At 38.3% G+C, this 129,305-nt stretch overlaps 15 protein-coding genes, 1 long non-coding RNA gene and 1 pseudogene across 40 annotated transcripts; 8 read left to right on the top strand and 9 right to left on the bottom strand.

Moving 5' to 3' along the window:
* Positions 1 to 8,046: 8,046 nt before the first annotated feature.
* On the bottom strand, positions 8,047 to 9,644 carry LOC148691099 (uncharacterized). Its single transcript, XR_015955453.1, has 3 exons — positions 9,573 to 9,644; positions 8,932 to 8,994; positions 8,047 to 8,228 (listed from the first exon to the last, which is right to left on the bottom strand). It is a non-coding gene; the product is annotated as an uncharacterized LOC148691099 (long non-coding RNA).
* A 992-nt stretch (positions 9,645 to 10,636) lies between these two features.
* On the bottom strand, positions 10,637 to 11,774 carry LOC137712359 (uncharacterized; annotated as a pseudogene).
* Positions 11,775 to 25,763: 13,989 nt separating this feature from the next.
* Positions 25,764 to 33,309, top strand: LOC137713256 (homeobox protein knotted-1-like 6). The gene is made up of 5 exons (XM_068452548.2): positions 25,764 to 26,289; positions 26,642 to 26,770; positions 26,910 to 27,027; positions 32,530 to 32,771; positions 32,994 to 33,309. The coding sequence occupies exons 1-5, from the start codon at positions 25,876 to 25,878 to the stop codon at positions 33,135 to 33,137; spliced, it is 1,047 nt and encodes a 348-aa protein (XP_068308649.2). The 5' UTR covers positions 25,764 to 25,875; the 3' UTR covers positions 33,138 to 33,309.
* Positions 33,310 to 35,780: 2,471 nt separating this feature from the next.
* Positions 35,781 to 38,658, top strand: LOC137711958 (cysteine-rich receptor-like protein kinase 1). 2 transcript variants are annotated; one of them, XM_088683747.1, is made up of 6 exons: positions 35,781 to 36,673; positions 36,967 to 37,068; positions 37,166 to 37,516; positions 37,591 to 37,843; positions 37,950 to 38,094; positions 38,261 to 38,658. In XM_088683747.1, the coding sequence occupies exons 1-6, from the start codon at positions 35,908 to 35,910 to the stop codon at positions 38,582 to 38,584; spliced, it is 1,941 nt and encodes a 646-aa protein (XP_088539873.1). In that variant the 5' UTR covers positions 35,781 to 35,907; the 3' UTR covers positions 38,585 to 38,658. The 2 variants fall into 2 exon arrangements, with proteins under 2 accessions (XP_088539873.1, XP_068307209.2); XM_068451108.2 differs by having other exon boundaries at positions 35,783 to 36,673; positions 37,609 to 37,843.
* A 2,553-nt stretch (positions 38,659 to 41,211) lies between these two features.
* LOC148691098 (uncharacterized) lies at positions 41,212 to 41,658 on the bottom strand. The gene has a single exon (XM_088684615.1). It carries the CDS (start codon positions 41,656 to 41,658, stop codon positions 41,212 to 41,214), a length of 447 nt encoding a protein of 148 aa, XP_088540741.1.
* Positions 41,659 to 42,851: 1,193 nt separating this feature from the next.
* LOC137712603 (serine/threonine protein phosphatase 2A 55 kDa regulatory subunit B beta isoform) lies at positions 42,852 to 47,909 on the top strand. Of its 9 annotated transcripts, none has more exons than XR_015955766.1 (15): positions 42,886 to 43,144; positions 43,517 to 43,620; positions 43,795 to 43,902; positions 44,053 to 44,172; positions 44,488 to 44,679; positions 44,806 to 44,897; positions 45,153 to 45,271; positions 45,755 to 45,878; positions 45,990 to 46,113; positions 46,273 to 46,341; positions 46,507 to 46,541; positions 46,637 to 46,728; positions 46,851 to 46,925; positions 47,265 to 47,341; positions 47,438 to 47,909. XR_015955766.1 is itself a non-coding variant. In XM_068451708.2 (14 exons), exons 1-14 carry the CDS (start codon positions 43,030 to 43,032, stop codon positions 47,572 to 47,574), a joined length of 1,530 nt encoding a protein of 509 aa, XP_068307809.2. In that variant the 5' UTR covers positions 42,852 to 43,029; the 3' UTR covers positions 47,575 to 47,909. The 9 variants fall into 9 exon arrangements, 6 of the variants coding, with proteins under 6 accessions (XP_068307809.2, XP_068307808.2, XP_088540439.1 ...); XR_015955768.1 differs by having other exon boundaries at positions 42,887 to 43,126; XM_068451708.2 differs by lacking the exon at positions 46,507 to 46,541 and having other exon boundaries at positions 42,852 to 43,126.
* Positions 47,910 to 57,747: 9,838 nt separating this feature from the next.
* On the top strand, positions 57,748 to 60,955 carry LOC137713625 (anthranilate phosphoribosyltransferase, chloroplastic). Its single transcript, XM_068452947.2, has 10 exons — positions 57,748 to 58,149; positions 58,264 to 58,407; positions 59,188 to 59,349; positions 59,440 to 59,523; positions 59,633 to 59,821; positions 59,918 to 60,008; positions 60,119 to 60,178; positions 60,291 to 60,409; positions 60,502 to 60,636; positions 60,722 to 60,955. Exons 1-10 carry the CDS (start codon positions 57,937 to 57,939, stop codon positions 60,749 to 60,751), a joined length of 1,227 nt encoding a protein of 408 aa, XP_068309048.2. The 5' UTR covers positions 57,748 to 57,936; the 3' UTR covers positions 60,752 to 60,955.
* On the bottom strand, positions 60,890 to 62,496 carry LOC137712360 (uncharacterized). Its single transcript, XM_068451449.2, has 3 exons — positions 61,626 to 62,496; positions 61,382 to 61,435; positions 60,890 to 61,086 (listed from the first exon to the last, which is right to left on the bottom strand). The coding sequence occupies exons 1-3, from the start codon at positions 62,449 to 62,451 to the stop codon at positions 61,040 to 61,042; spliced, it is 927 nt and encodes a 308-aa protein (XP_068307550.2). The 5' UTR covers positions 62,452 to 62,496; the 3' UTR covers positions 60,890 to 61,039.
* A 1,193-nt stretch (positions 62,497 to 63,689) lies between these two features.
* LOC137713707 (uncharacterized) lies at positions 63,690 to 65,820 on the top strand. Of its 7 annotated transcripts, none has more exons than XR_011065328.2 (6): positions 63,690 to 63,889; positions 64,270 to 64,374; positions 64,522 to 64,777; positions 64,958 to 65,035; positions 65,121 to 65,308; positions 65,646 to 65,820. XR_011065328.2 is itself a non-coding variant. In XM_068453048.2 (5 exons), the coding sequence occupies exons 1-5, from the start codon at positions 63,842 to 63,844 to the stop codon at positions 65,252 to 65,254; spliced, it is 603 nt and encodes a 200-aa protein (XP_068309149.2). In that variant the 5' UTR covers positions 63,690 to 63,841; the 3' UTR covers positions 65,255 to 65,501. The 7 variants fall into 7 exon arrangements, 4 of the variants coding, with proteins under 4 accessions (XP_068309149.2, XP_068309148.2, XP_088540617.1 ...); XR_015955794.1 differs by having other exon boundaries at positions 63,690 to 63,871; positions 65,646 to 65,781; XR_015955793.1 differs by having other exon boundaries at positions 64,471 to 64,777; positions 65,646 to 65,781.
* A 1,194-nt stretch (positions 65,821 to 67,014) lies between these two features.
* On the bottom strand, positions 67,015 to 70,983 carry LOC137712700 (M phase phosphoprotein 10). Its single transcript, XM_068451834.2, has 13 exons — positions 70,282 to 70,983; positions 70,123 to 70,175; positions 69,696 to 69,861; positions 69,470 to 69,580; positions 69,207 to 69,344; positions 68,822 to 68,890; positions 68,677 to 68,718; positions 68,459 to 68,527; positions 68,302 to 68,373; positions 68,140 to 68,193; positions 67,874 to 68,015; positions 67,415 to 67,489; positions 67,015 to 67,332 (listed from the first exon to the last, which is right to left on the bottom strand). Exons 1-12 carry the CDS (start codon positions 70,942 to 70,944, stop codon positions 67,431 to 67,433), a joined length of 1,638 nt encoding a protein of 545 aa, XP_068307935.2. The 5' UTR covers positions 70,945 to 70,983; the 3' UTR covers positions 67,015 to 67,332; positions 67,415 to 67,430.
* Positions 70,984 to 72,262: 1,279 nt separating this feature from the next.
* LOC137713278 (uncharacterized) lies at positions 72,263 to 77,141 on the top strand. Of its 2 annotated transcripts, XM_088684251.1 has the most exons (6): positions 72,263 to 74,279; positions 74,752 to 75,735; positions 75,880 to 76,105; positions 76,260 to 76,402; positions 76,617 to 76,652; positions 76,726 to 77,141. In XM_088684251.1, the coding sequence occupies exons 1-6, from the start codon at positions 72,552 to 72,554 to the stop codon at positions 76,837 to 76,839; spliced, it is 3,231 nt and encodes a 1,076-aa protein (XP_088540377.1). In that variant the 5' UTR covers positions 72,263 to 72,551; the 3' UTR covers positions 76,840 to 77,141. The 2 variants fall into 2 exon arrangements, with proteins under 2 accessions (XP_088540377.1, XP_068308669.2); XM_068452568.2 differs by having other exon boundaries at positions 76,617 to 77,141.
* A 571-nt stretch (positions 77,142 to 77,712) lies between these two features.
* On the bottom strand, positions 77,713 to 86,802 carry LOC137713750 (uncharacterized). Of its 2 annotated transcripts, none has more exons than XM_068453097.2 (8): positions 86,680 to 86,802; positions 79,416 to 79,779; positions 79,233 to 79,266; positions 78,915 to 79,148; positions 78,721 to 78,810; positions 78,513 to 78,578; positions 78,312 to 78,403; positions 77,713 to 78,204 (listed from the first exon to the last, which is right to left on the bottom strand). In XM_068453097.2, exons 1-8 carry the CDS (start codon positions 86,696 to 86,698, stop codon positions 78,039 to 78,041), a joined length of 1,065 nt encoding a protein of 354 aa, XP_068309198.2. In that variant the 5' UTR covers positions 86,699 to 86,802; the 3' UTR covers positions 77,713 to 78,038. The 2 variants fall into 2 exon arrangements, with proteins under 2 accessions (XP_068309198.2, XP_068309199.2); XM_068453098.2 differs by lacking the exon at positions 86,680 to 86,802 and adding an exon at positions 80,628 to 80,772.
* An 896-nt stretch (positions 86,803 to 87,698) lies between these two features.
* On the bottom strand, positions 87,699 to 92,546 carry LOC137713670 (uncharacterized). Of its 2 annotated transcripts, none has more exons than XM_068453000.2 (6): positions 90,512 to 92,546; positions 90,305 to 90,418; positions 90,122 to 90,202; positions 89,707 to 89,879; positions 89,473 to 89,569; positions 87,699 to 88,328 (listed from the first exon to the last, which is right to left on the bottom strand). In XM_068453000.2, the coding sequence occupies exons 1-6, from the start codon at positions 90,824 to 90,826 to the stop codon at positions 88,218 to 88,220; spliced, it is 891 nt and encodes a 296-aa protein (XP_068309101.2). In that variant the 5' UTR covers positions 90,827 to 92,546; the 3' UTR covers positions 87,699 to 88,217. The 2 variants fall into 2 exon arrangements, with proteins under 2 accessions (XP_068309101.2, XP_068309103.2); XM_068453002.2 differs by having other exon boundaries at positions 89,473 to 89,544; positions 90,512 to 92,287.
* A 3,139-nt stretch (positions 92,547 to 95,685) lies between these two features.
* On the top strand, positions 95,686 to 99,653 carry LOC137712534 (triose phosphate/phosphate translocator, non-green plastid, chloroplastic). Its single transcript, XM_068451614.2, has 9 exons — positions 95,686 to 96,370; positions 96,754 to 96,876; positions 96,948 to 97,100; positions 97,360 to 97,445; positions 97,585 to 97,669; positions 98,062 to 98,181; positions 98,274 to 98,342; positions 99,014 to 99,143; positions 99,268 to 99,653. Exons 1-9 carry the CDS (start codon positions 95,978 to 95,980, stop codon positions 99,342 to 99,344), a joined length of 1,236 nt encoding a protein of 411 aa, XP_068307715.2. The 5' UTR covers positions 95,686 to 95,977; the 3' UTR covers positions 99,345 to 99,653.
* A 3,429-nt stretch (positions 99,654 to 103,082) lies between these two features.
* On the bottom strand, positions 103,083 to 105,068 carry LOC137712459 (transcription factor MYB98-like). Its single transcript, XM_068451528.2, has 3 exons — positions 104,398 to 105,068; positions 104,192 to 104,318; positions 103,083 to 103,730 (listed from the first exon to the last, which is right to left on the bottom strand). The coding sequence occupies exons 1-3, from the start codon at positions 105,066 to 105,068 to the stop codon at positions 103,083 to 103,085; spliced, it is 1,446 nt and encodes a 481-aa protein (XP_068307629.2).
* A 953-nt stretch (positions 105,069 to 106,021) lies between these two features.
* Positions 106,022 to 108,564, bottom strand: LOC137713658 (GDSL esterase/lipase At5g62930). Of its 2 annotated transcripts, XM_068452986.2 has the most exons (6): positions 108,374 to 108,564; positions 108,225 to 108,302; positions 107,643 to 107,783; positions 107,020 to 107,096; positions 106,737 to 106,901; positions 106,022 to 106,447 (listed from the first exon to the last, which is right to left on the bottom strand). In XM_068452986.2, exons 1-6 carry the CDS (start codon positions 108,470 to 108,472, stop codon positions 106,279 to 106,281), a joined length of 729 nt encoding a protein of 242 aa, XP_068309087.2. In that variant the 5' UTR covers positions 108,473 to 108,564; the 3' UTR covers positions 106,022 to 106,278. The 2 variants fall into 2 exon arrangements, with proteins under 2 accessions (XP_068309087.2, XP_068309086.2); XM_068452985.2 differs by having other exon boundaries at positions 108,173 to 108,536.
* Positions 108,565 to 109,158: 594 nt separating this feature from the next.
* Positions 109,159 to 121,910, top strand: LOC137712463 (uncharacterized). 6 transcript variants are annotated; one of them, XM_088684428.1, is made up of 4 exons: positions 109,159 to 109,795; positions 109,952 to 110,006; positions 110,118 to 110,175; positions 121,200 to 121,910. In XM_088684428.1, the coding sequence occupies exons 3-4, from the start codon at positions 110,125 to 110,127 to the stop codon at positions 121,746 to 121,748; spliced, it is 600 nt and encodes a 199-aa protein (XP_088540554.1). In that variant the 5' UTR covers positions 109,159 to 109,795; positions 109,952 to 110,006; positions 110,118 to 110,124; the 3' UTR covers positions 121,749 to 121,910. The 6 variants fall into 6 exon arrangements, with proteins under 6 accessions (XP_088540554.1, XP_088540553.1, XP_088540549.1 ...); XM_088684427.1 differs by having other exon boundaries at positions 109,952 to 110,028; XM_088684425.1 differs by having other exon boundaries at positions 109,172 to 109,292; positions 109,548 to 109,795; positions 109,952 to 110,175.
* The last annotated feature ends 7,395 nt before the right edge of the window (positions 121,911 to 129,305 follow it).

Genomic DNA, 129,305 nt, shown 5'->3' with positions numbered 1-129,305 from the left:
TAATAAAACTCTATCATAACGATTGAATTTCAGAAAACGGACGTCATAAACGGATTCAGGACATCAAAAAACATAAGGGGGAACCTTGGGTACCCCAACACGCCGCCGTGGGTCACTGGAAAGTTAGCCGGAAAAATCGATGGCGCCGTCGTGGACGGCGGCACTTGTGCTCCACGCGCCAGCACCGGCAGCTTTTCACGTGCGCCCACGCGTTGGCTGGCTCAAGGTTTAGGCTTTTAAGCTTGGGCCTAGGGTCCTGGGCTTACTTAGGCTTGGGCTGAACTTCATGGCCCAAAGGCCTGGTTTTGGCCTTAAGCTTAAAGGGTTTAGGGTTATGGGCTTTTCAGGTTTGGGCTTGGGTATAACGGGTCGAATGCCCTAGTTGGCACGACCCAAGAGCCTAGGTTCAAAGGGATTTGGGCTCAGCCTAGTTTCCTTCGCAGATCAGCGGAGTCCAACAGAAGGAAAAGCCAGGTTTTTGGCCAGGAAACTTCCCCAACTCCGATAAGAGGTCAAATCTCAACCAAAATTTACCATTCAAAAGCCAAAATGAAGCTAGGAGAGCAAGGATTCGAGTCATACTGAGATGAGGTCGTGTCGAGGTCTGGATTGGCAGAAAAATGGCCTGCAACCTACAGTCTTTTGTCTGAAAATTGAAAAATGCTTCGTCTAGCTGTTTTCGTGCTTAAACATTCACCAAAACCGTTTTCCATTCAATAACCAAGAAGTTTAGACTATGAGGGAAGGAGATCGAAGGGTGGTTTCGACTTGCCTTCATCGGAAAATGCTTGTATCGTGACTGCAACAGTGTCGGGAAAGAGAGAGTGAGAGTTAGGTGCTTGGTCGAGGTTGAGGATCATCGTCACTGCCAACAAATGGTGATGATGGTATGATCATTGTTGTAAGTATGTAGATGGGTGTGTGTGCATGTGTATGTGTGTGTTCGCCAGAAAGGAGAGCATCGAGAGAGAAAATGAGAGGTAAGGGAGAGTGAAAAGAAATGAGGAAGAAAGAGAAAAAGAGAAAGAAAGAGATAGAGAGAGAGAAAAAAAAAAGACTTTTAAAAATAATATAAAGGGATAAGAAAATCCCAAAAAAAAGGGAATATCCAGATTGGGCAAGGATAGGGCAGAGAAAAATCCCTAAGTGGGTCCTCATAGTTTGTAGTTTAAGAACGTACAGGACTTAACACAAAATATCTGAAAACGTTCGCCATTCGAACGTAGAATCTTCGTTATAAATCTGAATTCGAATCCATTCATGGCGACAAGTACTTTAAGAATCATTTAAGAAAATTAAAGCTACGTGTTTCGACGAGACGGTCAAACAAGGTCAACTCAAGGGTATAATGGTAAATTCATAAATCCATAAATATGAAATTACATACATTTGGGACGGGGTTTCACAGAAATACTACCGTAACAATAGGAGCCCCACCGGTTCGATTCGATTGGTAAGTCGATACATGGCAAAAAATTACAGCCCTAAATCCAATGGGTGCAAGCTCAGGCAATAATTTGTAGGGCAGCCCAACGGCCTCCTGCCCTACCTCCAACTGCCTCCTATTTTTTTCACCCGTTGGAGCAACATTTTTGGGTCCAACGACAATTCCATCCAAATGCCCTTGCAATTAGGCTTCTGCTAGATATGCTATTACAGGGAAAATATATGGGTTTTACACACCTCTTTTTATCTCTCACATATTTTCGTTAATTTTTGTCTCTTAATCTTTTTCAATTCATTTGGTTTGTGGCAAAAAATTAAAAGGGGGTGTGAAAAATAAAAATAGTTGCATGAGTAGCACTACCCAACACATAAGTTCCTAACTACCAGAATAATTTACAATTCGCAGAGCCACATGATTTCTCACTTGGTAGACGAAACAACCCTTTAACTTGACAAGAAAAAAATAACAAAAACTTGGCACGTTTCAAACAATTAACAAACTTAGGACCAAATTGAAAGTTTGAAAGGTAAATTGTAATACGACGGACATTACTAAAGTTTTTCTTCTTGATGGCATTAAATTTTTTTTTTTTTTTTTCAAGTCCTGTGTGCACATAGTGACACTGTTTGTATGTTGATATTCTGCTTAATGTATGAAACGATGTTGTAAGATTATCAATCATTGTTAGAGTCATGAGTTATGTGATTTCTGTCAACTATACAATTTATGTTGAGACTTGAGATACAAGCAATTGCAAAACAATTTGGAACATATTTTGTTGCTGGGAAAACTCTTCTTTTTTGTCTATCTCTCACTTGGATGCAAAAATAGCCTCAAAATCTTTGTACAACCCTCTTGGTTTTGATTTGTAATCAACTAAAGAATTTGGAGTTGAGTAGCTCCCTCTCCTTTTCGCACTCCAAAACGCGTTCTATCTGGTGCGAGTGTGACGACTCGAATGATCATTTGTGACTCCGTTTCCTTCTTTACTGAAGCTAGATTTTGCCATCTCTCTAAGTTGTTTTAGCCATGGTTTATTTGTTGCAGCTGAACTCCAGTACCCTCCAATAGGGGAAGTAGGATCCCTCGATGCTCACTTGGCATGTTAACTCACTTGGAACAGAAGGCATCCGACTGAAGCTAATTTCAGACTGGTTAAGAAGTCCTCAGCAGGATCTAGCAGCAACGTTTATTTGTACAATGCATACTATTCATTAATCATCTGTGCAACAAATCCAACTAGGAACAAAAATAACATGAAAATTCCAAGTTTAGTCTTGTCGCCAGCTGAAAAATCATTCTCCAAGAGAACCAAGCAAGTTGCATATAATCCAACTTCACTGGAAACCGAGATGATCTACACCAGCTGAACCTTTTTTTTTTAATGAAAGGCTTCTGGAGAACAATGAAGAAGAGTTGGAAAGAAGTTATGCAAAGTAAGGTGAATGAAGGAGTTTTTGAGGACCATTTGTCCATGTAGACACCATCCATGATCCCAACAGCACCCCTTTTCAAGCATTCAAGCAGTGTGTAGTATATTCACAGTAGTCCAAACACATTTTGGATATGTGTAAATGTATTTGCTGTGATGGCTAGTTTATATGCAGGTTGTAGGATTTAATGTGAGTTATTGGATCATATTCCATATGGCATCTTAGATTAGATTGTAGTGAGTCATAACTCATGACAAGTGTAAGCATCTTACATGATGACTTAAGAATAGATGCTTGTGATTGTTTTTGTAATGATAAGAGATAGTGAGTTTGTTACTCCTCCTCCAACAGTCATATATTCCTTTTGAGCTTCTTACTCGAGGGAGTAGAATCCAATGAGCATTCTCAGACCTTGAAGCTTCCATGACTCTCTAATCTTTATCTACACATTTTCAATTTCATATACATTGTTCCATTGAATCAATTCAACCTAGAAATCAAACACTATCATGGTATCAAAGCCAGGTTTGATCTCAATCTGGGCATGAATCTGTGACGTGTTTGGCAGCTTAGAAAGTCGGAGGAGAATTGGGTTTTGCTGCTACTCAAGAAAACTCTGAAAGTTTCTGGGTTACTCAATAACAAGTCTAATATTGCTGGATCGAGTGATGCTGATCTTCGAGCACCAATTTTAAATGGAGAAAACTTTGATTTTTGGCAGATAAAGATGAATACCATATTCAAATCTCACGATCTCTAGGATATGGTTAAGAAGGGATATAGTCCCCCAGTGAAGAAAGAAGAAGATCTCACTGCAAACGAGCTTAAGCTTCTAAAGGAGAACATAGTCAAGGATGCTAACATTATCGGCATCATTCAAGGAGCTGTGTCGGATGAAATTTTCCCAATGATCGCCATACTAGAGACAACAAAAGAAGCTTGGGATGTACTGAAGCAAGAGTTTGTTAGTGACAAGCAGGTAAGATCTGTGAAACTTCAAAGTTTAAGGCGTGATTTTGAATATACTCGAATAGGTGAGCATGAGACATTCTTTGTGTATCTTGTGCAATTACTTGATCTTATTACATAAATGAAAAGTTATGGTGAAGATATTGGAAATCAAAGAATTGTGCAGAAGTTATTGATTAGTCTTCCTAAATCCTATGATAGTATTGTTGTTGTGATTGAAAATACTAGAGGTTTGGAGATTGTTGATGTGCAGGATGTTGTTGCTACTCTAAAAAGGTATGAACAACGAATTAAGAGACATTCTGAAAATAGCAATGAAAAGGCATTTGCTAGTTTGAGTATAGCTCCCAAGAGGAACAATTATAATGCCAATCAAAATTTCAAACCAACAAAGAATTAGAAGACAAAGGGTAAGAAGTGGGATAACAAACATGTGCATCAGCAAGGGAAATTTGTTGGAACTTCTGATGGAGCCAAGAATCCTTGCAAATATTGTGACAAATTGCATTTCGAAGAATGTTGGTTTAAGGGAAAGCCAAGGTGTCATAATTGTGATAAGCCAGGTCATTTTGCCAAAGATTGCAAGTCTAAGAAAGCTACTCAGCAAGTGAATTATGTTGGTCAAATGGAGAACACTCCAACAATGTTCTATATCCGTATGTCAGCTGCTGTGAAGAAGGGTGAAGACATTTGGTATGTTGATAATGTCTGTAGCAATCACATAACAGGGAGAGAATACCTCTTGGTGAATATTGATAGGAGTGTCACTGCCAAAGTTGAGATGGGCATAGGGTAATTGGTTAATGTAGTTGGAAATTTTGACTTGCTAGTTGAAACTAAGTAAGGCAAAAGGTACATAAAAGAGATAATGTTGGTGTCTGGTTTAAAAGAAAATTTGTTGAGTGTAGGATAGATGACGGAGCATGGGTATTACCTTGTATTTAGGGGTACTAAAGTTAGAATTTATGATGATTTCACATGTTCCAACTTAGTTGTTAAGATTCCTATGAAAGGAAATAGAAGCTTTCCTCTAAAGTTGCAACCAAGAATTCAAATAGTCATGAAAGCTAGTGTTGGACAAGCTGCTGAGATATAGCATGAAAGCTAGTGTTGGACAAGCTGCTGAGATATAGCACAGAAGACTAGGGCCTTTGAACATGAGTGCTCTAATGCAGCTACAAGAGCATGAAATGGTGACTAGATCACCTGAGTTGAAAGTAAACACCACATTGTGTGAGGGATGTGCACTTAGCAAGCATTTCAAAGATGTTTTTCCTAAGGAAACCAATTTGAGAGCTACTCTACCATTGCAGTTGGTTCATACTAATATTTGTGGACCTACTTTCTGAGGAGTAAGTCTAAGGCATTTGGTGTGTTCAAGAGATTCAAAGCAACTGTTGAGCTACAAAGTAGGTACAAGCTTAAGAAATTAAGAAGTGATAAAGGAGGAGAGTACACTTCTCTTGAATTCTCTCAGTTTTGTGAAGATCTTGGCTTGGAAAGACAACTCACAATGACCTATTCTCCTCAACAAAATGGTGTTGCAGAGAGGATAAATATGACCATTGTAGAAATGGCCATTTGAGTTTTGGGCAGAAGTAGTTAACACTACAGTCTATACTCTCAATAGATGCCCTACCAAAGTCCTGAATAACAAGACTCCATTTGAAGCCCATAATGGAAGAAAACCTAGAGTGAAACACTTAAGGGTGTTTGGATCTCTATGTTATCCACAAGTTCCATCACATATGAGATAAAAATTGGATGCAACAAGTGTCAAATGTGTATTTCTTGGTTATGGAACCTGTGAAAAGGGTTACAGGTTATATAATCTTGAAACCAAGAAAATAGTTATCTCTAGAGATGTGATTTTCGATGAAAATGTTAGTTAAGATTGGAAATGTCACATCCCAGCTCGAGGTCTACCACATCCCAGGCATGCTTCACTACCGTAGCACAATATTGTCCGCTTTAGGCCCCGACTACACCCTCACGGTTTTGTTTCTGGGAACTCACACAAGAACTTCCCAGTGGGTCACCCATCATGGGAGTGCTCTCATGCGCTACTCGCTTAACTTCGGAGTTCCTATGGAACCCGAAACCAATGAGCTCCGAAAAAGCCTCGTGCTAGGTAAAGATGAGAATATACATATAAGGCTCACATGATCCACTTACTTGGGCGATGTGGGATGTCACAATCCACCTTTGAGGGCCCGACATCCTCGTTGGCACACATCTGGTCAGGGATTGGCTCTAATACCAAATTGTCACATCCAGCCCGAGGTCCACCACATCCCGAGCCCGCTCCACCATCGTAGCACAACATTGTCCATTTTAGGCCCTGACTATGCCCTCACAATTTTGTTTCTAGGAACTCACACGAGAACTTCCCAGTGGGTCACCAATCATGGAAGTGCTCTCGCGCGCTACTCACTTAACTTCAAAGTTCTCATGGAACCCGAAGCCAATGAGCTCCCAAAAGGCCTTATGCTAGGTATAGATGGGAATATATGGGAATATACATATAAGGCTCACATGATCCACTCCTCTGGGCGATGTGGGATGTCACATCTGGTCAGGAATTAGCTCTGATACCAAATTGTTACATCCAGGCCCGGACCCCCACCACATCCTGAGCTTGACTCCACCGTAACACGATATTGTCCGCTTTAGGCCCCGACCACGCCCTCATGGTTTTGTTTCTGGGAACTCACACGAGAACTTCCCAGTGGGTCACCCATCATGGGATTGCTCTTGTGTGCTACTCGCTTAACTTCGGAGTTCTTACAGAACCTGAAGCTAGTGAGCTCCCAAAAGGCTTCTTGCTAGGTAGAGATGGGAATATACATATAAGGCTCACATGATCCACTCCCCTGGGCGATGTGGGATGTCACAAGAAGTCTACATGAGATTACCCCCGTGTCATCCTCAAAGTCATGATACTAATGTTGTGTGTAAATTGCACAAATCGATTTATGGTCTTAAACAATCACTGAGAGCTTGGTATGCCAAGCTTAGTTCAATCCTTACAAGTGTTGGTTTTAAAAGAAGCAACGCAGACTCCTCACTATTCGTGCGCATAGGAACTACTGGGAAATTGGTAGTCCTTGTATATGTAGATGATTTGATCATTATATGAGACAACCCTAAAGAAATAAAGGAGCTCAAGCGTTTACTACAACAACGTTTTGCAATCAAAGATCTTGGAATACTGAGATATTTTCTTGGCATAGAAATGGCAACCTCTCACAAGGGTTTCTTTCTCAGCCAGCGAAAAAATGTTTAAGATCTTCTCAAGGAAGCAAACATAAGTGATGATAAAACTGTCCATACACCTCTTGAAATCAAGCTCAAACTCAGCTTAGAGGGGCAACCACTTCCAAACATAAGTTATTATCAGCAACTTATTGGTAAGTTGATATATTTGACTATCACAAAGCCTGACATAGCCTATTCAGTAAGCATTGCTAGCCAATTTATGCACTCTCCCACGATGGAGCATTTTAATCTTGTCAAAAAAATACTTCGGTACCTAAAAGGTTCAGTGGGTCGTGGCATAATCATGAAGAAGAATGAGAGCACTCAAATCACAGGTTATTGTGATGCTGATTGGGCTGGCAATTATATTGATCATAAGTCCACAACAGGGTATTGCACATTTGTGGGAGGCAACCTTGTTACATGGAAAAGTAAAAAGCAAGCAGTCGTTGCAAGATCAAGTGCTGAGGCTGAATATTTAGCCATGACATCTACTGCGTGTGAACTAATATGGCTGAAAGGTCTAATATGCGACTTAAGTGTCTTCACTCCTCATTCCATGTCCTTTTTCTATGACAACTAGGCAACAATGCACATTACTTCCAACCTCGTCTTCCACGAGAGAACCAAGCACATTGAAGTTGATTGTCACTATATTCATGCATAAGTACAATCACAGGTCATCAAAACTCATTTTGTTAGGAGCCACGATCAACTTGCAGACTTATTCACCAAACCATTAGCCTCCCATTAGTTTCAAAAGCTTCTCGGCAAGCTTGGATCCATCAACCTTCTGGATCCAGCTTGAGGGGGTGACACGCCCCGACCCCGATATTCCTCGAATACTAGGATAGGCACGCGATGGCCGACACCCGAGGGTGACGAAAACCATTTATTAAGTGCAAATGCTGAAAACAAAGGATAAATAAGGCTTATAAATATAAAAGAATAATGAATATGTAAATAAGGATCGTGTTCAGAGCACACCACTAATCTAGAACACTAAAAGAAAATAATATAAAATTGAATGAAACGAAGGAGTGGGTCCTACACCGAGAGAACTCGAAGATGCCGATGCGGAAGTGCCTGGACGTCGGGATTGTATGCCTCGATTCTAAGTCCTGAAGGGGGCGCAAAACAAACATGAGTAGACCAAGTTGATATATATATATATATATATATATATATATAATAAAACAATTATCAACATACTAACCCCCAGGTTTTATGAAAACACATATATAATGATAAACATAGGTTTTCCGAAACCTAGAATGTCGTGCAATATCTCAAATCATAACTTGTATATATAATAATCACTAGTGAATGTTTGATACAACTCTCCAGGCCCTATGCCGGCTCCCCGTCTCTGAGCAGACAGTCAGAGGAAAATACACTCCAGGCCCCATGCCGGCTCCCCGTCTCTAAGCAAATAGTCAGAGGAAAACACACTCTAGGCCCTATGCTAACACCAAACCGTCGCCCGGGACGGACCGGATCTATCCCTACGTCCCGTAGCGGAAAGGACCACTAGATAAGTACAAAACCAATGAACATACATATATTGAAAATCAACTTCATAGTATAAAGTCATCCATCATCTATACTATAAAGAGGTGTTCTAAACATGTTCTCAATATCATATCATCATCCATCAGATATTCTATAAGAACATGGGTTATCGGAAAAATAGTAATAATTCAAACTAGCCTCAGTAAGCATGTTATCTCGTAAAACGTTTCATAAAACATAATCATCAAATCATTTTTTTCATGTATGCATTTCTACTATCAAAACATGCATTTTTAGAAGGGGTCCACTCACAGTACTTCGCCATCGAAAAGCCACGCCATCTAGCGAAGAAGGAAACACCACAGATAATCGCCCCTAAGCACATAAATGGTACATTTAGTCAAACTCTACTCAAACGACTGAATTTGAGAAAACGGACATCGGAAACGGGTTCAGAACGTCGAAATTAGCCTAGGAGGGGTCATGCACCAAAAAGTCAACGATCAACGTCAACGTTGACCGTTGACCAGTCAAAGTTAAAGTCAACGCTGACCGTTGACCGGGTCCGGGTCAGCAAGTCAAACGGGTCTGGGCTTGGATCTGGGTTGGGTTAAAGGGTTTGGACTTGGGTTGGATCCAGGTTTGGGCCTAAATGTTTGGTCTAATGGGTTTAGGGTTAATGGGCCGAAGGCCCTAAAGGAAACGGCCCAAAGGCCTTTAAATTAACAAAACAAAAAATAAAATAAAAAATGTTGGGTTGGGCTGCCCAGGGTTTTGGGCTTGGCAGGAAAGGCCCAAAGGCCTTGGGTTTGGTGGTTCGCCGGATTCCAAGGAGGGAGAAGGCCGGATTTTGGCCGGAGAATTCCCAAGCTCCGTTGGAGCTCAAAACTCAACCAAAACATGTCATTCAATATACCAAATTGAAGCCTCGAAGGTAAGGAATCGAAATATACCCTTGGTTCCCGTCATCGTGGCCGGAGTTGGCCGAAAAACAGCTTGGAAGCCACGGGTGTCCGCCAAAAACTGGGTAAGATTCAAATGAGTATAACTTCTTCAATACTCAATGAAATTAGGTGAAACAAAAAGGAAAGTTGTAGTACTCAGCGAGACGAAGAGATTGATACCTTGCAAGCTGGCCAACTCGCTATGTTTTGGCCGGAAATTGCCTCGAAAGGGGCGGTGCTCGTCGGAAAACTGGAAAATGTCTCCGAGGTGGTTTCTTCGTGATTTGACGTCCAAAACACAACCACGGGGTTAGAAAAGAGCTATAGGTGTGGGCATGGGTGTGTGTATTCTTGTCGGAGAAAGGAGCACCGAGAGGGGGGATGGAGAAATCACAGAGGAAGAAAGAGAGAAGAAAGAAGAGAGACTTTTCAAAAATAAAAAATAAAAGAAAAGGGAAAGGGAAAGAAACCAGGGAACAAAACAAGGGGTGGGCCCCTTGGGCTCACCAATTAAGGCTCAAAAACAATTTTTAAAAAGGAAAGTATCCCCAAACTTAGTGAAAATACAAAAATACCTATTTTCTTCCGTAAATCCCGGGACGGGTTGTTACAGGGGGAGTATTGAAAGACCTCTGGTTACTCAGGGTTCCTCATGATTAGGGTTTCTTGGTATTATCTGGGTAATAAGGTTTTTGTCAACTCTATTAGTGGTTGACCTAGTTAGTAGCCGTTTATTTTCTTCTTGTTCTTATCAACTTGTATTAGGGTCTTATCTTGTTGTCAACTCCTTAATCCAAGAAGCTTAGTTATGTTCCCTATGCCGGCTGTTTAGCATGATTCAAGGAGATTTGGGATGGTAACCTGAGTGTTGAGTGTAGTTTGCAACTCACTCAAACTCCCCTATATATTTGTAACCTGCGTATGCTCTTATCATGATTTCCATAATAAAAATCAGAAACTTCAAAAGCCAACAGATAGGTTCCATGACTAATCCGTACCTAATGAGGTGCGAATGCAGAATGCCCGAAAGTGACACCATTTGGATCGTTCCCAGCTCAACTAAAGTGATGTACTCAAATGGCAAAACCTTGCGAATCGCTTTCCGGTGTCCATATCCGAAGAAGCCGGTCATAAAATGAGCAAGTAGCAACTAAAGTGCTATTCCTTTTGCCTTCATGGAGTGATATGTCTGTGTGCCAGTCAGCTCCATATGCAAGTGACTCATGCTTGCTGTATGTTTCAATCACTTCGGTTTTATCCCCATTAATGTTGGCAATCGAAAACCCGTTGTGCATACAAGCTGTCAAGACGAGACCGGCTGCAAAAGGATGGAACTTGATTCTCCAACTCCTCCTAAGCAAATAGAGGTTTCATTAATAGGTTTTTTATATTGATCTTACATCCCACACCCTCAGGTACTCATCATAGCTACCAGTAACTACGCTATTCGTGTCGTTGGGATTTTTGGCTATGCAGCAAACTCCCATTGTGTGGGCCCTTGTGTTCTGAAATGCCAAAGTTGGAAGGACCGTCCCACAAATCCCAGCATTTGAATTTGCAGTCATCTGAACCAGTTTACCAACTGGGGCTGGTGGATATCAAATGAAGTTGTCCAAACCTCAAAATCGTGCGCATTCCACATTTCGTTTGCCTCAAGTTGGGATTCCCGGATTGAACCATCTGAAAGCACCACGGTGATAGACGTGGCTGAAGGGTTCCAATCCAGGAAAAGGCACATGGAAGAACTGATCTTTTCATCAGTTATCTCTTTCAAAGAAAACTCTGCACCAAAATTTCACAACACTTCAGCATATAGACATTGATCATATTGAAAACCCTTAAAATATTTTCATTGCTTACTACTCAAGGAACACATAAGCATTCCATTCCTTGAGCTTCATCTGAGCACGACTCTAGACCGTGAATTCTCAAGTAACCATCAGCGTCGACTTGAGCAAGAAGAGGACTCACACTGTCTCCAACAGGGTTCCACTTAATATCAAAAATCCCCGCTGTTTCAATCCGCTGAAACAAATCAAGCCTACCCAATTCAGCACCAATGTTGAAAAGCGATATACTTCCAGCTCGGCTCAGCCGATCACCCTCTTGCAGTGTGTACGTTGAAGCTGCCAGAACATGGCGGCACGCGTCTTGGGGACAAAACTCTACAGCATCGGCATTGCCCTCCAAATTACAACGTACCACATCCATTCCTGGATTACTTTCGAACAAATTAGATACTCATTCGTCGATTCAGAACTACTTCGGCATTTCGTCAAACAACAAACACCTTACAGGCATAACTTGAAGGGATTATAATTTGTGTAAAGGTGTGGCCTTTGACCACAATTAGATTCACAATTTAAATAGAAGAAGATGTTACCGTTGTTCGTTGGCGGGTTTTTCTTAACTGCAAAAGCGGGTGAGTACTTGAATAAACGACGTTTGGGTTGTGTTTGGTGTGTGTGTTTTGTTACGTGGAGAGTGCGGAAGGAAAAAACCGGTAACCCCAAACACAGCTCAAAAAAAAAAAAAAAAAAAAAAGAATTTATTAGTCCTTTTGGATTTTCAAATCAAATTTATGTTTCGTCCTCTTTTCTTCATCGACAACGGATTCGTGATTATGCCATTTTTTTTAGTATTTAAAGCTAATGCATTCATATTATAAACCCATTTCATCAAAATAATTTATTGAGCAACGATACGAATGAGAAATAAAGGATAATATAATTCATCAATTGTTATTGCTTTCCTTGTTTCCATTAGAATGTGTTAGGAATGTAGGATTAGACACTCTATCGTTGCTTGTTTAACTAATATTTTATCAAAGTGAGGACCATCTCTAATTAGTGGTGGATCCATAATTTTATCGGGTGATTCCAATCTAAAAGCTCTAAAAAAATTAGACAAAAATATTATTGAAAAATTAAACGATAAACTACAAAATTTTCATTTATAATCTTTGTACAAACAACGTTACAAGCTACAAAGACTAAATGTAGTTTGCGCGCTACATAGTATAGTTTGGGACATTTTCAAAATGAAACACAAGGTTTTAACTTTAGCTTTTTATACCTAAATGTTTTTATTTTAGTTTTTATGACTGGTTTAAAATGAAGCAAAACACAAGTAGTGGATTGTCTTAGTGGTTAAGGCTTTTCTCTTCAACTCATTGTGTCCAAGGTCAACTTTTCCTGCTCTCTTATTGTAAATCAAGTGTAGAATTATCATCTTTAATTAAAAAAAACAAATCAAACAAATGAAAAAATTTAAAAAAAGAGGAATGAAAGAAAAGAACATACACACAACCAAGATGAAATTGATAACAACGAAAAAATAGCCTAGAAAAAGGAAGGATGAATGTAGCGGTAGAGATCCAAAAGGAAGTAATTTCAACAAAAACAAAAAATGCAATGACATTAAAGTAAAGTGACATGGCCTAATTTTCTAAAAGCTAGAAAACTATCTTGGCCCAAAAACAAAGGCCTAATTTTCTAAAAGGCCTCCTGGTTCTTTCTTTGCCCGCCGTTGCTCAGACTTGGGTAGTCTTTGGATGTCACATCTCGGTCTGGGTCCCTATTATATTCTGAGCTTGACTTCACCGTAGTACAATATTGTTCGTTTTGGGCCCCGACCACGCCCTCACGGTTTTGTTTCTAGAAACTCACATAAGAACTTTTCAATGGGTCACCCATCCTGGGATTACTCTCGCACAAACTCGCTTAACTTCAGAGTTCCGATGAACTCCGAAACCAGTGAGCTTCCAAAAGGTCTCGTGCTAGGTAGAAATAGGGAATATACATATAAGGCTTACAGGATCCTCACCCCTGGGCGATGTGAGATCTAACAATCCACCCCCTTAGGAGCCCAACGTCCTTGTCGGCACACTTTCAGTTAGAGAATGGCTCTGATACCAAATTGTCACATCCCGGCCTGGGCCCCCACCACATCCTAGGCTCGACTCTACCGTAGCACGATATTGTCCGTTTTGGGCCCCGACCACACCCTCACGATTTTGTTTGTGAGAACTCACACAAGAACTTCCCAGTGGGTCACCCATCCTAAGATTGCTCTCGCGCGAACTCGCTTAACTTCAGAGTTCTAATGAACTCCGAAGTCAGTGAGCTCCCAAAAGGCCTCGTGCTAGGTAGAAATGGGAATATACATATAAGGCTTACATGATCCTCACCCCTGGGCGATGTAGGATCTAACATTGGCGGTTCTCACAACCACTTATTTTGACTTCTGGATGGTCTTGGGACCACCCATGTCCCTTAATAGATCTGCATTAAATTTTTGCTAGTTTAGCGGGTGAATAATGTCAAAAATAAATTTTAGCTAGTTTCTTTAACTTTTCATCTCCACAACACTTTCTATTTTAACAGATGTTTAATATTTTATTGTCATTATAATAAAAAAATAAATAAATCAACCCACTCATTTTTTAGAACCACTTTCTCTCTTTATTTTCTCCTTGACTCATGTATCCACCCATGAATTTTATTAATTTTTGAACATTTAGTTAATGAACAATTGCTCTATAAACTTAAAGGCTATAATATAAACACTTTTATAGAGGCTGTTGGAGATGAGATTTTTAGATTCCAACTCTTTGAAATAGTGTTTTAGTGATTTTACAGTTTCTATTAAAGATGCTCTTATACTAGCCCTTAAGTTTGGCATCCGTGTTATTGTATCGGGTCCTGGAGTAGATCCAGATACTCCAGGGCGCTGAGTGTCATGTACAATTCTTAGTGTTGGGTCATCGGATAAGGTTTTTAGAGTCAGATTCGGGGCTGGATCATGGGCTTCAATGTCATGTCACGATATAGGTTTTGACATAATACAATTACGGTGGACTATGAAATTAGTCTCATCTATTTTGGTGGAACTTTTGCTTCTTCACATTCCATGTAGAAATTCTTGTCAATTTGGCAAAAATCATTTTAAGTTGCCCAAAAAGGTACATTTGCCATATGGGATTTCTAAGTTGCATTTGATCACAAATCCAACCTTAAAACCCAAACATACTGTCTCATATGAGGTAGCTACTGGCTAGCCATCCCAATTAGTTATTTACCATGAACCCCTCCAATTAGTAATCTTCAAACTTTTGTGAAGTGAAAATTATAGATAGGTTTTTTTTAGCTAAAATGGTATTTTAGATTGTATAATTCTTCACTTTGGTCCCTGAGATTTGATATCGATAGAAGTGGTCATTGAGTTTGTCCACCGTCAATAATTTGGTCATTCCCTGAAAAATCTTTGTTAACTAAGTACCAAAATTACAAAACTACCCTCAATTTAATAAACAATGCGCCAAAATGATTTGACAAAATTTGAGGGTATTTTTGCCATCTTCTCCTTATTTAACGAAGATTTTTCACATAATGACAAAATTGTTGACAGTTGACAACCTCAGAAACCAAAGTGAGGAGTTATATCAAGGATCAAAGTGAGGAGTTATGTCAATTTCAAATATCATTTTGGCTATAAAGCCATATAGATATTAACCATTTCAAGTTATGGTACCCATACCCACATTTATATCACACAAATTAGATGCGGAGCAAGGTGTCTAAATCAATAATTTACTTCTATGGTTTATTCAAAAGAAATCTGGACCGGCCGGTTTCTAAAGCAATTACATTAAAAGTTTATTGACTTTTTTTCGAGCATCTCTAATCATGCTATCTAATTTACAGCAAAAGTTTGGCTAAAATGATCAAAAAGTTATTTTATAAGTGCTCTAAGAAAGTTGTACTTCAACCAAACTCCTTAAAACGAAAAAACACACATCAGTAGAAAGAAAATAACTTTGACAATTGAATTGAGAAACTAAAACGGAAAAAAGAAAAAGAAAAAATAGGTGTGCCTTCTAAAGCTTTTATATGTCCCGTCTTATGAGATTGATATCTGAGTGTTTTTTCCAGTATATAGGAGGTATTAATTCACCAAAACAAACCGCACGCATTAAGAATTCACTACCTAGGAAACAAAAGCCACATATCAAGGTTATCACCCAAGTGGAAGACCTTCAAGATCACTCCAAACTCTATGGATGCTTCCTTGTATTTTGGATCTTCTATCCATGAAACATTGCTCCTTTACTTCTTGAGGATTTGACAAAAAAGATCTCCAAAACTTCCAAAGTTTAAAACCTCTAAGAGTCTAAGTCTTAACACCAAGGATGAGGTGTGAAGAGAAGATGGATGACATAGAAGAAGAGAGATTACTAGTTATTGTTCCTCTAGATGGCCAACCTCCTTAGAGATAAAAGAGAGAAGAGGTTTCAATCTTTTACCTCAAGGACCTTAATGAGGAATTGGCTATAAAGACACTTTTATACACACTCACAAGTGAGTGACATACTTGTAATCAAGCCGATCCCTTAGCTTGGCCGACCTCCTATTGTTAGTGGATTAATTTCCCATTTTGTTTAAGTTGTCATACAACTTAAGCTTAATGGGCATTGTGGATCAAAACTCATTTGGGCTACAAAACCCAAAAGTAACTTAAAGCCCAATACGAACTTGTTATTATGATTAATTAGCTAGTTAATTAATCTTAATCATCCACATGTAAAACTATTTAATTGCTTATTCATCTTATTGGTATTTCTTCACATTCATCCTTACATGGTGTATGGTCCATTAGATTCCAATTAGCGTGATAGTGGGCGATTGTAACTCTTAACAATCAGTTATCAATTGAAACTAACTTTCAAAATTCTCTCTTTGTTAAAGATTAGTGATTGCTAATCTTCAAGGCTTTCCATAAACCATGAGTGACACATAGCAGTATGTCATGGCTACTTAAATAGAATTGATTGAAGAACTTATTCATTTTGGGATTACAATACTATATTGTCCTTCTCCATATCAATACTTTTGGTCACATTGTTTGATTGAAAGTTTATTTATGTATACAATCCAATGTAATTCTCTTATCTATATGATTACCTTAAATGTGATTTGAAACGTACTTCCTAAATCTTATTCAGGTATCTGGCTAGAAACTTTTGATCATATCATATTCTCTCTCAACACTTAATGGAGATGTTCTAAATCTTTTGTGTGTGTGTGTGTGTGTGTGTACATATTAGTGTAATCAAGCAAAAATACTTGCTCGATCTCAAGGTTTTTTTTTTTTTTTTCTTTTTCTTTTTATTGCATGTGAAATGCATAAAGATCAGCGGCTAGGCATATCATTTCGTCCCCTGCTTTATTTAGTAATCAAAATAGCCAATAGATGCATGGCAGCTCTAAAATCATTAGGTGAGTATTATTTCGAGAAGTCTGTGACAAAATGATCAGGACTGCAGATACATCCAAAGCCAAAGTCATTACATATATTATGTACTAATTCTGTTGTATAATATGGTTCAGGAACTTAGGAGTGTGCCCACATGAGAATTGCTTTTGGAGACATAAGCTTGTGGCGAATCAGTTTTATTCCATAGATGGGGTTTTAGTCACGTTTCGCTGCCCTAATTCGGCCGTGCTACTTAATTACACTTTTACTTTATCATCATTTACATAGCTTTATAATATATATATATATATATGTATTATTTTTTTAATGAAGACAGATTCGTGACATTATTTTTTTACAAGTCTACTTCGTAATGTATTTTAACGATCCAAATTGTTTATCTTTTAGATACTCATTCAAAGAATCATGTCTATAAAAAATTATCAAAATCTGAAACCATATAACCATTGGATTTAAGGTTTAAGGTAATCGTATTCGTCCATTTTCTTAACTATAATTGAACGTTTTAATGATTTTGAGTGTTTGCAAGAATGATCTATGATTAATATTCTAAAAGCTAGACGATTCAAATCGTTAAAATACATTACGGAATGAGCTGCACAAAACGTATATCAAATTTTGTGTAAAAAATGTGATATCACGGACTCCACCATTTTTTAATAATTTTGAAAAGTCATCGTGTTTATCTTTTGTTGCATTTGTATGGTGTACGAGAATAGGCTTCCTTAATTTCGTGCTAAAGAGAAGTTGAATATGCTTTTTGCTGCTTAAAAAATACTGATAATCCCTCGAAACCGGCTCGGGCCCCGATAAGATGGATAGGGCCATACAGCAGTACCTGACGTACATGGAGAAATGTTTACTAATTAGTATAATCAGACAATGATATACTTGTTTTGTTTCTTCTGTCTATTTAACTCACTCATAATAGGCACAGGTTAGTATTGAACTTAACATGATCATATGTCGTTTTCACTTCTATAAAATCATGTAAGATTTGTTAACATGACACAAACATGCACAAAAAGTTTTGTATTATGAACTATAGCGCGGGTTGTACTGTTTTAGGATGGACCCGTTTTAAAATAAGTCATGTTCATTTGAACCAATGAAATTCATTAGTAATATGTTGATAATTTAAGTTATTATATTCTATTATATGTTTAAGCTGTTGATATTATAACTTGGACAATTTCTTTGAGTGTTTCTTTTGTTCTTGATCAAACTCAGTGTTTCTTATGTATGATGTTCAAGTAAGTAAATTATTTAGTAAAATATACTCGTTCATTCTTGGGTCACATTTGTGTTTGGATGTTTGTTAGCTTAATGCAGATGTTTGTGTCAATCTATTACAGTTTGTGTTCAGCCCAACTTGAAAACGAAAACAATAATTTATTTGTCATGTCTTTGTTTGTATAAGCTGAAAGCTTAAAATTGACTCTCTTCAATCAAGAGAACATTAGGTAACGCTAAATGAACTAATCATGTGCAATAACTATTAGTAGCTATTGAAATAACACGAAGCAAAGAAGAAAGAAAAAAAGAATGGAAGAGGATATTGGCAACTAAGGAAAACCAACTATATCTATGTTTTGACATTCGTTCCCCTAATATAATCTCAATCTATTTTTTTTAAGGGAAGTAAACTTAGAAAAGCAAACACCTTGATTAATTAATATATATGCTGCTTATTATGGTGATGAAATGGGATTGTATAAATATAGGAGATTAGTTAGATATGGATCCGATTCCGATACGCTACTCTGCATCGCCATTGTCATTGGTATATCAGTTCATTCACTCAACAGTATAAACCACTGACTCTCTCTCTCTCTCGTCATACTCTGTCATATAATACAAAGTCGTACCAGTCATATATGGTAGGTAGCAAAGCGTATGTAGTGGGCGACATCCTTTGTGAGATCATATGCTTATTTTATTCTTCGGCCTTTGGAGGACTTGAACCAAACAATCCATGCATAAACGCCCTTAATACGCGTGGACAGCAAACAACACTCATCGTCTCACACAACAATTATAATTGGCAGAATGTGTGTGTGTGTGTGTGTGTGTGTGTGTGTGTGTGTGTGTATTTATATATAAGTATGTATGTATGTTAGGAACGGTAATTCGCTCACAACTTTAGCCGTTGTAAAGAGATAAGCAATTAGTCGAAATGGTCAGTTTTTTTATATTTAATTGTAAAAATGATTATTTTTAGTAACGACAACAATTTTGATCATATATAAATGACATCACGACCACATAATGATAATACAATGACAGACATGATAAAAGCTGATTATTTCTCCAAACAAAATATTAAAAATAATTATTTCAACTAATGCCTTTGAAAGATTCACATGCATCACCAACTAGGGGTAGGCAAACGGGTCTTGGACCCGTGGGTTGGGGTGGGAAATGAGTGGGTCCAAAAATTATACATACAAAACGGGGCGGGGAGGGCCGATTCTAAAAATTGGAGAAAACGGGCCCCCGGCCCGGACCGTTCCCTACCCCTTAATCTCTATCTTTTTTTGTCAAAGATACCTCTAAGTCTAAATCTCTATCACAGTCTCTCTCTTACTCTCAGGTCCACTCAACTCACCCCTCACCTCACCCCTCTCTCTATCCCGACTTTGACTATCCTCCTTGAATCTCCTTTCTTCTCTCGTCTTAGACCTTAATCTCCAGCCCAGGCTCCTATCTCAGACCTCAATCTTAAGCCCAGGCTCCCAAATCATGGCATGCGCGGAAGCCGTCCAGCTATATATGCATTTCTACAAATCATGGCATGTGCCGATCGACCATTCTTTCTCCGACATGCTACAGATGCACTTCTACAAAACCTGTGGCGGTAAACTCGGTCTTCGAGTTGCACAAGCTGCTAGCTCGACTCGACCCTGTTTGAATCAACTATGTCGGAGGTTTATTTGGGGAAACAAATATGCAATGTGGTGGCGTGCGAAGGGTTGGACCGGGTGGAGAGGCACAATCACCATCGCGTCATCCTCTCCTAACTCTCCATCATGGCATCCCTAGGTAATTTATGAATTAGGGTTTCTGATTTAGGAGATTAGGGTTTCTAGAATTTAGGGTTTTTATTTATGTGGGGTTCTGATTTAGAAATTTTGTGGGTTTTTATTTGTTTTGATTCATCAACTGATGTTATTTGTGAGATTGATTTGATGTAGTTTTGTGTGTAAGAGTAATGGGTTCTGTTAGAAACTAGGGATCTAGGATTTCATGGTTTGCTTATTTCGGGACATGCATGGAAGAATCGTTAACATGTGCGGAGTATATACATTGATTTGTTTTTCTGTGTTCTAAGTAGTGCAAATGAGTTTCTAAACTGGTTTTGCTTCTGCTTCTGCATCGGCGTCATTCCAAAACTGGAAAAAAAAAAAGAAAAAAAAAAAGAGGTAACTTGACTCGTGGACCTGTCCCGAACCGACCTGTAGGCCTGGTTTCCAAACCTAAAATCCTTCTACCCGACCTGTTACATTTTAAAACAGGTAGGGCCAGGTTCCTCCAAAATTAGGCCCGCCCCGGCTCGTGCCCACCCTTATCACCAACTAATGATAATTTATGAATGTTTAGAAGATGAAGCCTAGAACTCATCCTTTAATAATGGTAGTTTAGTGAGGTTTTATTGTTTTCAGAATATGAATGAGAGCAAAACGAGAGATGGATTCGTAATATTAATATTTGTTTGTGTTTTGAGAAGAATGTGAGGGAATTTAATTGTCACTTTGATCAATACTGGCTTGTAATTAAAAACGTGTACTGTTAAAAATAGGGTAGTGTTATCTACGTATCCATTTTTACTTCCTGCATATTCTTTATTAATTTTTGTTCTATAATCTTCTTCAATTCTTTCGATTTGATAACTGAAAGTTGAGAAATGTGTGAGAAGTAAAAATAGACGTGCTGAAAAATATCATAATTTTGTATCATGTTTCAATATCATTTGATGTTAATTACAAGTCATGTGTACAACTAGAACTTAAGTATATGTAACACCACTGACTTTATTATGGAATAATCGACATAATACACAAGAACAAGTTGATCATGATTATTGTGACAGCACGTCCTGGATTATTTGCACCGTAGGTGTGAAATGATGGTTTTGCCCCTAGTGGTTATGTTTCATTGTGTGGTTGTTTTGGGGATTTGGTGGGCTGCATCTGGACCACACACACACACCCATACTTTCATTCTCATCTTCTGCCCTGTCCCGAGTCTCTCTCTATCTTTCTCTTGTTCTGCTTTGTACAGATCAAGATCAAAACCTGTGAAGACGTTGTAGATCGAGGTGGAGAACTATACCTTTGTGTTCGTGAGGTTCATACGAGTTCAACCATACCTATTTCAGGTAGGAAATCCTTCGATTTCACGTCCAACCAGGGAACCCCGTTTATGGTCATTGTTCATGCATACGTGAAATGTTGTGTTTCAGGGAATTTGAAGCTTGTAGGAAGCTTAGTGAGGTCCTTAGGAAGCTTGGGGTGGTTCGTTGGAAGGATTTGGACGTCAGGATTGTGAGTTGCAGGTTTGGCCGGATTTTGCAAAGTTTCTCCAGCGAGATTTCGTGAAATTCAGGGCTTGAAAGTGGTAAGGTTTTGTTCTACTTGTTGTAAGCTTCATTTTGGTGCAAATTTCATGAAATTTGGTTGAAAATCGAGTGAGAAACAAAGGTTTGAAAATTTCTCGATTTTCCGACGACGGCGACGGCACCGGAGGTATGCCGAAGAAGATGACGGAATATTTCGTCAGTTTGGACGAAATATTCCTAACGGCATTAGGTTAACTTTAACGGAATTTGTTAGTTTTAACGGAATATTCTTGGCGGCGTTAATTGACGCCGTCAGCGTGCCTGGCACGTGGCGGCGCGTGAGACGTCAGGAAATTAGTTTAAAAATATGGGGATGTTCGTGAGGTTGAGTATATCACGTTGGTGTATCCATACACCCCATTTGAGCATTGTATGAGAAGTTATTACCTAGTTTTGGTTATGTGCTTCAAATTGACCTTTTTATAGTTGTTTCGCATATAGGTGAGTTCTATCCCGAGGACGAGCGCAGTCATTCGAGACAAGGGGGTTACGACCTTTCTACATACCAGTGAGTGGGCTTTTGGTTTTCCGTATATACTTATATACTTGTGGTTTTTCCCATAAAATGAAATGGAATGTTTATATGTTTTAAATGCCATGCTTAGCATTTGCCTATTTATTTATGCATTAGTAGTTGCATATATGCATGTTTGGTGCTGCGGACGCACAAGTAAGTGCCAAGTAAGTTATGGTTTATGATTGTGATTAATAGTTATGTGAGATGCCTAGATAGCTCATAACCTGCACCCCTGGTGTTAGTGCTCCCGCCCAGAGTAGGGCACAGTCCTTCACGTGATGTTCACCTCCCGCACCACACGCTCATCTTGGATCCAAGTTAGGTGCACAGTCTTGTTGTACATACCACTATAGGTGGTTTTGACTCATAGGTGACCCGCGATTATTCGCCCAGTCTTCACGTGATCGTAGCACTTGAGCGTATTTATTTACACCCAGTCCTGTCGTACAGACCACTTTAAGTGGTTTCGACTCGTGTGCAGGTATAGTTAGTGAATTAGGGATTTGAGCTCTAGATTCAGCCGTATAGGTCACGTTATTTGCATTGATTGGCATTACCTAGTTTAATTACATTTTATGTGGAGGCATTCGACATGGCATATTTCTGAGCATGTTTTCGATATATGTGTATATTCTATTTTCTGGGAAACTATACAGGTTTTACGGCGAGGGGTTAGAACTTTTGATATTGAAATGATTTTTGAAAAGCTTTGTTTTTGCCCACTCACACTTTCTGTTTTGCGCCCCTCCATGTTTTAGTTGGATTGCTCTTTTGGTGGCTCACGAGGAATTCTCGGCATATCTGACAGATTAACACTAGTGTAGGACCACCTTTGGGTGTGTTTTAGTTAGTGTTTGTTCCTCTGGACTGCACTAGGTTTTCTGTGCTCTGAATATTGTTTTTCACACTTACTATTGCACATGTATGTTAATTACTCTGTGTGTAGTTTGGTTTTTATTTATTCATACTTTTATTATTATTATTCTTAACTTCCGCACTGTGCACATGGTTACGTCACTCTCACGTGACGGCCAGCATGCACTGATTTCGGTCGGGATGTGTCAATTATATTTTGTATATTGTTAATCTCAAAAGCTTCGGACACTACATGGTTACTTATCATTAAGCAACTATTGCTCATTATCTACAATTAGGCATTGACACCTATACTCAAGTGATTTCATAAAACAAAAAAATAAAAGATTGTGCACACATAAGAAACTTTGATTTGTTTACAAAGAACACATTCTCCTTATGCGTGAAGTTGTTCTTGTAGATAACAAAAACTGAAAGTCTACAATACATTAGCCTATGAGATACACTGTAGATAGTAAAACTGGTGCATGACATACTCTTGTGGTGTGTTCACGCATCCGTAATCGAAATGAAAAGAGAAAATCCAATTCTGATTATGGATCATTCTTGTGTTTACTAAGATATGAAAGAATCAAGATTGTGTGGGGCCCACATAAAAATGCGATTCAACTCCTCCTTTTGGGAGGAATTGGATTCCTAGATGAGAGCTGGGAAGTGGAAATTGACTTCCAGTAGTTGTGGGCAATCAGGAATGCATGATTTTTACTCATTATACCCCACATATTTTATAAAGGGGTGTGCTATCTACACACTCCATTTTACTTCTCACACACCTTTTGATAATTTTTATCCGTTGATCTTCTTCAATTCATCCGATCCAATGGTCGAAAATTAAAAGGTGTGTGAGAAGTAAAATGGGGTGTATGGATATCACATCACTTTATAAATTCTAGTATGCCTAGGGTGTATTTATAGCAGTTTGGAGATGATGGCATAAACAAAAATAGTTAAGGAAATTAAAGTTTGCCTAGGTGTATTTATAGCAGTTTGGACAAGCGCTTAATTAGAGAGTTAGATTGCAACAAAATAGGTCAATTTTTTTTAACAAACGATATTATCTACACTAAGAGAGAGGGGGTGGACTTAGCCTGACAATGAGTTGGCAATAATGTGGTTCAAACTTGCCTTTGACGAGGCAAGAATCGAACCTAAGACCTCTCACTTATAAGTGAAGATGAATACCATTAGACTGTATATCAAAATGGCAAAAGGGCAAAAAATAGGTATTTTTTAAATTAAAAAAAATAAGGTTTTAAAAGGTGGAAATGGGGTAAAAAATTTATGGTTTACATTATAAGAAGAGGTAGAAGGTTTCTATAATTTATAAGCATATGTTGTTATGGAAATTAAAGTTATTACCTGACACTAATTAACTTATTTAGAGCATAGGTAGTTTAGTAATTATACTAGCTTTAATTCTGGTTCATGGGTATTTGATAAACAACTTTTAAGAATTAGCATCATGCATACCTGATTCTAGACAATTTAGTAAATAACTTTCATATGAATCTAACTCTGATTTATCCTCAATCCAACTTCTTCTTAATTAAATTCTTCTTTAATTTAATTCCTCTAATCTAATTATGAATTATAAACGTACACAAACTCAGAAATTGGGAAATAATATTTATGGCCTTTAAGAGTACTGAATTTGACTGAAACGCTCTGTACGATTGCATGGACCAAGTGCTGAAATATTTTTCGGTAAGTTAAATCATAGTCATGATCGAGAAATTTTTAGGAGTGCCGGGAACACCATGACACATGGTGTTCCCTCACTCATTAAGATTTAGTTTTTTATATTTATTGAAATATAAAATTGAAGGATATCCAAAAAACTAAATCCTAATGAGTGAGGGAACACCATGTGTCATGGTGTTCCCGGCACTCTTAAAAATTTCTCGTCATGATCAAAAGAGTGAAAAGAAGCAAAATCAGGTTGTAAACAGGCACGGCTCCGGTTCCCTTTTTCGTACGCTAAATATTTACACTTCCAACATACAAGCACTCCATACAGTAATACTCACTGTTAAAATAAAGGTAATGCTAGAGAAATTAAGTTTGTAAATTAAATTTTGTAAATTAAATTATATGAAAGTTGATGTTTGAATTATTACCTAAATATTGATTAACATACTTATTTCTTATTAGCGACACTTCATTTTAGTTTACAAATCTAATCTACTTAGCATTAATCTTAATTTAGTACTGTCAAAATTAATTTATTATTATTTTAATACACGATACATTTATATTAAACGGTAAGAGATTGAATAAAGACTTATTTGGAATTGGTTTTAAAATAACTGAAAGCATTGTTGGTGAAAGTATTTTTGGGATCAATCTTTAGTAAAAGCGTAAGTGAATCCTGAAAATGCACTTGAAATGCCTCTTGCAAGAAACACCAGTTATGTGCTTCTTGTAGGAAGCACTTCAAGTACTTTTTGGAACTAAAAAACACTTAACAAAAAGACTTTTAAGTTATTTTACGAGTGATTTCAAACGAGCTATAAGACACACAAAGTCAACGAATAATTTGATATCGAACTTGTTACAGACTAAATTGGAACATAAAACTTTTAAGTAACAAAAATACTATTAAATTTAATATCACCTGACTAATCAACTAATTAATTCTTACATAAATACATGTGGATGCCAGTTGATCATATGTGTGTAGATGCATCCACGATCCTACATACAGTTGTAAAAGAAAAAATTTATATACATATAAGCTTACACTTTTAAAACCCACTCCAAAAGGAAAGTATTTGAAACGGTAACCGATCGGTTAAAAAAAAAATTACCACAAACAATCTACCGCTTTGTACAAACTCCGTATGTTATTTTCCTATGATTAGTGACTAACTTTAAACCTAAATTAATGATGACTGTGCCTTCTCTCTGGCCTCACACTTCCACTTTTCATCCCTATAATTATAAAGCTGGAAGCTCTCTTCTTGTGTCTTTCCCAGTTTCCCTAAGCAGATAGCTTATTACCCTGATCTCCTCTTGGAAACGCACCAATGATGGAGGATCTGTACGGCCTCGCCGGCTCATCGTCAACGCCTTCAGCTGGTTTCAGCTCTGATCTATACTACTCTTCGTCAATGGCTGATATGCCTTTCTCGGCGAATACGACGGTTCCTGATCATCAGTTGGACTACTACTGCACCTACAGGAGCAGGAGCGCCAGCTTTGAGCCTTTAGCGGCGGCTTTGGGGGAGCAGCGGATACCCGGGACGATGAGACCGGACCAGATGTTTTCAGGGTCGTCGTCCGGAGTGTCGGACGCTGCTTCGGTGGTGGCTGCTGGGATTCAAAGACGAGGAGGAGGGGAAGGAGGTTGGGGAGAGGAGGTTTCTTGTCAAATGAATGAGATGATCGCTTCACATCCTCTATACCCTAAGCTTCTTCAAGCTTACATCGATTGCCAAAAGGTGTAGTACTATTACTACATAGTTAGTAAACCCTAACATATCTATCCATTTGATTGTCCAAAATGAAACGAAAAGAATACCAAGAAATAAAGATGTTATATTATATGTGCTAGTCTAGGTAGAAACGGTTAGCAAATAAGTTGAGTTTTGAGAAGAAAATTAAAAATAAAAACTGATAACAAATGATAATCAAACTGTTTCTATCTTCAACAAATTTGGAGATTTGATAAGTATGTGACCATGTAGTTAGTAATTAAGTGGCTTTAATTTTTTTTTTGGATGCTCTTAAGTTTATTAATTAATTGTTTATGTTGGTGTTTAATTTGGCTGAATTACAATATCAAATGTATAGGTGGGGGCGCCGCCAGAAATAGCAAGTGTGTTGGACGAAATCCGGCCGCAAAGTGATCATCTAATTTCCAGGAGACCCACCGCTTCAACTTGCATGGCTACTGCCGATCCTGACCTCGATCTCTTCATGGTCTCTCTTTCTCTCTCTCTCTCTCTATTCAAACTCTGTATGATGAAATTTCCTTTGTGTTTTGCCTAGCTAATTCTCTCTCCCTCTCTCTCTCTCTCTCTCTCTCTCTCTCTCTCTCTCTCTCTCTCTTATTTCTTAGGAAAGTTACTGCGATATATTGTTCAAGTACAAATCGGATCTTACTAGGCCATTCGATGAAGCAATTACCTTCTTGAACAAGATGGAGACGCAGCTCAACGCGCTCGCCAATAATACCAGTACTCTCTCTCCTTCAACTTTCTCTCTTTTAATTAACCCAAATCTATGTTTTCTCTAGGTATTGCTTTATGTGATACATTTAGCTATATGCGCACGTTAGTGCTGTGCACCTTATTACAAAGGGCACAAATTAACTCTAATCCATTTAGAAGGAAGAGAGCAGTACTGTACTTGTTTACAAATTAAGCTTGTGATATTAAGAAACCCTAGAATAGATATAAGGGACCCTAAATAGATCAGAAACAGTGTTTTGAAGGTATTTTGTGGCACTTGATTTCCCAGATGTAGACGAGTTTTCTATGTGGCACTGCCCTAGATTATAGCTAAGATACATATTAATTTTCGTGTCTAGCTGCCTATGGCCCTGGCTAGTTAATTGAGCGACTATCAAATGTGAGCTTTAATTTGAGGCAGATGTTGATATATATATATATATATATATATATATTATATGTATGTATATAAGTTTGAGTATTTTTAGAGTAACATTTTTGTATAAGTTTTGTTTTACCCGTCCATTTGTTATCCAAACATCACCTCATGAGCACATATAAAAGTATTTTTATATGACAATGTTATTTAGACACAGAAAACTGACCCACTCGTTAGCACACTTTTTAATAGCGGTGGCAATTTAGTATGTTAAAGAAGTATTTTCATGAGATAATGTTTTTTAAGTGATTGAACTATCTTACTTGGGTGGATGGGTAGAAGGAGGCATCTTACGGCGCATCTATTAAGGGAGAAACTTTCCTATGTAGATGTTGCACATTAGAAGAACATATTAAATTATTAGGGCAATGCTATTTACACGCAAAAATACTGACCCATTTTTAACTCTCTTTTTAATAGAGGTGGCAGGTTAGTGTGTGTTAAAGAAGTATTTTAATAAGATAATGTTTTGCGCGTGAGTTTGGTAGAAGTTATTTTTTCATAATCTTGACATAATAATTAACCTCTTCAAAAATCTGGGAAGAGCGAAAATATATCTTCTCACAGTTATATACACTTTGAGATTAATTTTTCATGATATAATCTACATAAACTGATTTCTGTTTGTTAGTTTGCATATTTTTAGGACCACCTTGTTTTTATGTGTAGTTTTGCTTTATTTATAGGTAATTTGTATTGGCCTGTGATTAGACCACTTGTGTTCGTAACTGCGCATATAGATATGGGTATTATTCTCTGTATACCTGTAAAAAAAAGGTTATTTACACAATTCTTTTTCCTTCAATGTTTTTACTTTTTAGTATGGCCGTGAAGTCATTTTTTTTAATCCAACTTATAGGGATGCTAAGAAGTGTTTAGAGGGGGAAAATAACCTAATGTCTGCTTGTTCCTTGCTCACTCGGTAAAGTGGATAATCTAATTGGCGACATCTAATGTATGTGTCCGGTAGGATTTTTCCTTGTGTGAGTGGCTCTTGGCTTTTGCATTTATACTAAACTTTCATTTATTGGAATGGTCAAAATATTGATTGCGGGTTTCTTAACTTAAATCTTCAAGTTAATTGGATAAGATGAATAGAGCAGGAGTTTTGGTGCATGTCATGTTAAGGGAATTAAGAACTTTGCCTTGGTAAAGTAATTGTACTTGATCAATTCTTACATATATCCAAATGAAGAGCACCTAAAAGAATTATCAGGTATAACTGGTGGCGGTTTCAAATGTATAAAATATAATCCAAGCTGAAATAAACTACTTTTCTTCTAATCATCCACATGATGAAGACAAGGAGATTCTTAGTATGGAATCCTGTGATGAACATCAGTTTTATATACATTACCAAAATATTGTCTGCCTTGGGGACTTACCTTGTATTCCTTCACCTTCTATCTCCAACTTTTGAGGTTGTGCATATATTTGTATAATGGCTTAATCCATGAGATTCGTACTGGCAACAGATCGATTTTCTCATTGAAATCATTAGTTTAGCAATACCTTTTGTGCTTAAGGCAACAAGTTTGCAGATATAGTATGACAATAAACTTTTTTTTTTCTTATTTTTTTTGCACCACTTTAAAAGCAAGTTTCTTTCATGGGATTTTATGGATTATGTTTGGGACCGTTGGTGTGGAAACCCGGTTGTTACTACTTAATTGGTTTAGGCATGCAATGAAACTATAATTTAACATTAAATTCTAAAGAGTTCATCACCTTTAAGGCTCTCGGCTACTGAGTTCGAAAGCTTCTTTTACTTATTGTGTTTGCAGGGTGTCCTTTTCTGTCAAGTCCGGATCCTTTTTGTGAGGATTCTAGAGATCTATGAATCATGTCTGTTCAACGTTCATCGTGCGGTCAGAAATCATTTTAAATATTTTAAAAATAAACATAAACTGCTTGACAAAAACTGATCGCACGATGTACGATGAACGAATACGATTCATTAATTTTTAGAATCCTTACCAAAAGGATCCGAAGAGGATCCTGTTGGTTTTCTGTCAATGACATGCTTGAGCAGATTCTTTTTTAATTTTCAAATACTATCACAAGGCTACCTTCGATGTACGTGTCTTTAAGATAAAATGAAATTGGCATGTGCTATCTATTCATGTTATTATGTTAATGGTTAAGAGCTGTTGAAGCTTTAGACCAAGTATGTTTTGGGTGTTCTCTTTTGTAGATTATACGTTTCCTAGCTGGTAATGTTTGAAATTTGAAAGTCTTAAATCATATCTACTAAGTTTTGTCTATATAATTTATAAATGGAAATGTTAGTAGCACTCTAAAACAATCCTCTCATTAGTCATTCCTTTGTTTTTTCAGTAAGGGTGAGTACATAAAAGAATTTCAAAATTTTGCAACTCCTTTTGCTATGAGTAGCTCTTATCGGCTAATTAACAAGATCAGTTTGTGTATTATTTGTTATGATTTTTAGCAGTACTTCGTGTATGATGGGGGAGTATCTCTTATCGGCTAATTAATAAACCCTCATTTTTTTGGAGCATCTTGCAAAATTAGTCTTTGAAATTCCATGTTCCTTCATTGTCACCTCTAGCTATAACACCAGGTTTGCCCTAACTGCCATTTCATTTTGGGATAGCTAAAGTTCCAGTAGTCAGATTAATTAAAATATTGATGTTAGACTTGCATGCAAATAGTAAGTGATTAAACATAGTACTTTATTTATTGAAAATTGGTACATAGGCATCAGGTTTTGGTGTTAATCATTGGGTATCTATGTATCTATAGGTTCTACTTCCTAGCCAGTTGGAAAATTTTCTTCCAAACCTTTTGTGTTTATGCCTACTTAAGTTTGAACTGTGACAGTCTCGTGTCTGCATATTCATTATCATTCTTTGTTCTAAAGCAAATCAACGAAGTAAAATTTGTAATACAAACAGTACATATATACATGCCACAAACAAAAGTGCCCAAACTCCAATTTTAAGATCTTAATACGGCACTAACCATTCGATTGGGTCTGCTGCAATGTTTGTCATCTTCCCTGGATTGAAATGAAAGTCCAAAATTTCACATGTATCTTGTCAGGTAAAGAATGCAGCTAGGTTTTGCTACATGTGCTCAATCACTGTGCATGCACGAGTGATTTGAAATTTCATTGCATGCTGTGCAGTAGTAAATGTGCACGGTGCATCCACTAGCTAGCTAGTGAGGGCATTGGAAACCGTGTATTATTATTAGGGGACAACGAAAAGCAAAGGGCATAGAGGGCAGAGCCAGAGGGGAGAAAGGTCAATCGATAGATTGGATAGGGGGGAAGAAGTTTAAATGTGGTTGATTTGTTGAACAGAAGGACCCCCGCAGTTCCCGCTGCAGGTAGGGTTCAGCTTTTAAGCATTCAAACTTGAAGCAAGACTGGTTCAAGCTGCAGTGGCTGCTGGTGCATCCGATGCTTTTTTTCTTCCTTTAGGTGGTATATGTGTTAAATGCTTTTTCTGCATCCATATTTCTGGCACTAAACCCAAACCAGTCCTGTAGCACTCACGTAATACTCACATCTGCGTCCATAATTCTTACAAGTTTTTACTATCCTAATTAATAAATGACGAATTTCAAACTCATTTTTTGCAATTGAGGTTTGATTTTGATTAATTTCAAAAGCTTTGCTGCTATATTTGTCTTAATTATAACATTACATTTAGGTGTCGGCTCTATACGTTGTAACTTTATTTATTCACTGGGGCGTGGCTCTGTTGTGCTGCTAGTTTGGGTTCAAAGTGGGGCGTGTCAGAAGTGGTAACCAAGTAACTGAAATAAACAGGTATATCAAAAGTCGTAAAATGTGTGCGAAAAATTATATTTTCTTTTTTATATTTACCATTTTAGACATTGTTTTTAGAAACAAATCACTTATATAAGTGTTACCATGTTATTTTATTAGATAATTAGATTGAAAAAAGGGTTTTGTTTGTGCTGTTTAGATAGATTGACATTTTTTATTTTGGTCATATGGAATTGGGTTGCACATCAATTTCCATAGGACTACTAGAAAAAAGGAAAAAGGGAAAGCACAAAGTTATAGATGCTTTCTGCAACCTTTCTCGGAACTGCAAGAAATTGAAAAAAAGTTGGCACGGGAGATTTGAGAGTGAACTGAACTGATGGAGATTTGAGAGTGTTGCAGGCTGCAGGCAGGCCGTCAGGCAATGAGAGTTCCTTGGAGTTGAGTGTAGAAGATAATACGTGGAGTGCGTGCCATATGGGTAACCTTACCTCGCAGACTGAAAGAACAGATCGATCGATGAGCCCACTCATACTTACGATACGACAGAACGAACTTCTTCAGCATTTCTTTTTGGTTTTCTTTTTAAACTCAAAACTTTTGTTTTCAGGCTGTCAGTTGATGTTACCCGACCCCGCCATACGTATAGCATCATGGCTTTATGATACATCACATCCCTGGAAACACGAAATCCTGCTCTCCATGTGTGCATGCAGGTTCTCTCGTAGATGATCAATGGATGGATGGTTCAATGGCTGATGTGCACGGCTGGCCCACTGCTCCATCCATTGGTCCCACAATCCTGTTCTATGCCCATTTTGGATCATGGGGATCCATCTCTCCATGTTCACATGGTCGAGACTCAAAGTCTCAAGTCTAAACGTAACAAATAAAAGATTGACAAAAAAAAACCCTAACAAATAAAAGGACTCGTTTAGTAAATCCATAACCGGAATTGGAAGATTTAAGTTGAGAGAGAATTGCTTAGTTTTGCTAAGTTTATTTTTGCATTGTCGCATTGGGTGACAATTAGAATGTAGAAATTAATTAATTATGTGATTACATCTTACAGTACGTTAGGAATGAGACTTTGAAGCACTTGAGCGTGGAACCAATTCCGTAGGGTTTTCTTAAAGCAGTTTCAATTCAATATTATGGGTTGATTTGTATTCCTTCTTTTGTGACCTTTATTTGTGGAGGTGGTTAATTTATGAGCACATTTCTGCTACTTATAAACAACAGAACACGTTATTTAAATTTTGGCATGTTGGATTTCCGTTCAATTGTACAAATCAGGATTCTTTCATTGCAGACGATGCTGCTGGTTCATCAGACGAAGGAGACTGGAGTGGAGGAGAGATAGAGGCACAAGACTCTCCGCGGACAAATGAAGATCATGAGCTAAAGGATAAACTGTTGCGTAGATACAGTGGCTATATAAGCACTCTTAAACGTGAGTTTACCAAGAAGAAGAAGAATGGAAAGCTCCCGAGAGAAGCAAGGAAAATTCTCTTTGATTGGTGGAACCTTCACGATAAATGGCCTTACCCAACGGTAACTATAAATTATAACATCTTGATTTTTTAAGTTTCACATACCCGTCTTCTCTTTGTGCACAACTATGTATACTTTTGTCCATTGATCCCTTTGGGCTTATTCAATCTGAAAGTTAGAAATAAACAAAGTATGCAGAGGAGAAAATGGAGTGTGGAAATCACTCGCATTTTATACTTCTTTTATTTTCCTTTGAAATTTCTTGTTTTTGGTATTGTGCAGGAAGCTGATAAAATTAGTCTTGCCCAAGTGACTCGACTGGATCAGAAACAAATAAACAATTGGTTTATAAATCAAAGGAAGCGCCATTGGAAGCCATCAGAGAACATGCAATATGCTGTTAAGGACAGTCTTTGTGGACCATGATTAATTATGAACTCGGTCCATCTTAAGCCAATGCTGGGAACAAATATGCTTATTCGCTTTGGTTACATCTTCCTTTACTAATGTTTGTTTTGTTATTAGTACGTGTAAGGACAAATTTGTTATGCAGAATAGTTACGAGATGTGAATAAACTGACTATAGAATATCTCGCAATATTAGCTCTTATTGAGGAAAACTTGTGCTAATTAAGATTTACTACCAGCGAGAAAATTAGTTAATTAAGATGGGCTAAGTTCTCATTGCTAAAAGCATTGAGTGGCCCTATCAGCTTTTATCTCAGGATCTGGGCTTAAGCATACAGATATAGACCGAAGGGTGGGCACGCATTAATTTCGATTTTACTAAGGCTGACTTACCGGAGAGGAAAATAGGCTAAAAAAACAAATAAAAGCTAGCAGTCCAATTGGCGGTGATCTTATTTTTTTTCCCTGCCATGAGCAAAAATTGTGCATCCACAATTGACAGACAAAACCCTAAAGACAAAGATTAGGTATATTGTCAACAAAAACCCTAAGAATATGGATTTTGTAAAATTGTGACAGAATTTACTTGTTTTTTTTGTGACTGCGCATCAACAAATTAAGTATTCTGTAGTTATAAGATTGCAAATTTAAGTATTAAGGTTGATGGTTTGACGATGAATTTTCTTATAAATTGATATGTTAATAATTATTTTTTTCTATTACTTATTTCGGCTTTGCTCTGAGATTTTATTTTGGTAATAGGTGCACGTTATACCACAAACCTAACTAAACCTAACCAAAGCATTAGTGAACCGATATATGTCGGTATTAAGCCATTGGGTTTCAGTTTTGGTATGAAATTCAGACAAAACCACAATGTGCGGTTAGACCCAAGTTCGAACTAACCCAAACCGTACTCAACCCTTACATTATGCTACCTAGTGGTTCTCTCCTGCTTAGTAAAAAACAAAGAAAACAAAGACATCTATGTTTGCATGGCTGTATTTTCGTATTATGTTTAATGGAATTATTGTCCAATAAAATTGTTTAATGGTATTATATAAGGAAGAATCTGAGAAACAGAAAAGGCAAGAAACCACTTGCAGATAAATACACACATATATATACACAGTAAATATTCTAGTCCCAACTTGGAGTTGTATATAGAATAAATTCCATATTATAATAAGTTATAATTTTACGAGGTTCGTCTTAAGGAAATTCTTCTCTACGTAATAATAACTATCAATAAGTACAAATAATATTCAAATGTCACAATACAAGCTAAGATGAACTAAATTATTTCTCTAAAATTATTTGGGACAATACTTTAGTTTTTCTTGTTGATGTTAGGTCTTTGAGTTTGCAAGTACGTAATACCTCATCACTATAAACAATGTTATATAAAATTTACTTAGCAAGCGAAAGTATCAAAGTGAGCACTACATACATGCATGCACTAGCTTTTAAATATTAGGTGTATTCCACTAATGCAACTTAAAAATTTTCATGCTCCACTACTAATAATGCAGTTATTTGTATCCATACAACTTTCAATAAGGATAACTGAGTCAAAAAGTAATATTCTTTAAGTACACCTTTATTAAGTCATAACCTTTCTAGAAATATAAAATCAGTTTAGTCCCAAAACTACGACTATATAAACGTCTTACTGTATATTATTTTTTAGAGACCTATTTGCACGTTTACCACAAGTCTGAGTAGGATAAGACATAAAAAAGAAAAGGAAACTACTGGTTGCAAGTTACTCCCAGGAACATTAAAAGAACGTAGCAGAAAAAACAGGTTTTAATTTCGTACATATTCTTGTGATGGCTTATAATATGATAATGGGAATTTTATCAGCATCTCATATTGAAATAGCACTTATAATTATTAATTACCCTTTACGCCTGAAAATTTTAATTATTGTATCTAACAGAGTTGCTTTTGACCAAAAAAAAAAAAAATCTAAGAGTTACTGATGTTGTTTTCTTTTAAGCAGTCGTCCTTTTTTTCTCTCTCTCACCACGCCGGACATTTGTACTGAAAATAAAGAACCAAAAAATCAATATGCTTAGCAGCATGGTAACATTTGGTTCATCAAACTTCTAACTTTGATGCTGGAAGCATGCTGAAATTTCATCTTTACTTCCAGTTGAGTATTACGTTATACCAAAATGACTTTAGTTGTAGATTAAATATTTAACTATATATTAAAAAACAAAAATTTCTAATTCATAATCGATTATATCAAATGTTCAAAGAATCACGATTTTGTGTATATTAATTTGTAATCTTTTAATTCAGGAGGAGGTGGATGAGAAGAAACTCTTGTGGCTGGTTTTGTAGTAGAGATGAATATAACTGATGAACAATCATCGACCTCATGTAGTCTCACTCAATATGAGAATTGTCCTAATTAGACAGACACACCAAAATAAAGAGCAACATTTTCAATGTTATACCGCGCACCTCTTAGTACTCATTTGTAAATTCCACCATGACCATTGATTAATATATAAGAGCTAGTTTTTAAATACTCAATTAGAAACTTAGAATATATATCGACGTAGGGTTTAAGCAAGTAGGTTCAAAGCTTCTGCCTTCTGGGCCCTTAAAGTGTCAATAATGGTGCACTTAGGCGGCTCGTTCTTGGCCTTTGGCTTCCAACTGAATCTTCCATGCATGGAAAACGATAAACATGGACGCTGAGGCCGCACCAACCCCTCTCTCTTGCATAACTATTTTTCTGGAGAAAGAGTAACCCATTGACCATTTGAAGGAGATGCAATTACCAATCCCAAATCCTCAAAACCTCATTTGCCTATTCCTCATATTCTCAGCATTCTTCTTCTCTCCCTCCGTCTCACACCCTCGAATCTCCGAGGCGGGTCGATTCTGTGGACATGGCAAGCATAACTCCAGCGGCAACTTCATTCCAAACTTCGTAAACGTAATGAACTTCATCTCCAACAATGTCAATGCAAAACGCTGGGGAGAATACATTATTACCTCACCAGCACCAGAAGTGTATGCCCTTGCTCAATGCTATGATGATCTCTCACCAACCGAATGCTCCGCTTGCTTTGCAGTGTCTAGAACAAAGCTCCCCCTCTGCCTTCCCTCCACCTCGGCTCGTATATATCTTGACGGTTGCTTTCTTGGTTATGATGATCATGAGTTTTCTCACCAGGCAGTTGATGACGAGTACAAGAATGTTAACTGTGGTAGCTCGCGAATCGATGCTTCGAAGTCCAGAACAAAGGAGTTTGCTAGAAAGGTGGAGGGTGTGATTCGAAATGTGACAGAATTGGCTGTAAGTCATGGAGGCTTTGGTGTATTTGGGAAGAGAGGAGTGGAGAGTGTGTATGCATTGGCTCAGTGCTGGAAGACAATCAATGCAAGCGGGTGCAGAGAGTGCTTGGAAGAAGCCGGGGCTAGCCTCGTCGGATGTGTGCCTGGAGTTGAAGGCAGGGCTATGTTTGCAGGGTGTTTTTTGAGGTATTCAAATGAGAACTTCTATGGAATTGAAGATGGTTCAAATGACTCTGGTGAGCCTAATTTCAATATTTCTTTCTCTTTTCAATTTCAATAATGCTATTTAGACACAAAATCTTAACACCATTATCAATTCTTTCTAGCATAGGTGGACCTAACCATTCTATGTGAAACTCATTTACATTAGAGAGTGTGTTGGCAATGTTGTCACGAATAGTGTCTAAATATCATTACACTTGGGATATGTCTCAATAAGATATCTTTTTAAAATTTGTAAGTTACATGGGCTTCGGATCAATGATTCTTCTTCAATATCTTAGTAGTTTCTTTTTTTTTTCTATAAAAGTGAGGCAAACTGTAGCTACCATTCTAATTGCCATGGCGAGTTCTTTGCTTGCTCTCTTTGGAGTTTTCATGGCGTACAAGAGATTTTATAAGAGAACTGAAGGTAAACACCTTGAACTTACAGTCCTAATTCAACCTCTTATTTTTAGTTAATTCTTGTTCTACATGTTCTCATTGGATCCTCAAGTTTTTTCTGTTAGTGTACAATAATCCAATTGGGATTTCCATCTCTATACACAAGAACAATTTGAACTTCAAGTACGAAATGCTTGAAAAGGCCACCGATTTCTTTGATGCCTCGAGGAAATTAGGCCAAGGAGGAGCTGGTTCCGTATTTAAGGGAGTTCTTCCAGATGGTAGAACTGTTGCAGTTAAAAGATTGTACTTCAATACGCGCCAATGGGTGGACGAATTCTTCAATGAGGTGAATCTCATCAGTGGAATCCATCACAAGAACCTTGTTAGGCTTCTTGGTTGCAGCATTGAAGGTCCAGAAAGTCTTTTGGTGTATGAATATGTAGCCAACAAAAGCCTTGATCAAGTCCTTTTTGGTGAGTACTCCAACCTAGCTAGTTATCATCTTAATTCATCACTTCATTGTGTATATACATAACATTAATACCAGTTTACTTACTTCGTGCAGGTAACGACACAAGGCAAATTCTAAGTTGGCAACAAAGATTCAATATCATCTGCGGAATTGCTGAGGGACTTGTGTATCTTCATGAAAGTTGTGGAGTAAAAATTATTCACAGAGACATAAAACCCAGCAACATTCTCCTTGATGAGAATCTTATTCCGAAGATTGCTGATTTTGGACTTGCCCGATGCGTTGGTCCAGATAAATCTCATCTTAGCACAGGAATCGCGGGGACACTGTAAGAATTTAAGAAATCGCTACCAGTAATTTTGTTCCCCTTCTGATTTTGATGCATATGTTTTACATACAGAACTTACGAAGTAGTTTGATTTTTGTTGTTGCAGGGGATATATGGCTCCTGAATATCTTGTTCGAGGACAACTAACAGATAAAGCTGATGTTTATGCCTTCGGTGTGATGGTTCTTGAGATAGTATGCGGCAAGAAGAACCGCGTTTTCGTAGAGGGTTCAAGTTCGGTTCTCTACTCTGTAAGACTCATCTCCCTTATTTGTTACACTTTGGTACATGTAGTGATATGCTCAATCAAACGACATGATTGCCATCGATTTTATAAGCAAAGTCTCCAACGACGAATTCCAGTATGCATATTTCTCAACACGTAAGTAACATCTTATTTTTTCCTTATGACATTAGGTTTGGAAGCATTACAAGGAAAAAAATATCACCGAAACTGTTGATCCGACCTTGAAAGGTGGATTCCCCGAGAGAGAGGCATCCGATGTACTTCAGATCGGGCTTATGTGCACACAAGCTTCTCTTGCAGTGAGACCATCTATGGCGGAGGTGGTTCGGATGCTCACTGATGAAAAACACGTTATCCCTTCACCAAAGCAGCCTCCATTTTTGAATGCAAGCATACTCAACTCAGATGCGTCCAAAACTTCTATAAAGTACACTCTGTCACAAACAAGAGATGGAATAGGGTCCCCAGAGTCCAGTACTTTGTGCGAAGTGTGAATGTTGTATTTAAACAAGTAACATAGACAAAAGATGTTGCAAATTATTGATATCCAATGAAAACTTCGACGGTACGAGAGGAATTTCATTGATAACGAAAAAAGAAGTTACACTGAATCAAGAAAAACATAAACCTAACCACAATGCCTTTTCAACCAAAGGGCTGAGGCTGCTTGAATTGAATAAGGCCAACGTAAATTATTGAGAATGTACGTGACGGTAAATCATGTACATTTGCAATCCAATAATGCAAGATTATTCAATTAATATGTAATTTACATGTACAATATTTGATAAGAATGGAACGTCACTTTCCATCCAAGTAACTCCCTAGAAAACATATTTTCATGAATTCATAATAGAAGCCCATATACCATCTGTCATAATATAAGTGAAAAAAACAAATTAAGTCATTTCATTTGTATTGTTATACGTGGTGTAACAGCCTCATTAAAAAAATCTCTCATCCTACAAGACTAGATAGTAAAAAGAAGTGAATCTACCCGAAAATGCTAAGTACACCAAATTCGTGCATCAAATAATGTGCCGCTAATCAAATTTGTACTTTAATTCAAATCAAAATTTGATCAAGAATGATGCTAGGCACACCAAATTTGTGCAGCTAATAATGTGATACCAACCAAATGAAAAATTATATGATGTAGAATGTGTCACATCATTTGGTGCACAAATTTAGTGCATGAATTTTGTGTATAGCACCACCCTTTGATTATTGTAATTAGAACATATATAGTGTAGAATATATTTCATTTAGTGCACAAATTTAATGTGCAAATTTGATGTAGGTAACACTAGCCGAAATTTAAATGTGCAAATGTGACACCAATAAAAAAAATACGTAACTTACATCTCACTTACCTCTATTAATTGGTCGGTCCAACGGAATATTTGGTGCACGAAATTAAAATATAAATAAGAGGATAGTTCTCATCACGTGGTCCAGAAAATATATGAAATAAAATTACAAGAAAAAAAAAACCCAAAATAAGAGCCAAAACAGTAGTTGTGTTCCCTTGCCTGACCTACTATTTAATTTGAAATTTTCATCATATAATTCATATTGAAACAATACAGTGCAGAAGCTATCAAGCGATATTGAATACATGACCAATAAAAATAGATTTTAATATTGACATAACTGCTAACTTTGTTACTTGAGATTTGAAATTAGTAGAAGTGGTCATTGAGTTTATTCATCATTAATCATTTTGATCATTCTATGAAAAATCTAAATTAAATAAAGATAAAATGCCCAAAACACCCTCAATTTTTATCAAATCATTTTGACCAATTGTTTATTAAATTGAGAGTATTTTTATTTTGGTCCTTATTCAATAGAATTTTTATGGAATGACCAAAATGATTGATGGTGGACAAACTCAGGGACCACTTTTATTGAATTCAAATCTCAGGGACCAAATTGAAAAGTTATGCCAATTTCAGGAACCATTTTGGCGAAAAAAGTCTTAAAAGAATTACTAGATTGTTGGCTCGTAAACAATAAAGTATGAGATCGTTTCGATATCTAACTGCATAAAAATAAATAGTCGGACACGACGAAAACATTACGAACCCTTTATCTATTTGTTACAATTAATTGACTAAATGACCTTATTTCCAATTGAGTTTTCTAAATACGGATATTGCATAATGATTTATAATATAAACGATTCCTATTATAAACATGAAATTTCGCAATTCGATCACAAAATATTTTAAGAAAAAACTCCTTAATCTTAGACCATCTCCAACCGAAGGCTGGTCAAATGGCTCGTTTTAGCCCTCTAGCCCTCCAAGAAATAAATATTTTAATGAACAGTGCATGATCATATTCCTTATCATCTCCAACCGAGGCCAAAGGGCCATAAGGCTCGTTTTAGCCCTGTCACAAAAAACCGTCTCTAATCGAGGACCAAAGAGCTATAGTATGAAATGTGAAGAATTGAAATAAAATGAGGTAAGATAGTATAGAATAGTGAAAAATATGTGAGAAATTGTGTAGGAAAAAATTAGAAATAAAAAATAAAAAAAAAAAAAAAAAAAACCTATTGGGCATATAAACAAAAAGTGGGCTGGGACATATAAAAAAATCCTAAGCCCTAAATTCTAAAGTGGGCTGGGCAATGGAAAAGAAAAAAATAAAATAAAATAAAGGGCTAGGCTAATGGGAAAAAAAAAAAAAATTGAAATTGGGCTAGCCAGCAGGCTGGCTGAAAGTGGCCAGTCGTTTGGCCTTTTGGCCATTTCAGATTTTGTGGGGTCCACGAGCCCTCTGGCCTAGCCTTCGGTTGGAGACGGTTTTCAGACGTTTTTCGGCCCTTTGGCCCTATGGACCCTTCGGTTGGAAATGGCCTTAGAGCAATTCCACCTGTAAAAATATGCGCCAGTACCCAGCCCATTTCATCCACTCAGTGAACAGTGATAGACCCTAATAAACAGTAATAGGCTAAATGCATCTCTGCCCCTAAAAAATAGCCTAATCAATTTTCTTAAAATATTATTATTTTTATTATAAAATAATAAAAATAATAATTTTATTTTTAATTTCTACGAGGAAGCAAGCAAACATTGAGCAACTGTTTTGCTTTCTCATCTACTTTCCATGGCTACAACTGTTTTGCTCTCTTTCTGACGAGCAAGCAAACTCTGGTGACAATGATCACAAAGCAAGACACAATGAAGAAAAACAGAGTCACAAAATCCCTTGCATTCCACTTCCTCACCACCTTCGCTTCGACTCTCAAACTCTTGGCCTTCCTCAGCGCGTCGACCTCCTTCAACAAATCAAACTCCAACCCCTTCTTCTTCAGCTCCTCAATGCACTTTTCTAGTAGGTTCTTATCCTCATTTTCTTTCTCCAACAACGTCTCCAGGTGCCCCTCCGTGTTGCTTTTATACCTTATCGCCCAAATGATCCCCAGCGAGAAGCAGAGAGAGCAGAGTGACGGGATCCAGGACTTGTGACTGTGGGTCCCGCGACGAGGAACTAAAGAGAAGGGTGAGAGCCGTGCAATGGAAAAGGAAGAAGAAGATGAAGAACATTGTGATCTCATTTCGAACCAAGTTGATTTGGGACTCATTAATATTATGATTTTAGCTTGCTGACGTCATACGGGCCGGTCCATGGCTCTGTCAATTTTGGGATGCCCTGGAGACTAGCTTGGACTGGGTGCCAGCCTATCTGTTGGGTTAGAGTGGACTGGCTGGGTGCCGAGCCAATAATTTGGCTAGGTGTTGGCCTATTTGTTCCCCGATGTAACTGCTCTTAAGGAGCCAAATATTCATCCGTGACAATATAGCTTGTGTTTTGCATATATATTATTGAACTACTCTAATTAAGAGGTAAATGGGGTGTATTTCGCTCACCAGTCTTAAGTGGTGATAATGCTCGCCACCATATTTATCACTGTTAGATGAGTTTAACTTTTGAGATATGTGTCTATCCACTACACAAATATGGAAATATAAACTCATCTAACAATGATAAAATTAAATGATGAACATCACCATTACTTAGACCATCTCCAACCGAAGGGTCCAGATGGCCAGAGGGCCGAAAATAGCCCGAAACCGTCTCCAATTGAGGGTTAGGCCAAAGGGCCCCACTAGACAAAAAAAAGCCAAAAGGCCAATCGGTTGGCCCAACTTAGCCAGCCAGCTAGCCCTGGGCTGGCCAGAATTTTCATTATTCATGTCGGTTATATCTGACAACATTGTACTTATTCTTGTCGATTATAGCCGACAAGAATGGTAGGCCTTTTTAATTTTTATTTTTTACAAATTTTTAAATTTTTTTTATTTAATTCTTTTTTTTTCCCTATAACTTCCTAAGCCTAATAATAACATTAAATTAAATTAAGTAACATAAAACAACATTAAACAATATGAAACAACATTAAACTTAAATAATAAATTATGTTTGGCCCTATGACCCTCGGTTGGAGACGGATTTTTGTGACAGAACTAAAACGAGCCTTATAGTCCTTGGTTGAAGAGGGAGGCAAATATGATCATATATTGTTAATTAAAATATTAATATATTGGAAGGCCAGAGGGCTAAAACGAACCCTCTAACCCTCGTTCGGTTGAAGATGATCTTAAAGATGTTGAGCAAAAATATTTCCGAGGTAAAGGGCAGATTCGAATTGGGCACGAACACTCATCAATTGGCAGTAATGTTGAGTCCGCTTGGAGAAAAAAGAAATTGGGCCTTAAAACCGATGGACTAAAAATTGAGCCCAGCCTTGAAACCAAAGCAAAAATTTGGCGCATATCTGAAAATATCATTTTCTGGGAAATTCGAGTGGTTGACGGAGATTGGGAATCTCAGAGACTCGGCAACGAAGACTTGTAGCTTTACCAAAACAAAAATACCATCGAAGCGACTACCAGCGTTGTCGTCTTGGAAGCCCGCAGCTGCAGCCATGACTTTGAGCTCTGACCCTCCGGCCCCTCTGCCTTTAGAGTGGAAATTCTCTCAGGTCTTCGGCGAACGAGCTCCCGGAGACGACCTTCACGATGGTTATACTCTCTCTCTATGTATGTATGTATGTGTCTAGGTATGTATATACGTATGTATGTTGTGTTATTGATTGAAATATTCATTTTTCCTGCTTATGCTGTGTTTGGTTACTGAGAAAGTTTTGGAAAATGGAGATGAATTGCGATAATTTTACTTTTTTGCTTCTTTTGAGCTGGGAAAATGTATAAATTACTTTAAAACTATGGTTTTAACTAGTTGATTTTTTGGTTTAAATGGGAATGCAGATGTCGGTTTTAGTTTTCCAAAGGTTAATTCTTTTCGAAACCAAATGAAGAACTTGGATTTGTTTTGTTTATGTATATTTTAGTTACATTGCTTACGTAGAGAAGTAAAGAAATGAACTCCAGAAGTGATGCTTTTTCGTGTAGGTGATATGATATCCGCAATTGGATTCGACAAGAGTGGTGATTTCCTTGCCATTGGAGATCGGGGTGGCCGATGTGTGATATTCGAGAGGAAGGATGGGAAACATGTGAGAATTGCCAACACGCTTTTATATCGTTCAGGAAAATTTTAAATGGACATTTTTCAAATATGAGTACTTTTGAATTCACTTGGGGCTATCTTCCTTGTTAGGCTGGCATCTAATGTTGGATGAAATTGGGTTTACGTTCTTTTTACCCTTAATTGTTAATTGGCTTCGTAGACTTTAAATCTGCAACGCCCTCGACATGAATTGGAGCAGCTGGATTTCACGTCCACCCAGCATCCTGAATTTCAGTTTAAGACTGAGTTTCAGAGTCATGAACCTGAGGTATGTTTTAAAATCTTGTATTTAATGATGCACCATGTATGATACGCGTTGATACCTAAATTGGGTAATACCGGTGCATGTGTTTTGTTCTGTCGCTTCTATTTGTGAAATGGGGATGATTACGTTATCATGCTATTACGTTTTACTCAGTTTGACTACTTAAAGAGTGTGGAGATTGAAGAGAAGATCAACAAAGTAAGATGGTGTGCAACATCTAGTGGATCCCAGTTCATGCTTTCAACAAATGACAAGACGATAAAACTGTGGCAGGTATGAACTTTTCTAATTAAATCATTTTACTTAAAATGATGGACACTTGCTGCTAGCCAATGGAGTTGTGTTCTTGAATGAAAAGATGCATCAGAAAACCAAAAATCAGAAAAATTAATGTGCCAAGTGATTATACATGAGAAAACAACAGTGAAGAAACAAAGATAGAGCAGTTTGTGTTGAAAAGAATGCTACTTTACGTGTTTTATTGTCCAACAACAAGAAATTATCACAACCAAATTAGAGGCATATCACAGCTCTGTTAATATTGCATGTCCACTTTTGACTTGTTTGTTTTCTTGTTTCTGGGAACAGGTTAAGGAATCCAAGGTGAAGAAAGTAAAAGAAATGACCCCTTATCCACTGGCATCTTCGGATAATATGCTTCTGGCGGAAAGGAGTTTCATCAGCAGAGAAGATAAACCACCTTTTCCTAATGGCTATCGTCGGGAATGGATAGAGAAGATGGCTAAAAACATGTCATCTTCTGAAGACATGCATATGAAGGTTAGTACCCGTGCGTTTTAGTAAAATTTCTTTCTATCTGTTGGCATAGCTCTTGTGTTGTAACTTGTTAGAATCACTTTTGCACCGTGTTCAAATTTACTATTTATAACTTGTTTTTGTGACTAGGTTGCTGACATTGAAGACAATGCTCAAACAAGATGCCGAAAGGTGTATGCCCATGCTCATGATTTTAATATTAACTCCATCTCAAATAATAGGTAAAGTTTGTGGATAGCTTTATTTCAAAATCAGTATCTCGTCTAGCTAAAAATTTCCTCTGCCAGAAAAATTATGATATTCAGAAGCCACTTTGTTTATCCACTATGCAGATGCACCTTCGTGTATTTTTTTCCTTATTTGGTTGCCCTTATTGCTTCTTTAAATTGCCGAAATAACATGGATTTTATAAAGTAGATAGTTTTAAACTAAATGTATAGCATCTAAAAGATAATCTGCTTTAAACCCTTGTACAGCGATGGTGAAACATTTCTTTCTGCGGATGACCTTAGAATAAACTTGTGGAATCTTGAGATCAGTGACCAGTGTTTCAATATCCTTGATATGAAGCCACCAAACATGGAGGACCTTACTGGTAGTCTACCCTTTGTCTTTACATCTTATAATTTCTATGAACGCCTATATTTATGTATTCAATTGAATATGCTTAATATCATCCTAACATTTCATTTTTTTTTCGGATGATGATATGTTCCATTTGTGGGAAGATACTGATCAAGATATAGGTTAAAATTGTGGGAATGATGGTTTGGAATTGAGTTAGAATGTTTGAGATAGAAAGATTAAAATTTGTATGTTTTCAGAGAACTGAATTTTGAGAAAATTTCAGATTCTATAAAGTTCTAAATGGTTCTCCGTCTTTCAATTTAGCCATGGCATTAGGTTTTGCTTCCATAATTTTTGACCGTAGTTCCTTACTTATTTATGAAGGGACACTAACCAACAGGGGTGTCAATGTCTGACCAACCTGTTCACTCAGTTTTGAAAAAACAATTCCTGTGCTGTACCAATGTATCTATCAAATGAAAATATATGCTGATGATGAATTATTATCCAGAGGTCTTAACAGCGGCTGAATTCCATCCCATTCATTGTAATCTGCTTGCATACAGCAGCTCAAGAGGTTTTATTCGTTTAGTTGACATGCGGCAGTCAGCTTTATGTGATCACAGTGCAAGAATGTGAGTCTAATCACAGTTTCTGTTGGTTTTTGCGATCTGTGTGTTATTAGTTTTGATATAGTGCACGAGGATGTACTGATACTCGTTATTTGGAATTGGAGGGATTGACAGATTACAAGATGGAGATTCCCATGTGCCAAAGTCATTTTTCACGGAAATTATTGCATCTATCTCTGATATAAAGTTTTCGAAGGATGGGCGGCACATCTTAAGTCGCGACTACATGAATCTAAAGGTGCTTTATTTTGGTTGAGGTTTACTTTTAGATTTTGGATTTTCCTTCTAAAAATGTGATGCTTATAAAGTTATGTCATCGTCAAGTTTATGATGGCATTTTCAAAGTTCTTCTGTTGGTGCAAATTTGATTTGATTGCTGCTTATGTTTCTGTTTTAGATCTGGGATATGCATATGGATTCTTCACCAGTTGCAATATACAAGATTCATGAACACCTGCGCCCTAAGGTAAGCGGAGAAAAACCAACGTTTTGGCTCCAAGAGAGGTTCTTGGATAATTGGAGCATAAACTTCCTACATTAAAATATCACCACGTTAATTTTTGAAACCTGTGAACTGAGTTTCAAATGAATTGAATGGGTGTCATTATGATTCAACTTGTCTTTGAACTAGGTCCCTTACCCAGTTGCCCTTGCAGCAGACATGTGGTATCGTTGGCTTTTACTCATAAGTTCATATATACAACCTTTCATGACCCCATCTCCGTCGTCCCTACTGCTGACAGCCTTTTTCTCCTATGCAGTTATCTGAGTTGTATAACAATGATCGCATATTTGATAAATTTGGATGCTGTTTCAGTGGAGATGGACTTCATTTTGCAACTGGGTCTTATAGGTATGCCTTTTTGACAGGATCTCACATATTAAGTCACAGTACCGTTGTTACCAATCAAAATTGTGGAGTTGTATTTGCTTGCTTTTGCCCAACTGTTACAACTTTCTTTTATTTTGACTTAGCAACCTAGTGCGCATTTTTTCCCATGGAGATGGAAGTGAAGGAGCTACAATAGAAGCTAGCAAAACTCCCAACAGGTCTGTCCTAATTCCCTCAAATTGTAATTTGTCGAGTTGGTGCAATGGAACCTTATAGTCAAGCGGGCAGGGTTCATTTTCCCGGGACAACTGTTCGTTGTTGGATCCTCTTCCAGAAGTAGATATCTCCTTGGGCTTGAGGGATTATGAAATTTTTTTTCAAACTTTCTATTTAAATTTTCTCAGTGCAAAATGGTGTACCATAATACTCGAGAGTCCAAATTGTGAAACCAAGTCAACCCTTACTTAAAACTGTACATAATTTCAGTGCTATACAGATGCAAGTTATGTTTTACTTATTCTCTGAACCCTTTACTTCCCTTCTAAACTTGAAAGCAGGAAGCCAATTCTCCAGACTGCTCCAAGGGCAAGGAGGTCATCCTTGAGCAACCTGGCAAGAGGATTTTACCGGCATGGTTGGGCTTCTGAACCTCATTATATTCCCGTGCATTTTTCTTATATAGAATGCGTCTATCAGCGGATTGAAACACGTCCTTCTTCTGAATTTTCAGGGCATGAAAATTCAAGCTCGGGCGGTAATGACAGTAGTTACGACCTAAGCTCCAAGATTCTACATTTGGCATGGCATCCAGAAACAAACTTGATTGCTAGTGCTGCTGGGAATAGCTTATTCATGTATTATGCATAGATTTGTGTACAGTACAGTACTACAGTTACAATTTAAAGTAAGGACAGTGCTATTCACAACCCATTATTACCACTCACATGCTCTTGTTGATTCTTGGCTATTGTTCTTCCTTAATTTATTCGGTCCCACGGCCGGAAATTGAGAGGGATGTGTTAGAAATAAAAAAAGGTGTGTGAATAGCACTGTCCCAAAGTAATTGTATAAAAGTGTCAGCTTTTACTATATATTATAGGCAGTAATTTTGAAAGTTGGAAATTCCTAACCCCAACTGTGTAATTGTGACTAAACAACACTTATTTTATCGTGCTAATAACATCTCTAAGATCTTATGGAAATCAGAAACCTATATTTCCCTAATCTTGTGAAAATTGTGAGCAAAAAGATTTTATTGGCTTTACGAGCCAATCTATTTGGTCATGCACTCGTGATTATATGAATGAGGACTATTATTTAGTCGTGGATGATTTCACACTCATTTTTTCTCCGATGCACTGGGGAGGGCAAACGGAAAAACAGAAATTCATAAATCATTTTGCTTTAGTCATGCTCATGTGTTATGAGAGATTATACGAAAACAAACACGGCTAATCTTTTAGATTTGTTTCCTCACAAGGAAAGCTCTTGAGATTCTCTGAAGTGACGAGAAAAATGAAACAAAGAACTACAAAAGCTCTAAGAACTAGTTCTATCTAGATGGGTTGTGTTTTTTATGTTCGTGTTATTTTTGAGTCATTTTTGTTATTTTAATTGGTCGTATTATGTCAAATTCATAATCTTAACGCGTTTTTATCGGGTTCTTAATGAGTGACCCATTAACCACCCAACTCGTTAACGAATTCTTAATATGTGACCTGATAACCTCTTACTCATTAACAAGTTGACCAAAATTTATTATTTTTTTGTTATTTCGTATCTAGTTAACAATAGAAATCGCCAAACCTAGTGCAATGATCAAGAAAAGTAAAACAACAAATCGAAATTATGATAAGTTGAGAGTTCGATATTTGTCTTGCTCCACCGACTCATGATCCTAAAAAGGGAAAAACATGGGCATATTCCCTTTCATATGACACTGATCTATAATGTGCTTTTGACAAATGCTACTGTATACTTCACACGCATATTTTACATATATGCATTACATGTCAGACCTACTATGCCAAGAGATAAGGGAAAGGGATCTGGATCCCTACCATCAAATTCTCCTTATCAATTAATTCGAGTTTTTGAAATTTGATTCAACGGCTGCAAATAAGGGCCAAAGTTATAATAACTTTAGTTATTAGATCAAATTTCAAGAGTCTGAATTATTTGATAAGAATGATCTGACGGAAGAGCCATGAAAAAGATCCCTTTCCAGAGATAAGCATCCAACTTGCAGATTTGTTTATTATTTGGGCAGCTCAGACACCACTGCCCAAAACCCTTCCTTCCATGCCACAAACCTGCCCGTTTGCCCGAAACCCCCTCACCAGTTGCCCTAGAAGACCCTAGATACTCTCAGATCCCTTATATAAACCAAAGCAGAGCAAAATTCTCTTCATTTCATTTGCATAGCCTCCTTGGTCTTCCTCCTCCCTCCGTTGTGCGTTTGTATGCCATTAGGGTTTATCTTTTCTTTCTGCCGCAAAACATGTTTTAGTTTAATGATGCTTTGATTATGGTCTATTTCTCTCATTACCGAGGCCGTCAAACGTATTTTGATGTTTGATCAATTTACAGCTCGTTTGATGCTACTATCTTTATCAATTTTCAATTGTTGAAAATTAAAAACAAAATAATTATCAAACGGGTTCTTTTTAGCACCTTGCTAGTTAAGTTTGTGATGTTCTTGATTTTATGTGTGTGTGTGTGTAGATATATATATGTGTGTATGTGTATGTGTATGTGTATGTGTATGTGTATATGTATATATATATATGTATATGTATGTGTATGTGTATCAGTGTATGTGTGTGTTATAGAAGGGTTTAGTTTACGTGCAAAAATCTTCCATCCGCATGCAACAGATGATGGGCAGAGCGGCCATGTTTTGCACAGATTGACTGAAAAAATTGAGTGCTCCTTTTCTGTGTGCTTCAGTTAGCTGTTTGCTTCTTTAAGAGGTTATGTGCGATTTCTGCAGAATCTCTTTGGATGTCTCAGCATACATAACATACATACAAACATACACGATATCATACATACATACATACATATATATATATATATATATATATGCTTATCGGTGATATCATACATTTGATTTACTCCATTTGGTAAAGGAAAATTGTTTATGTGCTTAAATTCCAAAAGTTTACTTGGAAAGGTCAAGCAATAATTTGGAAACTTTTTTTCTTTCTAAAAATAGTTGGTAAGGAATAAGGATCACATAACAATTTCGGGATGCTTACTAAATATGGCAAATTCTTCCCCTTCCATATCGAGATTAAAGTCATGGTCCCCAGTTGACTAAAAACTGATCCAAAATAGGTATGCCGATAATTTGACGAACAGTCCAATTGCCTTAGAGTGTAAGACGGGCTTGTCATTTATGGATGGACTGGTCCTCAAGCCCATCTCGGCCTCTTTGACCTAGATGACCAACGAGGTCATAGAACTCTTGACACAACGATATATTCACATTAATTAATTCACATAAATTAAGATATTTACTTTAAGTAACAGATGGAAGAATAAATTTATTGTGAACTCATCATTTATAAGATTCAAATGTAATATTTCATATTTATGAGGGAAGAGGAATATCAGTAGCATTATTTTTTCCAAAGTTACGCGATCATTATGTCGAGTTCGCTCGACATTGTTCTCGCAAGAGTCTCAGTATACTTTACTTGTTCACCTATGTCGGTTTGGGGTAAGTTAACCGGCAAGATCGCCCTTCCAATTCGAAGTTTTTTCTTAGAAGTTTCAACCTTGTTGGCTATGACAATAGTTGCAACTATAAACACTCGCAATTGTGACAGGACGGTACGCTCTACTCTCTCGCAACCCTGTGGTACTAAATTGATGAGGTCGTAGAACTAGAACTTTAAGATGAAAACGAAATTGAAAACTGAAAAATGCGGGGCACAAGTGTAACAAGCAATACTTAAGAAAATGAGAATTGACTCTTCTCTCATGACGTGGTAGTCAACGTTGTTAGGCTCATGTTTTATTCTTGGTTGAAAGTTAACTTTGTGCTAATGTAATATGAGAAAGTTAAACCCTCTTAAATAAAGAAAGAGAGAATTAAACTCAAACATGTGGCAAGTAAACGTTGTCATGTGTGTGAATGAAATATGAGGAAGTTAAACTCTTTTAAAGAAGAGAGCGTCTTTTAAACTTAATACGTCGCGGATAATACTGTTAAGAGCGTGTTAATAAAATATGAAGTATACGGCTAGCCAAGACAAACCCAATTAATGAAAGGCTTCATAGATAAATAGTCTCACAGTATTCAATTAATGCTTGATCCCCCATTAGTGCTGTTTGAGTATTAATGCTTGATCCCCCATCAATACTGTTTGAGTTTTCTTGCATGTGCACATACGTGTACGTTTTGGTTATATTAGCATAACGATTCGTGAAATCTAAGGTAGGTTGGAATCGAGATGCATAAATCTGGCAAAGGATTACGGAGGCGCGTTCGATTTATTTTAAATAATTACATGTTAATTGAGACACTAATTACCAACAATTTGAAGACACTATTTACCAAATGGTACTTGTGTAGAGCCATATCTATTACAAGAAAGACGAGGTAGAAAGAAGATGAAGAATTGAAACATGGTCCGTCAACGTGATTAATTGAGTTGGTAATGATCGTTCTTTTCGCTAGATCAAGGTGTAGGTTCGAGTCTCGCAATCTTTTTTAATGAGCGACCTATAAAAGCTAAAAGAATGATTAAGACTCATTTGTAAGTCCTCAAATAAATTTATAGTATGTCTGATCCTGGATGTGGTAGCATAAATCAAAGTTGGATGAGATTTATGAGTCCATCTTTTTAACTCTCTCTCTCTCTCTCATATTTTCCTCTTCACGCTTGCCCACTTCTCTTTCCTCTTTCACCCTTCTCAACCTCTCTTTCTCTCCCTCTATATAAATCTCAATGCTGTAAATTTTGTAGTTTAAGTGTGATTATATAAATTCTAAATTATATTTGATTCTAATTATTATTTTCTATATGAACTTGTATTCCTTGAGGAAGAAGGATTTCTTCTCCCTCTTATTACTATAAATAAAGGCACTACGTAGGGAAATAACACGCACATTCCTCTACACAATTCTACAAACATATCTCTCTCTCTTCTCTCTTTGCCGCCGGCCCCCTTCCCCTTGTCAGATAAAATAGGCCACAACACTCAAGTTATTTTTCATGAATTTTAATTCATGAACAACACTTAATTGGTTGTTATTTTTTAAAAATAGTTCAAATTCTTCTTTGGCGAGAATCAAACCTAAGACCTCTCATTTACAAATGAAGAGAAATATCATTAGACCGTAGTACTAAATAAATAGTTAAAAAAAAGGTAAAAAAATTAAATATTAAATACCTCCTTATTTTAAAATGTAGCGAATGTTTTGTTTAAAAAAGGTAAAAAATTTGCAGAGGATTCTTATTTCCTCTTTAAAAGACACCTCCTTATTTTTTTGGTTCAACTGAAAAGCCTCTGTAAATAGAAAATGGTTTGCACTTTGTGTGCATTTTAAAGAAACTCACAAAATAAAAGGAAAGAATAATTGATTTTTTACCAGCCGAAGAAATGGGAACTGATTTTCCACAAAAGGGAATTGTGTATGTTTATAAATACCACCCAGTTTTTCTCAGACCAATTACTCCAAGGGAAATTTTATTTAAACTCATGTAACCTCTTTTTACACCCAACTTAAAATTTAAATGTGAGTTGTCTTTTTAATCTTATTACATAATTATTATCAAGTGCAAGATGAAATTAACAATAAAAATAAAAGTTATCAACAAACCCACACTCAATATCTAAGAGCTAAAAACAAGCTTTTTGTTGATGAATAGTGATTTTCAATTCTCAACCATCAATGCTGAAAGTTGAGAAGATGGGTTTTTGGGTTTGCTATGCTTTGTGTGTGGTCATTAGTCATTACCTTTAGGAGTCTAATTGCTTATGATTTGATAGTGTAAAAATTGAGGAAAAAGTAGTAAAAAGAGAAAAGATGACGTTCGTGTAGCTTTCTACGATCATAACAGTAACACTCATGAAAATAAATGAGCATATTATTGGCTAATTGTAGCGATTAGTGTTGCAAGATTTATCCCAAACTTTGTAATATGCTACTATTTTTTCTTGATCTCTATTAATACAAACTCGTGTCGTTGCTTTAAAAAAAAAAAAAATGGAATGACACATCTGCTGAAAATTGGTTCATTAGGAAGCCAAAAGTGATGGGGACCGTTATATTAGAATGTTTAGCCCACTTTTTGTTATCGTAATTTGTGGTGGTCTTACAAGATTCATAAACAAGTAGAAAATTCACCAAATTATTTGACTTGTCCACACAAATCAAACTCTAGAAAGCTTTCATTCCTTTAAACAAGTAGAAACTTCACCAAACTATTTAATTTGGAATTTTATTTTCTAAATGGGTGTAAAAATATATTTACATTTTGAATTGAGTTTGTGAGGGTAGTTTAGGTTGACACACTCCAACCAGAGTCAAGGCATGCTAGCCGTCACTCGAAGGTGATGTAACCAAAATGTGAACAAATTAAAATCGAAACTAGAACTTATTTAAACTAATAAAGTGAGTACGCAGTAAAGGGTAGAACCCATAGAATACAAATCTTCAGAGCATAGATGACAAATAGTGCAATCGAAACTAGTTAAGTACCTAATACACAACGGGATAAGTTCCTACACTTAAATAGGGATATGTCAGAATCGCTGGCTAATCCTTGTACGCCACAGAGTAATTTAGATAACTAGGACCTGGATGGGCGAAAAACAGAAGGATGAGTGGGCAAAAACAAAAGTTTATAAAATCTATTTATTTTTTGAACATACTAACCTCTCACCATAAAACATGTATAGCTTCTAGAAAATCATACTATGTATAGATATGAAATCAAATGCAATTCAACAGTAAATCCAGAAGCATGCCACAACACAATCTCAACAGTAATATAGGTAAAATTAAGTATTCAATCAATCTATACTAGCACACAAGTCGGAGTCACCTAATGCGACCTGTACGACTATCCTGATGCTCATCAATCTATGCTAGCACATGAGTCGAAGTTGCCTAATGTGACCTATACGACAGAACTGGGTGTAATAATATACGCTATAGTGCTACAATCACGTGAAGACTATCGCTAATCGCGGTCACCTACGAGTTGGAGTTGCCTAATGTAACATGTACGATAGGACTGGCACCTACTTGGATCCAAGGTGAGTCTGCAGTGCTGAAGTGAGCAGCACGTGAAAGACTGGCCCTGACCCGGGGCAAGCACTAACACTGAGGTGCAGCAATGATGAGAAAACTATATAAATATAAGCATACCATAACAATTTAATAATTCTAGTTAACATAATAAACTTACCTGCGCATCCCGTAGGATTATTTAGTATTTCACAACAGTGCAACATTTCTTATAACATTATTTAATCATGGCATGATATGCATAAATCAATTCAAAAGCATTTATGGAAAGAGTTACGGGATAGAGAGAGTGAGAAGAAGATGAGAGAGACTGAGAGAGAAGTGACATACAATGTTTATAATTGGTTGAGTGAGAGTGAGGGTGAGTTTGATTGGTGAGGGGGGATTTAGGGGAAAACAAGGGAATGTGAGGGTTTTAGGGGTTGTGATTGGTGAATGTGTGAAGAAAGGGGACGTTGATGAGCGCAAATTGTATACTTATTTTATCCCGAAAATTACATTTACTTGTGATATATTGGATTTAAATGTAAGCAATTACATGTCATTTGTATTTTTATGGCTAAAATAAGATGATGGAGAAATATATCATAACTCTTTGATCTTTAAAGCTAGTCAAGTAAATCTGGTACTTATTTTAAATGACCATTTATCTAGTGCTCTAACTATTTAACCATTTGTTCATTTGAAATATTAAAAGCCAAGACCACTATGTGCTAATTGATTTCAATGTGAATTGGATGCAGGATGAGAAATATAGAAGAACATGTGGCCACAAAGCTCATGAAAGTTTGCTCTTATCGTTTCATCTGCATAGAAGAGAGAGAGAGAAAAAAAAGCTGTTATCTTATTAAATTCTAAGGAGCAAGCAACAACAAGTAAAAGACACGAGATTATGTATTTCTTCATTGAGAAATAAACGGAGGTGTGTAAATGCACAAAGTGGCCATCAAGGAATTCAATTGTTATGTCTTCCTTTATTGTCAACAATAAATCGATGTTAAGTATTCGTCGGTTACGGAGAATGAAAGAAGGAAGCTAAGGGGAAAGACAAAAGAAACCAAAAGGAACAGCTTGAGTTCAATTGGCATTAATTTGTAGATAATTGGGGCTACTCATTATGGAAGAAATGAATGAAAGAGAGAAGAAGAAAAGGAAGAATAAGACAAGCAGAAGAAGGAAGCAAAAGTGGGCAAGACAAAAAAGAAAAAAAGGGCTGATTAATATAGTTAATTGGCTGGTCATTATTCATTAAAGAAAAAGAAAAAGAAGAGGAATTAAAGAGAGGCAAATTGATCATCATTCAACAAGAAAAGAAAAGGGGAAAAAGGTTGCGGCATGTAGACATCAAGGGGAAGAAGGCAGCGGCAAAGCAAGAGATTTTCAGGCTTTTCTAAACTTATGTTTCTTTTAATTTTATGAATTCAATAATATTTCCGATTATGTTTCGGAACTAATTTCTTTTTGCTAGGGTTACGATGTAGCCTAACTATGAATTCTTAATTTCTCAGTTTAATTATTTATGAAGTTTCATTCACTTTGAGTATCATTTTGCTGTGCTTATGAGCTTGATTTTAATCTTAGTGATTGGCCACCACTTTGGTTTGAGTTAAGTATATTTGATGCGAGTTAACACAAATGCCATGTTGTTAATTCGGTTTTAGTGTCTTGCAAATGGTACCATGAATTCCTTGATGTAGATGTCATACACTAGGTTTCATGTTGTCTATTAAGTAGTTCTCAAATCATTAATGAACTCGTGTTGTTTAGTAATCTAGATGCCATAGATTGTTAGCACATATGAGTATACATAGTAATATAGATGCCATGGATACTATATGAATTAGAGGAACTAGACCGTCAATTTGGATGATTACTCATTAATAATTAACTGTAGGAATTAAGTTGGATTGGTTATGATGAATCGGATGCTCTAATGTTTTTCGCAATTGATTTATAATTTGATTTTTTTGTTGTTCTTGTCATTTATTTAAGCTCATTTGATTTTTGTTTACATTTACAATTTCAAAGTTCTTTCTCAAATCATCAATTTTTCCATTTCAATTCAAGTGCAATACAAATTAAGTTGGATAATTAGAATTATTTCAACCTTAGTTGGAACGATCTTGTGCTTGCCAACTATACTACTTAACAATTCATACACTTCAAGCATTAAAATTTGGACTTAATTGGGTTGATTTCGGTTAATCTAATTTTGGCAACAGACATGGATCCCATTTTAAAAGGAGCTAAAAGATAGGGTTTTGTACAAGTGAAATCCGACGAAATCTAATGTACCCTATCAAAAATAGTAATTTCCTACACTAATAAATTAGCACACCCGAGAGTACAATTTCACCCATTGTTAACACATTTTAACTAGATGTAACTTTTTGTTACAAGTCTGTTTCAAGCCTAACTCACACTCACACGTTCGTAACGAGTACCATTTAATTACGATAACAAGAAAAATAATTAAAAGCCGAATAACCACGTTCACGTCACTTTGCCAACAAGGACATAAATGTCAATTTACACACTCGGGGAGAAATTACATAGAAAATCAAGGACGGGTCGTCACATAAGTAGTAAGTTTGGGTTTAAAGAAATATTAATTTTTTAATTAAAAATGGGGAATTGTTATTGGTATTCCAAAATTCTCATTCTACACTTCAAATTTTCTATATTTAGAAAGAAAAATATACTTGTGAGGAGTGTAAAATAAAAATTTTGGAATGCCAATAACACTTCTCTAAAAATAATATAAATATAAAAAGTAAGTTAAGTGTAGAAAAATATGATATGGGATCAAATAAAATTTTCGTGGCTCCAATTTCCCAAGACTGAAGCTTTGGAGAGCAAAAGTCCTCAAAGTCACCAGATTTCGCTCAATTTTTATCTGGGCAGTTGGATTTCCGTCTTGGAAATTGAAATTTATAGACATAGTAGGACTCTTCTCAGTTCCAAAATCTCAGAGGTTTTGCTGCCATGGCAGTTTCAACGCAGCTCCAATCTGTGATCAGTCTTGCTTCGTTGACTCCCCGCACTAAGCTCGAATTCGGAAGCAGCTCCAATCTGTGACCAGTCTTGCTTCGTTGGCAACGGATCCCATTTAAAAAGGGAAGGTGGATTGTCTGCTGTTCCATTTTCATACTCTCCTCATGCCCTTTTATTTGTGTGGTCACGATTAAACCACGTCAATATTTTATATTCTTATTACTTTTTGTTTTATTATTTCTATAAAAAATTAATATAAAATGTTGACGTGGTTTAACCGTGACCACATATCACAAAATGGCATAAGAAGATTATGAAAATGAGGGGCCAGACAATCCACCTCCTTAAAAAGGAGCTAAAAGATAGGTTTTGTACAAGTGAAATCCGATGAAATCTAACGTACCCTATCAAAAACAGTAATTTCTTACACTAATAAATTAGCACACCCGCGTGTACAATTTCACTCGTTGTTAACGCATTTTAACTAGACGTAACTTTTTCGTTACAAGTCTGTTTCGAGCCTAACTCATGTTCACGCGTCATAACAACGAGTACCATTTAATTACGATAACAAGAAAAATAATTAAAAGCCGAATAACCACGTCCATGTCACTTTGCCAACAAGGGCATAAATGTCAATTTACACACTCGGGGAGAAATTACATGAAAAATTAAGGACGGATCGTCACATAGGTAGTAAATTTGAGTTTAAAGATATTTTAATTCTTTAATTAAAAATAATATGTATGCAGAAAGAAAGTTGGGTGTAAAAAAATGTTATATAAGTTCAAATAAAATTTTTGTGGCTCCAAATTTCCAAAGACTGAGTCTTTGGAGAGCAAAAGTCCTCAAAGTCACCAGATTTCGCTCAATTTTTATCTGGGCAGTTGGATTTTCGTCTTGGAAATTGAAATTTATAGGCATTGTAGGACTCTTCTCAGTTCCAAAATCTCAGTGGTTTTGCTGCCATGGCAGTTTCAACGCAGCTCCAGTCTGTGACCAGTCTTGCTTCGTCGACTCACCGCACTAAGCTCGAATTCCGAAGCAGCTGCTGCATTCCTTCAGTTATCAGAACAGAGCAGAGAAGCTCAGCTGCTGGCCGTGTCAATGCCGTGCTCTCCTCCGCGCCCAGCGTTTCTGAGAAACCAAATTCGAAGCCGCAGATAGCTTCTTTCAGTGAGGTGACAATTGGGGTTCTTTAAATTTTAAAATTTTCTGTGGATTTTGTGAATTTGAGTTTTTGTTTTGGGGGAGAACATGGACTGGGTTGTGAGATTTTGGTGTGGTTTGTGCAGTTGATCGAGTCTTTGATTAGTCGGGTGGATTTGACGGAGGAGGAAGCTGAAGCGTCGTTGGAGTTCTTGCTGGATGATGCCAATGAGGCTTTGATCAGCGCGTTTCTTGTGTTGTTGAGAGCCAAAGGAGAGACTTATGAAGAAGTAAGTATTCTTTTTTTTTTTTTTTTTTCAAAGAAACTTTTGAATTTTGAGTAGATCAAATTATATGATTGCAGTTCTATGTGAATGCATCCATTCTCACGCATGGGCCATTCTTTTACTTGTGTTTTCGTCGTGGACATATTATTCGTTACTTAAGCCAATCTAGAATCTAGAATCCGTTCGGAAATCGATTTTATTTTGTTTTCGTCGTGGACATATTAGACAACTGTGAACTTTTGTTTGTGAAATTTGTGAACTGGTGATTGAATGTGTAAGTTACTACAGAGCCTCGTCTAGGAAAAATATGAATGTTTTTTTTTCTAATAATAAGCATCCATGTGATAAGTTGATAATCACAAGGTAAATAAACTATTTTTCATTAATCATTTTCTCCCCCAAATGATTGTATTACATCATAATTTAAAGGAAACAAGGATAAGGGAAGCATAAATGAATTACAACTAATTTCTAAGTTATTAAAAGTGCACTGCCATTATTATTCCAATTCCAAAGCATGTGAGCAATTTCCAAGTTGTATGCTTGCTCCCGCATCACTTTCTGTTCCGAGGGTGCATGATAACAGCACTTGGGTTGATAGTTTTTCTTCTGGTTGTGCCATCTTATTAGTTTGTTGGTCTGTTCTGCATTTGTGGTGGCTTGGTTTTTTCAGGGTGTTTCCATTGTTTTTCTGATCTGATCCTGTTGTTTCGGTAGGTCAAGTACACCGTTATATAGCTTATTTCCTGGATAATTATTTTAATGGTTATTATTATTAAACAGATTGTGGGATTGGCAAAGGCAATGATGAAGCACAGTTTGAAGATACAAGACTTAGGGGATGTGGTTGACATTGTTGGAACTGGTGGTGATGGTGCAAACACAGTAAACATTTCCACAGGGGCTGCAATACTTGCTGCAGCTTGTGGTGCAAAAGTTGCAAAGGTAACATCCATCTATATTGATATTGTGATATTTTTGTGTTTTGTTTCTCTTATCAAAGTTAATACTATCAGACAATTGTTTGTATCTCAGCAAGGAAGCCGTTCGAGTTCCTCTGCATGTGGAAGTGCTGATGTATTAGAAGCTTTGGGGATAATAATTGATTTGGACCCTGAGGTTGGTGCACTAAATATTTTATTTTTAAAGTGTTCAAATAAATGTGCAGTTGTGATCTCAAATTTGGCCAGACAGATGCTCATTCAGGTTGGGATTGTTCTTGAAACAGGGGGTAACTAGATGTGTGAACGAAGCAGGCATTGGCTTTATGATGGCACCCAAATATCATCCAGCAATGCATATTGTTCACCCTGTCAGAAAGAAACTGAAAGTAAAGACCGTGTTTAACGTATTGGGACCCATGTTGAATCCAGCAAGAGTACCTTTTGCTGTTGTTGGTGTATACAAGGTTGACTTGGTGAGTGTTGATTCTTAGAATTTTAGCATTAACGATGGTAACTTGGAGAAGGTTGGACTTTACACTATAACTACTGAGCTGCATGCATCTTGATAGGTCTTAAAGATGGCCAAAGCTTTGCAAAGCTTTGGAATGAAGAGAGCATTAGTCGTTCACTCCGAAGGCTTGGACGAAATGAGTCCACTGGGTAAAATTCCTTTTTTATATTAGATTACGTCTGAGCTAATACAATATCATCACAATTTTTCTTCTAGTTTACCATAAAGCCTCACTTTTACGTGATTGATTTGAATATAGGACCCGGGCATATCCTTGATGTAACTCCTAACAAGATTGAGGAGTTCTCCTTTGATCCATGTGAGAATCTTATCTCTAGTTTTCAACTGTTGATTCTTGTGCTTATAGTTCGTTGGATGATTTTTCGTTCAACTCAATGTTCTCATCAATTCGTAATTTTCCCTGTATACAGTGGATTTTGGAATTCCTCGCTGCACCTTAGATGATTTGCGGGGTGGAGGCCCGGAGTATAATGCTGATGCACTAAAGCGTGTATTGTCAGGGGAGAAGGGTCCCGTTGCAGATGCATTTGTATGTTCCCTTGATCGTTACAACAAAATATGAACTTTGTCACTTTCTTCCTATGTTTGATAAATCTACTCATTACCAAAACTATTGGCCAGATCTTAACCGCTGCAGCAGCTCTCTTGGTCAGCGGTCGGGTGAACACCTTAGCTGAAGGTATCTCTTTGGCTCGTGAAACACAAATGTCAGGGAAAGCTATTAGGATCCTTGACCAATGGGTAGCAATCTCCAATGTAAGTGGTCTGGCCATGTATTCGTATTTTCATTTTATGATTAAACGTATCAATTTCGTTAATCCGCTTTGTTTAATGACTGCAGACAATGATTAAGGATACAATTATTTACTAAGGACGACGTCTGGTACGTGTTTGGATACCAGATTCGACGATGAAGACCCGTTGTAGAGTCAACGCAGTTGAGAGAACAAAATGAGGTGAAGGGTTGTATTTTGTATAATTACTGTTCTCTGTGTTTTCATTCTGCCTCTGCAACTCGAAAATCAAGTGTAGTTTATGAAATAATGGAAGCAAATAAGTTTCAAAGTTATGTTTACATCACTCTCTCTCTCTCTCTCTCTCTCTCTCTCTCTCTCTCTCTCTCTCTCTATGCATACATATGCTAAATTCGATATCCATTTCAATAATGTTTCTTTGTAATCCAAGCTAGTATACACAACAGTAATCCTGCAAAAAAAAAAAAAAAAAAACTCACTAATATTCAGAGACCAAAGTTATATCATTCGAAAATTTGCATGTGTACAAGGTTGCTAAAGGGTGTGATATCCACACACTTTTTTATTTCTCACACACCCTTCTAATTTTCGACCGTCGGATCGGATGAATTAAAGAAGATCAACGGACAGAAATTAACAAAGGGTGTGTGAGAAGTAAAAAATGGTGTGTGGATGGCACACCCCATTGCTAAAATGACAAATTTGACACGAATTGTTGTACTATAATGATGAGCAGAAGAAAGTACCTCTCAATGTGTAACTCTCCACCATAGGGTATGTTCTTGTTGATGCCGATTTTACTGCACACCAGACAAAACGATCATCAATTAAGTTATGCACTAATAAATGACTAGGCGAGCAGATTAGGATCGCATAGCCGTCTCTTAACGCTCAAATACGAATACGCTTACTCGTAAATTAGAATAATTTAAAATATATAGATTGCGTAGTTAAGTCATAGAAAGGAGAATCATGGTGGGGATGTCTAACCGGAATCACAATTTGATGTGGAATTGAGGCTCCCACACATACACAATTGCTTAATGCCATCGGTACCGTAACCGCACGTGCCTCCGGTTGCCTCACACGCTCTACAAAACTGATCATTTTCTTGAACAGAATACTTCACTCGGATACCATAAGACCACCCGTGGGCCCCATCGAGCTTCAGTGGGGCCAGATTGTAAGCACTGCTATACCCTTGACACTGAAGCTTGGTGAGATTAACGGCCTTGATGGCCTCAAACGGCACTGCACAGCACTCAGGTGGGCCCGACCCAAACCAGAAGCCCACCCTCCTATGGCCCAACGAATTCCACGCTGGACAACCATAGTACTCTTCGCAACTCATGCCGGAAACGTTTCTGCATGGCAAGTGCTTCCCCGGAAAGCCTTGGAAGAGCGGCGACTCAGCCGAGCAGCCGATCAGCATGAACACGTTGTCGGTGGTCGGGGTCATGTACGGGGCCCGCCATTGCTCGACGGAGAAGCCGTTGCCCTTGGCACCTAGCACTATGTTGTCGCATGTTGACATGTGAGGGTCGTGTAACGTGAGGGCTTGGTAAGCGTAGTCTATGTCCAAGACTCTGTAAGATCCCGAGCTGATGTGAAACATGAGCACATCGTTGATGCAGTATAAGAGATCTCGAAAGCCCGGGTGGCCGCAGCCGGAGTGGACGGCGAACGGGTAATCTACGGTGAGGTTTCCGCAATACGATCTGCAGGTGTTGGCCGAACGTGATGGAAGAAACGAAGAAAATATAAGACAGAGGAAGCTGGAAATTATGAGCATAGTTGTTATAGTATTGCTACTCATGGATGCAAGTGAGAGAGAGTTTTGAGTGAGATGTGAGGTTAGTGATATGAGTGACTTTGTGGATAATGCAAATGAATGATACCTTGCTTGGATGATTTGAGAAATATTTCAATGTGTCGAGAACATGATCTGATACACCAAATGTCATAATATAAGTGATTGAAATTGTTTTTTTTAAACATTCACTTACTTGTATTATAACATTTAATATATCGAGTTGTATTTTCTATTGACTAAAAAATCTCTCTTTGCTTGAATGATTTGCCTTAAGAATACCTTTTGGTGAATTGTTTATGGGTTTTGCTCCTCTTTTTGGTTGGAGAATTATTTGTTTTTAAAACTTTAGTGTATGCTTTTGAAAAATTGAAATATTGCAGAAGCTTTAGTTTGCTTTTGGGTCATGGGAGGGTAATAAAATTGCACGAAATGATTCCGATGGGGTTGCATTATGTTCCATTGTTTTTTGCTTTTCCATGACTACTTAACAAAGAAGTTGAAATAGAAGCATATGAAAACTAAAAGGTGATATTAAAGCCAATGCTTGTGTCCACTTATTCTTTCAATTATGATTAATGAAATTTTACTGTCTGAATATCATAATCGAAATCGTTTATTCTCTTCATATTTGTAAAAAAAAATATTCAATTTGGAGACCGTTTAGTCATCTATACGTGTTAAACCAATCAAAAATTTTAGTGACGAGTAGCATTCTTATGATGCACCGTCCATTTGTTTTATGCTATGAATGATTAAAAGATCTATTAATGATTAAAAGCTCCAAACTAAATAATTTTTTGCATATATGGTCTATAGATGATAAATAGAATGAATAGTTTTAATTTTGATGTTTGGACGGTAAAGATTCATTAATTGTAAGTGGGGAGACAAATAAGTTATTTTATGAAGGATACAAGCATTATCCGAGATGAAAGCACTAACAACAATTTCTTTCTACAACGTCCTTTGTGTGGAAACATAAATTAACCATGCCCAATCAAAGTTTACCACGTGGATAATGAGCTTTGATATGGCTAAAATACTCTTGATGGCGTGAACAAACCACCGGCTCAACCCTAAAGCCAAACGTCTGAAGAAGAGAGAAGAAAACGACGCGTCGTTTATTGTGATACTCACTTTGACTATTGAAGTGAAGTTTCCACGTGCCACCGCACACGAGCGAGAAAATCTGGCGGTGGCGGTGACTCATTACCACCGTCCGCATTGCCTCTTACCTTGTGTTTGGCTGCCCTGAATAACAGTAACTCTTGACTGCATTCAGCTTTCTATCTTCTGTTTGGCTGAGAATTTTCTCGGAAACCAAACACCATAGTGTTATAGAAGGCCCTCTTTCTCTTTGGATGGTTCATGTAAAGAGCATACTGTTTGATAAATGGAAGCTCCCGAAGACCCCGTCTCAAACGTAATGGATCATCCTTTGGTAACTTTACTTCCTGAAAATCCTTTCAAAAATTCAACTTTTCTGCTATTCTGATATGATAATTCTCCAAAAATGTTAAATTTATGATCATCATTTCTGGGTCAAGTTTATGATCATTGATCTTAGCGTAACTCGTTTAATTGGGTCCTCAAAAAATGTTAAATTTATGATCATCATTTCTGGGTCAAGTTTATGATCATTGATCTTAGCGTAACTTGTTTAATTGGGTCCTCAAAAAATGTTAAATTTGGAGAATTTGAAACTTGGGTTTGATTTGCTAAATCTTATTGGAACTTGGGGTTTATCATATTCGAAATGCCCACCATGTGTTTGGTGAAATTCCTGTTAGAGTGATGATGGCATTGTTTTCTTTGAATTAGCATTCTCCGAAACTAGCAGGAACTGTCAACTGGGGCACGGCGACTGTCATCGGAGTGTTTGCAGGCTTGTTTTACGGTGGTAGCAAGGAAGCAGCTGCTTCAGTTGTAAGTTTGTATCTAAATTAACAATGTTCCGAAGTGCTTGTTTAATGCTTTGTGGTTATTCGTGACAATGTTTGAACAACTGAGGTGTTTGATTAGTGTTGTAATCTTCGAAAAGATTGGATATCGACAGACATATTTGATTGGCAGAGCAAAGATGCAGAAGTAATGTTGAAGCTGGGGAGCACGCCAGACAAGCGTGAACAATATCGTCTCATGAGAGATGCAATGGAGAAAAGGTTCATTCGTGTCACTCGGGGCTCGATAGTTGGTGGAGTGCGTCTTGGATTGTTTACTGCAACCTTTTGTGGTATACAGAATCTGTTTGCCGAGAAAAGGGGCGTGCACGATGTTTTCAATGTTGTTGGAGCCGGATCAGCCACTGCTGCTACGTTTGCTCTAATAAGTATGACTCATATCTGATCTTTGGGCTTCTTTTCGTTAACTGGTTGTTGTCATTGGGCATGTGCCAAAGCATCAACTTCTGAATTGTTGCTTATGGCCCTTTCAGAATGTTGAATTAAAAGTAATTCAATGGAATGCAATGTCTTCTCATTATATAACATTTGGTTCCTACTTGAACCAGTGCCCGGATCATTGGCTTGGCGAACAAGAAACGTGATGTTGGGTGCTGCCCTAGGGGCGGCGTTTGGTTTTCCACTTGGTAACACTTTCAACCATGTCATTTTCCAAGTGTACTTTTAATCGATCATATAGTCGCTAACATGGGTTGATGTATATCGTGGCAGGGTGGGCCCATTTGAAGCTGGTAGAGAAGGCAAATGAAGGGAATGCGGCTGCACATCCTGATTCAGATCAAAGAGAAGCAAGGAGTGGTGTTGGCGCTGCAATTGACAGGCTGGAAGAAAACTTGAATAAGTAGAACAGAAAATTCTGCAAGGCAAGACCTCCCCGTTGTCCCGCGCCAAAAGAAAAGGTTGAAAATTCGAGAAAAAGTAGTAAGATGAGCTAAAGAACTATGCAGTACTTTTTTTGAACGTGTTTTCAGTGAAAATTTATTGTTTCTTTGTTAGGAAAACGAAGAACCGTTGCTTACCACATAATGTTATGATAATTGCAAACACAATCATGGATTTGAATCTGTGATTTATCTTTGTTTTGGTTTACAACTATGTTCAAGCAGAATTAATTAGGTTTTGTTTGATCTTCTTTGCATTAATTCCCTTTCCATGAATAATTTCTACTTAAACACCTGCGGAAAGATATTCAAAATGAAAGTTTAATCCTGAAACAATCTACTCCATCGTGGACAGATCATCACTCCACTCCGATCCTCCGATCAGTTCTAAGTTCAGTCGACTACAGCGAAGTTTGATACGGTTCAAAAGAGTGAGCAAATGGTTGTAGCAGCCACTCGACAGCAGCGTGAATCCTCCGATCAGTTCTAAGTTCAGTCGACGGCAGCAAAGTTTGGTACGGTTCAAAAGAGTGAGCAAATGGCTAGAATGAGCAAATGGTCGTAGCAGCAACTCGACAGCAGCGTGAATCCTCCGATCAGTTCTAAGTTCAGTCGACGGCAGCAAAGTTTGGTACGGTTCAAAAGAGTGAGCAAATGGCTAGAATGAGCAAATGGTCGTAGCAGCCACTCGACAGCAGCGTGAATCCTCCGATCAGTTCTAAGTTCAGTCGACGGCAGCAAAGTTTGGTACGGTTCAAAAGAGTGAGCAAATGGCTAGAATGAGCAAATGGTCGTAGCAGCCACTCGACAGCAGCGTGAATCCTCCGATCAGTTCTAAGTTCAGTCGACTACAGCAAAGTTTGATACGGTTTGTTCTCATAAATTTGCACTGAAATCAACTGACCTGACCATCTTTCCTTTCTATGATTCTTCACTCTCTCTGTCCAGACATAAAAGGTTTCAACCCATATGAACAATGTACGTCTTCCAGATTTCCACCGTCGCCTTCCACTCATGCTCAGCCGCATTCCCGACATCCGGATTATTCAATATTCTATGATCTGATGAAGAAGAGAGCATCCAACCCGAGTTGAATTGCCTTCTTGTTTAATACCACTCGCTTTCACCTCCTCCAAATGTTTCTCAACCACACTGCAGATTTTTTCTTCATAATTTTGAATATCCATCCGGCAATTTAACGCATTGGTTGGAGATGCTCGTGTCAAATTATTGTCTCTTAAAAGATGAATTTCAGAGGGCAGCAAGTAAGATGCAGTTAGAGACCGAAGGTTTTGTACTTAAAACTGAGATCGAGGGTCGATAGACCTGTGAACGGGTCATCCGACCCAACCCGTTAAGCTAATGGATCATCCGAACCTGACCCATTAACAATTATTATTATTATTATTATTATTTGCATGGAGTTTATTTTTTGTTGTCAACACTTGACTAAAATTACTAAAACATCATCAACTAATGGGTGCTAACGGGTTGACTCAAAGTGACCCGTTATTTAACGGGTTCACCCATTAGCGATCCGATCCGTTAAGCATCCACCTAAATACTAATATTAGCAGGTCGGGTCGGGTTAACGGGCCAGGTTCAAAATGCCAGGTCTAGTCGAACGTACTTTGATATTGGGGGATCAAGAGCTTGAACACCTCAAAGATGAAGTTCAGAAAGTTTGGGCAGGTATGTTTTCAGTTTACATGTAAAGATATATATTAGTAAAACGCTTTCATTACCTAATGCAATATTTTTCATCACAAAATTGATTTACGTCCCGATTTCTTCGTCATGGAAAGTCTAAACTACAATTTTGTATTTTGAGCTATTCCAGATCCAATGCAATCCACCCAAAAAATGAATTCGTCAACGTAGAAATTGTTTGCAGATGGGTTGTCGTTGCAACCAGGGGACTCGAGACGCCATTTTTGCCCAATCCCCCAATCCCTCGTCTTCTTTCTTCTCTTCTCTAATTAATCAATGAGTCGCGACCATGGCGTAAGTTAACTTAAGCACATTTCATTATCCTTCCTTGGCTGCAACATACAGAACGGTTAGAGCCGAGAAAGCAACACTAATCAAACTACGAAAGCATTTTCATTCGTTTGTGGAGAGCACCTTGCTGTATAACGGCTTATTTCACATCCTTCAGGCTGTCCCGGGGCTTCTTCATCGCCCTCTTTACTTCCCTAGCTGTAATGTTGTCCATAACTAAAGGTGAATACTAGGAAATAAAACTAGGATGAACAAGAAGATATACATTACAAGAGTAAAATAAATGCTACTACACGTCCAATTGAAAGACAATCCTAGACATATTTTCTTCAGCATGTCATTCGACCAGATGATTATTCAGCTTGTGCGGAACATAAGCTGTCATCTGGCCGAAAGAGTCGAATGTCCCTAACCACTAGTAACCCCAGGATAATCATGGGGGCACTAGTGGTTACGAACTACCCCTTTTGTGGGGCATGCCTACGTTTGAGCTTCGCTTGTAAGGCCATAAGTCTTTGTCACCCAGAAGAAGAAAAGAAAACGGAAGAGTGGATAATCTAACTTTTTGTCGTCCAAGCTTACCTTTAAATTTCCTTTTCTTGTTAGCTCTCCTCCGCTTTCTCTCCGCCTGTGTAAGCTCTGTTTCTTCTTTGATGTCACCTTTGCCGGAAAACACTTCCTCAGGAGCCAGCATTGCCGCATCAGACACGGCCACAGGTGCAATCTGCCCAATGAAGAGATATCACACACTTCAGTTATGACTGTCGACTTTATACTAGAAAAAGTAGTATTTTTCAAAGGATTCATGAGAACCCTTTTTTATAAAGGAACTGTAGAGTTCACATTACCTCTTCCATTGCTAGAGCAGGGACATTGGCTTGTACCGACATATCCTCGATAACCTATCAGATAGCGTACATCGAGTCCAAGAAAAAACAATTCACAAACTACAAAAGTATACACTGCATGCATGTAAATAAATAAATAAATTTGACGACTGGGAAGCATACAGGTTTTGGACTGAAGTGGAAATGAGAGAGAGCATCCAACTTCAAGCAAAGTTTCTTGAACAGCTTGCTTGCCTGATCAAAGATAGTGACCGCAAGGCTAGTAAATTAGCACCTTTAGGAACATAGAAGATAGAAGATAAAAGATAAAAGCATGCACCTCGTCCTTCTGTTTGTCTGTTAACGACAACGGAGCAGAAGCCAAATTCGTCTTTTGAACATACTCTTCCTGCAGAAAATTGAACAACAAAAGATTGTTATGTTTCTCAATTAGATGTTAAGATGGACGGAAATCCAGCTTAAGGAGATCAAAACTTGGAAGCGGAAGCATGTTGGGCAGCTTGTCAAGTGATGCATTTTGCATCAGGAGCACCATACCTCATAGACGTCAGCTAGACCCTTCTTGCTCTTATTCTCGTCCTGCACATTGAACAAAAAGGATCAGACAAATTGAACAAGTTGCTTCGTTTAAGAAACAATGGATCGAAATTAGAACGCAAATATAGCAAAAAACAATGCTTACCAACTCTTTAAGTTCTCTTGGTGCTTTAGAGGGTAAAGTAGGAGCCTTTTGAACATCATCAAACCGCCCCTATAAAAGACATTAACTGCAGTTTTAGAACTGGTTCTGTTCCACACACACACACACACAGAGTAGAAGAAACAAGCAACAATATAAATCAAATGGTGACAGAAGAAATAAAAATTGCCCATCGAAAAAGTATGAGAATTAAATTTCTTTTCTGACTTATAGGGATCAATATAAATTGTCGAAAACTTTCAAGTGGAGGTGAGCGATCAAAATGCGGTTCATAAAAAATAGCTGACTTTGAACAGAACATTTTAGATAAGAAAAAGATGGCAAGAAAACAAAGCCCCGGAACGTATTCACTCAAGATGTTGTTTACCTCCTCGATCCTTTTCTTGATCATATCCTCAATTGATGTTGTAACCTCCTCTGTGATTACTGGGGCAGGTCTAACATTGTGTTCAAAATCCAGATCAACTTCTAGCGCGCTATTCTTTGGCCTTGTCGCTGCAGTTACCTGTTTCCCAAAGCCACAATTCGTATATGTAATTCATTTAAAGATACATGGTATCATGACAATGACATAACTAATACGACTATTGTCCGGCAAGAAAAAAAGAACTTTAGAAACAGAAAAATTACCTCTCCCTGCATGATCCAGCTTTTTGGCTCCAGATTTGCTTTTTCCATCTCTTCTATTTGGGATTGAAGCTTCTTAAGCTTCTTTTCATGGGTCGACAGGGCTGTTTGCTTCTATTTTAAAAAAATATGAAAATAAATGAGATGAAACTCCTTTTGAAAATATGGAGAATCTACAACTGCAAGAACATGCTCTCAAATTCCGTTACACTACTTGGTTTGAAAGTACCTTGTCATCTTCTTGTTCATTTTCATCTCCTTCTTCTTGATCATCTTCCTCCTCGTCTTGTTCATCTTCTTCTCCATCGTTTGTCCCCAAATCTTCTGATTCATCAACCAACTTTGATCTCCGTTTAGAAGGCTTTTCCTTTTTTCCTCCATAGAAGTCTTCATATCTGTCGCACGCAAGCAACGGTTAAGCTTAAGCATATACTAATAGAGACATACATGCTCACAATACATATTCACAGATGAATCACATATAATGGATGCACAGACAACGAAATAAACTGCATACAGTATACCAGAGAAACAAATGCGGATGAACCATAAATTTGCAATCAATTACTTACTGATCCATATGCATATAATCAACAATCGTACAATAAACATAGAAACGAAAAGCAAGCAATTTGGACAAATGATAAATGTAGCACCTTGCAAACTTGTCTTCGTCATCCTCATCGTCGCCAATGGCCAAATCTCCAAGCTAAATTGACAAAACAAGATCGAGTTAGAAACCGAAAAAGACATAGCTTTCAGCGAAATTCATAGAGCCAAAACCCAACAAACATAAAATTCAAGCACGTCCTCACCCCCTCATCTTCTTCATCCTCGTCGTCTTCATCGTCGTCATCCCCTCTCTTCTTTTTCTTCTTATCAGTCTTATTTAGCCCATATTCCATTGCTTCACTTTCCTCCAAAGACTTCTTCAAATCCTTTATCTTGAAAAACCCATCCTCTATCGCATTATTACCTTCCCCTTCGCTTTCACTTTCCTCTCTCTCCTCTTCATCCTCTCTATCTACCTCCTCACTCTCACTCCCTTCATCTTCTTCCTCCTCCTCCTCCGCCTCCTCGTCGTCACCATCGTCGTCAAATCCATCCAATTCCTCGTCAAAGCCCCCGATTTCCGCCTTCAAACCCTGGCTCCGAGCTTCCAGAACCTTCTCCTCCCCTTGCACGACCACCTTCAGCATCTTAATCTCGTCCGGGTTCTTCTCAAACCGCTTCAAATCGCGGCGGAGGGTCGAGATGAGCGGCTGCGATTGGAGGTCGATTTGCTGCCATATCTGCTCGGCGTCGAATCCGTCGACCAAGAGCTGATCAAACGGCGATTTGGGCGTGAAAGGCCTGATGGAGGAGAAGAGGCCCTGCAGGGCGGCTCGAGCCGTTTGAGAAAGCGCGGGGCTCGGCGCCAGTAGCTGCGTCGGTTCTGTGGCTTTCAGGGAGTTCAGGGCGTCGCTATTGATCGCCATGGATGGAGCACTTGTGTTCTGTTTCTGACAGCCGGTTCGGGGTTTAGGGTTTTAGACGGGAGGGAGCAGCTATTGTCTACGTGTCGAGATCTCATTCGCTATTAATTTGAAAATATTTGGCCACTGTAAACATAAAATCAAAAACGAAATATTTTGCCTTTGTTTTCTAGGAAAACTAATTAAAAAAGCCTGAAAATTTTGAGTCAAAATAAAAGGTAAAGTGAATAGTATCAAAATCATCATTTTAGTGCAAAAATATGATTTTTCGTTAAAGTAAACAGTACCGATAGTTTTTTGTTAAAGTTCCCTTGTTTTTTTGATAGAATATTTTGCCTTTGTGATCCATTTCCTTTTTATGAAATCCTAAAAAATTACAAAATAAAAAATACATATATAAATCTTTAATTTAGTTGTATTTCTCTTTTTAATGTCGAAAATAGATTTTAAAGTTGTACTTTTGAGAAGTAATATGCACAATCAATCATTTACAAACAAGTGACGAGTTTTTTTTATCAACGTAGTGAATCTGGGCAAGAAGATAATTTTGTCAGATATTAAGTGAGAATTATCACTCCGGCATGTCATCAATTGTACTAAATAATATTGAATTAGCATCTTAAATAGCAAAAAATCAATCACATATTAATTTGATTGAACAACCAAAGATATGTCAAGAACCAACCACAAGAAAGGTTTATGGCTTCGTACATTTAAACAATTGATGAAAGAGACATGAGAATGGTAGGTGAGAAAATAAGAATTGTCGCAGATATGGAAGCCTCGCTATAAAATATTCAAGAAATCAAGATTAAAAAAATTGTAAATTACTCTACATCTCTAACGCTCATAAAACAAGAAAACTCAAACTTAGCTGGCCGTCTTCACCTAAATTGTTTGAGTTTTTGTTCTTTTAGAAAATAAAAAATTTAGATGAGATTGTCTTTGAGCAAAACATTCGAGTGTAGAGTAAGTTTCTCTCATGTGCAAAAGTTTTTCAGTGTCCCCGACACACGGCCTGCTACACCAAATGTAATAGTACAATTTGTTGAAAATTTGAAAAGAAAATATTTCAACTAATTGTATCATGACACTTGTATTGTACCTTGTTTATCAGCACACCAAAAAATTTTTCTCACCTAACGATAATATGTGTAAATTAAATTAATGTTTTATGATAATTTTATAATCAAATAGTTCGAATCTCGTTCTCTACTGTATAAATGAAAAATAAATTTACTGTAAAATATTTTTTATAAAAAAAAAAAAAAAAAACTATAGAAAATTGGCATGGAGAGCAAAAGAGGCTGCAAGTGCCTTCCAAGTTAAACCAGTCACACACCTCCACACCTGAAACGGAAAAAAACTAAAAAAAACTAACTTCGTCTTCTTCTTCAATTCTCTCTCTCCCGCCACTTATTCAATCCTCTGCAACCAAATCTCTGATGCCAAACTCACTCCACAATCTGGGCTTCCATCAACTGCGCTAACGTCCATCGGAGCTCCACCTCCCAATCCAATCACAACCGTCGTTTCCTGTCAGGTCCACTCTCTCTCTCTCTCTCTCTCTCTCTCTCTCTCTGAATTTCATAAATTTCGAACTCAAATTTATGATTCATTCAATCCCGCTCGATCCCAAATCGGACGGTGTTGGTGACGGTGGCAATTTCGATGGCGATGTTTCGCCCCGATCGCCTCCGTCGCGCTACTCCTCGTTCGGGGAGTCCGAGTACGAGCGCTATTGTAGCGCCAACTCGATGATGGGCACGCAGAGCATGTGTAGCACAATCACGGTTTTCAATGATTTCCCGGAGCCCGAATTCGAGTCGTTGAAAAGTTTGGGACTTGGGGAGGAGAGTGGTGGTTTGGATAATATTAGTTTGGGAGGGAGGATTGAGAGGAATCGAGAGGATCGGAGAGTTTTGAGTAGTGGTAGGATTGAGTTTGGGAAGGAGGGTGGTAGTATTGGAGGACGGGGGACTGCGAATTACGGGTCTAGTGGGTTGGAATTGTATGGCAATGAGGATGGTGGTGGAGCTCATGATGTGGATGAATTGATGTCTTGGAAGCTTGAGAGTGGATTGTCGGGTTTAAGGGGGGGTTTGGATGTGAAGTATGGTTCGGATAATAGTGACGAGGACAGTGAAAAAGGTATGGAAGGTTGGAGGGGAGTTGTGGGAAATGATACTGTTGGAGTTGGTGTGGCTGCCCAAGAGACCAATGATTCGAAAGAGGTTGGAATTGGGAACCAGTTTGTACCCAAAGTTGAAGAATTTGATGGAGGAGAGATGGGTAGGAAGGAAGGGGGGACCTCTAATGAGTATTCAGAGGACGAGGGGTCCATGTACAACTATGGTTTGGATGATGAGTGCAAGAGTGGTTTTAGTCAGCAGAGAAATGTCCACCATTATCAGCAAGAAAAACCCCAGAATGAAAATCCGTTTCTTATTAACACATCTGTAGCCTTTGGTTCCGATGATTGGGATGATTTCATGGAAGAGACTGGAGGAAATAACTTAGATTCTTTCACAAACATATTTGAGGACCGGAGAGGACAGAAAGTTGAAACCAAAAGGAAAGTTTCGAATTCCACTTCCATCACTTCAGTTGAGCATCAGAATGCATGTCAAACTGAGCAAGGAAATGACTTGACAGATGTGCAGCCTGGATGCAAACAAGTTCAAGCTGATAGTAAATTGGTAGAAAATGTTAACAGTTCCACTAAGCTAGCTAGTTCTCCAAGTTTTCTTGAAACTGATAGAGTAGAAGATGTGAAGGACACTCCTGTGGCCAGTTATCAAGTTCAAGCTGTTGCTGATTTGGTTGAGTTTACCAAAAGTTCTTTTACTACCCCGACTGGTTTTCAAAATGTTCAAGAACCAGAGCTAGAAGATTCAAGAGATATTCCTTCGACAAATAATCAAGTTCCAGGTTCTGACAAATCAGCAAAACATAATAAAGATTCCTTGGTTGGCAATGTCTTTGAACTTCAGCCGGATCCACAAGCAAAAGAAAATCCTGACAAAAAGGGTTTGAGCATTTTGGATAATGGTGTTTCTGATGTGCATACATATATGAATACTGGGGAGGTCCTTGGGACTGATCACGGCCAAGATTTAGAAAAGAAAAAGTTGGGGACTTTAAAAGTTAAATTGGACCCCCTTTCAGATTTCTCAACTAATCAAATTAGCATCTATTCAACCAGAACTTCTGGAAATATGACGACAGAGTTCCTTGAGGACCATAAGCCAAGTACACTGCCATCAATTTTTGAAAATAATACTACGAAAAGTCCTGTTTTAGAAGATATCCTTGAAGAATATCCTATGCCAGTTAAGGTTAGTCATGCTCAATACACTTTTTCTTTTGGGTGGCACTAAATTATTGTAATTCAACTTAACTATTTTTTGCATTTGATTGGTCTAAGCCACGTGCAATTTCATGTCTCTGTGAATATTGAATGCATATTGTGCTTGTTGTGATACTCCAAGAAGTATCTCTGTTTTTATATTCTGTCCAGTTCTTGGTATTCAGGAAACATATAGCAGTGTTTGTCTTCGAAGAATTTCAAGTCTTTACTCGGATGGTAGCTTATGTTATACTCTTATTCAATCGTGAGTGGAGCTTACCGGTGCTTGTTATCAGCAATGTGTGTATATTAGTTGTTGTACCACCTTTTGCAAGTGAATAGCTGGTTAATGACATTTGTAGTTATATGCTATGACGGCCTGATTTTATCCGTATAAGAATATTTTTGTGTCTCTCTTTTAAGTTGTTTGTATCTCATTTTCTGTATTGCTAATGCTGCAGATGGATAATTTTGAGCTTAATGAATTCTATGATGAGGTTGTTAATGAAATGGAGGAAATTCTGCTCGACTCTGCTGAGTCCCCAGGGGCAAGGTTCACTCATGGCAACAGGTTCTTACAATCACAGCAATCTCTGCTAGTAAGAGATGGTGGGTCGACTGCTTCTACTTCTGGTACAGATGATGCTCATTTGTTCAATCAGCATTCGTTGAGAATTGATGGGGTCGAAGTGGTGGGTGCAAGGCAGAAGAAGGGAGATATCTCATTTAGTGAAAGACTGGTGGGAGTTAAAGAATACACTGTGTATAAAATAAGAGTATTGAGTGGCGAGGATCAATGGGAGGTGGAACGTCGATATCGCGATTTCTTTACACTCTATCGTCGATTAAAAACATTTTTTTCTGACCACGGCTGGGATCTACCTTCTCCCTGGTCTGCTGTAGAAAAGGAATCCAGAAAGATTTTTGGAAATGCGTCTCCTGATGTTATTGCAGAGAGAAGTGTTCTCATCCAAGAATGTCTACAGTCCGTTCTCCATTACAGGTTCTTTTCCAGTCCGCCGAGTGCATTAGTATGGTTTCTCTCTCCCCAAGATTCAGTTCCTAGCTCCCTGGAATCATATACACCTGAGTCTCTAACTAGAAGAGCAGACACAGAAGATATATCCACTTTGGGAAAAACCATATCACTTATTGTTGAAATTCGACAATCCAAATCTTTGAAGCAGATGCTAGAAGCACAGCATTATACTTGTGCTGGATGCCACAAGCATTTTGATGATGGAAGGACTTTGATGCAGGATTTTGCACAGACACTAGGATGGGGCAAGCCTCGACTTTGTGAATATACTGGTCAATTATTTTGCTCTTCGTGCCATACAAATGAAATTGCAATCATACCAGCAAGAGTGTTGCATAACTGGGATTTTACTCAATATCCTGTTTCGCAATATGCTAAATCTTATCTGGATTCTATACATGACCAGGTACTATGAAGACTAGCACACCTTTGTGATTAAATTATGTATATGTTATGTCAGTGAATTGCAACTACACGAGTAAGCAATATACTGACATATTTTTAACATTTTACATCCAACTTAATCTTTATATGATCATTTGTTTTGCAGCCCATGCTCTGCGTCAGTGCAGTTAATCCCTTCCTTTTCTCGAAGGTTCCAGCATTGCTTCATGTTATGGGTGTGAGGAAGAAAATGGGAACCATCCTTCCTTATGTTCGTTGCCCATTCCGTAGGTCAATCAACAATGGATTCAGGTCTCGAAGATATCTTCTAGAAAGCAATGATTTTTTTGCACTGAGAGACCTCATTGATCTTTCCAAAGGAGCCTTTGCAGGTTGGATTCTAGTAACAAGCTTTATCTCGTATCATGCATGTATGTTTCCTTCTTATAACGGAAATAAGACAGATTTATGAATTTACCTGTGAGAGCCCGACCTGATATGTATGTGTGCACATATATATTTTTTGACGTACTATCTTTGTGGCAGTGCTGCCCGTGATTGTGGAGACTGCCTTGAGGAAAATTCTGGACCATATAACGGAGCAGTGTCTCATATGCTGTGACGTGGGAGTCCCCTGTGGAGCACGACAAGCATGCAGTGACCCTTCATCTCTCATTTTCCCCTTTCAGGTGGGCATCAGCAGTAATATTATACAATATATGGTTCCTGTTCATGTGGATAACAAGACCTTTCATGTTTGTCTGTATTTCGGTTCTTATGTGTTACCTCATTTTGCAAACCAACTGAATATTTTGTTCCCTTACCAGGAACCCTTGAATTCCATATATTGCGTGATGAATTAGTAACTGTAGTTGTTATAATCTGACTAAAAGTTATTGGCAGGAGGATGAAATTGAAAGGTGTCCGTCTTGCGAATCAGTATTCCACAAGCCTTGCTTAAGAAAGGTCATGGACTGCACTTGCGGGGCACGCCTCAGGGAAGACGAACCAGCACAGCCTCTTAAGAGGGCAACCTCCGGGGTCAGTGCTGAGATCAGTGGACTTCTGGACTTGTTTGGGGGAGGGTCAGGTTCCGGATTACTCTCAGGTCTATTTTCGAAGGTGAAGCCAGAGAAGCTAAGGGAACATAAAGACAGCGACAACGTTGTTTTAATGGGTTCGTTACCAAGCACTTCTTTATAATCACCTGCATCTGCATTGTGTTTTATATATTCATTTTGGCTTGTTTTGAAATATGGAAATTTCATTGTTTGCACCTGGTATTGAATAATCAAAGGACAACGGGCCAACATTGTGTAGCTAAATCCTTAAGGTTGGACAAGAATATATTCTTGTTTGCTGGTCCTTGTATTGTAAATCACACATTTCAATTTAATTTTAGGTAAATCTAGCACGTTTGAGTTTGCAGCTCGATTGTTGTAATGTTAGCGGTAAAACCCGCCCTTTAAATATTGTCATTTGGGTGAGATTCTTCGGTTTCACTGACCATGATAGGCCATAACTTTATACAACTGGTTCTGTTCTAAAAATTCCCGCCTAGGTGCTAGGCAGCTGATCACCGTCCCGATTAATGCCTAGACGTTTGAAAATTACGAAAGGATGCTTAGACTTGTTAAGGTACCCGCCTAACCCGCCCAGACCTGCCTAGGTTGCGACTCACTTGGACAGAAAATAGATAACTTTTATTATTTTATTTTTTTTCAATAAATTATAAGAGACTTGTTGAATACTTAAATAAACGTACATTATATGTTTGTTCCCCATGTTTTCATTATGTTCCAATATTTTATAATATATATGTCATTATATTTTGTAGTTTATGATGAAATTATATATATTGTAAGTATAAACAGACACTTATTTACACGAAATATAATAGATTTACTTAAATCCGCCTAGGCGCTAGACCCCATACTACCGCCCGACTAGCGCCAACAACACATCAGAATTCTCATGGAACAAGAATATAAATAAAAGATTTATTAGTGGGGAATTAACAAAAGCAGATTAATTGAATGGTATAAGGAATAAGATATATAGAGTATAATTTCTTTCTGATATGCCTAAGTATATGCAGTTGCAAGTTGCAACCTACCAGTATATGCTTCTAATTAGGGTAATGCTTTGAGCATCCAAAAATTAATCACCAAACAAACATTTTCCTTCAATCTGTTTAAGGCATTGAATCCATAATTCTAAAATTTCATCTCTGGACTTCTGTTTGCTCTCCTTCTACAAAGAATTTGGGCAGTATATTTTCTTTCGGGATACTGTACGGTGTCTGGCTTCAGCTTGCCGCCTGAACTACCTCGCGCATTGATACGATTCAGACCACCACGTCGAAAACAGATGGTGTTTGAGCTTCATTATCAGAGCAAAAATGCTGTAGCATGGGATGTGCAGTAGACCGACGGACAAGTACCACACCGGAGCATATGGTGATGACAAGTCTAGAAATGGATACGGCCACCTGTTTTTGAGAGGCGAAAATCGTCACTACAAGTAGAAGCTTATGGTGCAGCGAAATGATACGAAAATAGTCTGCAATATGGGAAGCCAAAGAGATGATGAATTTACCAGAACTTGACACAAGCATGGAAGAGCCACTGGAAAACTACGTAAAAGACTGTCCACAGGAAGAAATACCCGATTCGGAACCAGGGAAAGGGCTGAAAATCGAGAAATTTATCGATATTAATCGTCAATGTATTCATGATAAGAACTCGAAACCCTTACCCTGCAGTGAATTGGAAATTTGAGCTGAGAAGGGCAACTTACCAAGCTGTTCAAAGCGGTATCGCCGAGCAAGAAAACTGCATTGATCGTGTGCATATTTACAATGAACTGTCAAAGAAAGGATTAAACATGTTCGTTTAGTATCATAATCACTGATTACGTAAACTAATCACGAGATTATGAGATGATAGAAAATCTAAGACAGACAGAGAAGAGCAGGGCAGAGTATTATATGGCTTATTGCACTTACAAAATTCAAGTTGTAATCTTTGATTGCAAGAAATGGAACAAGTATGAACCAGAAGACGGAATCTGTGAGAAGAACAGCACCGGCGTTCATCTGTTTACATGTAAAAACATGGCGATTAAGCGCATTAAACAAGATTATGCTGCACATTCTTGAAGACCAAGTGATAATTACAAGTCCTAAAACATTTTAATAACCTGGAAAATTATTTGGAAGACATAACCCGAAAAGCCAGCAGGTTGGCGAGGTTGAGGTTGTTCGACATGGGGGGCTGAGGATTTCTCTGTGGTTGAAGTACTACAAGAAACTACGTGCGAAGGAGTCGCACGAGTAGAGCCTTGCTCTGTATCCACCTCAAAACTATCAACCCTATCGCCGGCAGTTTTCTTATGGTAGCGGTAGCATCCCCGAATGGAGAGCAACGATCCAAGCTACACATGAAAATCGACATCAGCAGAAATCGAAAGATACTTAAAAAAGGAGAACAAGAACATTCAAGCAGAAAAGGAACTTACCCCAAAATAAATTGTGATCAATGTAAAAGTCCATCTGTCGAAAACCAAAATAACATCATTAATCAGAAGCCAAATAATTAAAAGATTTGGAGAAGCACTTTTCGGAAAAGCCGGACTCGTATAATCACAGATAGACTAAAATACTATTGTGTTCATCAAATGGCTTAAGAGATGACAACTTACTGTGTGTAGAAGAGAAAAATGCTGCCTCCATCCACGAAAGCGGTGACGACGAGCAGAATCAAGAGCACAAAGAAAGCGAAAACCCGAAAAGCCAGAAGCCAAGCCGGATGAATTCCCTTGAGGCAAGGTCTCCAGGTCTCATCCTCAAACAATGATCCTGCAGGCGTTTGTTGCTGTGTTTCTCTGCCGCTACCGCGGTTTGAAATGCCCGTTCTTGCTTCGTATTTGCACACCACAAACACTGAAAGAGTCATCGCAATCGAAATCCACACGGTGCAGAGCAAGACCCGCCAGTTGAGCCAGTAACTTGGAGTTGTTGTGTCTGCAGTCATGTTTGGCTGCCAAGAGGAACCTTTTGGAACTCCTGGTGTTAAACTCATGATGTTATAACCTTTTTACTTAATTATCTGATCGTTTTTTCACTTAAACAATGATTTGGATTGCCTGGAAATTTGTCTTCAAATCGTCAAAGAGTAAGAAAACAAGTTGAAACTTGGTAAATAAACAAAATTTAGTTTTACAAAATAAAGAATTGTTGTAAATTATTTTACAGGGGAAACTTGCTGGGAAAGAAAAAAAGAAAAAAGAAAAAAAGAGGGAAACTTGCAGGGAAAGAAGAGAGAGAGAGAGAGAGAGAGAGAGAGAGAGAGAGAGAGAGAGAGAGAGAGATAAGAACAGCTGAGGAAATTAGAAATTCAATAAAATAATTTAAATTTTAAGAAATCTACAAAAACCCCAAAAGGCAGAAGATGTTTTCGAAATCAAAGAGCATCAAAAATCACAAAATAATTCAAAAAATAAAATAAAATAAAAGAATAAAGTGGAGGAATAAATAAGGTGATGAAAAAGTTAAAGTCGAAATGCGCAAAGAAACAACCAAATGACAAACAAATTTACGAAAATCCAGATCCAGAGAGGAAGAAGAGAGAAGCAAGATAATACAGTACTACTGCAAAGAAACCACATTTGCAGAAGAACTTGGTTGTTGATGGGATCAAATGCAAACTCAAAAGCCAGAAAACAAAACCCTACTCATATATGAACACATTAAGGATTGAGATTAAGCAGAGATTCTAAACTTTAGGTAGATTTTTGCAGAGAAAGGCAACACAAAACAGACATTTTTTCGATAATTTTACTATAATTATACGTAAATGGGATAAAAAGAAGCAGCAGCAGCAAAATTCTAAGCAAAGGAAGGTTGATACTTACAAGGGAAAGCAAACAAAACTTGGAGGTGTTTGAAAGGTATTAGAGATGCTTTGCTTCTTTGCTGTGGAGGGAGAGACGTCTAGAGAGAAAGTGGAGGGGTGGGGAGGGAGAGAGAAAAGGATGGAATGCTTCGAGCAGAAGGCACGAGGCTTTCACTTTCCTAATATAATAATGGGGCTTTTCAATCTAAGTCCAAAAACATAGGTAGTTTTTTAACTAAGTCCAGTTATCAAATTACATATTTTTATACCAATTTTGCCATTTTAGATAAAAATATTTAAATTCTTTAATTTTTGTATCATTTATTCAGTTTTTAATTTTGAATATTTAAATACTAACTAAAATATTATCTAGTAACCACCTAATGATGTTTACCTACAAAACCGATATAATTTAGTATCTACCTATTGTATAGGAAGAAAAATACTTTATACCAACAGAACATATGTAATCTATTGCAAAACAAAAATAAACTACCTATTGTATAGGAAGAAAAATGCTTTATACCTACAAAATAGATATAATCTACCAACAAAATAAAAATAAACTACCTATTGTATAGGAAGAAAAATGCTAAACCTTCATGGCAGAACATTAGAATAGAAATATGATATAATATACCTCCATTAAAGGAACAAATACTAAACAAAAAAAGGAACAAATACTAAGTTTCAGTTTACCCTTATGATACGCACAAAAATATAATAGAGCAAATATAAATGCATGATACTGTATTATTGCTTGCAATTGATACTGTATTGCCAAACGAATATGTAAAAAAATTGTGAAAGCTATGTAAAAACTGAAATTGTCATGAAAGAATTTGGAGGGAGGAACACAAAATATCACCCATGAAAGATGAGAGAAGAAAGAGGATGATTGATTCCATGATCTAACAAAGGGAATTGTTTAGAAGAAGGAAAAAAAAGGAGGGATAAAACAGACTGGGGGTTGAGATTTTATTGCTATAACTAATCCTACAATTAAGGGATTAGTTAAACCACAAATAATCATATAATTAAGAAATTTTGAATATTTACTACAATTTATAAGTCTAAGGGATAAATATGGTACAAATTATAAATAAGCTTACGTGGATCTATATCAAATTATCCCTATAAGGGGGAATTAATATATATATTCAGAAAAATCTTGCAAAAAAGACCAAAGTCCTCTGGAGTCTTAATTCTCTCTCTACATTTCCATGCAGATATTAAATTACCGATAAAATGTCAGCTTTCATCAACTTTCTTGGATAATTATATTTTTATTAATATTATGTCTTTTTTAAGTTACCAATATTTAAAAAGAGACCAACCAACCAGGGAACAATTGTCTGAATTTTTTATTGGAATTTGGAATTAATGCTTGAAGATATTCTTTTTGAGTACCAAGACTGGTTTTTAGATCAAGGAATAAAGCAAACTGTATTTGGGTGGATTTGAGTCAGTTAACCCATTCAAAAGCAACTTATAAAAAAACATTAAAAAAGTAACCGTTTCTAATTTCTATAGGTGCATTTTTGCTCATAACTCTTGATAGATTTTTCAGTATGTCGATAATATTGGTCTAATTAATTATATAATGACACTTAATGTACATGATCGTGTTACAAGCAAATTACCACCTTCAAATGGTGGAATGTACACCACCCTCATCACTTGATGGTGATGAGCAAAAATGTTCTCTTCTTATAATGTATCTCTAAATTAGAAATATTATGAGGTAATAGAAATGTTTTCAGAAAAAACACTTTTAAGTACATTTTAAAAACCACTTAGATTTAAAATAAGCATTATTATAAAGAAAAAAAAAACTTTTAACAAAAGCACATACAAGAAGAAGTGTTTTTTACATAACAATTTCAAACCAGCTCTAATATATCTGGATTAGTAAATGTATGTTAAAAGGAATTGGGTTAATTGAGTTGCCATGATTTGTGATTTCAACTTAGTTTTGACCAATGATTTGGGACCCATGAAGTCATGATTATTTCAATCAAATTAGATATCATGGGAGTAGTAGGACCCATTAATTTCGGAACTTGCATGGCTTCTTGAATCCTTAATGGTGGGGTCTCTAATGTGTAAAGAGTAATGATTGTGTTAGCTTTCAGATGAAGCATGAGATTCATAGCCTCACAGATTGTGTGACCTTCCTGACTTGTCTGTTAGACCAGAAAATGCCACCTATTTTAATCACAATATCTCGTCTTATTGGTTAGCATGAGATTCTCTCACTTTTAAATTTTCTTTTTTCAGTTTTCTTTTATTTAAACGTTCACCATTAAGTAATATCAACCTATTTTGTAAATTTTTTTTAGAAAAAGAAAGAAAAATAGCAAAGTAAGAGAGGAGAGGAGGGAATGGAATTTAGAGGGGAGAGAATTATACTCTCACGAAAAAATCTTCGATCAAGTTGCCTAACTAATCATGTGAATAGTCCGACTAACATTACAAATGAATGAAAATTTCGACATTTCAATCTCATCCGAAAGAATGAGAATTTCAAAATTTCAATCTCATCCGAGTTCATGCTAGTCCCACCCCTTTATTCTGCCCTATTCCAACCAATATCATAAAACGACAAAAAACTACGCCACTGCGTATTTAGTTTCATCTGATCTCACGCTAGTATTGCCGGTTAAACTATCATATGCGGCAGACCTACTTAAGAATGTGGTGTCTACTAGTTGACGGATTGTTATGTTTTATAAAAGTGGAACAAAAATTTCACCGCCCTGAATGGCTTTATAGCTTTCATCACAAGCTATAGAACCAAAAAAAGGAAAGAAAAAGACACCGAAGAAACAAAATACAAAAGAAAAATAAAAATAAAAATAAAATTTGCAGAGCAGTTCTTTCTAGTTTTTATATATATATATATATATATATTGGCTTTTGATTAACGCGTACGTAATATGAAGGTGAACAGGTGCGTGCATTGAAAAGAAGGTGTAGAAAATAGTCGTTTAGTTAAGGCGGTGACAAGCGTGGTCGCCAAGCAAGCAGAAATCTTAGGCAGACACCACTAATTGCTTGTACAATGGGGCAACCATAAATCAGGGGATTTCACTCATATATTGTCATAAAATTACAATGGGCAATAAATTCAGATAAGGGAGTTTTAACGAAAAGTCAACGGTACTGTTCATACTAAAGAAAAATCACATTTTTACACTAAAAAGTCAATCTTGGTACTATTTACTTTACCTTTTATTTTGTCTTTATAAAACTCAAAGTTTTCAAACCCTTTTCATTAGTTTTCCTAAAGATAAATTACAAAATCTAGCATCTAGACCACATGTATCAAAGTGTCAAAAACACAAAACACCACATTTACGGCACGCTCCTAATTTTAAGGCTCACACACCTATCATCGCCCTCTCTCTCATTGTCATTGCTCTGATTTTCGGACAGAAGAACGTTTCCCACACTGAGTAGGATTCTCTCCCTTTCTATTCTCATCCTTTTTCATTCTCATCCCCTTTCTTCTTCTTCTCTCACACTCTCCTTTTTATCTTATTGTCTCTATATAAAAATTATATAAGATGTTGACGTGATTTAATTATAACCATTCAAGTAGAAGAGGAGAAAATGAGAGAGAGATTAGAAGGGAAGATAATCTTCCTCCCTCTCCCACAAGGGTTAGAGAATAGGATGAGGAGTGAGAACATGTTGGTTTATAACAACTAAGTATGGTACTTAACATTATAATTAAAGTACTAATTAAGGACTTACAGACTATAAAAAATGATTAGATGCCGCACCTCAAGACCCATTGTCGTCACCGCAGGCTAATTGGTTTATTATTCGAAATGAAAACACTGAATAGTTCAAATTTGTTTTGTTTTTGGTGGATCGTTATGTATAAAAAATTGTTAATTATGCTAATGAAGTTTTAGAATATGATTTAGGTGGCAAACAAATCATTCATTCTACACATGTCACAGCTAGTTTAGTTCAAACAGAAGATTCCTCTTACTCTTCGGTTAGTTCATGCTAAAAGGATAGGTTAGCAAAAATGAGGTTAATTGGTGGACACTAAGCTTTCTTTAAAGTAATTTTCTTTCCCGATATTCTAAAGGATGCTTTAGATTTTGACCATTACAATTAATGATTCTTAGATAAAAATCTATCTACATATCAACGTCCAATAAAAACCCAAATTTAAAATCTGCAGCTACATCGAAACACTATTGACTTACTAATACAATTTATTTACACCCATGCCACTTTCCCAAATCCCTAAATTTATTCCAAATTAAAAGTTGTAGAAAAAGTGAAATAAAATATATAAACTGTTGTATTGCATTAATTGTATCCATATCATACCAAAAATTTACCTTTTTTTTGTGATATATATATTTTGTATTAATTGGGAAGTAAATTAATTTGCTCCAATTATTAAAAAAAATTACACTAAATCCATATTATATATTTTGAATCAAATAACACTTCTCTAACTTGTAGGTAAATTATTTTTCATGTATTGTTATATATATTAGGCACGTTTTATTCTTGTATAAATATAGGTATGACATAATATTTTTCAATATAATACATCAAATTACATTTCTTCTTGTTATGGGTAAATTATTCTCCATGTATTAGTGAACAAAAGATATTATATTACACACGAGGAATAATTTTTTCCTAGGTAAATTATTGGAAATTAATTTGCAGGTAGGTAAATTAATTTGTTCCAATTATATAAACAATATATATACTACACCTTGATTTTATATATATATATATATATATATATATATTTTTTTTTTTTTTTTTTTTTTTTTTTTTGGGAAAACCTAGATTATATATTTTGAATCAAATAACATTTTTGTATACATGATAGGTAAATTATTTTTCATGTATTATTACATATATTAGCCTATTAGGGACGTTTTTTGGTAAACATATATAAATTAATATGTATATGATTGTTTGTAGGTAAAAAGATACAATCAAAAGCATGATCCAATTCCTAAGTTTATGCAATATTTTGTTGTTGGTATACAATATTTTGCATCATTGGAAATGAACATTTCAAATAGTAGGTAGGTAAATTAATATGGTCTAATTATATAAAGACACACACACACATATATATATATATATATATTTATACACATTTTGAATCAAATAACATTTTTGTACATGGTAGGTAAATTACTTTTTATTTTATTTTATGTATTATTACATATATTAGGTTTTTTTTTTGTTTGTAAAAATATATATATGAACACATAATGCCAGATACATAGAATTAAGCCAACAATTCTCATATTTGATATTATGCAATGAATTTTTTAACATTAATGTCTTATTTTTCTTTTTGCAAAATCATTAACTCTCTCCTTACAATCTACATAGAATTAATTGTGCACATCAAATATGCAATAGGGGTATTTTAGGCATCTAAAAAATGTAAAATGTGTAAATTAATATGTAATTAATGAATTCACTTAGATGGATCCTAGTCATTGGGGTTTTTTTTTTTTTTTTTTTTGAGTAAAAAAATTATTTTGGATTTTATATGGAAAAAATTAAATTTGAGGGATTAAAGTCATATTTTTAGTATTCTAAACTACTTTTAGTCTACGGAAAGAGAGATTCAAATACGGGGTTAAAAAAGCATGCATACATATGCTGCCTAAGCCAACTAATCTAATTCATAAATGTGGCTTTTTTAAGCATTTTTTTATGTTCTACACTACTCTTAATCTGCCGAAGTAAGAGATTCAAACTTGGGTGCAATGAGGTGAGCAAACAGCCAAACCAACTAGCATAACTCATTTATCAGCAAGTTTTCGAATTTCATAGCGTGATACAACCTCAAAACAAACTTCAAATATAACAGATAATAGTTCAGTAAATCTAACAAATCTTCTTTTCCAACCTAGTTTTTTGTCCTTAATGGGTGCAAGTGCAAGTGATTCAATACCAGACCCATGCTCAAAACATGGTGCATATTCCAACCAAAGAACAATGTGTGTGTGTGTGTGTGTGTGTGAGAGAGAGAGAGAGAGAGAGAGAGAGAGAGAGAAACAGACCGATTATGAAGCTTCTCATGGTGATGAGGGATCGCAAAAGTGCTTCGGTAGAAGCAGCCGATGAGTTAATCAGTTGAAACGAGTGACTAATATTACAGAGATTACAGAATGGTAATGGAAAGTGTGGTAGTATTTGTAGAAGGAAGGCTAGCAAAATGATTGGTTAGAGAAAATTTTCAGTGTGCCGAAAATAAGACCTGATACACCAAGTGTAATAATACAAATAGTTGATAACTTGAAAATTTTCTCGATTGGTTAGGTGTAGGATGCTGTTATAAATACAATCTGCATGACCATGAAAAAGGGGCGGAATTTGATGACAATAATTGTTGAGTGTCAGAATGTTAAAAGACATAAGATGGGACTTCCAGACGCTTGTCTATCCCTCTTTTATGGGAAATTTGGTGTTTCAAAAGCCTATTCACACTACACTTACTAAAACCTAACCTATGCGACGAGAAAAACTTGCATGTCCCTAGGTGTATACTCTCTTAATGTAGCACTCATTGCGTAACTTGAGTCTTACGAGAAAAAGAGGTATGCACCCTCGTGTAGGTAAGTTGTTCTCCTATATGCCCCCATCCACCTTGTCCAAATAACCATATTCGTTGCTTCATTTGATTTACTCAATTTGATGGTCGGAAATAAAGAAGAACGTGTAGGAGGAGAGATAGGGTGTGATTATTATTTCCCAATATTTTCATTTTCGACACGAATATTTTTTAAAAATGGAGCTAAAAATATGAATGGTAAAAACTTATCATTTGACTCCAAAGGAAACATGAGCTCCCCAGAAGCCAGTAAATACATGGTGACTTATTGTCTCTGTCATGAATATATTGAGGAATGTCCTATTTTTACCTCCCACACACCCTTATTGATTTTTAGCCGTTTATCTTCTTCAATACATTCAATCCGACAACCGAAAATTGAGAGTGTGTGAGAAGTAAAAATGGGTATGTGGATAGCACTACCCTACATTGCAAGGACATAACTCATAAGCGCGAGGCAACACAACATCACACCAGCATCAGCATCATAGGATACAAGTCAAACAAATTAACAGAACTTAAACACATACGTGATACCAGATGACCAACTAAACTCGACATTGCATAAACAACAAACCTGATTCTTCATCCTGCAATTCACCGAACATACTCGGCACTTTTGTGTTCACATCATGCACCATGCCACCGAAACATTAAGAACGATCGAGCGTACGATGCCAATGAAGAATGACTGTCATATAAGCCTACTAGATACCTAAGCTTGGATTTCAAACTACTTGTTTCCATCCAACCTCTTGGCTACTGAGAATCTTACACAAACATATTCCCTTACAAAACTGTTACAAAACCTATATACTTTCATCTTTACAAATTAATCGTTTTCCTAAATCTGCTATGTAGAACTTTACTCATTTATGTACCAATTCCTCAGGATCAGAAATTATTTTTACACTTAAATTACTGAATACAATACGGAATAAAATTCTGCTGTCCTCCATAGGGATGCCACGACTCCCTTCTCACAATTCAAAAGGTGTCAATGTCATCTTCCAATATCGAGAGGGCAAAGGGAGCAATTGCCACGTTAAACGATTGTGAACTTACCCTATTGATGTGTTTCATCTCAAACTCACCTTCCTGCATTGTATGAAAACAAAATGTATGTCAATTTCTTTAAAGTTGCATTTGGATTTGTGGATTTAAAACAAAGGATATGGATGTATGTATGTTTAATTTAAGTTTGTCTGCATCAAAAGTTCAAAACATAAAAAGAAAACATTGAAGCTTCAGCTAATAATTGAGAAGAAAAACTCTGTATTCAATGATTTGAAATAGCACTTTTTCCATGAGTAAATTCTCAGCCATTTCAAACATCAAATTCACATCCGTCGCACACACACCAAATAACAGTTCTAGAGTCTCTTAACACATTTTCAATACGAAATCAAATCCCAATACCTTTCTCTAAATCCACAAATCCAAACGCAACATAAGAGTATTTTAGTTCAACGAAGAAGAAAATCAAATGATTTGGAAACCACAGTAAAAAGAAAATTGATCAAATGAACTATCAAACTTTTCTCCAACAATGGAAGTACATGAACACAGGTTTTAACCCAAGACTTTTCCTCCAAGGTGCATTCACTGCTCATAGAGCTTATAGCGATATATAAATTTCCATAACCACTAACTTTAGACAAAGAAACCTTCACTATAACAGAAAAACCGAGGGCCAGCCTCACGACACAGCATTGCTGGGGGCGACTCAGAAAAACCAGGGGCCAGCCTCACGACACAGCATTGCTGGAGGCGACTCGTATGTGCAACATGCCAAGTGACTTTTGATGGGGTTCACACCTATAGGTTACTCAATTATGAATGGATGGATTTGTACTCCATCATACATATGCCCAAAAGATAGGCAAATCAGTGAACGCTGTAATTGGAATGTGATAATGTGATTGATAAAAAAACTAGGTACCATCTTGAAATTCTTTCTAATCGTATATATGCACTGTTGGAAGCATTTTGAAAAAGAAACAAAAAACTCACAAAGAAAATAACATTTTCGTTTTAATTTCTCAATGTTCCAGCTATAGAGATGCTTTATTTGAAATATTCATAAATGTAAAGCTTCACCGTAGATATGCCGTAATCTGCAACTGAAAAGGGTATCTCACCGCACAAACCACATTAAATAAAGTTCGAGCCTTTCTATTTCGGATTGTATCAAAGTACAAAACCAATTAAATGTATTTTATAAATATGATTGCATGCTTACCATTCTGCCACTGGGAGTGCTTAATGGGCAAGCTGATGAGTATTCAAAACTCGTTTGAGGAAGAATAACTGGCTGTTCACCAATAACACCAATCCCCCTACGATGAGCGAAAGTAATACACAATATATTTGGTAAAAGAAGAAGAAATATCCTACCATTAACTGCGAGCAGGAAACCAAAAATAAGATAATCCAGAAGAGATAAGAGATATCACAGAAAAGAAAACTAACTCACCAGACATTTTCGGATTTTCCATTGGCATCCGTGATAATCCAATGCCTTCTAAGAAGTTGAACAGGGCGATCTGAGTTATTGGTAATTCGTATTCTATATGCAAAGAAGTGTTGCCCCTTCGAAGGCTGACTTCTGCCCTCTATGAACACACTCCTAACTTGGACCCGAATACCCTGAAGAAACAAAGATTTCATTTCAAATTCATCCAATTAAATTAGCATGTGAACTTTTCCATCAAATTATTTTTCTTTTGCTCACATTCTACCAAAATTCACGTTATCCGCTCTAAAGGTATCTTATTTCCCAATTGAATTAATGCACGCAGTCACAATAACTACAGTTCTAAAAGTCAAAGAAACAAATTAAATCAAAACAGAAATGTAATTATGTGATGAAATACTGCATATTCTCATACCAAAGTTGTTGCATCACTTGAACATTTCAAGAAAGAGTAAGGGGCTATTTCCTTTAGCTCATCTCGATATTTCGCGGCGTCCTGGGCACATCAAATCAAGACTTTTAATGAATTTGGTGTTGTATTTTTCAGCTCAATGCTAATTAGCAATAAACACCCTCCAAATTAACTCAATTTATTTACCTCAAATCTCTCTTCAGCAATTGCCTCCTTTATCCTTCTTCGGAGCCACAAAACCGGCTCTTCCTCTTCTAACAACTTCAACGAGTCCCGAATCCTCGCCGCCTCCTCGTAATCCTACAATTTCAAGCTTAAAAACCATAATCCTCTGTTTGGATTCCGAGAAAACGAAGGAAAGTGGAGAAAGTTTAAAATTTACAATTTACTCACCTCAGATTTCGACGCGACCTCCATTTGCTGCTTCAACAAAGCCCAGCTCTGACTCCGAGACAGAAACGAACTCGGTTTCTGAGACGCACCGGAACTCGGACTCGAACTCCGACTTCCACTCCACCTATTCCCCCCGCTCCTCTCCGCGGCGCACGCCACGACCCCACCCGATTTCCCGAAATCCACACGCCCCGACCCGACTCTCAACTTCCGGACCTCCGAATTCGCAACGCCGAAGCTCCCCCGCCCCGGCAAACACGTCCTCGTCGTCCCCGGACAGCAATTACTGCAGACTTTGAGGCTTAATGAATGCATTATCTTCTTCTACCTCCGATTCTCCCTCACTTTCTTTCTCGCTTGGAAAATTTGAAAGATTTTCTCGGGAAAATTTGTATAGTGAGCGATTTGGATTGGAGGGTTCCGTATTGGAGCGAAAACTGAGGGGAATTGGAGCGGTGCTACATTCCCACTGCTTGCACGTGTTTTTAAGGATATGCTTAATCCTAATTAATTTTCATTAAAAAAATCGTAATTAATTTCTATATTAACTAATTCGTTTTATCCATAATTCTATTTTTGGACTTCAAACTACTAAACTAGCCCTACTAAAATATGCTGACGGCTGCACCTTGGACAGCTTATAGGGGTATTTTGGAGAATTTGACATTAGGGGATATTTTAGGTTTTGCCACTTGTGATATTTGAGGTGTAGCGTGTCTGGACCTCAGATTGAGGGGTTGGGGATTGTTTTGCTAATTATGGACGAGGCCCACTGAATGCATTCAATCCTCCATGATGTATGTATTCTGCTTGTTATATATTAATATCGTACTTTTTTTCCTAAATAAAATGTTACATGTGTGTTCAATTGGTGTATCTTCGTATTTGGGTTTCACACTACTTCTCTTGCACGTGCTCTATCAAGATAGCACGGATAAGTTATGATTAAAACATTTTATATCAATGATGCAATCTATTTAAGATAAACTTATATATTTCATTGTATAATTGGCACAAACTATTATGTTAGTGGCAATAATCATGTCGTGTAAGTCATTGTCTTGCAAGATGAGGGATTTATTTATGCCTCTAGAATACCAATACATTAATATGGAGATACTTTAAATAGTAACGTGGCAATACTTTAAATGTCTAATGCAATGCCACTTATTTCCATATAATAATGTATTTAGTTTAAGATATTGTCACAATGATTGACCTAATGCATATAATGTGGAGTCAAAAATAATCTCAAAAATTGTGGAGGTGAGACGTGAATTTTTTGACAAGAAGAACAAAATTACCCTCGAGACACACCAAGATTCTCATGCGTATGCAAAGAAAATAACGGCTCAATCAAGGAAGAGTCAAAAGTGATCAATATGGTATTTATTCAAATCTCTCTCATCACCCCTCATCAATCCCTTATTGATTTTATTCAAAATGTAACTCTCAAAACTTCCTATTTAATTTAGGAAGAATTGCCATGTTAATTGCAAGAAAAGTCTGCGGTACTGTTCACTTTAACGAAAAAACACATTTTTACACTAAAAAGTCAAATCTGGTACTATTCATTTTACCCTTTATTTTATCCTTATCGTTAAAACTCAAAGTTTTTAATCTATTTTCATTATTTTTCTCTAAGATTAATCATCAGACATTCAAATTGAAAATTACGTGGAGGTTGTATCCTTTGGGAATTTGGAAAGCCATCCAAATATTAACCATGAATAGAATTCTAATCAAATCATTATAACTTTTTATAATGCCAACCAAAAGTTAGCATAAAAATACTATAATGTCTTTTCTTAATTAAAATAAGGCTTATTAATTTAAATATCCTCTAGAACTGTCATTTAGTATCAGTTTACCCTCTGAAATTGGTTTTATCTCACTTTCCTTCTGAAATTGTAATTTTCAACTCTTTTGGTCTCACTTCACCCTATTTCGTTAAACAACTGTTATATTCAAGGGTATTTTAGACTTTCTACACATCTATTTACCTCTAACCTACCCACTAAACTAATCTAAATTCTATTTTTGACAACCCTATTTCAAACCCCATGAATTAGGATATTTTTTAAAATAAATTATTCAATCAATAGAAAATTTTCGAGCAACAATTGAAACTTTTGGTTCCAAAATGTTCACATTTATTTTGGACGATTTTTTGGATTAGGAAGTATTTTGGACATGATAGCTTAATGTTTTGTTTTGTTTTATTTATTTATTTATTTATTTTAAGATTAACATTTGTGCAACTGATGTTAATGAAGCTCGGAATGGGGAGAAGAGATTCGTACCGAAAAGAGGCTGAGTCGTGGTTGGAGTTGGCCGGAAAACACTTGCAAAAATCGTGGTCCTCGCCAAAAAATTGGGAACTAGCTTCCCGAGTTGTTTATGCGTCCAACATGTGATTATCACTTAAAAAACTACTCTAATCTAACACTAAAATACGATCTAAAGGGTTCTAGGGACTTACTTGCACCGGAGATGGTGAAAACTCCTCGGGGGTTCATCGGGAAAGGATGAACAGTGGCCTCTGCCATTGTCGGAGTCCCCAAGGCCTTGGCTTGGGTTCGAGACGACGAGATTCAGAGGGTGGTGGTGGTCTGGTAGAATGAATGCAAGCTTAATATTTTTATAAAAACATGCAATTTGAAAAGGGGTTCACTCATAAATATTCTGTTACCGAAGAGCCGTTCGAACTAGGGATGATAGGATCACTTCCAACCAACGCACCTAAACACAATTAGGCACCATTTGTTAAAACTCTACTAAAACAATAGAATTTGGGAAAACATATGGCGAATTGGGTCGTCAAAAAGTTGGTCGGAACAATTGCCGATGCCGAATTCGAATTTGTCAAGTTGGGTCATCGAAAAGTTGGCTGGAATAGTCGTTGATGCCGCCGTGGATGGCGGCGGAGCACAGTACCTTCGATGGAGGTGCATATGTTTCACACGTCGAGCACAACATCCCCCACGCGCCATGAATACAGGGGTACTCGCCACCTCCCCGATTTATGCAGTTTTTTTTTTTCGAATTTTCTTCCAACTTCCAGAGCTCATTCCGAGCTCGATACAACTCCAAATCAAGTGATTCAAACATCAAAATGAAGTTAGAAATGTGAGGACGAGATTCATACCCTTTCGAGACCCAATGAAGATCAGAGTTGGCAGAAAAAATGACTTGAAAGTGGCCAAACAGCCACAGTGGGAACTCCCCGGAATCTGGAAAATGCTTATCCAAGCAATTTTCATGATTAAACCTTCACCAAAACCATTTTTATTCAATAATCATGTACTTTAGACCACGAGGGAGGAAGATCGAAGGAGTTTCATGGCTTACCTTCACCAGAGACGGCAATAACTCTTTGGAGAAAAGGTTGCATAGTAAAGGCATTATTGTGCAAATAAATAGAATAAGGAAAAGAGAGTGATCTCGTCCAGTGCTCGCCGTAGTGCTAAGGTAGTTGTGATGGTGGTGATCTGCCGTGTACGAGAGGAAATGGGGAGTTCGAGGGAGGGTGAGAGAACACGAGAGAGGCGAGTGAGTGCAGTGGGAGAGATGAGTGAGGGAAAGAAAATAGTGAGAAAATAAAAAGAGAGAGGAACTCTCGAGACAAAGGGAAAACAACCAAAAAAATAGGGACATAGGGCCCCATGTCAAACAATGAGGGGTCCAAATTGAGAAAATATCTTCAAACGTGAAATTACCTAAATACCCTTGACGTTCAAAAATTTGTAAAAACTTCGTTTTAGCTATGAATTCAATTCTGCTCGCGCCTCCGCGTTTGTATTGACAAGGGCAATGTGAATATGTTAAAAGAATAATTCCTACATATCATGACACTAGAGTTAACGAAAGTCAACATTTTCACCGCTAGGGGCATTTTTGTAATTTTATGCAATTATAACGTAAACTCTGAGACGGGTTGTTATAAGTAAACTTTAATGTAAAAGTCATAAATGTATAAAATAAAAAATGGACATGACAGTGTGGGTGATGATTACGACAATGGTGGTGAGGGTAATGGTTTTGATGGTGGTAGTGGTGGTGCCAATAAAGGGGAATGGTGGTTTCAGAGGTAACAAAAGTGGTGGGGACGACGATGGTAACAGTTGCGGTTGTGGTTATTGTTGTGATGACAATGGTGATGGTGGTGATGGTGGTGGTGGCAATGACAGCAACGATGATAATGTTAGTTGTGTTGGTAGTGGTGGCGGGTATGATTGTGGTGGTGGTTGTAGTGGTGGTGATGCGATTGTGGTATGGTGGTGGTGGCAACAATGAAGGTGGTAATGACAATGGTAGTGTAAGAGGTTAGGGTTTGTAGTGTTATGTGGTAGTTGTGGTTATTTTGTTTTTCAAGGATAAATAATGTCATTTTTTTTTTAAATTTATGCATTCTTTTGTTGAATTGAGGCCCGCATTTGCTCATTGTACTGACGACTTTATCAACCGAACTTACTTCATTGCTTAAGACTTGATGCACCATTTACTTGAATATTTATACACTCAGGGGGGAGTGTTGCAGTCTTGATTAGGTTAATAATGTTATTGTGTAAATATTAGTAAATCATTATAGGATTCTATCATATCTTTTAGATAATATCATGTTTAAGTTGTAATACCTATTTGGTATGGAATTTACCTCCTACAACTATAAATAAATGCATGATGAGATGAGAAATCAGACTACAGAAATTCAGTCAATTCTCTCTTTCTCTATACTTACCGTATCTCTCTATAGCGCTCCAATTAAGTACTGGTTTGGTATTGATATGCTTTTATAAAAAGTGAATATAAAAAAAAGCTGAGCTCAAAAAGTGTTTGGTAAACACTTAAAAACAGTTTTGGATGAAAAAAAGATGAAAACATGAAACAGCAAAAATGAGCTTATTCTCATAGCACATCAGAATCAGTTTTTTTTTTTTTTAAAAATACAGCAATACCAAACTACATACATATTTTATACTATTTTAAAATTCATAGCTAGTCAAATCTAATTTACCAAACGCCTACCTACCCCCACCAAAATGCCCCATTATTTTTTCTTAAAGCAAGCCAACAACATCATGAGGTAGGAAAAAAAAAACCACATAAAAGAAAGAAAAAACATAAAAATTCAAAACATTTATAAGCACGAGCGCTTCACCTACCAGAAATCTAATTTCCATAGAAATTAAAAATCTCAATAAATAATTAAAAATAAAATTCAAACAGCCTGCCGCATAGAATATCCGACAATTAAGAATTTCGGATTCAGCATAAATTTTTAATATTAATTCAATTTCTAATTTCCATTGAAATTAAAAATCTTAATAAATTATTTTTCCTAATCCGACATTTTCAGAAGCCTCCATTTCTGAATCCATCGACGGACTCCGCGAGGCCTTCCGTCTCCCCTTCTCTCTCTCTCTCTGCATCTTGCTCTCAGATCTCCATTTCTGAGCTTCGAAAATGCAGAGCGCTGCCTTCACTCTCACGCCCTCACTCCGCCTTCCGAAGCTTCGGAGGCCGTCAGTGAGCTCCGCCGTGAAAACTAGATTCGATCCGATACGTGTTTCGGCCTCCTCGAAGCCGAACAATTTCAATGATGCGGTCTCCGTTTCTTTGCCGCGCCGATCCTGGTCTCTCTCTTCGTCTTCCTCTGATTTCAAGCTCAGGCGGTGGACTTCCGTGCCGTTAGTCGATTCCGATGCCCGAACAAAGCGTTTTGAGGTACGCGCCACTGCGGAAACCGCCGGCGAGAGCTCCGAGTCCGGCAGCAGCATATTCAAAACGCTTGAGCTCGGGGCGTTATTTGGCCTCTGGTACCTCTTCAACATCTGGTTCAATATCTACAACAAGCAGGTAGCTTTTGTGTATTTTGCTTCTGCTTGTTTGATTTCTTGTGTTCTTATTTGCTTGATGTGCTATTGCTGTAGATTTGTTTGATTTTAGTGAAATGCATTGTTAGAATCCATATTTTTTTGGGTAGATTCTGTTTGGCTTGGCGTAAAGTTTGCTTGAAATCGGAGTTTCATTTTTGAATAGAAAATGAAAGAAGATGTAAAAGCTGGATCCTTTATTCATTTACTGAATAGAAGGAGATTTAGTTTAAGGTGGTAAAAAGGGAATATGTAGCTTTTAGCATGCAATTTATTTCAATTCATTAAAAAAATTGAACAAGTCCGAAATATAACGATTCAGATAAGAGTACATTATGTTTGATTAAGGAAACTTCTTCTTTACAGGTCTTGAAGGTGTTCCCATACCCAGTAACTGTCACCGGAATACAATTTGCTGTTGGGACTGTAGTTGTTCTGCTTATGTGGGGTTTGAATCTGTACAAGAAGCCAAAAGTTAGCGGTGCACAGGTACGTACTAGTTTGATCAAATGAGTGTCTGATATATGGGTTGTTTCTTATTTTAAGCAACTTGTCAACAGCTTGCAGCAATTCTTCCACTGGCGATTGTGCACACTTTGGGTAACCTTTTTACTAATATGAGTCTTGGGAAAGTGGCTGTCTCGTTTACCCACACGATCAAAGCTAGTGAACCCTTTTTCTCAGTTATCCTCTCTGCCATGTTCCTCGGGGAGGTAAGGATTTCATAAAGTTTTGCCCCATTATCTGTCTATATGCTCTTTTAAAATTCTTCATTGTGTGTACGTTGAGCAGTTTTTAACTTTTTTGTTTAGTGCAAATGCTAAATTAAAAAATTTGTATGAATTGTGATGACTTTGTATCCAAGCATAATCAACCATGAGAATCCAATTGTAGGATTTTATGACTTCTATTTTTCAATTGATAGCCAATTGGGTTGTCCAATTTATCTTATATGTCTTGATGCTCATATAGATACCTACTCCATGGGTGGTTGCTTCCTTGATACCAATCGTTGGTGGAGTGGGACTTGCATCAATTACTGAGGCCTCGTTTAATTGGTAAGAAATTATAGTATACTCAAAATCATGCCAAAAAAAGAGACAAAGAACCACAATGTCTAGATTTGATTGATGAATCAATAATTTTGTGCATTTATTAATGTTTATTTAATACAATTATTGTTTTGTTTGTGAACAGGGCTGGATTTTGGAGTGCTATGGCTTCCAACTTGACAAACCAATCTCGTAACGTGCTTAGCAAAAAGGTCATGGTTAAGAAAGAGGTAATATACATTTCCATATTTTATGTCAAAAGTACTGTTGTGTTGGTTATTGTTGTAGTGGTAGTGATGTGGTAATTTATGATTGGTAAGAAAATGGACTGAAAAGAAATGTTCTCCAGGTCACCTAGCGACCAAGGAATGCATGGTTACTCACCCTTGGATTTGATATCAAGGGTGAAGACTAAATGGATATGCTGTTAATGTTTTAATCCCATTTCTTGATATCAAATCTTAGGGTGGCTGACCAAGAATCCTTGGTCACTTGAGAACTGGACTCATTGACTGAATGGATTCACATGTCTGCCGTGCATTATTCTTTTATTTCTTTACTTCTTTTTGTGTTTCTTATTTGTCTTCGATTGGCATCGTAACCTTCAGTTTGTTTTGAGCAGGCAAATATGGACAACATTACACTCTTCTCAATTATAACAGTCATGTCCTTTTTCTTGTTAACTCCTGTGGCTATCTTCATGGAAGGGGTGAAATTTACGCCAACTGTCATGCAATCCGCTGTGAGTATCTTTTTATGAGCTAAAGCTTGCATTGCAACAGAGTTGTTGTAGATTATACTCAAAACTAATTAGCTCTCTCTCTCCAATTACAGGGTCTAAATGTAAAACAAGTATATATTAGGTCTCTCATTGCTGCACTCTGCTTCCATGCGTATCAGCAGGTTAGACTTTTTTCTAGTTCCGTGGTTTAATATCATTTTCATCTATTTATCAATTTTCCTGGGCTTCTCATGAGCTTTTGTTTATAGCATTGAGTTCATTGTTGATGTTCAGCATACTTGTAGTAAAGTACTGAAAAAGTATTTTTAGGTAATGGAAAGTCACTAATCCATGTTTCTGAGCAAACATTCTAGTATTTTTTCTAATTGGTCACTATATTCAATATCGCTTTAACAGCGTGTGCACTGTGCATTTCTTTTCAATCTCTTGTCAAGTCAAATTGACCAGAAATTTCTTCGTAACTGCTTACCTTTTATGTTTTCTTCAAGGATTGTTTATGAACTATCTTGAAATACTGTCAGAATTGTGCTCGTGCTGACTTCAATTTTGATTCCTTTTGGGGCTGCTAAAATTGGGAATGGGATGGGGTTGAGGAACCACCCTTAGCATAAGACCTTAGATATTTTGTACTCTGGATTAGAATAGAGAAAATACGAAATTAGATCGAACAAATTCTGGGTGCAAAAAATGCAAGGGACAGTTGCAAGTGTATTAACTGTATTTGAAAGCTTCGTGTTTGATGCTCGATTTTCCTAAACATTGATGCTTCGTCTTGTTTTCAGCATAGTACTCTCATGTAAGTTGCTGACTATTGGTGAGGTGAACAATGCAGGTTTCATACATGATATTGCAGAGGGTATCACCTGTTACCCATTCAGTGGGTAATTGCGTGAAGCGTGTGGTGGTTATCGTCAGCTCGGTTCTCTTCTTCAAGACACCTGTTTCAGCTGTTAACTCTTTCGGTAAAATGCTTGCTTGGTTTTCGTTAGGATTTAAATATGGTTTTGCATCTTGGATATTGAGTTGAATTACGAGCAAAGTCTTTCTTGGTACAGAAGTGTATGATCTTGTTTCAATGTAATGTAGGCACTGGACTGGCGCTTGCCGGAGTTTTCCTGTATTCAAGGGTGAAGCGTATTAAAGCAAAGCCGAAGAGCGCTTAAAGTAGTGCGATGAGATTTTGCTATTTGATGATGGAGTTAGATGAAAATTTCCAATTTAATTGTAGGTCAGGCAGGAACCTAATTAGTGGTTTGGCCCTTAATATTTTCATGTTGGTTTCTTCTTGTATTTTGTTTTTGTTTAAGAATTTCATATTTTCTGGACCGCGTGATGTGACGAGAAGTATCCTGTCCTCGGTTGTCTTCTGGTTTCAAGTTGTAATTGAATTTTTCCAGGGGTTCACGATTTGATTGTAGAACGTAATCCCGAAAAAGGATTAGTTATTGAAGAAGGCAGGGGTTGTGTAGGAATGTAGTTGTTGGCATCCATTTTCTCTAACTTTCATGGCTTCGGTACTTATTTGTGTGATAAAAGTAGGCGTATGTATACATGCTTATGATAATGTGACCGTCACACTTGAAAGTCGATCTCATAAAAAAGCTTTAGTCTTTCCAAATGCTAATCGTCATTGGGGTTCAAGGTTCGTTTCAAGTTTTCTCACTCGATTTTTCAAAGTCCAGGGCAAGGGGTGATTTTTGGTTCGGAAACAAGCATTCAAATGTTGATTCAACAAGGTTTTGGAATTAAATATGTTTTAATTTTGAAATTTTGGATTATCAGAATATATTGGAAATTTTGGAATCGATTGCTTTATTTATTACTGCAAAATTATACTCATGCAATAATTCTTGTTATGAATTACTTCCAACAAACGTCGAGTTTTCCTCCTTGTAATTTTTGCCAAGCGACAAACCACAGAATCATCACCTCAAATTTGATTCGGAATTGAGTAACCAGTCATAACCGCTATAAAAGGCTCTCCTAAAAAAGAGAGTGGCTTAGTGGCCACAATCATGACCACAAGCTCTCTTGAGCAAAGCGAGACAATGACCACTACTAAAAGCCAAAAAGAAAAAAGAAAGAAAGGATCAAAAAGGATTGCCGCCGACACTAAGGCCAAAAGCTAAGGTGGGTGGCGGTAGCTTCTCTCTTTGGAAACACTAAGTACCTGATACTGTAGCTGGACGTCAGAGTTAACATTTATAGTCAACTAAATTTGTAATGATGAATTAACAAGCTAATTAACATATATAGCACAAAACAGTTACCTTCCACTTCCAGAAAGTTTACCAGCCTCATATCGCTGCTGCCGGATTTGCTTTCAACAACTGCACCGTAAATTTTGGCCACGCCCCCATCAAGCACCTCCAATCTTTGTAGTTGACGGAAATAATCAAACCAGAGCCGCTCCAAAGCAGTAACAACTCTCACAAGATGCAGTTTGGCATTCGTTTCCTTGTTAATCCACGGCGAAACGGGCAGGAGCCATATTCATGGGATGATCCACAGGATAAGGAGAAGGACGGGGACGAGGAAGGAAGGAAGTTGGCAGGTTCTATAACAAAACTCCGTAGTGTTACAACCACACACAGTTAGACAAACCTTATTGCCAAAAGAGGAAAGAAAAAAAGTACTACCTTGCGTGCGCAGAAGGTTGAAGCTGTAGCAGAAGCAGCGGTACCTGCAATTTCAGAATCTGCAACAAAGTTTGCATCTGCTGTTGGAGAACATAATGATCTAGTTTTCTCCATATTCCAGCAACCAGAACCAGGGGGGCCTAATTTTTGTTGCCCTAATAGTATTCATGTTTCTGTTATACGATATACTGCATATTGGATTTTTTTTTTTTTTTTTTTTTTTTTTCTGGTGAAACAGCGGGAAACCTATTAGGTTTTGGCTCATCGCCGTCATCATAATAATAATATGATAGTTGAAAGAAATCAACCAGACAAATCGAATCGGAAACCCTAAACCCCGAAACTAACCAAACAATCTAATCGGTAACCCTAAACCCCGAAAACAACTCAAAGTTTTTTATCGGTCCAAAACAAATTGTAGAAATATGACTCCTTGAATTATTTCATGTGTGTACGATAGTTTACAATATATGGAGTAAGGCTAAATTCTTTTGTGGAAAGATTCCTAAAGAGATTACAATTAAGTATTAATTACTTGACATGCACGAAGCATTAATTTCTTCGTCAAGCCGTCGTGTCGTTGGCTGCTTTGCTTTGCTTGCCTTACATCTCATCTTTTGGGTTGTTTTTGCTTTTATTGTCGTTAATTGGGCTTCCTACTACTTCATCCAACGGTCACGGTGCACTTAGAGCAAACCCTAGATTAACCAAACAGTTTGTCCCAAAACAAAGCATGAGTTCACATCATGAGTTACTTTTTGGCTTTCTTTGTTGCCATGTTCCTTGGAACTTTGCTTTAATCTCAGATTTATTTTTAGCTACGCTTCTTAGAACTTGATTTTGATCCTACTTTGCACCTAAAATTCCAAAGTCGTCACTTTGCTCAAAGAGTTGGACTTTGATCTCACTTTACCCCTGAAACTCAACAGTTGCCACGTTGCTCCCTGGTACTCTAGTTCAATCATACTTTGCCCTCTGAAACTCAAAACTCTCAACTTTACTCCATTAAGGCCATCTCCAACCGAAGGGTCCAGAGGGTCAGAGGGTCGAAAATAGCCCAAAAACCGTCTCCAACCGAGGGCTAGGCCAGAGGGCTGTAGAATTTGAGAGGGCCCCACGAAATCGGAGAGGGCTAGAGGGCTGGAAGGCTGGCTGCATGCCAGCCTGGCGCTGGCCAGAAAATAGAGCATTCTTGTCGGTTATAACCGACAGGATTGCTTAAAAAAAAATTTGAATACAACGGCTAATCAGCTAACTGGTATTCAATTTTTTTTTTTTGGTTTTTGGGCCTTTTTTTTTTTTTTTTTTTTTAAATTCTTAAAAATTCTAATTTTTTTCCCTATAAATACCTAAACCATTCATTAAATTTAAGTTCTAATTTTTTTGATTTTTTGGGATAGTTATTGTTGTAGTTTTTAAATTTAAGTTGTTGGATTTGAATTTAAGTTGTTGTAGTTTTTAAATTTAAATAATGAATTATGTTTGGCCCTATGACCATTTGGCCATCGGTTGGAGACGGTTTTTCGTGACGGGGCTAAAACGAGCCCTATGGCCCTTTGGCTCTCGGTTGGAGATGGAGGCAAATATGACCATGTACTGTTCATTAAAATATTAATATCTTGGAGAATCTTGGAGGTACAGAGGGTTAAAACGAGCCATCTGACCAACCATCGGTTGGAGATGGCCCAAATATCTGTTAAGTTTACTTATATGGTATAATTAGGACCCACTGATGGTTGACGTGGCACAAGTACAAATTAAGGTCACTTCAAGTTGGCCTAAAAAAATTCAATTAAGTAAACATATAACACTTTAAAACCCTGCTTAATTAATAATTGAAAACATTATTAGCAACTGCAAGAACACGTACGTGATACACTCAAAACCATAATACAATACAAAAGCTATCAGCAAGAGTACGTATATATATTATGAATAAAATCACGTATCCCTTATTCATTAATCATTATTTTTATTATTTTTAGTACATATTCATTAATCATTATTAAAAGTATACTTTTCTTCACCTCCATGCATAAACCATATATTAACCTCTGTATTATGTTATTGTAATAAAACTGTGTAATCCCGCTACTCCTCTTTCTCTCTATCTCTCATCATGTGATGATCATGCGATGAGAGAAAACCGGAAATATACTCCTGGTTACATTCAAAATTCTACACAGATAACCAAAACTCGATCGACTTCAAAGATGATTGCATCCCTCTCTCTTTCTTCAACTCTATGAAACTTCAGCTTAATTAGTTCACTTGAGATATCATCTCCACCAAATCCATCTCCTTCTTCACTTCATTACTCTCCCAATCCACTTGCATCTCGACATCAAAATCCTTCTCATCAAAATTACCCTTGTCAACATTACCGTAATCAATCTGATTTTTACCATCAAAGTTACTGTTCTTCTCACCAACATCAGTAGCGCAAGGGATGTCATCGAGCAGAGAGTCGATGCTACACCCTTCCTCGAAGATGTTCTCGTCGAAACAAAAATTGGGGTCCTCATTGAAATCGTTGTAGCTCGGAACCAACTGATCATTTGCGGATGAAAACTCCAGGTTGGTTTGTGGCTGATGAGCAGCTGCAGCTGCTTTGGTGCTGGTGCTGACACCGTTGTTGTTAGCTGAACTGTTCTTTCGCTGCCGCCCTGTGCTGTTGCTTGCCGAGTCTAGGTTTAAGCTCTTGATGTATTCCTGCAGAACGGAGCTTCTAGCGCACTTTGATCGACATTTTCGCTTGGAATATTGTCGCCTTTTCGTTGCGTTCCAGTGGTTTTTGATGGAGTTTTCGGTCCTTCCGGGCAGTCTCTTTGCAATTTCTGCCCACTTGTTTCCTATTTCTGCATGAGCTTGTATCAGTATCTTGTCCTCCTCCTCACTCCATGTGTCCTTCTGCAAAACGAATAAAGTTGACATTAATAAAACAAAACAAAACCATCTGCATCACTTTCTTTTATTAGATTTGTACCACGCGTTACTACACCACTAACTATTAGTAATTTCGCGGTACGCAACTAGACATGAATGTATGTGTGATTCATGTAGCATTACTCGCCAAGTGTATTGCAACCTAAAAACAATTTTCATGTAATTAGCATGTTTAGTTCTATAATGATCATTCATGTTTGGGATTGCTTATTTATAAAACACTTGTAAACGCCTTTATTCAAAATTCAAATACTTCATGAAGATGCACTTGGGAAGTAATTCCGTGGCAGCTGGTACTTCCCAATCCTATGACCCATAAAATTTTCAAGCAAACATTATCTAAAGTACTTTTGGTTGTTATAAAGCGCTTTTCGCTCTTCTAAAAACAATGCTAAACAAGTATAAGTAAGTCGATTATCGAATACCTTGATGTCAGGCCTTAGGTGGTTATGCCATCTCTCCCTACATTGCTTCCCAATTCTCCCAGGCAACATCTGAGCAATGTGAGACCATTTCCTCACTCCAAATTGCTCAACAAGTTGAATTAAGAGCCTGTATTAACACAAATTTCACATTAATTAGAGATCTTAAGCTACCCAAAAATGCAATTAAAGTTTTAATCAGTTTTTACCTATCTTCCTCAATTGTCCATTGACCCTTGACCACATTTGACTTCTTTCGACCTTTCACCGTTGACCCTCTTGTTACTCCGGTAACTCTGCTTCTACCATTCATCCCAAATTTTCTGTAGTACGCATTTTGGTCTGCATTGTTTATGCAGGAGACCTCATCCGGCACCAAAAAGTTCACGGGTTTAATATCTTGAGAGCAATCCAACGGCAGGAAATTAGTTGCAGTCATATGAGATGAAGTTCCGACCACATGATCTAACGGATTTGATGATCTGTGATGAGTTGAGAATTTCAAGTAGGACCCACCTTGGAAGTTGTCCAAAACTTGGCCATGGGCCCCATTGCTTTCTGCAACATTTAGAGGCTTACATTCGTAAAAGTTCACATCTTGATGTGATGAATTTTGATCGTACGGGTAGGATGTGTCGTTGTACGGATCAAAACATGGGGAGTGGGTCCCAAACATAGGGTTTGACGAGGAGACATTGACCTGAAATTGATGATCAAGGTGGTGAAAATCTTGAAGGTAATTGTAGTTTCCTTTTGAAGACGAAGACCCTTCAAAAAGCAACTCGTCTTTTGTGGTGCAAGGTTTGACATAATTCTCCGGTGCGAGCAACGGAACGTAAATTTGAGAGACGAGGTTTTCCCTGAGATTGTTGAGCTCCATTAAAGATGCTCTAAGCAAAATATGCTAGAGTTTAGTGGTGGGAAAATGGGGTAGCTTCTGTTTTGGGAGCTGTCCCCATTGTACTCTTGCTTACTTAAAAGGTGAAGGAGGAAATGCATTTATTATAAACATAGATCGTGACCGTTGATCTTGCTTCATTCAACGGTCAAGATTGGTCACGGGAGCTAAATTTACATACTTTTGCCACTAGGGTTTTCTTTGTTGGTCTCAAAATTTGGCTCCTATAAATTTCTCCTTAATTTGTTGGATATTATCCCGACTGTAATTAAATCCATTAACTCAAGTTCTTAAGTATGTAATGGCGTTATGTAATGTTTATTTAGCAGAAAATGATTTTGGCACCCCAGTTTTCTCATCTTAGAGACCCATTTTATTTTTGGCCCTTTGATTAAATACATTAAACGAGAATTAACGGATTAAAATTAACACGAGTGTGCAGAAAGAAAAGAGAGTCATCATTTGGTTCATGGCCAAAGAAAGTCAAAGTCAACTAGGACAAATTTAATAGTAAAAATCGGTTTTACTCCAATTAATGAAGTTAATTTGGTAAAAGTCGTTAAGAAAGACTTCACTCTTAGAAGCTGTCAAATATATTAATTGTAATGGTTTGCATAACGCCAAGCATTTTATTGCCTCTTTTGGTTAACTGTTTTTAATTAAATTTAAAGTTAAAAATTAGGAATGTCACAGAAATGAGTTTGCTTTGCATTTACGGGTGCGGAAAATGACTTTGCGCCCCCGTTTCACTTTCTCATTCTTCTCTTTTGTTCTAATCCCTTGGACTGAATAAATCAAAGGAGAATCGAGGGCTTACAACAAAAGAGCATAGTGCAGGGAAGAAAAATGGAGTTCGAAACTATTTCCCTAAGAGCATTTACCTTGACCCAAGGGCCTCTGTTCGGATTCCCCAATATCGCTTGTACCAACAAAAATTGCCAAGCAACCCGCAACTCAATCTCCGAATACGAAATAGATTTCACTCTCACAATTTTGAATGAACAAGATATGGAAAGATTTCAAGTTTCCCAAAGAGAGTTTTGTTGTACATACTAATCAAGCAAATAGCGAAAACAATAATGGCACTTCTCTATGTCACATCTTCAGAAGCAGCAATGTGTTTCGGGGTGAATGCTAATATAGCATTTGCTTGTGAAAAATTGTAAAACTTGAAGCAATCGAAGAGTTTATGTTATATGCATCGTTGCTGGAAAGCTTTCTCAGGGTTCTTCCCATCAATTTCTGAGTGGTGAGGGAAATCATAAGGCATTTCCGCGGCAGAAAGCCATGCTTTGCTGAAAACTTTGACGACTTCTTGGTGGACAACAGCATTGCCTTCTGGTGTTAGGTGCAACCCATCACTGCGACGGAAAAAAAAAGGATTAAGACAGATTATTCAATCTCTCACACTGTCAAACACTTATCAGATGTAAATTAAGTATTTCTAGGACTAATTTAGAGTATATCTATCGTCGTATAACTTTGATCCCCATTTAATGATCACAAAAGTATTAGATGATCTTGATCTGACTATCATGGCCAAATCTAAGACATTAATCAGTTCTTTTGCATAGGAAGATCTGGTTACAACCACTTAATGCTCAATTATTCCATAAACTATACAAGTTGAAGCTTTATAAGATGGCAAACCTTAGAAATTTCTTCTGCCAACCCTCCGTTTCCTGCATTGCGGACCAAAGATTGATGGAGCGTAGACCCATGTCCTCAGCCAGCTCAATGCACTTCTTCGCATAAACTCCTGTCACTTCATTCATCCTTTCTGGAAGTCCACTAGCATCCTTACCATATAAAGATCTGTGAAACCCAATTAAACAATCAAAATGTTAGGAACCAATCACATGAACATTGCGAAGAGCAACAATAAGACAATTATGTGTGTAGTAAGTTCTGAAATGAGAAGAGTAAATCATACCGTGCAAATTCATTACGGCCATCCTCGTCAACAGGTGGTGGAGTAATAAGCACAATCAAAATGGTGGGAGAACACTCCTGCAATCAAAACTCCTATATCCGATGAGAAATAGGTTAAACAATTGACCTGAAAACAGTTGCCCCTTAGAAAGTCCCAAGATCATATATGAACACATTCTGGAAATCAAAGACCCTGAATTCACGGGAAGAAATAAGTGATCATATGCAATGAATTAGCAGTTCTACGTGTGATTCAAAAACAAGGTCCAAGCAATTGGTTAGCCTTAAGCATTTCCTAAACTTCAGTACTATAAGACATATTCTACTCGAGATTAAGGTATTGACAGAACACTTAGAAAGAGACGGCGGCAGTTATGGTTTCTTGGACAAGCGATGATGTGAATACAACTCACAGGCAAGATAACGAGCTGATGCTTGAAATTGTAGAAGTTCCGTTATCAGTCTTATACCATTGGTAGTTATTAATAGCTCCTTCGGTCCTTCCAAAAGTAAATTACCCACAATGTCGGTATTATACATAAAATAGCATCTATCAGACAATGAGGATAAATACTGAATTGGCAAAACTAAAATATTCATTAAGAAAGGTAAACAAATTTGAACCTTGAGATGAAGAACAATTTTTCTGAGATTCTCCTTGTACTCTTCAACGGGAACATGTTGCCGTTCGCCTGTTCTGCCTAAAACAGCCGCGTCATTGGCCCCAAAGAAAATTGTGGCAGCAGCAGGAGGTTTCTTAGAATCCTGCACATTCAAAGTGGGATACTGTCACTTCCATAAACGTTTCCGCATCAATCAAATCCTATCCTTTTGTCACATAATGGCGGCCATCACTTCTACGATTTTCGCATACGCTTCCAAAACCTACACTTATTTCCCTCATATCATACGAGTCATATGCATACTGATCACATATCTAATCTAACATCTCAACATGATAACTTGATCTATCAGCAATACTATCAAATACTAGCAAACAAAGACATTGACTTTCTGAAATCAAACGCACAATCAGAAATGTGAAGCAATACGAGCGAGAAATCGAACAAAAACCCAATTTAACTACCAAAAAACTAATTCGAATAAAACCCAATAAACGCACTCCAATGCCAACAAACCAGAAAAGCTTTTACCTTTAAAGACGATACAGTAAACAATTGCAGAGGATGCAGCATAAGAATTTACCAAAGGAAAGAGGTGCTGCAGCAAGAACAGTGCCCATCTCGTGTTGTACCCGCCATACCCACGAACTTTTACATCGGCCTATCAAACACCATCACAAAAAATTACCAACATTTCCTGATTTACATTAACAGTTAGAAAGAGAGAGAGACCTTGCGGGAGTAAGAATCAGCTAGAGCGGCGCCCCAGCCACCTGATCGGAAGGATTGTTGGGTGATTGAGTCTCCGAACAACACAATCTCAGGCCTCATCGTCCTTGCTTCTTCTTCTCTGCTCCTACGCTTTTTTCTGTTGACTCGCTCGGGTGACAGTTGAGACTCTTGTTTTGTTTATTTCATACCAGCATATGCCACAAACTTTATGTGTGAATATAATTTTAATTTTAAAATGGGGATGTCACTTAATACTACAATTTAGTGGTATTTATTTTAACAATCAATATTATTTACGCTAAGAGGGAGGAGGTGAGCTTAGCCTCACAATGAGTTAGAAATAATTTGGTTCAAATTCGCCTTTGGCAGCCACTTAGTATTAAAAGCGAATTTGAACAATATTATTACTAGCCCACCCCATCCCCTTTAGTATACATAATATCGTTTGTTAGAAGAAAAAAAATGGAAGGGGGAAAAAATGAATGTGGATTAGAGAAAGAAGTTTTTATTTTTATACTTTATTTTTCAAAATTAGAAGATGTTAGGATCACTCTTGAGTGAGACTTTGGAAAAAAAACTATAAAATTTAATTTGTGTGAATTTATTTTATTGCCCATGATTTTGTTTTGTGGTTGAGAAAGAAAATTTTATTAACGTGAGTTTAAATTATGTAAAAGTTTTTATTTTTGTTTTCAAAATTGAAAAAGAAAGTAAAGAAGAAAACAGTTGACCAAACAAATGAGGAAAGGGTTAGTAACGTAAAATCGGATCCTTAGTTCAAAAAGCGAAAGAATTGAAGGCCGCCGCTTTAAATAACAGGATGAATCAAACAGAAATACCTCTGCAACGGTCGACTGTTCAACTCCGAAGATGAGAATCCGAGAAGAGCAAGAGATATCTCCAGACGACGTCGTGGAAGGTACGCTTCCTTCGATGAATCTATGCAAGAAATTATCGTTTCCATTTAATTCGTTATAAATCGAATTTAGTCAAAGGATCGATTCAATCAGGGATGCGTTTTGAAATTTGAATTTTACCGTTTGTACAAAATTGAAGTTCTTTTGAAAAAATTAGGGTTTAGTTTTCACAAATTTAGCGTTCCTTTTCTGGATTGAATGTTAGCTTGAATTGACTGGAATTCTCTGGGTCATTCTGGAAATTGGATCATCGACAGAGCGCTCTGGCAGTTGAAAAGCGAAGCAAAATTCTTGGTTCTTCTGCTGCGGAACTGCAATTCTTGGTTCTTCTGCTCGTTTCAAGTTGTTGTAGTCCCAAGTTTGTACGATCGGGCAAGTGGTGCGGAACCGCAATTCTTTGTTTATTAATTTCTGACGTCGTTTTCCCATTTTTTAAGCAGTTAATGTCCCGAGTTTTTAAGCTTTATACAGAAAGTGACACTGCTAAAGCTGATGTCGGGAGCAGGTAATTGGGGTTTTAAACTTGTGTAATTTCATTTCGATTACCGAATGTTATGGTTTTAATCAATATCTAAGTTGTTTTAGAACATTAAGGTTTCGTTATTGGCAACCATCTAGATTGTAGGGAGGAATCATATCTGTTTGCCCCCTTTAATTTCAGGACTTACGCAGCAGTTAACCAAGTATGGACTCGGGAGAACACAGCTGCTTTAATGGTATATATGCATACAGATGGATGTAACTATAGATGCTAATAAAGATGTGTGCAGTTTTAAAGCTCCTTTCTGTTGCATTGATCTAGTATTGTATTTTTTGTATCTTTTTAGGGTTTCAATGGGTACAGCCGTTAGAACTGTGAATTTATCATCGAGGAGATCCTTCCTGGTAAGAATGTTAAATCCTAGCGTGCCCTTTCCTTGTAACTGTCTTATTTACATGATTGTGTAGTATGTTGTTCCTGTGAATTCGATACATGTTTCTCTATGCAATCTGAAAAAGAACAAAATAGCCTTCATATGTCAATTATCTCCACTAGTCTTAAGATCTATTAGTTATTTTCAAGGGTATATTACACAAAACTACCTCAACTATGGGTTGAACCACAATCTCATACCTCGTATTTTAAACATTGCAATGTCGTATCTTAACTTATGAATTCGTTGCAATGTTAGACCTCCATTAATTTTTTTGTCAATTTGGTTGTTAAATGATGAAGGGGCAAAAGCGAGGCCCACCCTTTCGCCAATTGGAATAAAAAATTAATTAATTATTCATAAATTATTAATTTTTTATTTAACAATTAAAATTCATTAAAAAATAAACTCTCCCTCCTTTCTTCCCGTGGGTTGCACTATCACAACTGGATTCTAACAAGGAAGAAGGTCAAAAAATTTCGACTCCGATCAACACTCAAATCTCTTCTAAAACATACAAAATTTATATGAAAACATGTTCAATCTTCTTTCTCCCTCCCTCCCAATTTTACACATCCCTGCACCATGAATTCCTTCTCTACTCCATAGTACCTCTAATACAAAACCCCAATTCAAATTCCGCAAAAACTTAAATCACATATGAAAAATTTTGAAATTTGTTGTAAGGATCCGAGCTTTGAGAATGGTTTCTCTTAAAGATTCCCATTCTTGCTCTAACCACCACTCCTCGTTGCAAACCCGCAACTTCTATTTTCCCTTATCCACCAAAATCCATCACCAAACTGGCTGCTCCATACACACCATCCATTCCAACATCTACTAAGACGACCACACACGAACCTCATTCGTCGCCGAAAGATCATCTTTTGTCTTCGAGAACCTGACCGATTCGATCATTGACATGCGCCTCGGTGAGCTCGCCATCCGCCGTCGAAAGATTGCCTTTAGTCCGAAAAGATTCAGATGGCTAGAAGCCAATACATTATGTCTCGAAAGCTCTTCTCCAACCAGAAACAAGATATCCCAAGATAGAAAAAGTTGATTTTAGCATGGTGGCAAGGAAGGTCAAGCCATACTTTAATTCATTTCGGATCATGGTAATGACTGAATTCCTACTCTAGTCGATTCTCCACCAGTCCTGACGGCTCCACCATAGTTAACAAGTAGGCTATTGAGTTGGGACAACATGGGTTGATCTACAAATCTAAAACCACCATTAAACGACAAGCACTCGTAGGCTTCATTATTGAGTTTACTCCGGAATCCAAGACTGCAGAAGAGTCCGCCTTAACGCCCTCTCAAGCCAACGCGCATTAGCGTTTATATGTTCATGGGTCTACCAACCCGAATGACGTCGGAGCTGGGCTAGTTTTATTCACCGTAGATGGATTTGTTCTAGAGCAAGCACTGAAGTTTCAGTGCCAATAACAATGAAGTTGAGTACGAGGCTTTACTAGCAGGACTAAAGGCCACCCTCAAGCTTCAGGTAAACTAGATAGTTATCTTTGCGACTCTTTGTTAATGGTAAACCAAGTCACGGGTGAATACATAGCTCACAAATCCGATCATGGTGATGTACCTAGAGAAGGCCAAATAGTTATGGGCTAAGTTCACCAAGTATGATATTCATCAGCTCCCGTGAAGTGAAAACTGCCATGTAGACACAATGGTTAACCTGGGATCCTCTGTAGGCCACCGGCTTCGCCAAAGCATGCTCTTTGAATACTTTGAAGCTCCAAGTATTACGAGGCCAACTTCACAATAAGTCGTAATGGTGGACATGCGTGAGAGCCGGATGGACTAAATATTAGCCTACATTCGACATGGCACCCTTCCAGATGATTGGGCCTGGCGAGGAAGATTGTCCAAAGGGCATCCAGGAAGGTCGACCACACTTGCTTTGTGTTATTTCAGTGCAAAGACTGAGCATCCTAATGGGCATACACTCTGGAGTTTGTGGTAGTCACTTTGCAGGCTTAACACTTGCCTAAAAAGCCTTCACAACTAGTTATTACTGGCCATCAAAGACTCTTAGGACTGTGCTCAAACATGTGGCAAATATCAAAGATTCTCCTTGATAACTCACCAACTAGCTGATGAGCTGAATCCGATTATGAGTACGTGACCATTTATACAGTGTAGACTCGATCTGGTTGGACCCTTCAAGCAAGGCAGGAGCAATAAAGAGTGTTTGGTGGTTGCAACCGACTATTTCACCAAGTGAATCAAGGCTGAGCCACTCTCGAATCACTAGAGCTGCCATAAAGCTTTTATGTGGAAGAGATTTACATATTCGATGTCCTGCACACCATCATCTCCGATAATGGGTTTTCGACGCCTCATTTTGACTCCTAGGTATCGAACAAAAAGTATCCTCAAATGTTTGAAGAAGATGCCTGAAGCAAGCAAAAGTGCATGGCCAGATGAAATACTCGGACTTCTACGGGCATAGAACAACAGTGCGCAAAGCCATATGTGATACGATTTTCTCGCCATCATTCGAAATCAAGGCCTTCATCCTCATTCAAAGAACCCTTCTAACTTTCCATACTGTAGAGTAGACTGAGATGGAAAATGCCGACATCATTCAACAAAACTTGCACTTCCTAGAGAAAAGAAAAGAGATTGCCGAGATTCGCCTAGTTACGTACCAACAACAAGTCAAGTCCTACTACAACAAGAGGGTTAAACCCCAAATATTTTAAGTCCGACACCTGGTGCTGCATGAAGTGTTTCAGAACACCCAACTCCAAGAGAGGGAAAACTAGGTGCAAACTAGGAAAGCCCTATCAAATTGTCGGAGTGAGGCAAAGAAACTTACAACCTCGCCACTTTCGACGAATCACCCATACAGAAATGCTGGAATCTCCAAGCTAAAACATTACTCCAGGCTAACCAAGGCATGCACTCCGGGACAACCTATAAAAACAGTGCGTTCTCCATGCCAACTTGGGAGTTTTTGTAATCGCGACCTAGCTATGGAGGGTACGCAAGGTGTTACATACCATTCTTTCTTGTCTAATACGTCAAGTTTTGTAAAAAATAATTGTGTATGATTCATATGTATTTCCTAAAGCGCACATACTTGATCCAAGCCTTGCTGAAAGCTTTCCTTAAAAGGTATTTCGCAGACCGCATCTTTTAAGGGAACTTCTCCAGCACTAGGTGAAGGTGGTTGGGCCCAATCCTGATTGCGCAAGTAGAATTCATCTTAAACCACCACATGAATATCTCTGTGGCATTTGTCTGCTTGCTCGACAAGGTTCAAAGAGAGCGCAAGCAATTTCGAATCCCTACAAGATGAATTTATTCGATAGACACCTTTATAGCAGTTAGAGTCCAATCCGATTTCGCTCGGAGTCCACCTCGTGACAAGAACACTAGAAGCCGAAGTCTACCTTTAAAAATGACATGTTGACTCACAACTATTAGGCACATGCATTTTTACAAAAAGGGTAACAAGTTATAAATGATCTGCCCAAGCGCGAGAGTGACTACATCCTCTTAGGGCGTGGCGACATTACTCCGCCTAAGGGTGAGAAATGTCTCTCCACTTAGCGGGCGAGAGTCATCACATAGCCTAAAGGCACCAAAATATTACTCTGTCTAAGGGCAAGAAAGACACCACCCCACTTTATCGCAAACTGAAAATTTCCCAAGTAGAGGATCCAAATTGTCTATGTGGAGTCAATCTGGTTTATTCACTCCGGATAAGCAGGGTAATGGGTCACTAGCCAACTGGTCATTTTAGAGCAAAGCTACCTTAACAAAATACGGAGTGGGGCAAAACCACAGAAATGTTGGAAAACCCAATAATTAATAAGAGACATCCATTCCAAAAGGAAAAATAAACATTAAGGTCAGTGGAGGTACCATAGTTAAAGCCATGCCTGAAATCCAAAACAAGAAGTAGTGAGATATAAAATGTTCAAAAGCCATTACAAAAAAAAAAAAAAAAAAAAAAAAAAAAAAACCTAAAAAACATAATAGAAAAGTAATCATAGCGACATCCATATAGAGCCAGCAGACTATCACTGCGGTAACGAAGAGGTAGAACAGCTAAACGTGGCGGTATTCCTTTAGGAGGTCCCTTGAAGCTCGATTGAAGAGAAGCCGGCAACATCCTCGTATTGATTTAAGTGCTCATTTAAGTTTAAAATCTTCTCACGAGCATAATCTTCACAGATCTTTCTAGTTTCCCCAACCTGGCGTTTCAAGAAATCTTATCTTTGTAATTTCGACAGCTTTTACATAGAGTTCTTCCAAAACTTTGCGATCTAGCTTACAGAGGCTTGAAGTTGCGACTTATTTTCACGAATAACCTTCTCTTCTCCCAATTCACTGCGACCACTTTAGCAGAGTTTAGCTCTTGGCAAAGTGCTCGCACTCAGCTTCGTATGCCACCATTTCCTCCTTCAATTTTGCCAGCGTCGCTTCCAACCTACGAATGTTCTGCTGATAATTCATCCATTCAACCTCATTACACAAATTTGCCTGCAAAATACAAAGTGAAAGGAATAAATTGAACATACTCTGCAATAGACACGCAAGATGACGAGTTAATGAAACTTACCAAATACCAAGTATGAAATCCCAAGTATGGCAAGTCTGTTATCTTCCTCACTAGGTTGAAGGTACGGGCTTGCAGCTCTAATGTAAGCTGATGCCACCATGAAATTATCCAATTCGCTAACATCCTTGAGACTGGTCCTAGATCGTCCATCTAAACTAGGATTCGCCTGACGGTTTGAAAGACGTTGTGAAGCGATGTTTAGAAGAAATGGTGCTTGAAAGGGTTGGTGATTACTTTATATGAAAAAGTTGGATAAGGTCATTGAGGCTTTTAGGGATGATCAGTCGGAGTCAAGGGTCGTGAATAGGAAAACTGCTGCATCTTCTTGGAGAAAAGGTAAATCGTCAAGAGGAAGAGTTCATGAGGAAGTTAATTTGTGTAAGTGAGGTGGCATTGTGGAAAGTGGTGCAGAATTAGAGGCAGAACTGCCAGCCTTAGAGTATAGACTTGCTGGAGGAGAAGAAGCGAATCTAGAAGATCACGTACCTCTAAGGAAAATACAACTTCATACAACTTTGAAAGGAGCAACGATGTGGTCGTTGCGAATCGAAGAGAAAGAAAGTTGAGTTGGTTGAAGCTGTTAGTGTTGCTAATGATGCTAAGGTTACCGAGGTTGTTGAGGGGGGTGAAAAAGTTGTACGTGTTGAAGGTGAGGTGGGTTTGACGAAGTTAATGCTCAATCCTACTGGCGAAGTGAATATTGAGTGTGTGAAAATGTCAAACTGTTGGAGTAGGACTTGAATCCGTAGAAGCTAGCAGACTCAATAAGGAGGAAAATAAGGAGTCTATGATATGGAATCTACTAGTAGTCGGACTGTCCTTGTTGAAAAAGGCAGTTCTTTCCCTTGGGATCGCTCCAAAAAATAAACGACATTGATGTAACGTTGCTCTGGGGCAAGATTCCTACCTTATAGTCACTCTGGTGATGGACAAAGTTACTTGGCTCTGGATGCATGTGAATTGGACAACTCTATTGTGGCGTCGACCTCCACAAGGGTTGCCTACTCCCAGCACGAGTTCTCCATGCAAGGAAAATTGAGGACTTACCCCATCTAGGGTTGCCTACATATAAGCGCCATCTGTTGCAAGTTTCAAAGACTTGCAGAATGGAACCCTTTATTTATGTGGACTTCTGTGGACTCCAGAGTGAACTCAACGATGAAATCTGCGAGGGCTTAACTTTGATGGCAATCTTTGGTTTGTAGATTAGTATATGTTATCCCAACCCAATGGCTTATTTGTTGACTCTTGTAGAACTATCGGGGTCGTGGGAATGGGAACTTTTTCATGATCATGATCCGAAATGAGTTGAAATAGAGCCTCAATTTTCTTGTTGCCGTGACCCGTGCTAGGATTAGCTTATCCATTTTTTGGTATCTTGTTTCTGGTCCGAAAAGAGCCTTCGACACATAATATATTGGCTTCTGGCCTTTCGGGGTCTTGTCGGACTAGAGTAGCACTTACTGTAGCCTCAGATACTGCCAAATATAAATATAAATCCTCCCAGGAACATGTTTCAAGAGAAGAAGTGGTGAGGATAACAAATATTCCTTAAGTTTATGGAATGCTTGTTTGCACTCCTCATCCCACAATAGCCCCATGTTTTTTTTTTATAGCATTAAAAAAATTTGCACTTATCTGTTAACCTAGAGAGAAATCTGTTGAGTGATACCGTTCTTCCTATGAGGCTTTGAATCTCCTACACTGTCTTAGGGGACTGCATATCGATGATTGCCTTTATTTGGTCAGGGTTGGCCTCAATCCTTCTTTGCGTTACCAGATACCCCAGGAACTTTCCACTTTGGACGTCGAAAATGCATTTTTCCGAATTAAGCTGCATTTGATACTCAAAGCAGGTCGAATGACTCCGCCAAATCTTCTAGGTGGTCACCTCTTGCTTTTCACAACCATGTTGACATAAACTTCCACAGTTTTCCATGTTGGATTCGTCTATGCGAACATGGTTGTAGCCATTTGTTGACTCTAAAAATTACAAAACCTATGCGGCGTACGTGCCGAGTAACTAATAAGCTAACTAAGTCATTCGGTTGAATGCGGGGCGTGCCAACTCGTCGGCCGAGCTTGGCCGAGGAATAAAATTCGTTGATGTTGCGTTGAGCGTGTTGCTAACTTCTTTATCTTGCGACTGCGACCAAGGAAGGAACATTCTCGGTCTTTGGGTTCTAGAGCCTGAAGACAAGGCTGCTAGTTCTGCGAAGTTCACAAATCGTCGGTGCCCGATTCGGTCACCGTGATTATATTCATAAGAGTATAAGCACGTCGAATCGACACCAGACTGTACGGACACAAGTATTCAAAGGTGATGTATGTCTTGATGGTGAATGTGGTTCGGCTGTCAGAATGCTGAACTCTGAAACTCACTTGTGAGTATCCAATCATAAAATCACTCGGCGTCTAGTACCTCGAATGTCGTAGCTCGTAACACCTTATTTCGCCGAAAGGCTAATAAGATGACCTCCGCCAACAAGGATTCGAAAACCTTTCTCGGCCGAGACTTGGATTGGTAACCTGTCGGCCTTGACACAGTGCTGTTTATCCAAGCTGAAGGTGCTCATCGGTCGGCTAATTCTACGGCAACAGTGTTTATCCAAACTGAAGATGTTCGCCGGTTGCCTCCACAGTGCTGTTTATCCAAACTGAAGATGTGTCGGCGAGAAAAAGAAAATGAAAAAAATCTCAAGATGTCTGAGAGGTTTTGCGCAGGGCAATTGTGTGTTAGATTGAAGGTCCTCAATTGTTGCATAATTTTTTGTATTTATAGCACCAACTCCTTCTTGAGATTGAATTAAACTCTTATCTAGATTGTGAGTTCTTATTTCGTTCCAACTTTGCTTCAAACAACCCTACTCCCATTAGGACTTTGAACTCACCCCTTTTTGGGGCTTTATTCATTGTTGGTCGAGAATCCTAATTGCACCAGGACTTCCTCGACCCTCTTTGCTTATCTGAACTACTCATTCTTGCGATAAAACTCGACCATCCCTGCTAAATGGTCCGGAATCATCAGGCAGCCCATAGTATTTTTGACACGGCTTTGGGCCGAGCACAAGCCTACACTCAGCCCAACAATATTATTTTGGGCCGAAACATTGCCCCCTCGCTTCTGAGGTCGTCGACCGCTAACCGCCAACCTTTGGTCGGATCTCGACCTTGAAGAAGCGAAAACATCTTTTGCCTTTAGACTTAATTGTTCTCAATAACCACTACTATGCGCATTTATGGAATATGATTGCACGATCTTTGTTACTCCCGACGTACTGCCACGTGTTAATTATCTGATAAACCTAACAACTCTCAATCATGGCCCTTGAAAACATGCGCTCGTCGAAACGTCTCTTCCTTATTAATGCATTAAAACTGTCGCCGCATGCAATCGTGCGTCCCAAATCCCTGAAAACCTCGATCCTATCTTTGAAGATTCTCAAGATATCCGAAATGATTGGCCATTTCCCGGTTGATTTTCCCTCAAATTCAAAAATCTAGCACTTCCGAATACCAAACGTTTGAACTTCCTTCTGAAATGCCTATAAATACCCAAATTTCTTTCATTTGCATCCCACGCCTTCAGAAACTTTGAAACTTCCTTCTGCCATTCCTCCTTGCTCAAACCACGAAACCTCAAGCTCATCTTTCACAAACCCCCTTTTTAACCTACGCAAACCTTTAAATCCTTACCAATGGCCTCCTTCATCTCAAAGATTTCAGACGAGTGCAACAAATGCAAAGATTTCATCAACAGGAGCGCTATCAAAACGCTACGCTTCGAAAACGACCTAACCACCACTCACCAAATTCTGGGGCCACTATTCAAAGATGCAGTGCCATCGTGCATCACCAACCTCCTCAAGGAACAGTGCCTAGCATGGCTGGTCGAAATGGTGCTTAGCATGGCCCCAAGGAACTTGGCCCTCGACCACTGTAGCCTGGGTCGCCTGGGTCGACCAAATGGGAACATTCTTCGGCAAAGAATGGGAAGCTGTCGACATTCATGACGCCATCAAACTATGGACCATGGAGATCACCATGGATAAAGAGTTGCTCATGGCGGCCCTGAGTTTATGGTGTTTGGCCACCAACACCACGATCCTTCCCTTCGGCCCTCTCGGCCCCACTGTCCTTGATATCTCAGATATCATTGGGACTTCCTCATCTGGTCTCCCAATAGATGCTGCCCTTTTCGGGTGCCTGTCGAACCTCGACCTAAAAGTGTTGTTCGACGACGGGCCGTCGAGACACTCAGCCAAGGAGATCGAGAGCCTTCGAAATAAGAGGTTCAGAAGCTACACAAGAACTTCTTCAACTACAACACCCTCATCCTCCACTTCGCTGGCCTAGGTGAGGAGAATCTTAGGAAGGGAGAACATGAAGCATTCCTGTGTCTACTGGTATAACAAATTCATATGTTGTACCCGATCGAACAAATGTTAGGTCGAGAACATGCCGGTGGCTCAAGCCCTGGCTAGCGATCACTCCTTCGTGCTCAGTCCGGCCATCCTTGCAAATCTCTTCCGTTGTTTGGTCGAAACAACCCTTAACAAAATCGACCCGTACCAGAACGGACCCCTCTGGGTATTCCAAATCTGGCTGCAGGTTCACTCTTCGGCCCGAAGTCCCCATTTTCCAACCTACCACAGCGCTTGGTGACTGGCCTCTCGACCGACGCCTCCTCACCGGGCCGACGAAGTCCTTAAACACTTCTTCGACCTGAACGTCATTTCTGACGACGAGTTCTTAGTATGTCGGCGTTAGGAATACCCCGCCTCGATCCAGCTTCCGAAGATAGCATGGGATGAGACCGAAGATGCCGATCTTCGTCAACACTGGGGTTCGTTCATATTAACACCCGACCTTTCCCTTGGTTGCGACGCCCGCCGAGCCAGTTGGGAGGTCTATCATCCCTATTTTGTCGCCCGGCAGCTCGGCTACCTCCATGGTTGCCTAGTACCCCTGCTCACCTCTCGCTCCCTCTTAAGTCGAGTACACATTTTTGGTTCCTTCGAGAGAGAGTGTAAAACGACGGGACAAGAGTCTCAGGATAAATGCGAAAAATTTCAGCTCCGACCGACCCTTCCTGAATCTCTGGGTACCGACACCTTTGGGGACTGGTGGGAAGAGTACACCCGCGACTTCTTCGGCGTCTCGGCCGAAGACGTGGTCACCAAAATCTTTGGCGATCGACCCAAACAAGCTCCTGCAGCCCAATCCAAAGAAACGACCCAATGCATATTATCGTTTCTCCCTTTGTACTTGCGCAATGTTACTGACTCGACTTCGCTCTCTCAAGTGGTCGTGTGTTGAAACGAGCGGATGCGATCGCTGCGGCGGTGGCCAAGAAAAATTTGGTCCCTTCCTTGAAGAAAACCACAACTACCAGTCGCACTCCGCCGACCAAGCGGCCCCATCGGGACGCCGAGAAGGGAGATGACACTCCTCGACCTTCAAAATGTGTCAAGAAATTGGCGAAAAAAGAGGAACGGGAGATTCACGTCATCTCCAGCCAGTCCACGGGAGCGACCGCTCCTATCGTCTCTCCTCCTATCCCGGTTGTCCAGGCCTCGACGGACCAACTGCCATTGCCCTTTCATCACCCGGCCGTACTGACAACTGGGGTTATGGCCGAGCCGGCGGCTACTCCAGCTATGACTTCAGAGCCAGTTATTGCGCTTACCTTGGAGGAAACTGCTGCACTCGTCGAGGCATCCCCCATCCAGCGACCGACAGTCATTCTGGAAGAGGTATGATTCCATTGCTCACCTTTGTTTATCCAATTTTCTAGTCGTAACAAATTTTTACTTCAGGACGATGAGAGCGACGAGAGTGACGAGATCCCACTAGAGCGTCGCCCTCGACCAGCCAACCTTTCTCCCGTCAATCCTCCCCCTGTGGTCGAGGCAGCCGTCCAACCGGATCCTCCTATGGCCGATCGTGGGAAGAGACTTCTGGTCGAGCCTAAGGCGACGACCGAAACGCCGTTCCATCCACAGGATGAAGACCTCAACATTCCTCCACAAGAAGTTACCTCGGCCTTTGTAAAGCTTACTATTCTCTCTTTATTAATTTTATCATGACGCATCTGAACTAAAAAAAAAAATTAAATGTCAGGTGCCCGAACGTTCATTTCACCGACAATTTTATGCGCCTAAAGGTGTTGTCTATATTTCCTGGCCACCGCAATGGCCATCAAATGTAGATAACCTCTATCGGTCGCGTGAATTGAGAAGCGGTCTTAGGCACTGGGCTCGGCCATTAAGTTCTCTAGGTTCGAGCAATGAACCAGATGGCATGGCCGAAGTCTCCTCTTGGCAGGTTTAGAAACACATTCCCTTTGTTATGCATTCAATATAACTTTCCTTCTGCTGACATTTTCCCTTCCTATGCAGCCTTCATGGGAGATCGAGCTTGACATCTTGATTGCAACTACTTCGGGGGCGGCTGGCTCTTCAGCGCCAGCAACAAAAACTTCCGCGTCAATGGCCAAACCAAATGCCCTCATCAAGCTGCAGGAATTGCTATCTCTTTCGGCGTCGCAAATCCTTGAGTGCCAAGGCCTCGACTCTGTAGGGGCATATCTAAACGTTCTTATGGTTGATGGTCAGTTAAGCAACGAAGCCATTACTCGAGCTTCTTCTGCTCTGGAACGAACTCGAGAGTATTTCGGTATTTTCAAGAGAGCTCTCCGGGCCGAAGATGACTTGAAAGCTGCGATGGTCGTTCAAGAAGCTTTGCGTCCACGGGTCGATACGTTGAAGTCGAAAAAAGATGCGATGGGCGACCTTGACCGTCGAATTGCGGAACTTCAGAAACGTAGGTCAGCAGTTGCTTCTGAGCTAACAAGAGACTTCGAGTCGGGCAACAAATCCTGCCTGACTGAATATGCAGCTAATGTGCGGCATGTCGAGCAGCTGAAGATGGATAAGAGGAATCGGTAGGCCGAGGTTACGATGGGTGAAGTGAGGTGGTTAGAATTGAAGGTTATTCTCGAAACTCTCTTTCCCTCCTCACCTTAAGGGTATCCAGCTATAAATAGGTCGATCATATGTACTTGTATACTCGTTTTTACGAGCTTGCTAATGAAACAGACTATTCTTGCATTTCCCATGTGACCGGATAATACTTCTTTAAGAACTTCCCATGGATTGGTAATTTATGAATTAACCCGGTTCGATCTCTAAGATGATATGCCCTCTGACCGAGAACCTTGTGGACGATGAATGGTCCTTCCCAATTCGGCGACCATTTGCCGAACCTGGGGTCTTTAATTCCTACAGGCAACACCGTTTGCCAAACCAATTTTCCTTTGCCGAACATTTTTTGTTTGATGCGTTGATTATAAGCTCGCTCGACAATTTTCTTCTGTGCTTTTAATAAATTACCTGCGTCGATCCGATTTTTTTCTAAGTCTTCTAATTCTTGTCGCATAGCTTGACTATATTCGACATTAAACAAAAACTACTCTGCTCAATTACTCGTAATGAGTTTATACTTAGCTCGACTGGTAACATAACGTCGTGTCCGTAAGTTAATGCGTAAGGAGTTGTTCCGGTGGCAGACCGGGGTGAAGTTCGGTATGCCCATAATGTTTCGTTTAACTTTAAATGCCACATCCCCGACCTCTCTCTTACCGTTTTTTCAAGAATACCGATTAATACCTTATTGTTTGCTTCGGCCTGCCCGTTCGCTTGTGGGTAATACGGCGTAGACTGCTCAAGTCGGATATTCAGATTTACCGTGTATTCCCTAAACCTGTCGGCCGTGAAGATTGTGCCATTGTCAGTTATGATCGTTTCTGGTACGCCGAACCTGGTCACAATTTTTTCCTTTACAAAACTGTAAACTTCTTTGGCTGTTAATTTGGCGTATGATTTTGCCTCGACCCACTTAGTGAAGTAATTGGTTGCTACTATTATCCACGCGTGTTTTGCCGCTCCCGACGATAGTGTGATTTTGCCGATTACGTCCATTGCCCTTCCCTTGAACTGCCATGGTTTAGTAACTGAGTGGAGTAATTCGGCCGGGGCTCTTTGCACTAGTCCATGAATCTAGCACGGTATGCATCCCCGTGCGTATTCGATGCAATCCTTTAATATACTTGGCCAGAAGTAACCGTGTCGTCAGAGCAACCAGCGCATTTTGCTTCCTGATTGGTGAGCTCCACAAATTCCGTCATGTACCTCGGCCATTGCTTGGACAACCTCTTGTGGGCCGAGGCACAATAATAGTAACCCATCCTCATCTTTTCGATATAATTTATTTTGGTATGACACGTAATTCATGGCGTGGACCCTCATTCTCCGGTCGTGTTTTCCGTTGGGGTTATCGAGATATCGTAGAATCGTCTTTCTCCAATCGTCTGGTAGTGTCTCGACGACACATACTTCTACGAGGTCTCCCCGTTCTAGTAACGATGGTAACGATATCACCCTCGTGCGTATCACGTGATTGCGCTGGAGAATTTGTTGATTGACCAAGGCTGGGTACAATCGCAGGACTGTGGGTGTTACTCGGTTTAGCTTGCCCCTCGTGAGTTGTGCTCCAGAGGCAATTTGGGCAAGTACGTCGGCATCAGTGTTTCGAATACGAGAAATGTGCTCAAATGTGATCTGTCCAAATGACTCGGCCAACTAGGTGGCGACCATGTGATAGGGCGCCAAAGTACAACTCATGCAATGGAAAATGCCATTGAGTTGGTTAATCACCAGTTCAGAATCACCAAGGATGAGGACATGGGTTGCTCTTAAATTGTGTAAGATGTGGGACATGGGTTGCTCTTAAATTGTGTAAGACGTGAAGGCCGATGATAAGAGCTTCATACTCTGCTTAATTATTCGTACAACCGAAATTTAACTTGAGAGAAAAATACCAACGGTAGTGGTCGGGCGATTGAATGGCAATACCAACACCAGCCGAGGTCGAGGTACTGGAACCATCAAAATGCATCGTCCAGTGGCTATCGCGTGTTGTGATTAAGCCGATGTCGACGTCGCTGCCCCAATGCCATAAGGAAAAGGGTGTTAGGCCAAAAAATCGACGAGAGCTTGGCCTTTTGGGGTACGTATTACAAACTGAATTATGATAAAGCCATTGTCCATTTCCTAATTCGGCCTTTGACGATAGGCCGAGTGAGCATGTAACGAATAACATCTGTTTGGGCAATGACCTGCGTGACTGATGGGAGCATGTAGTACCGAAGTTTTAATGCGGCAAAAAACAGAGCTAAGCAAAGATAGCTTGTTCACGCCCGGCATCGTTATCTTGCGCGAGGAGACAACCGATGGATTCAGCGACTGCCGAAATGTATAGTTTGAGAGGTTTACCGCGACAAGGTGGAACTAGTACCGGTGGCATGGAAAGGGACACCTTGATTTGCGTAAAAGTCGTTTAATGTTCTTCGCGCCACTCAAACTTGTCGGAGTCATTAAGTTTGAGGAGCGTAGAGAATGCTTTCATTTTGCTTGCCGAATTAGCGATGAAACGATGGAGAAAATTTATCTTCCCGAGTAATGACTGGAGTTGCTTCTTGGTTGTCGAGGGTGGAACGCTAATGATTACGCGAGCTTTATTCTCGTCGACTTCAATGTCGCGATGGTGCACCAAAAACCCTAAAAAATTACCGAGCCGATACTCTGAAGGCGCATTTGACCGGGTTCATTTTGAGATTATGACGGTGCATGCGGAGGAATGCTTGCCGAAGATCATCCAGGTGTGTTCGGCGGCTTTTCGATTTCACTACCACATGATCGATATAAACTTCTACGACCGTACCGATCAAGTCGTGAAATATCGTATTCATGGCTCGCTGGTATGTGGCGTCGGCGTTCTTGAGAACGAAGGGCATGACAACCCATTCGTAGGTACCTAGTGCCCCCGGGCAACGGAATGCGGTCTTGTGGACGTCAGCCTCAGCGATAAAGATCTGGTTGTAATCGGCATGGCCGTCCATAAAGGACAACATTTCATGATTTGCTGCGGCATCAATTAGTAAATCCGAGATTGGCATTGTGTACTCATCCTTGGGAGTGGCCAGATTTAAGTTACGGAAATCGATGCAAATGCGGAGGGCTCCACTTTTCTTTAACATTGGGACGATGTTAGCCAACCATTCGACGTACCGGACGGTCCGAATAAACCCGGCTTTCAGAAGCTGAATTAATTCGTCCTTTATGCCGAGTTGTACTTTGGTCGAGAACTGTCGTGGGGGTTGTCGGAAAGACTTACAACCTTCTTTGATGCATAACTCATGCTCGACGAGGTTTCGGTCAAGGCCTGGCATCTCATGATAACTCTACGCGAAACAGTCTTTAAATTCATGAAGCAACTTACAAAGCCCGTCCTTCATAGAAGAAGGTAATAACGCACTGATAAACAGTGGTCGAGGCTCATTGGCTGTGCCAACATTGATTTCTTCCAATGGGTTCTTTACCTGGGGCCGATTGTCTTCGAGTTTGGCCGGTGCGGCTTGAATTTTGTCAAAAGATAGAATGGGGCCGTTATCTGCTTCGGCCAGAAATTTGATTAAATTTATGCCGGAATGTAGTTGCTTGGCAATGGCGTACCAATGGGCCAGCAGACGTTCCATGGTCGACGAAACCGCAGCCCGACGCCTTTCTTGTTTGGTGGCGTCAATCATCGACATTGGTAATTAGATCTGCCAAGCCTAGTCTCGCCGAATCCTGTTGTACAGTCTCGGCGCCTACCTCGATAGCTTTCTATACCGAAATTCTGGTCGGTCGTCCATCCTCGTTAAAACCCTGGAGGGTGATATAGCCGACGTAATCGTCATAATAGCGAGCCTAAATCATGTTGGTCTCAAATGGCTAATTATCGGCTGGGTGCACTACGACCGATTTACTGTCCCAAAAGATGAGAACTTGGTATAGTGATGAAGGAATGCAACTGGTTTGGTGGATTCAATCGCGGCTGAGAAATGCATTATAGTCAGTCTTTGAGTCAATTATAAAGAATGTCGTCATGTGGTGACGACTGGCGACGTTGACTTCTAACTAGAGCACTCCTTTGGTTTGAGACTTGTCGCTGATAAAGCTGTTCATCGTTATCCTTGATGGGATAAGTTCGCCATTGGAATGACGTAATGCCTTCATGACGGAAATCGGCATAATGTTGACTGTGGCTCTGCAGTCGACAAACACCTTAGAAATAGGATATCCTTCAATATGAGCCATGACGTATAACGACTTTAGATGTTGGAGATTAACCGAGGAGGAACGGGGAAATAATTCAGCCAAGGCTGCCTTAAGGTTTTCGCCTTTACTGACTTCCCCATCGTTGTCAGTAGCAACGAAATCCACTTGTGTTGCTTCTTCGGCAACGACGTCCCCATCCAAGAAATTCGACTGATGGTGCTTGGTTGGAACTCAGCCGGTAGGACATGGACCATACTGATCTCTATATGCTTGAGGACTGAATGACCCATCGGGTCTTGGTCATCGTCTTCCAGACTAGTAGACGTAGCATCGATCGTTGGAACGTCTTCAATTGAACTATTTAGAGCTTCAGTATGAACCTGCTCCTGAGGCGTATGAACTGAATTTATCCTATTCTGGTTATCTTCCTCAAGCGTGTTTACTGTCGGAGATTTATTTCGTTTTTGTAGTACGTTACGGGGACGTTCTTCGTAGGCGATGTGGGCGTTCCTTGTGTTCGGCGATGCAGGCATTCCTTGTGTCCAGGTTACGCACCACACGATTTTCCTCATCGGCCGTAAGGCCGAAAAGAGATACGGCCGAGAAAACCTCAAAATGATATCGCAAATGCTTAAGGTCTTCGAGTGAAAAGGGTAATTCGGCGGTGTCGATATCTGTGTAGGGGTCGACCTCAAAGCCGAGGACCCGAGCCTCACGTATATTCTGGAACCTAGCTTTCATTGCTGGATCGGAAGTTTTTTGGATAATTTGCTCGGCATCAGGGCAAGTTAATGCTAGGTCGAGGGCTTCTTGACATGCCTTGGGTAGTCCGTATAAGTCATTGGCAGAATATTTCTTATGAAATTCCCGCATGTACTCCAAAGATTCACCGAGGAATGGAAGGTGCAGATTGCGCCGTACTTTGACTAACGGTTCCGGTGGTTGTGGCGGAGAAAGTTTCCTTTCGGCCTCTTGTCTAAAATGCTCGAGACGAGCTCTCATCTCCCCAGGCTGAAGAATGAGCTTGATGTGTTTCTCGGACTCTTCAATGGTGGTTTCAAAGTCACGAGCAGCTGCCTTTTTTCCTTCAAGTAATTCGGTCATGATAGTCAGGGTCGGCCGATCGTCAACGCTTTTTATGGCCTCTTTTGGCATGCGCTTCTTGTCGTCAAGCCATGCAATTTATCCGCTGGCGACGACGTTTTTGAGACTTAGATAATGCCGTATATAGGCCGGTTGGAGAATTGTAACTGTACCAACAACGTTGGTCTCGTGGCCTGGACGGTTTGAAGGTTTTTTGATCGATTGACGAACCCGAACTGTTGGCATTGCGTGAGTAATAATCTTCATTATAGAATGATGCGTCAAAGTCAAGACGCCGTCTGACTGGGGCCAGGTTTTTTGCTTGTACTTGTGGGCCGAGTCTCTCAAACACTTGGCGTCGTGGACCGTCACTGAGTTCCTTTAGCGGTTTTGTAGTGGTCGTGGATGGTGGGCCTGAAGTTGCTGCCGAAGATGTCCTCTTTTAAGGTTCCGCTTATGTTTTACAGTGGTCGCATAAAATCATTGATTCATGAGTTTCTTTGAAACTAGAACCTGACATAGGTTCATCGATGCCCGGCCCTGAGGGCTCCGTAGGTGGTGCATTTGAAAACAAATCAATCTTCAGTCTTGGTTGACCATTCTACTTACGGACATGCTGCACCGGGACGTATTCGGCCTTCCCTTTTCCTTTGTTTTTATGGATATGAGCATCCATCATACCAATTGTTGTCGAGGGGAAAGGATTAACGTCGACCGCCATCTGTTTCTCCGGGAATTTTAGCTTACTCTTCTCGATCCAATTTTGAATCGCGTCTTGGAACACAACGCAATTATTGGTAGCATGCTTGTTTGAATTATGGTACTTGAAATATGTTTTGCTCTTTAATTCTTCGGCCTTAGGGATGTTGTGTCCTGGCCGAAATTTGATGATCTTTGCTACCAACAACTGGTCAAAAATTGCATCGACTTTGGTGATCGATGTTTTACTCATCTCCTCGGCGACCGAGCGGGTCTTGGCATCTTTGGGACTAACTTGAGCTAATGCCTTGCAAGCGTAAGGTTTATCTATCACTATTTCAGCCGCGTCCACACTGGCATATTGGGGGTCCTCGCTTTCGACCAATGCATAGCTAACCATAGGATTCTTATATAATGTTCCCCGGGATGGTGATTTCGATATTTTTTCCTTTTGGAGCAAATAATCATACTACTCGACGTGTTGAGCAAGTTCGTACATATCTCGAATATTTGCCCCCAGAAACTTCTTTTTGTATTCCACGTCCAAGCCGTTTAGGGCAATTCTAACGAATTCAACTTCAGGAAGAGGTACTCGGCACCAATTCCTGGTCGACTTGAACCTTGTTAAGTATTCCATTGGGGATTCGTCGGACGCTTGAGCCATCCCAGCCAACGATGAAACGGACATTTCCATCCCTGGTCGATAGAATTGTTCATTGAATTTCTTGACCAGTTCCTCCCAACTCTGGATGGAGTTTGGTGAGAGATTAATGTACCAAGCGAAAGCTGACCCTGTCAGTGAAAAGTTGAACAACCGTAGTTTATGGAAGTTACTATTAACGTCTCCACATTGCGCCGTGAATCGAACCACATGTTTTAACGAGGATAAGGACGATTCTCCAGCGAACAGACTGAAATCGGGGATCTTGAAGCCTCTAGGGTATTCGAACCTTTCTACATAGGCTGGGTACCAACTTTGAGAACTTTGGCCCTTTTTTTATGGCCGAGTCGATCATTCTTTGGACCTAGGTCATATTGACGGATGTTGCTTCTTCTTCCTGGTTCGGTTCGTTAGATCCATTGCTTGATCCACCTCTTTTCTCTAAGTCAATTGGTTGTAGTCGAGCGGACCATTTCTACGCTTGTACTGGAACATTTGTAAAAAAAGGCTGCCGAGGTTGGCCGACATGGCCATCTTCGAAGGCTTTACTAATCAACAGTTCAAGCATCCTGGTCTGTGTGTCACTGTTGCTTTGTATTGCGTCCAGTAAATCATTCATTTTTTGGCCCAAGCGAAAGCTGACCCTGTCAGTGAAAAGTTGAACAACCGTAGTTTATGGAAGTTACTATTAACGTCTCCACATTGCGCCGTGAATCGAACCACATGTTTTAACGAGGATAAGGACGATTCTCCAGCGAACAGACTGAAATCGGGGATCTTGAAGCCTCTAGGGTATTCGAACCTTTCTACATAGGCTGGGTACCAACTTTGAGAACTTTGGCCCTTTTTTTATGGCCGAGTCGATCATTCTTTGGACCTAGGTCATATTGACGGATGTTGCT

Source organism: Pyrus communis, chromosome 14, assembly GCF_041283825.1.
Source record: "Pyrus communis isolate YQ-2024b chromosome 14, ASM4128382v1, whole genome shotgun sequence".
NCBI lineage: Eukaryota > Viridiplantae > Streptophyta > Magnoliopsida > Rosales > Rosaceae > Pyrus > Pyrus communis.
The sequence above is the reverse complement of the archived record's forward strand: the minus strand, read 5'-3'. Positions and strand labels throughout refer to the sequence as shown.

What these genes read in the sequence shown, in the direction of transcription:
- LOC137713256 (XM_068452548.2), top strand. Translation starts at nt 25,876, where the DNA reads ATGATGGAGGATCTGTACGGCCTCGCCGGCTCATCGTCAACGCCTTCA. An exon ending in CTGACCTCGATCTCTTCATG is followed by an intron (nt 26,771 to 26,909) that starts GTCTCTCTTTCT and finishes CTTATTTCTTAG; the next exon opens with GAAAGTTACTGCGATATATT. An exon ending in ATAAATGGCCTTACCCAACG is followed by an intron (nt 32,772 to 32,993) that starts GTAACTATAAAT and finishes GGTATTGTGCAG; the next exon opens with GAAGCTGATAAAATTAGTCT.
- LOC137711958 (XM_088683747.1), top strand. Translation starts at nt 35,908, where the DNA reads ATGCAATTACCAATCCCAAATCCTCAAAACCTCATTTGCCTATTCCTC. An exon ending in CCTTGATCAAGTCCTTTTTG is followed by an intron (nt 37,517 to 37,590) that starts GTGAGTACTCCA and finishes CATTAATACCAG; the next exon opens with TTTACTTACTTCGTGCAGGT. An exon ending in CAAGTTCGGTTCTCTACTCT is followed by an intron (nt 38,095 to 38,260) that starts GTAAGACTCATC and finishes TTATGACATTAG; the next exon opens with GTTTGGAAGCATTACAAGGA.
- LOC148691098 (XM_088684615.1), bottom strand. Translation starts at nt 41,658, where the DNA reads ATGAGATCACAATGTTCTTCATCTTCTTCTTCCTTTTCCATTGCACGG.
- LOC137712603 (XM_088684312.1), top strand. Translation starts at nt 43,030, where the DNA reads ATGACTTTGAGCTCTGACCCTCCGGCCCCTCTGCCTTTAGAGTGGAAA. An exon ending in AACTCCATCTCAAATAATAG is followed by an intron (nt 44,898 to 45,152) that starts GTAAAGTTTGTG and finishes ACCCTTGTACAG; the next exon opens with CGATGGTGAAACATTTCTTT. An exon ending in AAACATGGAGGACCTTACTG is followed by an intron (nt 45,272 to 45,754) that starts GTAGTCTACCCT and finishes ATTATTATCCAG; the next exon opens with AGGTCTTAACAGCGGCTGAA.
- LOC137713625 (XM_068452947.2), top strand. Translation starts at nt 57,937, where the DNA reads ATGGCAGTTTCAACGCAGCTCCAGTCTGTGACCAGTCTTGCTTCGTCG. An exon ending in AAGGAGAGACTTATGAAGAA is followed by an intron (nt 58,408 to 59,187) that starts GTAAGTATTCTT and finishes ATTATTAAACAG; the next exon opens with ATTGTGGGATTGGCAAAGGC. An exon ending in GGACGAAATGAGTCCACTGG is followed by an intron (nt 60,009 to 60,118) that starts GTAAAATTCCTT and finishes ATTTGAATATAG; the next exon opens with GACCCGGGCATATCCTTGAT.
- LOC137712360 (XM_068451449.2), bottom strand. Translation starts at nt 62,451, where the DNA reads ATGAGTAGCAATACTATAACAACTATGCTCATAATTTCCAGCTTCCTC. An exon ending in CACATCAAATTGTGATTCCG is followed by an intron (nt 61,436 to 61,625) that starts GTTAGACATCCC and finishes TCTGGTGTGCAG; the next exon opens with TAAAATCGGCATCAACAAGA. An exon ending in GGAGAGTTACACATTGAGAG is followed by an intron (nt 61,087 to 61,381) that starts GTACTTTCTTCT and finishes TTTTTTTTGCAG; the next exon opens with GATTACTGTTGTGTATACTA.
- LOC137713707 (XM_088684490.1), top strand. Translation starts at nt 63,842, where the DNA reads ATGGAAGCTCCCGAAGACCCCGTCTCAAACGTAATGGATCATCCTTTG. An exon ending in AGGAAGCAGCTGCTTCAGTT is followed by an intron (nt 64,375 to 64,470) that starts GTAAGTTTGTAT and finishes GTGTTTGATTAG; the next exon opens with TGTTGTAATCTTCGAAAAGA. An exon ending in TGCTACGTTTGCTCTAATAA is followed by an intron (nt 64,778 to 64,957) that starts GTATGACTCATA and finishes TACTTGAACCAG; the next exon opens with TGCCCGGATCATTGGCTTGG.
- LOC137712700 (XM_068451834.2), bottom strand. Translation starts at nt 70,944, where the DNA reads ATGGCGATCAATAGCGACGCCCTGAACTCCCTGAAAGCCACAGAACCG. An exon ending in GACGAAGACAAGTTTGCAAG is followed by an intron (nt 69,862 to 70,122) that starts GTGCTACATTTA and finishes TGCGTGCGACAG; the next exon opens with ATATGAAGACTTCTATGGAG. An exon ending in CAGACAAACAGAAGGACGAG is followed by an intron (nt 68,374 to 68,458) that starts GTGCATGCTTTT and finishes ATCTTTGATCAG; the next exon opens with GCAAGCAAGCTGTTCAAGAA.
- LOC137713278 (XM_068452568.2), top strand. Translation starts at nt 72,552, where the DNA reads ATGATTCATTCAATCCCGCTCGATCCCAAATCGGACGGTGTTGGTGAC. An exon ending in TTCCAAAGGAGCCTTTGCAG is followed by an intron (nt 76,106 to 76,259) that starts GTTGGATTCTAG and finishes TCTTTGTGGCAG; the next exon opens with TGCTGCCCGTGATTGTGGAG. An exon ending in CTCTCATTTTCCCCTTTCAG is followed by an intron (nt 76,403 to 76,616) that starts GTGGGCATCAGC and finishes AGTTATTGGCAG; the next exon opens with GAGGATGAAATTGAAAGGTG.
- LOC137713750 (XM_068453097.2), bottom strand. An exon ending in ATTTTTCTCTTCTACACACA is followed by an intron (nt 79,267 to 79,415) that starts GTAAGTTGTCAT and finishes GGTTTTCGACAG; the next exon opens with ATGGACTTTTACATTGATCA. An exon ending in TGATCACAATTTATTTTGGG is followed by an intron (nt 79,149 to 79,232) that starts GTAAGTTCCTTT and finishes TTTCATGTGTAG; the next exon opens with CTTGGATCGTTGCTCTCCAT.
- LOC137713670 (XM_068453000.2), bottom strand. Translation starts at nt 90,826, where the DNA reads ATGCATTCATTAAGCCTCAAAGTCTGCAGTAATTGCTGTCCGGGGACG. An exon ending in AGGTCGCGTCGAAATCTGAG is followed by an intron (nt 90,419 to 90,511) that starts GTGAGTAAATTG and finishes TTGAAATTGTAG; the next exon opens with GATTACGAGGAGGCGGCGAG. An exon ending in CAAGTGATGCAACAACTTTG is followed by an intron (nt 89,880 to 90,121) that starts GTATGAGAATAT and finishes TTGTTTCTTCAG; the next exon opens with GGTATTCGGGTCCAAGTTAG.
- LOC137712534 (XM_068451614.2), top strand. Translation starts at nt 95,978, where the DNA reads ATGCAGAGCGCTGCCTTCACTCTCACGCCCTCACTCCGCCTTCCGAAG. An exon ending in AGGTCATGGTTAAGAAAGAG is followed by an intron (nt 97,670 to 98,061) that starts GTAATATACATT and finishes TGTTTTGAGCAG; the next exon opens with GCAAATATGGACAACATTAC. An exon ending in GCTTCCATGCGTATCAGCAG is followed by an intron (nt 98,343 to 99,013) that starts GTTAGACTTTTT and finishes TGAACAATGCAG; the next exon opens with GTTTCATACATGATATTGCA.
- LOC137712459 (XM_068451528.2), bottom strand. Translation starts at nt 105,068, where the DNA reads ATGGAGCTCAACAATCTCAGGGAAAACCTCGTCTCTCAAATTTACGTT. An exon ending in TGGACAATTGAGGAAGATAG is followed by an intron (nt 104,319 to 104,397) that starts GTAAAAACTGAT and finishes GTGTTAATACAG; the next exon opens with GCTCTTAATTCAACTTGTTG. An exon ending in ACCTAAGGCCTGACATCAAG is followed by an intron (nt 103,731 to 104,191) that starts GTATTCGATAAT and finishes TTCGTTTTGCAG; the next exon opens with AAGGACACATGGAGTGAGGA.
- LOC137713658 (XM_068452986.2), bottom strand. Translation starts at nt 108,472, where the DNA reads ATGAGGCCTGAGATTGTGTTGTTCGGAGACTCAATCACCCAACAATCC. An exon ending in GGCCGTAATGAATTTGCACG is followed by an intron (nt 106,902 to 107,019) that starts GTATGATTTACT and finishes TGGGTTTCACAG; the next exon opens with ATCTTTATATGGTAAGGATG. An exon ending in TGGCAGAAGAAATTTCTAAG is followed by an intron (nt 106,448 to 106,736) that starts GTTTGCCATCTT and finishes TTTCCGTCGCAG; the next exon opens with TGATGGGTTGCACCTAACAC.
- LOC137712463 (XM_088684423.1), top strand. Translation starts at nt 110,023, where the DNA reads ATGGATGTAACTATAGATGCTAATAAAGATGTGTGCAGTTTTAAAGCT. An exon ending in CATCGAGGAGATCCTTCCTG is followed by an intron (nt 110,176 to 121,199) that starts GTAAGAATGTTA and finishes CTTCCTATGCAG; the next exon opens with CCTTCATGGGAGATCGAGCT.